Source organism: Notothenia rossii (genome assembly GCF_949606895.1).
Source record: "Notothenia rossii genome assembly, chromosome: 5".
NCBI classification, from domain to species: Eukaryota; Metazoa; Chordata; class Actinopteri; order Perciformes; family Nototheniidae; genus Notothenia; species Notothenia rossii.
This window is the reverse complement of record NC_136903.1, coordinates 65,684,814-65,828,992: the sequence shown is the minus strand read 5'-3', so window position 1 is coordinate 65,828,992 and position 144,179 is coordinate 65,684,814. Positions and strand designations below refer to the sequence as shown.

Here is a 144,179-nt window from a genome sequence, read left to right as displayed (position 1 = left end):
GGCCGCCGATGGGAGGACCCATGCAGATGATGCCCGGACCGCCCCACATGATGCGTCACCCCCGACCGATGATGATGCCCGTCCGGCCGGGCATGATGCGACCGGACAGATAAGACCGCATGGATGTTCTCCGCTCTTTGCTGCCATGAACAGACTTTGTCTAGTGAGGACACTTGGGCTAACACTTTTTCAATACCACCTCTTAAATCTTCAAATGTCCACGCTGAAGTCCCTGATGAAATAATCTTTTTTTTTTTAAATACCTACCGTTTCTTCTTGTGCCGGAATCGTGACATTTATTAATTTTCCTTACATTAGAAGAATTTCAGATCCCCGTTTTAAAGAGTTTCTTTTTTTTAACGAAATGCCCACTTTGTGTTCTTTTGATATCTTGTCTCACTCTGACAAACTGCTCATTACCCACATTTGAAGAGCGTGTTTGATATGACAATATTTGTTACTATATTTTTACTTTTTGTTTTTAGGTTTTACATGTTTTTGTTATATTTCATTGCATTGGGAAATAAAACAGTGATTTCAAACTTGTTTCTTTAAGATTTCAGTCGATCTCAACATAACTAACTTTTTAAAGGTTTCAATCATTCCGGCTGATTAGAATTCAAGTGAGGTTGAAGCTCTGTTTATGGGATAAAAAGCTCTAAAACATCACTTTAAACTCCCCCCTCAGCACCAAACGGCAGACTGAAAAACGTTAGCTTCGGCCTTGAGAAGAAATTGGAGCGCTTTTCTTTCAAAAATGCAAAAGACACACTAAAGCAGGGGTGTCAAACTCAAGGACTGGGGGCCAAATCCGGCCCTCAACCTCATTTTATGTGGACCCGCAAGACCTTGCAAAGAATATAATATGTTTATTATACGGTTACATGGGGATTTACAGAAGCATGTCCCACAATGCATCTCAAATTCGACTTTTTTTCTCAGAACAAGATTTTTTTCTCTCCGAATGTTAGTTTTTTTTTATGTAATTTTTTTTCTTAGAAATTACCTGATAATAATCCAATGCAGAGGCAATCATTTTTTTTTATGTAATTTTTTTTTTTAATTTAACCTTTTATTTAACCAGATCAAAGCATTGAGATAGAATCTCATCTGCAATGCTGACCTGGCCAAGAAGTTAGCAACGTTACACATAACACAAACATATAAAATACAGAGAACATAACTAAGAAAACAAAAGACGAAAAAGCAGTCACTACATTGTGCACATTAGGACAGTAATAAAGGTACACTACTTATTACTGCAAGAGCAGCTGGTGGTAAGGACTTCAGACAACTTCCATTTAAAACATGCTATTGAGACAAGTGCTGTCAGTTTGAGGTGTGATTGAAGGTCATTCCAAGACCAAGGACCATATTAAAAAAGACTCCTTTTCCCAGCCTCAGTCCGCACGGCAGGTACCTGGAACCGTATCCAGGCACTGGATCTGAGGTTGTAAGAGTCACAAACTGGAGCAAATCTGGCACATATGTACAGTGGAAGCTTACCTAAAATGGCTTTATACGTTAATAAAAACCAATGCTGCATCCTATGCATAGTAAGTGAGGACCATCCAGTTAGGCTATACAGTTTGCAATGATGAGTCCTATAGGGTGCATTTGATATACAGTGTAGCATGGTAGAGTGGGTCAAGTTTGGCCAAAACAGTGGGACAGGCAAACCTATAAATGGTATCACCGTAGTCCAGCTGGGACAGGAATAAGCCAGAGACCAACCTTTTACGGGATGAAGTTGAAAAACAACATTTAAGTCTGTAAAGGAAGCCAAGAGTGAATTTCAATTTCTTTGTTAGAACTTCAATATGGTGTTTGAAGTTCAGATTACTGTCCAACCAGAAGCCAAGATATTTGTAGGTATCGACAAACTCAACAGAGACGCCATCAAGGGTGTCAATGGAGAGGCAAGAGGACGCTGACTTTGGAGCAAAAAGCATTGCTTTGGTTTTCTTACTGTTCAAAAGCAGTTTGGAATCAATAAGTGCATGCTGCAGCGTGATAAAATCAGATTTTAAATTGGAAACGGCCATATCCAGAGAAGGAGCACATGAGTATACAATAGTGTCATCAGCATAGATATGATAGGTAAAAAATTGCATCTGATTACAAATATTGTTTACATAATAAAAAGAGCAAAGGCCCCAAAATAGAGCTCTGTGGAACTCCCTTCTTCAAGGTGACAGGGTCAGAGACAGTACTACCCAGACGCATTGAGTACGGTCGGTTAGATAACTTTGAAACCAGCAAATGGCGTTATGACCGAAACGAGACATCAACATCACATTAGACAGAATGTGGTGATCTACAGTGTCAAATGCTTTGGCTAGATCAATAAACAATGCAACACAAACAGATTTTTTATCCAAAGCAGCCTTAATACCATCTAAGACTTTCAGACTGGCAGTCACAATACTGTGCTTTGGTCTGAATCCAGATTGCATAGGGTTAAGGATGTTGTGTGAATTTTAAAAAAGTAATAATGTAATATAATACATTATTTTATATATATTAAATATATGTATTTTTATATAGTCTTAAAGTTACAACCGGCCCTTTGAGTGCAATCATAATGCTGATGTGGCCCGCGATAAAATTGAGTTTGACACCCCCGCCCTGAAGTGTTACGGTTAGCTGGCTTGCCAGATACAACACTGATTTAATGATAATGTTTTTGTGCATCTGCTTTGTGTCGGGTATTTCTTTGCTTACAGGGTTACAACTTGATGAGGTAAGAATATAACAGTTCTGACACGCAGATCTAAATGTGGTTAAAATGTAACAGCTGAGGTTTAGACAATAACACTTTTATTTGGCTACTCAAGGCAGTGACAACAATGATGTGGAATATTGGTAGTGATGAAGCTGCTGAATCTTTTTTTTTTTATTGAGAAAAAATTGCCTGGTATAACATTTATCGTGCAAATGTTTTATGCTTTCACATGTCATATTTTGTCTGATCATAAATACAAAAATAAAAATCAAATACATTTGACTATGACCAAGAAGAGCAAATGCTACCTTTTCAGAGGCTGGAATGACAAATAGTGGACATTTGTCTAAAAAGTTAAAGAAGAGATGTTATAATCATAATCGGGTTCAAATGTGTATGTTGTGCATTTTCTGTGACATGATTACGGTACAAGCTTTAATGTTCAAAAAGCTCTTTATACTGCCTGTGCTGCAGCACCTCTTTTCACCCTCTGTCTGAAGGCAGAGCCCAGTCTGCTCTGATTGGCTAGCTGGGGTCTAGACCAGGGGTTCTCAAACGTTTTGTTTATGACCAATATTTATCATCAAGGATTTTCGCGGACCACCTCATATGCAAACCGTAAAAATAAGTAGATATATAAACTTTGTGTTAAAACGCCGATATTTTTTTATAGTTAATTATAGACAATCAAAAGAAAATTGAAGCCTATCTGATACTTTTGTGAGCGGTGTCTGTCTGCGTTGTGTATGTTTCTCAAAGAGGACGGCGGACGGTATTTTAATTAGGTCTTCCCAAACAATGCCACAAGTGCGCACGCGCGCAGTGCACTCACAAAACGGGCAGACAGGTCTACAAAAAACTACCGCAGTGAGGCGTCCAAAAACCCGGAAGTAAGTTAGCATTTTTAGCACTTCCGGTTCCTTCCTCAAAAAGCAATGCATTTTTTCCATAGCGTTTTGGAAAATAGCTCGAAATAAGGTCTGTGGTTGACACAAATTTAAGAGATGAATCACGTTTTGTTCTACGACATTAAATACATCAGCAGTGACCCCACTGGGGATTTTTGAAGAGTTTACGTGTCTGAAAAACGATGGATGTTACCGAGTGGCTGAATAGGACTGCAGAAATTGTCGAGGCCGTTGTACGTCATTACGCCTAACACGTAAACACTCCCGCTAAGTTTTTTCCCCCCTGTGTTCTGCTTGAAAGCAAATACATGCCTGTCTTTAGTATCTGTATATCTATATCTGACCATTAGAATATGTATTTTTAAAATTGTCGTTTTTAACACTGTAGTTTTACAAATTATAGAATAATTAATTACCAGTGTTTTCCAATTTTACTCGGCAGTTCGTTTCGTTAGCTAATGTTAGCTAAAGCTAGCGCTACTAGTTAGCTACGCAATGGTTTGTTGCTTTGCTCCGGGTTGCAGCCACAGGTCTTCGCATGAAACGTGCTTGTGCTATCGTTTCCCGGCCAATGTTTTCCAAAGGAGAGTCTGGATTCGTGCCATGAGGTAAGCTGACGTTACATTTTTGTCCTTGTCACGGTGAAATGTAAACGATGGGTAGTGACTGTATCGCCGTTTTAGAGATGGCGCTGCTGAAAAGACCGCAACATAAGTAAAGATAATGAATACATCCTATTAAAACCTGTGTGGCTTATATGATCAGTCTAATTAGTACAAGCAGCATAACGTTTCACCATGTAACTAAAGATTGTAGTCAGGGAAATCAGTTTGACATCTTGAACTAATAACAAATCACCTCTGGCTGGCAGAGAACTCTGCTCCATAGCTTCTCTTGGACGTCAAATCCAACCCAGTCTCATGGCATTTCGTGTTCACCAACACGATTTTTAATCTATTGATTCGTGTTTACCAACACGATTTTCTCCTTTTTTTTGTGTTGCACAGCACGATTTTAAAAGCAATGTATTTCTACTGGTAATGTGTTTCGTGCCTGCAGCACGTCTTTTTCTCCGGTCGGGTCGTGGAAGACCGGAAGCTGTGTGGTTCATAAAAACATGTTCTTACTCAATATCAAGCCACAATTATTGCTTTTATTTTAAATCGTATAATTTCTGACTTTTGTTTCCGTCTTTGAGGAAAATAAATGGGAATCAGAGCCTCAGAATACTGAAATCTGTATTTTTAAATCTTTTTTTCCTTCTAATTTGTTATTCTTTTCAAAATAACACACTGTTATTTACTCACCAATAACACACAATTATCCTTGCTTTTATTTATTGGTTTAATTCCATAATCTCTGGCTTTTTTGGCGTCCGTCAGTAACTGAATTTCAAAATAAAAATAACCGGAAACAGACGTAGGCCTCTAGGAGTTTAGGATGGCCGAAGACACTACACTACCCATAATCCCCAGCTATCGTTTAGGACTACAGTCCCCGTGATTAATCTTCAAGCGCTGGGATTGGATGTTGGAGTGGCAGTGCGCCAAGGTTACGCCGAGCGTCAAACAGCTGTTTGAAATGGAACAAAACCACGCCAGACTATCCAAAACTGGAATCGAACGCCCCCCCCCAGAACTACACATGCTGGCTATTGTGTTTCGCAAAATGTTCCATGGGACGTCTCTACTGAACGTTTTCGTTTTTCCCACAATTAGAAGTTGCCAGTATTAAACACATTGGTGTTATCAAATGTAAAACATATAATTAATAAATGGGTGAAAATCGCTTGTGTCCATAATGCGCGGCATTAATATATACCCACGTGACAGCTCATTGTTACTTTGTAATTCTACTCCACAATTCAGAGGTTAACCTGATTGCCAAGTGCCAACAATCAGGAGAGATATTTGATAGTTGGTGCTTGAGAAGACTAAACATTTATCTGCAATTGACATGAATGGAAACGAGTAATAAAGTATATTCATTACTCGTTATTCTCTACTAATAGTTAATTAAAGACTGTATAATGGCTATTTTGCACATCCCTTTCAAGATTTCAAGATTTTCAATGGTTATTGACTTATCATATACACAACTACGGTGTATGCAATGAATGAAAATCTTGGGTCACAGGTTCCTCAACAGCACATTACAAGACATCTATCAATATGTGTTTGTACCTCCACCATTAAACTGTCATATTCTGCACATTTCTTATACTATCTACATACATAAGAGTATAATTCATATGTATAATATCAGTTAAAATAAGTGCTTCAACATAGTTAACATTGCAAGAAAGCAATATATTAGACATTAAGTACTTTGTCAGGCTTAATATTTATCTGTAGATACCCCCAAAGTTTTTTTCTTATTTAAAAGAGGACCTTAATCTAAAGTATTATTTAATGTTTAAATAAAGGTTAATTCGTTTTTCTGTTTTGCACCTCCTCCTATTAATATCTTTGTACATCCTGCTCTAAACTGTTTTATTGGAGAGATCACTTACAGTATCTTCTTGATTTTTTATATTCTATATTTCTATCACAGACCTTCTACTTTCCCCCTATGAAAGTATGTACTCTTAATATTTTTCTAATCAAATATAACACATAAAAACAATAATTAAATAACGTGCTTTAACCACTAGGCGGTGCACACAAGGTACACACAGCTATAATAACTTTGTATTATTAGTAGGGGTGCACCGAATGGGAAATTCTTGGCCGAAACCGATACCGAAAATAGGAAACAGTTGGCCGAAAACCGAATGCCGAAAGGCCGAAAATGATTAATAGAAATATATATAATGTATACATTTTTTTACCAATGTTGTTCAGCTGCCCGATTATGGAAAAATAAATGATTATGGCAAAACTTAACTTAAATAATAATCACTATTATGGGTCCATAAAACATTTATTCAGCACTTTTGAATGCATACAGCACATTAATTCCAAGTCAAGTGCATTTTCTTTTCTCTGTAGGATAACTACAACAAAGTGCATTCAGAACAAAGCCAAGGTGCTTTAAAACTGCATACACATCTAGGCCAGTAGGCCTACAACAAAATAGTGTAAATAAAGACTGTAACCGCCAGGCCTTCAACAACAACAAATGCACCTATAAGTGCATGCATACAAATGTGCAAACTGGATAAATCCACATGAATGTAACTATTTACAAATGAAACTACAATTTAATTTCAAGAATCTGTAAATAAGGCTGTCTGTCCTCATAAGCAAAGTAGTAAACATTGTATAAAGATACATAAAGTGAAAACTGGATACAAAATCCACAATCAATTACAAATTAAATTACAATTTCAAGAATCTGCAAATAAGGTGGTCTGTCCTCATTAGCAATGTAAACAACATTGTATAATTTAGATACCGAAAGTACAATATATTGAACACTGTGCTGCTGTCATTTCCCCCTAATGATAACCTGAGATGGTGAATTATAACTCACAATGAAAATTGTTCAGGAAAGTGGGTATAGAGTAGACATGTAGAACTAGATAAACTTATGATAAGCCAGCCTTGTCTACTTATAAAGGAAAAGTGGGAGGTTCTTTTTAATGAACAGTATCTTCTCTGCTTTATCAGCCATAAGTCTTTTCCTCTTCTCATGAAGCACATGAGAGGCAGCGCTGAAGAGTCTCTCGCTGTCAATGCTTGTGATTTTATCTTACTCGGCATATTTGTCCGGGTGTTTTGATTTCAAGTGGTGGAGTAATCCCGAAGTGGTGAAAGACTTTGCAGTTACACCCCCTCGAGAAATGTCAGCTGAACACGTTTTACAAATCGCAATCCGCGCCTCTTTCTCTGATATTTTTAAATATCTCCAAGCGGCAGACATGTTGGCTGTGAGCCAGCCGCGAGCATGGTCGCGCGCCGTGCTTGTCGCCGCCTTTTGATTACGTCATCACAACAACACGTTAGCTTACCAACGTAACCCTGTTCTCTGACATTCTGTGATATTTTTTCGGTGCTAGAACCCTTTCGGCCGAAAGCCGAAAGGGCCTTTTTAACCATTTTCGGCCTTTTTGGCATATTCGGTGCATCCCTAATTATTAGTGTAGGACACTTTATGTATGTACAACATCTGAAGATGTGGTTTTATTCATTTTTTCACATAATTTTATAGCATATTGCTATACTATTTCAGACTCAGTATTTACATTCTTATATTCAAAGAAAATCAAAGTCCTTTTATATCAGCTGTGCACCGTTATGGTGTAAATAGAACCTATCTACGAATTAGATCAAATATAAAAGTCAGCCGAATTAAGGTTGATACTGCAAGGAGACGTATTGTGTGAAGAGAAATTGAAGATGTTGTTTAATTGTTGATATATTTATGATCCACGTTAAGTATTCAGTTTCGGCAGCATTTCTTTCAGTTTTTCCAAAGGTCTTCTCATCAGGGCTCTATAAATAAAGAACTACGGCAGATCTGTAATATGTAATACAGCCGAACCGTGTATTACAATGCCGTTATGTGATGACTTTCAAAGTGAAAAGCAAGAACACTCGGAATTAAGTATTATTTTATTCTTTTAAAATGTTTTCCGGATTTCATATCATAAACACCAAATCCCAGCATGCATTGTGGCTAAACTATCCAATCAGCGAGCTTAAACCATAGCTGAGGATCTTGGGTAATCGCTCGAAATGCCTACGTCTGTTTCCGGTTATTTTTATTTTGAAATTCAGTTCCTGAAGGATGCCAAAAAAGCCCGAGATTATGGAATCAAACCATTAAATAAAAGCAAGGATAATTGTGTGTTATTGGTGAGTAAATAACAGTGTGTTATTTTGAAAAGAATAACAAATTAGAAGAAAAAAGATTTTAAAAATACAGATTTCAGTATTCTGAGGCTCTGAGCCCCATTTATTTTCCTCACAGACGGAAACAAAAGTCCGAAATTATACGATTTAAAATAAAAGCAATAATTGTGGCTTGATATTGGGTAAGAACATGTTTTTATGAACCACACAGCTTCCGGTCTTCCACGACCCGACCGGAGAAAAAGACGTGCTGCAGGCACGAAACACATTACCAGTAGAAATACATTGCTTTTAAAATCGTGCTGTGCAACACGAAAAAAAGGGGAAAATCGTGTTGGTGAACACGAATCAATTGATTTAAAATCGTGTTGGTGAACACGAAATGCCATGAGACTGGGTTGTAAAATCACATGTACATTTTACATTTATATTCAATTTAATATCCCATCCCTCACATACTTTTGTATATATAATAACTTATATTTTGTTTTTCTTGTTATGCTGCTGCAACACAAACATTTCCCAAATTGGGATCAATACAGTAATATCTTATCTTAATTAATTAAGAAATATAACTATTATAATTAGTGTAGCAGCTGACACCTATTTTCAATATGGATTAATCTACCATTTATTTCTTTAGTTCAATTTTGATCTATAAAAATGTCAAAATAGTGAAAATGTTCATGAGACTTATCAAAGTGCAAGGTTATATCTTTAGATGTTTTGTTTTAGCCTATGTACTGTATGTCTTAATGCTCTTATATGTGACGGGGTGACTTCCATGAAACTAATATTTTATATCTTCCCAACAGACGAGCTGACAGGAAACCTAAGACTCTTAACAACCACAACATTGCAAAGGCGAGTAAATGAAAATTAAAAACGATTCACAATTTTTTTATTTCTTCTTCTTTCTTGCAGTGAGGTGAAGCTGACCTTGCACTTGGGGCCAGTAATGATGTTCTTCACGCAGGCTGAATGTTTCTCCTTCCTTACTGACACAGAAGCCCTTGATTTGCAATGCTTCACTAATTGTAATTTCCCTGGCTCCGTAGGGACACTTTAACTCCAGCACAGCGGAAGACCCTACCAGACCATCTGGAGATGCCCCCAACAATCCTGATAGGGAGAGCCACAAATCTGACTCATGGACCTGCATCTGGGTTGCAGTGGTGAATGCCCTGACGCCCTCACATTCATTCATAGTCCCCCACTGTACAGACAAAATACCATCAAGGGCCTGTTGTTGCCCTAGCACCCTGGCAATAAGGGAAGCAGTCACACGCTTTGACCTCAGGACAGCTCCAAAGTTGCTGGCAGTCAACCTTCCTTTCCTGAACAAATGCCAGTTTGGGTTGGTTCGCTGACCAGTGGTAGCCACCTGAATTGCCCTCTGTTGCTCTTCAGACAATGCCATGCTTGCCACAATTGCCTCAGGTCCCTGATGCCCAACAGATTTGATAATTTCAGGAACAGTAAGTGTTTCCAAGCTGTAGTGTTCCTCTTCTGGCTCGGCCAAGAAATTCCTGAGAACCTGCCCCCGAGTCTGTCCCTCAGCCAGTCACGATCTTCGGAGGTGGGCTCTCTTGTCAGCGGGTTGAATGAGTTATTGGTTGGAGGAAATAGCTCCTCCACTGAATGCATATGTTTAGCTGCCTTTGGCTTCTTCCACTGACAGGGGGTGTCAGTGCAGATGAAATTGTGGATGGCAAAGAGTGCTAATGCAGCCGCATGACTGCATTCTCCACATTGGCATTCACATTTTGTGGAGAGAATTCCCTCTTCTCCTGTAGATACCTGTGGTGGTGGGATTGTTTTATTATTAAAAATATATTTACATTTGTAATGCCTTCCCAATTATCCCTTTAATTGTTTATAGCCTACTGTATGTTTATTTCATGGATATTTCTGTGTTTTCTGGTGTGTAATATTTGTAATCTTGGGGCCTCTTCTCTTTAACGTCTACATGCTACCACTGGCTCAGATAATGAAGAACAACAAAATAAGTTACCGTAGCTATGCGGATGACACACAAATTTACGTAACCATTTCACCAGGAGACTATGCTCCAATTCAAACACTGAGTAAGTGCATTGAACAAATCAATGACTGGATGTGTCAGAACTTTCTCCAATTAAACAAAGATAAAACTGAGGTAATGGTTTTTGGAGCCAAGGCAGAACGTATAAAAGTTAGCACTGAGCTTCAGTCTGCAATGTTCAAAACAACAGATAAAGCCAGAAATCTGGGTGGAGTCATGGACTCTGACCTGAGTTTCAACAGTCACAATTAAAACAGTTACTAAATCAGTATACTATCACCTAAAGAACATATCTAAGATTAAAAGACTAATGTCACAGCAGGATTTGGAAAGACTTGTCCATGCTTTTATCTTCAGTAGACTGGACTACTGCAATGGTGTCTGTCTTCACAGGTCTCACTAAAAAATCTACTAGAAAGCTTCAGCTGATTCAGAATGCCGCTGCTCGAGTCCTCACTAACACTAAGAAAGTGGATCACATCACTCCTGTTCTGAAGTCTTTACACTGGCTTCCTGTGTGTGAAAGAATAGATTTCAAAATACTGCTGCTGATAAAGCACTGAATGGTTTAGGCCCAAAATACATTTCTGACCTCCTGCTAAATGATGAACCATCCAGATCTCGCAGGTCTTCAGGGTCTTCAGCTTTCTGTCCCCAGAGTCAGAACTAAACATGGTAAAGCAGCGTTCAGTTATTATGCTCCAAATATCTGGAACAAACTCCCAGAAACCTGCAGGTCCGCTGCAACTCTTACTACTTTTAAATCCAGGCTGAAGACTTTTCTTTTTGTCGCTGCTTTTAATTGAACTATTCACATCTTAAACCGCACTGTAACTTTTATCCATGTATCTTTTCTTTTAATGCTTATTTTATTAGCTTTTCTTTTTAATGACTGATTTTAAATGCCATTTTCTTAATGTCTTTCATTTTTTGTGAAGCACTTTGAATTGCCTTGTGTTGAAAAGTGCTATATAAATAAACTTGCCTTGCCTAATAAAGATTTCATGTGACACATAAAATGGATTTGTTGATGGGAATTAATGTGAATAAATTAACTCTAGGTTAACGGTACTCTTGCTATCACTACTCACCGACACTATAAACCTTGTCCCTCATGCTAGCCCTGACAACACCGGTAAGCACACCTTCATCTAGGCTGCACTGTTACGTGTCCTGACTTGTAGTGGTTCACTCCTATCTACACTCTTCTTGTCATCTTTGTAAAATGATATCAGACTGGTAATTGACACAGCCATGACTTCTAGTTAAATTCAGTGTGGCTAAAATGAAAAGCTTTGTTAAAATATGCAAACGCGCGAAAGTCAAAGTCAGCTTTATTGTCAAAAATTCTACATGTGTTATACATCAAGAAAAATCGAAATATCGTTTCCCACAGTGTGACATGTATACATAAAACAAAACAAAAAAGGGCCTAGACAAACGTGGTATACATTAAACAAAACAAAAAGGGCCTAGATAACCGGGGTATACAGTTTAAAATGTTAATATATTTAAAGTGTTCAAAGTGCAGTTTCAGTGCAAGTCAGTTGAAACGATCTTAAGTTGGCGTGACGTTGAAGTCGTGCGACCCTGCTGCTGTACTGGCTTGTAGTTCGTCTATAGCAGTGGTTCCCAAAGTGTGGGGCGTGCCCCCCCTGGGGGGCGCGAGAGACCAGGAGGAAAAATTGTTATTTTAAAAAAAAACAAATCATCATTTGTAAAATTATTGATTCGAAAAATAATATGATACAGTACTATTACGTCTGGGTCTCTGTGTTTAATTAAAGCTCTGTATGTGTGTGGAACGAGACATTTTGTGTGCGTGCACGAGCGAGAGAGATAGAGAGAGCGCACCGGTACCGGAGATCGTAGTTGTTAGCTTCTGGTGCTAGCGAGCTACGCTAATGGATATAAAGAGTTTTTTCAACAACAAAGTGGAGGAGAGTCCTCTCCTGTCAGTCTAAGTTATCTCAGTGGATCTCAAACGGTTTGGTCACCATTAATGTAAACAATTATTTCCGAGGCACACGTTTATATGATCATTATAGTTATACAAAAATAAGAGAATAAATGAAAAACAGGTATGAAATACTATTAAAAGGGTGATTTGTAAAATATCCAGAGAGAAAAAGTAAATCTGTTTACAGTTGTATTTCATATGGGTGTTGACAGATGTATCCATAGATCTCTTCATGTTGCTCTCAAAGTGCACCAGATTGATGCTTTTAACTTCAATATTTAAAAATAAATCTTCCCGGGGGAGCTTGGCCCCGGACCCCCCTATGTGAGGTCCACACACCACCTATAAAAAATAGCACTTTACCCCTGCTTACACCTATATGCCGTGAGCTGATTATCGAGCCTTCATTGTAACTGTCACAATGTGTATTTGCGTGGGGATTGTTGCAGTAGAAATTTCCAATGTAGCGCCTGGTACATTAATGGGAAACCCTAAATGTTTGAGCACCCTCTATGAAACGTCAAGCTACCCCGCACCACCCCAAAATAAATATCTGGCGCCGCCACTGAGCCTGACTATTTGTGTTGGGGGGGCCCGACTTATTTTTTTCTCCAAAGGGGAGGCCCTGACAGAAAAGGTTTGGGAACCCCTGGTCTATAGCATAACGTTAGCATTTTGCTTCTGGCGACTAGATTTATGATTCAAAAATTATAAAAGTAGGGTTGACATGTGGAGTTTATCCGGCTGAACAAAACTTGATCCCTCTCTTAAATGTGTGTCAACCACAGACCTTATTTCGAGCTATTTTCCAAAATCCTATGGAGAAATTGCATTGGTTTTTGACGAAGGAACCGGAAGAAGTTTACTTCCGAGTTTTATGACGCGTCACTGCGGTTCTCTATGCTTAGTCCTACTTTAGTTACTGTACTGCAAAAAGCAGACGGTGCTGCGCTCAACACACACAGACTTAAAACCATGGACACACAGGCATATAAGTAACATAAACAATGTATAGGCCTAAGTTGCATAAAGGCTTGAGCAACAGTATTGCAACCAAGCAGATAGCGCTGCTTCTCTCTCTCTCTCTCTCTCTCTCTCTCTCTCTCTCTCTCTCTCTCTCTCTCTCTCTCTCTCTCTCTCTATCTCCACTTTCAAAATCTACTTAAATCTAAAAAAATCCCAAAGTTGTCCTGAAATTCACTTATTAAATAAACGAAACTAAAAAAATAAAGCCTACTCAGGGGTGGACCTAGAAAAATATTCATGGGGTGGCAAGAGGGTGGCAGGAGATTTTGAGGGGTGGCATCCCCTGGCAGAAGTATATGCTGATTTAATCGCAGTCATATCAATCAATGTTAACTTGGAAAGCCAAAATATTGACATTTTAACTCAATAACATAGGTGACATTATTGTGTCACATCAGTAAAGCCTTAAATAGAAATGTATAAGATGGCAGACATAGGCCTAATTGAATGCATTTTAACTGAACAATAACTGAATTAGTTTGTTTCACTCTTGGACCAGGGGTACCAAATCTATGCAGACTGCTGCAATAAGTACATTAATTAACTGTCTCATCGATGTTTGTCTGAATTAATATGATAATATTAACAATCATATTATTCCTATCAGCTGTCAATCACTTTTATGATGCAGCGATTACCGTTCTGTTCAGCAAAACGCCTCACAAACTGATCAAGATCCAAAGCTTTAGTGCGTTTTGATTCAATGCTGACGACAGCCAAACTTGACAGTCTCTTCTCTGTCATTGTAGACTTCAAATACCTCGTTCCTTCCGTGTACAGTAGTTGGGTCCGGATGCTTCTCGTTTTGCGCCGTCCACTTCAAATGAAATCGCCGCCAATCATAATTCCACGCTCGCGCCAGGGCCGGGGGAGGGGTTACAAGGCTCGTGTCTTGTGGTGCATTCACTTGCACATTAGAGATTTTCTCTCATAAACGTCCGATGAACCCAACGACCAGTACCCCAGTGCCTGATATCATTAGAAAGCTAGGAATCTCCTCTTTCCAACAGTGTATACAACTCAAAATGTGTCTTCGGGTCAATGCGACTGATTTCGATAGAGAAAGTCACATATGAGGTGATCCCCGAAAATCCTTGATAGTAAAAAGTGGATTTTATTTACCTTTTTTCCACGGACCACCTGCAGTACCCTCGCGGACCACCAGTGGGCCGCGGACCACAGTTTGAGAACCGCTGGTCTAGACAATAGAAGGAGAATGTTACATAGTGATGTCATTATGTTAAAGCAGTAAACACTTAAGTCGTATCAGGCATGGGGGGAGTATTTTGGGGGGAAACATGCACTAAAGCATATATAACAAACTACAGGAAAGGGAAAACTATTAATAGTTTCTCTAGTTCAAAACATTTTGACCTTGCAAAAGTATAAAAGAAAAGAAATACATTTCTGATTATGCTAAGGATTGCAAATCTGATGTGTATTGTTTCAAGCACCAGGCTCTTCCTCACACTTCTCTAAAATAATTTATAAGACACTTGTTAAAGAAAAGATTCAAGTTGTCAACCCTTAATTCAATAAATGAGGTTAGCAGCGCTGCCAGACGGCACAGAGACTCTGGATTTGAACCCAAGCGATCCACCTGAGGTTTTCCCTGAGTGACTGCGCCATGTTCTCTCTGCCTTGAGGTGTGAATGTGTTTAAGTGAGTTAGCCCTGAAAGACAGGTCACCCTGAAATCTGAGTCCTGCCAATTGCATCATCCTCAAGAAGCTAAATCTCACAAGCAGATATAAAAACAGCCTGATGTTTAAAATACTTCTGTCACTGGACAAATGAGCACGCTGACCCTGACCTCATTAGTTTATTCAGTGGAGAATTTTTGAATAATTACAGCTGCTGCATAACAATCTGTGGCTGCCAGTGAATCATTATCTCAGCTGGCATTTGTGTCTTCAATGCCTTGAAGAATTCAGCAGCATAATGTATCCATTATCACAAACGCCTGTGTATAATTATGACAATGTCTCAACAGATGGAGCTAGAGAGTCAGTGTTTTCTGCCATTATGACCACGACACTGGAATGATGTGCTATGACTGATTATGTGCTTCCATGAGCTTTCAAATATCTTACTATCTCACACTCCCAGAGGACTATTTTGTGGCTTTATGGTTTAGGAAATGTCTAGGCAACAAATAAAAAAGAAACACATTTGTTGGGGGAAATAGCCAGATGTTTCACGCTGTGTTTTCCAATTTATATACTTGAAGGAAAGCGAAAGCAATCTGAACTGAAGTGCACCGACCTCAGAGTAGTTTTGGTAGCTGTCAGTCTCGCAAGTTGTACATTTTGATTCCCAAAGAGACGTCTGCAGATTACAAGCAATCTGATGGCCACTCTAAGCGATGGATTCCATTAAAGCCCCATGAACATCCGCTCTCCACATCAGCGCGACAGAGTAAAACCATGTTAATGCACATTTTATGCATATGTCGTGCATAGGCGGATGCCCCTTTGTCATCTAAAATCAGAAGAGTCTTTATGAATATTCAATCTAGCCATGAAGTGGAATGTGCCCTGAAGGGAATGAAGTGGAGTGGGGAAAAGTGTTTATGATTACAGCTCAGGAGTTCAGGAAATAATCCTTGATCAGGAGATATATGTATTCTAATACATTTAGGAGGGAGAACACTCCTAGACAGACTCTGCAGAGGGTTAACTGATATTTTGGATGATTGATGAGAACAATTTAGTTCCTGAAAAAGCGTTAAATATCATGTGTTTTTGAAAAATTGTAGGAGAAGTGAGGCTTGGGAGAAAACCACATTCCCTTGATGATTACCTGGGATTCATTAAAGTCAAAAAGTTCTGATGTGAAATGTGCTCACTTCATGTTTACTTTAAAACCCTCCTGTTGTCTTTGGGTCAAATCTGACCGATTTCCTACTTTCATCAACCATAACTTTTTTGTTTTACATTCATTGCATTGCATTAAGGCTTCATGATATCCTTCACAGTAGACATTTGAACATATACAATTACTGATCACCACTTTCATTGAATTCTGGATGATTTAGTCAACTTTATAACACCAATGGTGTTCCCGGTCAAAAATGACTGCCATAAAGAAAAGGAATTAGTAACCATCCGGATCAGATAAAACACACACACACACACACACACACACACACACACACACACACACACACACACACACACACACACACACACACACACACACACACACACACACACACACACACACACACACACACACACACACACACACACACACACACACACACACACACCCATTTCCCGCTCTTATGTGCCCATCCCCCCACATGGATCACACCTGGCACACGCACTACATGTTCAGTGTCTATTCTTTGTATATTTACTGCAGTTTTTCATGTATACCAGTAGTCTGATACAATATTTACAGTTTGAAAGGGTGTTAAATGAAATTTGGTGATGATTAATGGTTTTTGTGTTAATGTAATAGCAGTTAAAACAGGACCGGTCACTAAAGTAAGGGGGGGGAAACGAAGGCAATAGGAGGTTTAAACCTGATTCATACACAATATAAAAATCCCATAATTAATTCAATGAAATCCCCCAAAAAATGGTATTTACAGAATGTTTGTCAGGTCAACAAACTTTTACAAAATGATAAAAAGCGTCCAGCTTAACATTGAATCACCTAATTAAATATTTTTGTTATTTTTGGAAAAATAGTTCCCAGCAGCAGAGAATTGTAGTTCTCTCCTTCAGCTCTCTAATTTAGGAGATGGAGGGAGAACATATTATATTATATATATTTTATATGACATACATATTTCAAAGTTTATCTGAGGTTGATTTGATGAAAAAAATAATGGAAGTTGTCTTTTTACCGTGCACTCACCTCTTTGGTATTCCTGTCAAGTGCGCACATTAATGCCACGAATATCAACTCTCAGGGCTCACAGTGTAAAGGGTTTTCCTGAAGCCCCCAGACCCATCAGCAAGGCCAAGAGAGAAGCAGAAGGTAGCTGATTTATTTACCTTTCATACAAAGGTTTGTCTGTGACTGCTGACCACATCCGCACAGATTTACACTATCTCGAGGATCATTCTGGGCTCTGTATTCATGATGATGCATCTTATTTAGCTCCGAGCATGCAGTTGGCATTCTTACCACTGAACAGCCTTGGTTGAATGGAAAACGATAATCCCCCCCCAACTGTCGATTCCTCCATAGCCAATTGGCTCAAAATTGCATAAAGACCAGGATGATGCTGATGAGTATACAGCATGATTGCGCAGGGCTGCCGGGTGGGCTATCGATGAAAATAATCGTGAAGAAAGAAAGCGGTGTCAGCAAAGCAAATACTTTGGTAGACTCTTTCAATACCCCCTGCGTATCCTTTTCCTCCTTCTTTTTGTCTCATCCTCCACCTCCATTCTACCTCCTCCTCCTCCCTCTCGTCTTATTCTCTCTGCTGCCCTGCTACCAACACTTCTCTACTACTGTAATTGAATCCATTTAGTCATGGCTCCAGATCAATATCCATGTTCCTTGGCCTTAGGGAGAGCCTCTTGAATTGTTTGAACACTGTTTCCAACAGTGTTAGTTGGCCAGCAGGGGCTCCCATGGGCCCGTGTGCTGATACAGCTGTAGTTCACCACAGTATCTGAGAAAACAAAGCTTACTATCTAATCTCCTGATAACAAAACACAGCTTTAGATATTGAAGCTCTATACGTATCATCACATTTTTAACCAATTGTACTTATTATAGATGAATTATTTGAGATGTTGAAATGCAACGCCCAGCTGGTTGGCAAATGAATGACATCAGAAAAGATTGCATTAAGGTTAATTTGATTAATGTACCTCGTAAGTGACCAGAAAGAAAGATGGAATTATTGTTCCCTCCAGGATTTGATTTACTGTCTGCACAATGTCACACACTGAAGTGGTGCATGAAGCTTTACTAAACAGCAATGAAAAGGTTAAATTACCACAAATGGCCTGCTAAAGTGTCCTTGATAAAGATAACAACCCACCATCAGCAAAAAGTCTAAATGTGACTGTAAGAATTAGTCATTCCCTGCCATTATACTTCAGTATAAACTCTTCATCCTGCCACCGGCCAGCTGTACGCTCTGTGGACACTGACAGTGATTCTCCTTCACCTGCTCCACTGCGTTGTGCATCGCCATGTTTTATAAATAGCCGTGTTAAATATTAATTTTGTCAGCATTTGCATCCAAAGTATTTTGTACTTCACATCTGAGTTTCATAAAGTCAAAAGGACAGGCAAACAATTTACACAGCTACTTTCTGACACGAATATGTTATGTACCGATACTGTTGTGAAAAAGGATATTACAAACTGGCAAGAGGTGTGTCAGGATGATTCCTTCTAATGGATCTTACACAACTCCAATTCTCCAAGCCCACACATTTTGTATTCACACATTTATTTATTCTTGTTTAAGTATTATATGCAGTCCAGATACAATGTTTTCATCAGTAAAACATTTTTTAGATTCATCACATTCATAATATCAACTCAAGACACCTGCATTCTAAGAACCAATATTATTTTTCTGACATGTTATCCTAAAAAAGGTTCTTCTTTGTTTTTTACAAAGGGATTCTGACCGTTTAAGTATTGAATAGAAGGATTTAGATTGTCATTAAACTCACGTTAAATAACCCTTCACAATGGTTGTCTCCGTTTCCTCAATATAAAACAAAGAAATAAAAGCAGTAATAAAAACCTTGATAGCATCAATCAAAATTAAAAACCCTAGTTACATTTAATTAACACATGTAATTGTTATAAGTATTATATTTATACAAAAATAATATTATTTATTTGTTTATAATTTGTTCATGTGCTAGCAATGACCTGCATTGTTTGACAGAGTTTACAAATGTGCAACCAAAATCCACACACAGTAGCAGTGAAATGTAGTTGTTTTGTTCTTTAAAAAATAAAAATAAGCTTTATATGCACAGTAAAAGGTTTTTTTTTTTTAAGGTGGATAAAACAGCTCACTCACAACATTTACTTAATAAATATTTCATATAACCTCACCTCCAACTAAAGGACTTTAATTTTTTATCAGGGTCCTCATCTCCTCAAACATATGGTTCTTATCCATATATGCATATAAAAGTAGTTGAAAATGTCCTCTTTAATGAGTGTCCTTGGCCCAAAGCGGATTTGCCATCACAAAAATTATATTTTGTCATTGTTTTCACTGAGAGGGAACCTTTTTTTATTTTTTTGTTATTGCATATTTATGTAATGTTGTTCGAGTTTACCTGGAACCATTGTAAGTTGAAGTCACTTCATTTTTAACTGACTGATCCAGTTTCGTTTTGTATTTGCTTTGTATAGTATTGGGTTTCTAAAGAAACATCCAGTTTAACCTTTTAACTTGCAAACTGCCACAGTTTAAAGGCTAACATTAAATTATTATTATTATTATTGTGGACTTATTTTGAAAAAAATCACTGCTCTTAAAACTTTGCCTGTTCCTTCTCATTAATACAAATGTATTATATTATTCTGTGAGCCACAAGTTCAGAAATCTAACTTGTTATGTGAGTTTTTTCTTACTTCTTAAAATCTGTTTTACTCTATTTAAAAAAATTGTTTTCATTTCAATTTTCATTTGGCCATAGCATACTCACAATGAAACTTTAGTCGAACGGCAGTGCTACACTTAGCTATATCAAATGAAAGCTAACTTGCGCAACAAGCATTAGCTGAAGCTAAAAGAACATTTTCTTTTAGCTGTTACTTATTTTGATGTACTGTCACATACATTTATATGAGTGTTTAAATCCACATAACTGAAATAAGAAAATAAAGAGAAATAAATGGCTAAGTTACTGCTAGCCAACATAGCTTATCCGCACAGTAACAGTGACTAACTGCCATCATGCAATTTGGTGTAAGTAAGTTACCATTTAATCACAATTTAACTTGTTGATGATGATAAATAGGCCCACTGATTAAAATATGCATACTACAGATTCACCAACAGACTACTAGACGTGAGAGGGATGTTGCTTTCACAGAAACATATATAGCAACATAGACATCAAATATTAATATAGTCAAGTTAGTATCAGCGCAGAAAGAACAAAACTGCAGCTGAAGCTAACTCAATTAAAATGTCCTGTACGTCTGAACACACTGATACTTACTGTTAAAATGTTGAAAATGACATTATAAAGCAAGGGATCTAGTTGTCTTGTTCATTTCTTTATTTTGACACCCATGCATATGTGCTGTGCAGGCTGAAAATGGATGTAGCCTTTCACTACTGCTCACACACTCTGTCTCCTCATTAGCAGCAGCATGAGCAATCCAATAACTCTTCACTTCAACACTTGTACACCAACACACACAACATGAGAATTAAGGTTCCATTTTATCCATGGAAATCATGGAAGATTACCATCAAGTAGAGAGGAGAACATTTCACAAATCCCTTATTTCCCATCTGGCATTGGCATACTCAAAACTGCCTAGATGTTTCCCAAATTGGAAAGTTGTCTTTGCAATCAAGTGTCGCTCAGCTTATCTTCCAAACAGATATTTCTGTTGTGCGCTTCTACCTCCTGTCATTATGCGCCCAAGGTGGCATTGAAAACCCATCATCGGTTGCCATCTCTCTCACGCATGTAATGGTTTTTAATAGACGCGCTCGGCTCTTGTTATATAAATCAGCAAAACCTTTCTCTGGTAGAGAATCGGCTTTCCACTGGTGTTCTTTTTTTGCTTTAGTTTCTCTTTTGATTTGAGTTAGTCAGCTCTCTATCAAAGGAGCATGTTCTACCCTTTTCCAAGCACGTATTGTGTTCACTTTCTCATGCAATTCACTGACGTATGCCATTTGAACAGAATGTTATCAGGTTCTCTGAGGGCTTGCTAATTTTCATAATACAACTGACGGAGATTTCCAATTTAAAGAAATAACATTTCATGTGCACAAAACAATAAGAACATGTTCTTCTTCTAAAAATAAGACCGAGCTGGTGAATCGAAGTTAAAGCAAGAAAATCTCCTGTGATGTTACCTTTTAAATGTGAGGTAGACATCATGACGGAAAGCTAGGGCTGAATACTAGAGTGCTATCTTGCCTTTTACTCCAGCAACAAGTGATATTGCTTCTAAAAATGTGCTCAATTTAGAATCAAGGGCTGAGTCTATTTTTAAGGAAAAGATTCTTACTTTCCAAAATTCTTTGATGTGAAAAAGTGAAAAAGGATAAAAGCCTTTGGCTAAGCATTGTTTATTTAAAGATGTAACCTTAGCAATGAAAATCCTTTTGCATGACTTTTTGAAAGACATTTAGGACAGTACAGACATGGTTTGTGCAACAAAGAACACAGCTTGATAATAGAAAGACAAGTCATGGTATTTTGCATCTAGACGACGTGCAAATTCCTTTTATAAATGTGTTTACCCTCAAATATGAACAGTGATTAATGTCTTTATTCTCAATATGTGTTCCTAATCTCTCTTTAGGTGCTGTGTTAGCCATTTAATAATGGAAGCGCGTTGTCCTACAGTATCGGTTCGCAGAAAATACATTCCCCATCTCTCAGCTGAATATATCAAGCATGCCTGATTGATTCATGACTGCCAATATCATTACTATCATTAGGACATACATCTGCAGTACGCTGTGGATATGAAGATTGTCAAGGGCAGCTATCATGGTGCTGTCACACTGAGAGTGACCTGGCTGTGAACCGCCAGCTTTATCTGTGGATTAATTAAGGGGCCAGTGCACTCTATCAAAAGTGCCCGCTCTACCTGCTCGGTGGCACATTTTATTCACTTATTCCCTTTGTCCCTTTGTCCCCTCTGAATTTAAATGTTTCCATCCTTCATTTTCTCCCCATGGTCCTTTGATAAGACACAATTGTTATTAGACTCTACTGAAAATTATTTTTTTTAAAAATCCATCATACTGCAACAAAACAGGGAATGTGTTTAATCTGTCAGTGGCCATTGTCATCATCACCTCCCTGAAGGGAAATTCAGAAACTTGGAGCTGTGCCCATTGTTTTCACAGAGAGCAGCACAGAGAGAATTAACCTAACACAGGTAACTCTGCGTGCCTCTGGCTTCAACACAAACATTTACCCCTCCATGCATACATGTGCACACATAAACACACGTGCATGCATGCATACGTGAATGCACTGCAGGTGAGAGCACACCGTCATGCACACACATCCATCTATCATGCCATTGTTTCTCGTCTTACATACTAAAGAAAGAACTACAGCTGGATTCCACGTTGTGCTTTGATCCTGATCTTTCCGGCAAGCTGAATTGATCTGCTAAATGTATCTTCATCCGTATGTGACCGTCAGCGGTTGTCAAGGCACATGATGCCACGCACGCGGTGTGATAAAAAAAAAGAGAAGTATGAGCAATCACTTATCACACCGAATGAAAACAATGTTTTTCTTTCTTGAAGGATGCAGTTAAGATGATGTATTGACATCACTGATAATAGGTTTTAAAGGTGAGATTCATGACTAGGCCTACATGTATCTTGTTCAAAGGCCCCTGCAGGTTATTGACACATCTTTACGCATCAAGATTCATATTTCTTTCCTTCAAGCATGATTTGTCTACATTTAAATGTTGCCCCTCCTTGCTGCCTCAACAAGGGTTGGTGCTCGCTAGAGGGTGAAATTTAACCCGACATTGACTCTAATTTGGGGTGATCTTTGCGTGGTTGTCGTTTTGGTTGCTATTTATCGGATTTTTCTGCGTCATGTCCGACACATTCCCAGCAGTATTTGTCCGATAGCGAACTGCCCTTTTCGCTACAGTTGAATAGACCGGAAACGTTCTGAACATAGCTAATTAAAAAGAAAAGAGAAAATACAGACATAGGGCCAGACAAAGCCACACACTTGGTGGAAATATCCTTCTTATATCTTATACTTATCTATAAGTACAGGAAGCTGATTGGAATGAAATTAGCTTTGTAGATATTCCATCATAAACAGAAGTACCGGACACAAAAACATCACAGGATCAACATATTTGCTTGCACAAAATGTCATGCCAATTCTTTCGAATAGACTATTTTACAAAACAACAAAAACAAAGTTCATCCTAATGGTGGACTCTATATATACGTATATATATTTTTTTCATTATTGTTTATTTTGTGTTCTTATCTTTATTTGTTTTTGTTTTGTGAGCTGGGCTTTGTGATTTTGTATTTCTTTGTAAAATACTTTGGTCTGGAGGTTTTAAAGTGCTTTATAAATAAAGTTGGATTGGATTGGATTGGATACAACATTACAATGCATCAATGCAAATTGTTGTGCCAACCATCTGGATGTTGAGATAAATCACTGTGAATGTGAACACTTTGACCGACTGATAAATGTCAGGAGATCACCGAAGTCATTGGGATTCATCGTCTGGAAACCATGAATGTCTGTACCAAACTTTATGCAATAAATTAATAAATGTTAAAGTGGTCGCTCTAAAACCAACCGACCCCCAAGCCTTTCTTAATTGCCATAAAACCACCAGTAGACAGTTGTCAGATCCCTTCACTGTGGGGAACCTCTTGCCAATCTTCCAATAACCTATAGAAATTGCATTGGTGAAAGGGCAATTTACTGACTTTTGACCCAGTTTGATTAGCAACTGAACCCAGTTAGATTGTGAGAGAAGATTTTATCTCTACCCTCCAGTCTCTTTCCCACTCTCTAACACTGATGGATATCCAGCGCTACATCTTCACTCAGCCATGCACACTTGCCCTCCTATTTCCCCGCCGAGAGGTCAGGTCTGTTCTTGTCTTTTGGAAAGCTTTAACAGGCGCCGCATCTTTAGCCATTCTTAGCTAACAGCAGGTAGTTTTGCCATCCAATGAAGGCATTTATTTTCTCCTTCAACCTTGAAGTTGCCGTTACAATTAAGTCATATTTGAAGAGTGTTGTTTCAAAAGCAAGCACCTGTGCTCGATGTCCCCAGAGTAGAGTCAGATGATGTCTCTTTTACTGCCTAATACGTCTTTTTGTGTTTCTCAAACGTATGTTCTGTTGATGTTGTTGGCCTGTAAATGACCTCATTATTTATAGACTTTTAGGCTTCTAACCTTGATCTTATTATTTCCTGGATTTCTCTCCGGTTTGAATTTCCACATTTCGGGGCTCTGAAAATGAAAGCCTGGATGAATGGCATCCCTGGTGCCTCAGGGAACAGATGACCTTAAGGGTGAGTATCAGAGCATTCTTGTCTGTGACACTGGGGTTAACGTCCGCTCAAACTCTCCAAGGAAAAAAACAAGCACTATGGGATTTCAAATAGAGAAGCATATAACTGTCATTCAGGCCTGTATATTCCCAGACATACAGGGAATCATACAGCTCATGTTATGGTGTTCATGAGAGGCTAGTTTTGGAGTTTCGTTTCCCACTTTCAGATTTGTTTTAAAGCCTTTCTGAAGGTAATAGCTTCCAAGTTTGATAACTTTATTAAATTCTTACACAGTGGCCTCTTTCTTCTTCTCTGCAATGCCGGCTGATCAGGCAGGAACTGCAGGGCACCAAATTGCAGAGAAGAATAACGATTTATAGGCTAGATTGGTGAGAAAAGTGGTTTTATATCTTGGGCAGTGTTATTAAAAAATGTCAATTGTGGAGCTGGGGACGTACAGCAGGTGGAAAACACGTCACAAACCTGTACAATAATCCTGAAAAGTGCACAGAGCACATGAAAACATTGCACTCCAGTGTGTGTGTTTACTGTACACGCTGACTTTCTGTGACTTGCACAGTGTGCATGTCTTTGTTGGAGAAGAGTGTTCATGAGTCACCACTGTCTTTAGCCTGCGGCTCAGCAGCCAGCCAGCTGAAGGAGGGGATGCATGTTTTATTTTAGTCGCTCTAATATGCCGTGAAGACATCATTATCGTGAAACATGTTGTATTCCAGGGCGTCTATTGTTTAACATTGGCAAAGAAGATGTGGATAACTTAAACTGTTTCATCCTCATTGCAGTCACAGAGATCATTAATTGTGCAATTAATCTTGCTTCATTAGATGTGGCTTTTGTTGTTGCCAGCTAAGCAGTGTACCCAGAACCCTCCTTGGCGAGCGAAGGACGTTATCTTTTCTGTCATGCACATACCAGCGCTGCCCATAGGGAAGAGGTGAGCATGCAAGGTACTTGGCTGATAGAGGGCACAGAGGCGCTCTGACGCTGTGCAATGCGACGGTTGCCTGTGAATACTAAGGATGCCTCACAAGAGACTCTTTTGTCAGCTTCAACTCCCTTTGAGAAGAGGCATGAATAGTACAGAGTCTGTGAGATTTGTATTCTACATTCCTCCCATATCAACATTTCTTATCTTGATTTATTTTTTCTTCTCTGCAGATCCCGAGAGTTCATTGTTCGATATACACCCAATTCACAATGAAAATACTTGATGGCATTTATTGTGTGGTAAATGATATCAGTGAGATATTTTCCTTCAAGTTTATGACAAAGAAATAGAGAACACTTTGTAATGTAATGATTTTGCCATTAAAATCTGTGTTTAGCCACTGTGAAGTGTCACCACTTTGGCCTGGATTGGATTTGTGACTGTAAAATATGAGCATGAAAACGTATTAACCCATTTAATCCCACATTTTCCCCAGACATGAAAATATCCAAATCTTGTGTCATTAGTAACCCTTTGAAAAAATCAATCATTGTTTTAAAAGAAATTCTTGGAAAACTAGTTGAACAATTATGTTTTATTACATAATGGAATTAGCATACTTCTCCTGCAGTCATTCACATTTGTATACACCCCAGCCTAGTTATCTACACATTTAAAACTCTGTCACTGGCAATACCCATCAAATTCTACTTTTCACATATCAACATTCCTGATACAACACCAATATAAACAACCATCAACGTTTTTCAACATTTCTATATTAGTACAACATGCATTGAAACATTAATATTATACATCTTTTGTAACGTTTGAACTTTTACTTTAGTGCAGTATTCTTTGTAACATTGCCTTTCTGATATTTTAGTGCAACATTCACAAACAACTGTACAGCCAGTTGTGTAATTCATTCACATTGAACATAAAAGGTAACATTTAGAAAAGGTAGCATGTAGAATAGGCGTCCTATACTGAACAAAAATGCAATATGTATATCATAGGCTTTAGAACCAAGTGCACGATTAGTTTGTGCATCACTATTTTGAACTACAATCTACTGATTGATTAACTTGAACTTTTTTTCCAAAACCTTCCAGTCATTTTGGACTTTTCCCCTTTGTCATGGACTTGTCCTTTGTACTTCATCTCCACAGCCTTTATTGGGTCCGCTTTGTTGTATTTGATAGCTATTACAGCCTCTTTGCATTCACTTATAGTTCCCTTTCTACTGTCCATGGTACATCTTGAAGCACTCAATGTACAGTGGTGCTTTGCATTTCTCACATGCATAGGTAGTGCGTTTGTCACAGTGACATCTTTCTGTTTCCACATTGAAAAAATTGAAGTTATTGCAAATGTATTTATAAATACTAAATACCTTAAAGTTTATGTTTACCAAAAATCATTGCACTATCTTTACGCTAACAGACCCTTTAATTATCCAATCTTTTCTGGAAATACATTGATATATAATTCAGTAACATTTAAAGAGCCTTATAAGTGAAAATATGTTCTACGGTCACTATTGTGACCAATGGGATTAAATGGGTTGCTCAGACAGATCTTACCAAGGAAAAATAAGAGAGGCATCGAGAGGGAAACACTAAGCTGTCTGCTCCACTGCAGGTCATTGGATCATAGATAATATAGATTAATAGAGACAGAGAGTTGTGGCTATACCTCAGTACGCTTACTCAAGTAATGTTACCGTTTCAGGGTAATTTATTCGTGCTCCAACAGAGCTATTTATTTTCTTCCGTTTTTACTTCTGTTCAACAGATTTATTTGTGCAGCACTACGTTGAATTTACATTGAGCTTTAGTTACTTACGGATTCTCATTTTTAATAAATATGATCAAATAACTAGAGATTTTCCTGCGATGAGAATCACACCATGTTGCAGCTTTCATTTACCTCCGGACAGGAGGACTTTGTGGGAGTTGGAGGCAAATTCCTCAAATTACAATTATTTAATTAATTGGTGAAATGGGGTGGCAATGGCTCGTACAACGCCCATTTTAGATATACACATCTGTAAAGTGTCATAACTGCGTCTTAAATGGTTGCCACACTTTAGTGGTGACACATTTTGTCCATTGACAGAAAGACAGACAGATAAACAGACATAAACACCAGGCAAATTACAAAAACCTCTTCTGTGTACACACCCAGTTTCCTCCAGGACAACATGTTGCCATCATGACACAAACACAAAACTCTCAAGCTAAAAAACATATTTTTTGTTTTGAGTGGTTATAAATTACGATATATTAGTAATTCAAGTATTATCTCCATCATTACCAGCAGATGATTTAAAAATACATACGGTACATTAATAACTATAATCAATACTATGTGTATTATTCTGAAAAAAGTCAGTCTTTATTATGTGAAAACCATTGTTTGATACTTACCTACTCGTACTCTACAAACACCTACCTAAGTAAAGATCTTTGTACCTTTTCCAACTCAGTAACCTTATTCTCCTGCAGACACTAGTCACACCCTTAGACACACACACAGACACACACACAGACACACACACAGACACACACACACACACACACACACACACACACACACACACACACACACACACACACACACACACAGAAAAAGAGGAATCCCGACTCTCCCTCCTTTTTAAATGGAGCAGCCACCCAGTGCTTCAGTAACCTGATTACCCCAGCTGTCAGTCTGAATAAGGCCCGGCTTTGGGATCCTCCCGTCCTCTGTTCTTCAGAACGCTTCTGAGCCTGTCCTCCCGTAGAGTCTGGGAAACAACCTCTGAACATGACAGACACTGAAACAAGGAGCAGGGAAAGCAGCAAGGCTACAAGAGTCAGCAGGTAAGAGGATGCTAAAAATTAAGACTGTTTTTATTCCAGCGCAGTCAGTTCAAGTCTTTAACCATCAGTTTTTAAGAATGAAGAAAATATACTGACTATTTAGAAGGGAGACAGTGTATCACAAAAGCCACAGTTAAGAGGATAAAGGAGGCCCTTTGAAGCGGTCAGCCACTAAGGGGAGGGCAACAGGATACAACTAGTGGGTGGACCTTGATGATTGTTTCTGTACACAACAAGTCTTTCACTTACATGCTTCCTCTCCCTCCGGACAGGAGGACTTTGTGGGAGTTGGAGGCAAATTCCTCAAATTACAAATATTTCATTAATCTGTGTTTTTCAGGACTGCAACTAGAGGTTTAAAAACTTCTGGATCACTTTCTGGACTGACTTTACAAGTGAGATTTCTGCAGGAAACGGAGGACCCTGAGCTGCACTTTTGCAGCTCCAAAACAATGGCAGAGTGCATGCAGGATGCCAGAGTTATCCAGGATCGAGAAGCGGACATTGACAACCCGAGAGAAGTTTCAACCGAGCCTACATCAGTGGCAGCGGTCAAAACCAGACCTGCAGACCTGGGGCTGATTCGGAGCTTGTCCAAGTCGGACTCTGACTTGTTGGCGTCACCTTTTGGAGGAGAGGAAGATGGAGGACTGGCTGGCCGCAGTGGGTCCGTGTCTAACTGCCGCTCTGGTCAGCCGTCCATGGAGCGCATGCCATCGTTTGCTTCTGAGTGGGATGAGGTAATACTCCAGCTCAGGGGATGGGAAACCAGTGGGAGGGTGTAGAAGACAGAGGGAGTGGCAGTGGTGGTGTTAAGACATGGACAGGCTTTCAAATAAAGTGTGATAATGTCCTTAAAAGAGAGTGTGTTAGTGAGTTTGTGAAAATATAGAGTGAAGAGGCCAAAAAGAGATGCAACTATAAGTGGGAATGAAAGAAATAATTGTATTGCATGTATTTTTAGGACATCATATTGTTACAAGGCATACACACAACAAATACAGTTAATATGTTAAATAAAATACAGGAATATGCTAAGAAGATGCATTAATTTCATAATTGTCACATCTAACTGGAGGATCATTAGTCATTTTCTGTGGTACACTTTACTTATTTTCCCATCTTTCTACAAACATTTGAACTTGATTTTTAAGTCTCATGGTTATATTTTCCATTTTATTTATTTAATTTACAAGATCCTTCCATTTTGAGTTTATTAGGATATCATCTTTAAAACAATTCCTTGTGATTTGCTTTATTATTGCTTTACTTATTGTAAGAAGTTAAAAGCAGCACATTTTAGGACAGGAAAGAAAGATTCAGGAAAGGAAGGAAGGAAGCAGAGCGGAGGCAGCAGTATGAGCGATCAGAGGAGTCCAGCAGAAGCAGTGATCGACTGTAGTAACTTTACCCAGGCTGTTGGCATGGAGTGCCTGTGGGTGAGAGCTTGAATGCATGAATGGCTTGATCACTTGCACCGACCTCCCTGTAGCAGCCCTGGAATCTAAGACTAATTGGGCTTGTGCTGTCATTCCAAATCCACTCAGTACATGTCTCTGGGGCCGACCCACGCTTCCACTGTCTCCTCCTGCACTCCTCTGGCTCCTTTGCTCCGTCTTACGCCATCTACTTTCAGCCCTCTGTGAGCAACTCTTCACCTTCCCCATCCCCAAAAGCCTCAACTTGTGATTTTCAAATGATTTCTGAGCGTCAATTGATCCTAAAGCACTGTAAAGATTCTGAAATTAGTAGTAATTTCTTACCAAAACTCTCAAAGGCACATAAATAGTCCAAAACCTTTGAGGGGAGAATAACGGATGACTGATAATAGAGTGTATTATTAGTGCACAGCTTGTAGGCAAAATTATGTGATTTATTTTTAAATATCCAGCAGACTAGAACATTTCTGACTGCTGAGGGTTAGGGTTAGTTGTTATCACAACGATAACAAAAACAATCTTAGTCAGGGTTTAAGGTTTAGTTTTGACATTGTACAATATCTTTTCACGAATGATACTAGCTGGCAACCTTTTGGAGTATAGTATAAAGCCTGTTTGATAGCATGTTAGATACACAATGTGTGCAAACATATGCGTTATATATCAGTCAATGAACTTTTAGATCTTTTGATGGTTTGTCTATTTGTAAGCAGGATTACTGTAAAAACAATTATTAACATTTTCATAAAACTTTCATGGAAGAACCCATAAGGTTTTGGAGTGGATCCGAATTACTGATGCAAAAATTAATTATTTTTACCACGGAAAATGGGCTAAATAACCATTTATAATCCTTCTCAGACGCACATCCATATGTGAATTCTCTGATTACAATGTCTGCTATTAAAAAACACTTGCAGATCTGCACATCATAGTAGACTGAACTATTGATTTTGGCTGAGTTTGTTCTCTCCGAGTGCTCTTTAAATGTAAGGGAATGTGACCTTTCCTGCAATAAAAAAACCTGGAGAGGAAGCGCTACCATGATCTAACAGCAATGCAATGCAAAGCAGATGTAACACAAACAGATTAGTGTTCTTCACATTTGGACTTGAATTAACCTTGAAACTGCTGATGCTTGCACTGAATATATGACTTAATATATGACTTAACACGTACTTGATCACAGCCCTGTGGATGTTATAGCCACATCCATTTCCGGTTGGGCTTTTATAATATGTCTTGAGCATGTACCTTAGTCATGTTTAAAACAAGGGCAGCGGGAGCACTCCGACACCTCAAACCTTTACTTGGCCTTGTGTGCCCCTCTCTTTGTCTCCCCCTGTGTCCCGTGCCTGCTCCACCCTCTGCTCTCTGACGAAAAATGTTTATTCAGGCTGTGTTGGGTGGGGTATCCTGTTCTCAAGGGCATCCTGTTTTGCAGCTGCTCCCGAGTGTCTGTTTCTCTTCCAGATTTCAAGGGATTTGTTTGGGTTGGGCATTTGTGTGTGTGCAGCGAGGGCAAAGGTTGACTCATGAATTTATCTTGTGAAGCAATCAACCACCATCAAACATTGAAGCTCAGAGGAAGGCTGGGCTTTAGATCAGAAACATAAACACACACACACACACACACACACACACACACACACACACACACACACACACACACACACACACACACACACACACACACACACACGAACACACACACACACACACACACACACACACAGGCCTTCTGAATGCAAATGCTGGTATTCAGATGCTGTTATTATAAAAACGAAGTTATGAGATGAAGTATAACCTTTAAACCCCATTGACATTTTCAGTGGTATATATACATTTTGAGTTGTATTATTTGAGGCAGCTTGTGTAACAGTGGACCATTTAAAAAAAAAAAAAGGTTAAAAGCCGCCACAAAAATTAAAGTTCAGTAACAGACGTAAAGTGCATTCCAATTCAGACCCTCATTTCACCCCCTGTTTCCTGAGTGAGATTTAATGATAGAGGGATGACATATTGTTTTACGGCACTTTCTCATGTATTGATTATTTATTATTTGTATGTAGTTGTTACTTGTATTTTGTTTGAACCCTAAAGCACCTATCTGATCGCAGAGGTTTGTAATCTGAATACAGGATATGGGACAATAATTTCCTTGGCATGTTTATTAGTGTCTAATATCATTTAGGTGACGAGATATCCCCTTAACCCAATCATTTTCAATGCTGTGACCAGTCTGTTTATTTGTGATTTGAACTTAACTGATATGAAACCAAACCAAGCTGAGTGTGTTTCCTGTTTCTCATTTGACATTAATAAATACATAAAAATACCAAATTATTTAAAATAAATCCATAAGCTACCCTTTTAAACACTTTATTTTGGATCGATAAACTCGGCCACAGAGAGATGTCCTATAAACTGAGAAAAAACATACATTAATATCTAAAAGACCAATATACCAAAACATGGAATGGATGGAAATATTGTTCAACAAAAACAATTTTTTTTTTTTTTTAATGGAAGTCCCATTGAGATAAAAAAAAATATGCAGAGACCTGGCCAAGGTAGCCTTATAGCTTTGTAAAAGATCAGGCATTTATAAATCAAACACAAAGTTATACCCAAAGATTTACAGTAAAAAAGAATAAAAAGATCAGCCACTGAAGAACATTTAACCTTTTAAACTGCATTACAGCTGCCATGGAACAATTTGACTTCCTCCTGTCGAACAAAGTGCTATTTTCCCTTCTTATTGGTACGTGCTTATGTTTTGTATGGAAATGTCCCTTTAAGTTTAAAACTGTACCACATATAACATAAATAAACTGTATAATGTAATACTTTGCACTGCTTTTCAGTAACTGTTACACACTGGGCTAAAAATAGAAATGAAATTTTTTATTAAGGTGATTGACGTCTCCACCACATCTGTTCAATACTCAAAAGGCAAAGGTTAACACAACCACATGTTACAGATGCTTGAGTGGCTTCATTCGTGTGCATACTCTACATTTCCCAGCAGTATCCCTCAGATCATTACACATGCAAGCTTTTAAAGTGCTTACAGTGTGTGTGTGTGTGTGTGTGTGTGTGTGTGTGTGTGTGTGTGTGTGTGTGTGTGTGTGTGTGTGTGTGTGTGTGTGTGTGTGTGTGTGTGTGTGTGTGTGTGTGTGTGTGTGTGTGTGTGTGTGTGTGTGTGTGTGTGTGTGTGTGTGTGTGTATTTTAAACAGCCTATGGTTTATATGCTGCTACACCTTCTAATGGATGTGGTCTTACATAACAAAGATTGGGACCCATTTAATGAAACAAAACATATTTTATTATGATGTAAACTGTGGTTTATTTATTTTTTTGACTTGATTTGATTCATACAGCTATTTTTAAATTATAATTTTGAATTAGTGATTATAAATTAAGTGAGTCTTCTTTTTATAAAGCAGATATACCATAGTTTGAACAACTAAAATGAATTCAATATCAATGGATTTGAGTCTCTCATAGTACAAATTATATAAAATGAGATTGCAAAAAAACCTCTCTTCATGTTAATATAGAGGGAATATTTTCAAAGTACATGTAAGATTGTTTATAATTCATACTAGAGAGCCACGGCAGAGTGAACTCATCCCAAGATCTGGTTAGACAGATGTGGTACATGAATATGAGAGCAGTGTGGATGGTGTTGGGGGGTGGTCCTGTTTCACCTGCCACATTGCCTGTAAAATGTCTCACCAGGTGGAACCATAGAGCGTATTAAATAGGGTGTAACACATGAGGCTGTTAAAAGCTGCTGTTTCACACATACTTGGGCTAGACCTGTTTTAAAAGCTAGTGTTTTGAAATCAAATGGAAGTTTGCCAGTTTGGGGATAGCAATGTCGGATTTCAATTTGAAGAAACAGTCATGTCAGACATTTTCATTACTTTTAAATAATTATATTATGTTATTTAGGGAAGGAACAGGTTTTTCAATTTCAATATACATTCAGAACCTTAAATCTGGCTTTTTTTTGTGGGGATCATCAGCTTGTAACTGTCTTTTCCTGTTGTCACAACTAATCACAATCATTTTGTTATGCATCTCTCTCAATGTAATACCTAGGAACAAGGAAGACAAATAAAGAAAAAGCTAAAAAAAGTATAAACACAAACTACATTTTCTTTACCACTGGGTTCATGTCACATTTCATAGTAGTTGGGGTTTAATTTAGTCATCATCATGAGCTTCTTGACATTGCAATAAGCAGTTGTGTGTAGGAAGAACACAGTGTTGTGATCACCAGTAGTACCTGACTAAAATCCTACAAAAAAACATACAAATAAATGCTGTTCCATCTTCAGAGACAGAAAGGATATATATATAAGAATATAGCTAAAACCAGTTGGACACTTAGTATGATAATTATAATGTCAAACTTTTATGAAAACATATATTCTATAACCATAAGCAGAGGAATACGTCTACAAAGCTCTTCTCTCATGTCACTATGGCTCACCGTATTTATAGTTCACCACTGAGGCCATCATGACTTTACTATGATCATTCTTAGCAGCTTTATTTGTGGTGTGTGGTTTCAAAGCTGTCAAATAAATAAAAATCTATCCAAATCATGAGGACTGTTGGATAGAATTATGCGATCTGGGTCTTGTATCATGTGGAGCTACTGGCCCATCTGTCTTTATTGACAATAACACTGAGGCGGTAATTCTGTTTCCAGGCCAGCGCCAGTGAGGCAGGCTTAGTTTATTATATCCAGCCATCATTCCCATTATCTGTCCTGCTTTGGGCTCACTGCTCTGTGTGCAGGGGACATCAGTGACTCAGCGGACAATACTGTACTCCCTATCTCTAAAGCACATTGTTTGAGATTATTTCCCATCATCGTTATCTTATTAAATAGCTTGGAGACTAAATTAGAAAGATTGGAGGAATAAAGGCAAGTGCATGAAAAAAAATCAATGAAAAAAATGAAAAATCTATACTCTATACTCAAATCTGAAAATAAAAGTGTTTGATGTTTCATTAATCTGTTTATTAACATGAATTCCCCACAATGCACACCTACAATTGTAGAAATGAAAAATTGTGGATGAGAAGGCAGCTTCAGGAACATCCTATAACTGAAAAAGGAAATAAACTGTTCACTTTCTCCTTTTGAAGGGTAAGTAGTTTTCAGAGTAATCACGGTCTGATAAAGAGCTCGTGTCTCTACAGCTGCTTCAAATGGTTAAATATAGTAATTTCTTGTAGTTTGACTGCATAGAGTATAATTTGAAGATAAGTGTGGTAGATAGAAATAATTGTCAATGTAGAAGCGAGACACAGTTGGTTTTTACATAGACATCTTTAGTGTTTGCTGATGTATTGATCTGTTTTATGGTTTAGTTCTTCACAGCCCATAGCTGACAGTGATTCATCGTGATAGAGGTGCTATTTAGGTTAATGGACTGTAAGTCATGGTGTTCGTTCTGGCTGCTGGAATTGGTTTTCGTAAAAACAAACAAAGCATTTATTGTAGAATATTACTATTTTTGCACCATGTTCCTGTTCTTTGTGCCCATTTGGGCCGCAGTGCCATATACAAAAAGACAACAGTGCACTATAACCCATGGACCGAAATGAAGAGCTGAAAGAAAAGGTTACAGATAAATGGTGGGTGTCTGTTGCTGAACCACAAATTGCTCCTAATGGTCAGACCAGCACCCGGAGAGGGTTTGTAAGGGCTCTCAAAATTGGCCTTCTATAAATACAGGTTTGAACAATCCCGATATTTATTTTTGGCCATTATGTCCATGACACTGTTACTGCAAGAAGCGCTGACATTTGTTGGATGCCCTGTTTCTATAAGTCTCTAGCTTGGAAAGAGGTGCAATGAATAAAGAGTGGCTAAAGAACAAGTCGTATTAGCTTAAGGTAACATCATCTGAGGATATGAATTGATCACAACAGTTCTGACAGCCTCTTGACTTGTATCGGAAATAATAAAATAAAATCAGACTGTCAGATATTTTTTCAGTTTGAAAACTTGGGCACGAAAAGGTGACATAAAATGGATAATTTATTTGCAGCGTATGCAGGCATTGAAGAGCAGATCAACCTGTATTAGCATGTAAATCACATCAGGGTGCAGAGCTTAGCCATCACTCAGAGATGAGCACCATCGATTCCAGGACAGTCCACTCAGAGCTCTGTGCTTCATGACTGCACAATTAATTACATTTCTGTGTGAATAGATCTTCTAAGTTGATTACTTCCATCCTGCTCTCATACAATCACTGGAACATGCTCTCGGGTCAAATTAATTCCAATTGAGAGCTGTTATGCAGGTCAGAGTAACTACATCTTGGCCCTTTAAATATATGTCCCCCGTAAGGACAACCCTATTTCTAATTCAACTCCATTTCCTTACTCACCTATTTTGTTAAAGGAGTTTTTGTGCTGTTGAACAGAGAATTTTCTCTTTAACATTACATTACATTTAGCTGACGCTTTAATCCAAAGCACTGTACAATAAGCGCAATTAACCATAAAGATTCAAACTAATGACAACAAGAAAGTGTTGACATATTCACTTCCAACAAGCCAGACTGTAAGTAAGTGCTTGTGCCTGGCCCTATACGTTAAACTCTTAAGTGCTACTTTTCTTTTGTTACCTGGCCTACACTAATCGATATTTACGGGTGCAAAATTACTAGAACATAAAACAGCTTCTTACTCAGAATCAGGCTATAAATGAATTTAGAACTTAAGAAATACTTACAAGCAAGGATTTCAAATGTTCCAAAATGTCTTTACAGAGAGTTAGATGACAAGATTGATAATAATATTAATAATAATAATAATACATGGGATTTTTTATAGTGCTTTTCCTCATGCTAAAATCAGAACAGAAACAGTACAAAGAAAACAAAAAACATAAACAGTATCCTAATCCAAGTAAGGAGCAAATCCACTCTCATTTTGGTCAGGTCAGGCAATTATAAAGCTGCAGCCAGGAGACTCTTAGCCTAACTTTACTTCACACAAAGACTTGACACAGAGGGAAAGTTTAGCTCTGTCTGTCTTAAAAATCCAACTTACTCCTAAATTAGTAGATAGATTGATTGCCTTGGGACTGGGCAAAGTTGTTCCAGTCTTTTCGGAAAGCTAAGCTAACTGGCTGACATGGGACTGTTATAAACCTTAGCAAGAAACCAAATAGGTCCCAAAATGTCAAGGCATTGCTTTTTAATTTCTTCTTATGGTTTAAAAAATGTAGTTTAAGTTTGAAGTGAATGTACTTGTTAATGGAGTGGCACGGTGGTTCAGTGGTCTGGACTCACGGGTTAGAACCTGCTGGCAGGCTGGTTCGTGTGGCTTTGTATTTGTCGAAATGTGAGCGAAAATAGTTGTCAGTTCCTGTGGTTGACTCCCAAAATATGTCCAGGTTGTACCCTGCCTCCCTTCCAATGTCATCCGGGGTCTGCTTCAGTCTCCCTGCAACCCTCAAGTATAAGCGTGTATAGATAATGGATGACTGGAAATACTAATGGACCAAGGGACCTGAGTTCGCATAGAAATTATTTCATGAAAAGTAAATTAAAATATGTTTGATTTATTTGACCTGCTTTCTGTATTGAATAACCTGTTATAGTGCGCAACATCTAGCTATTCATACAGTGGATGAGGCTGCATGATATTATGAAATACTTCAGCCCTTTGGCTATGATGACGCTGGTTTCCCTCGAGGCAGCATTTTGGTGACGGGTTTTAATAAAGGTGCACTCAAGCCCAGATGTAATGTAGTCATGATGTTTGTGTGTGTGTGCGTGTGTGTGTGCGTGTGTGTGTGTGTGTGTGTGTGTGTGTGTGTGTGTGTGTGTGTGTGTGTGTGTGTGTGTGTGTGTGTGTGTGTGTGTGTGTGTGTGTGTGTGTGTGTGTGTGTGTGTGTGTGTGTGTGTGTGTGTGTGTGTGTGTGTGTGTGTGTGTGTGTGTGTGTGTGTGTGTGTGTGTGTGTGTGTGTGTGTGTGTGTGATATAGAATGTAACTAGGTTAATTCAAAGAGTGATGTGAGGTCTCTATTGCTGGAGGCATATGCCATGCGTCCCACTTGCCTGGCTTCCAAATTAATCAAGGCTTTTCACAGTGTTGATGCCACTAGCAAAGTGCATATAGGGCTTTTTCAAACACTAAATATTACATCAAATAAGCCTTGCTGTGTCTCTGGTGTCACTAGTGAAAGCAGATTCAGCTTTTCAGGCTTGCTGATTGTGAATAGACTTCACTGTTGATTCTAAATTGAGTTCCCAGCCTGATCTGCAACAGTTCAGACAAAGAATTGTAATTGACCCCAGCTGAGCTAATTGCCTTGTTATAAATCGTGAAAACGCGTACATGCAGATATCCACTGTTGTACAGAAGTCAAAGAATACTGAATTCAATTAATATGTAGCCTATTGTCTGACCTATGAGTCAGAAAGCATTCTGGTGCTCAGTAGAGAAACTTCTCAAACCAGCAACAAGTGATTATTATTCAAGTGCAGCACATGTGATAAATCCCACACTCTTTGTTTTAGTTGGTACGTCATCACTTGTAAATATAGTACTGTGTATATTTCTGTGGAAGAAATATCACATTGTGTACTGGGGCAAAATGAATTTTCTGTTCCACTTGAGCTTAATGATATCAGTGAAACGCAATCCTATTTGAATATTTAATAGGATGGAACGCAGAGAGGGCATTAGGATAACAACTCATCTCATACCTGCTAAAGAGCTCCCATCTTATTCAGTTTTCATGATTTATTTAAAGAAATAGTTGGAGATTTTTGGGGCTTTGCTTATCCATCTGGTTGTTAAGAGTTGGATGTATGAGAAGATTGCTTCCACTAGCGTTTCTGTTCAATCAATTTGAGTTAGCTGTCAAGCTTAGCATGGCAAGCCTTGCTCTGTCTGACTGTAATGAAATTTGCTGAGTGACTACTTTGTTTAAATGACAAAAAAACGAAAAGTAAATATGACAATGTTGTTTGTGTGAGGGACTATTTCTTTGATCGACACATTGAAGGCCTCTCGTCATCTTGAGTTTGACAGTCAATCAGCCCAAAAGGAGTTTTTTGTCTGGAAGAAAACTAAGAAATGAACAAATCTCCTTGTCCTCACTTACATAACTTGATGACATACCGTGTCTAGCAACCAAAAGCACTTAGTCAGAACCTGAGTTACTGTTATCAAGCAAGTACACACAGACAAACAACCTGGAAATGTACTTTGGCTCTCCTGGAAATCCAGAGACCACTTAAATAAACATTTTGGGCTCTAAGCCCCTAAACAACTCTTCCCTAAGTTGCTCTGTAAACTCCTGAATGCATCATTGTGCTCACTTAACCTTGCAGTAAGCTGTTGCCGTCTTCTGTGAAGCTTAAATAATACAGGTCTAAGAGGGCAATCAAATACTCACCAAGAAACAGTCAGCTATAGATCTCAATCTGTGGAGGGTTGGTTTGTGCAGAACTCTTGATTTGGGGTCAGGACTGCCGAATAGGAGTTCAAAAGCTAAGCTAAATGTAAGGATCCAAAATTGGATATGTATATGCATGGTAGTGTCCGTAATTCTCAGATCGAAATGCACCCATTCACATCGATCGTTCAGAGCTGCCAACTCTTATACATTGAAGATGAGACTTGACACGTATCCCTCATGTCACAGGTCCATTTCTTTAAACTCATAACGTCACAGTGTGAAAAGCGAACACTGACAGACTGCACCGAGCCGCAAAGTACAATATCAGCACCCTTAAAACACAATGGAGAATTGAACCGTTGATTTCAAAGCACAGAGAAAGAAAGAAATCTAACATTTTATACAATTTAAAGCTGTCGGCAAAGAAGCCCTATTTCGATAAAACTGTTTCTATAATAATAGGTTTGCTGCAAATCCACAGAACAGTGGATTTATGTGTCCCAGACGATTAACGACCATAGACCATATTTAGCTCATCATGGCCGAGGCTAGTGCAGAGAAAGAAAGAACCAAATGTTCTAGTGAGAAAGGTGTTTGGGAAGGTAGTAAAACAATTGCATGTCTATATGTATTTCCAGCCTTGCAGATTGTAATTCAGCTCATCCCTTCACAGTGTTTTTGCTGAGTAGTGGGTTAGTCATTGAATTGCTGTCCGCGTTGGACTGTTGCTTGTAATCCATCATTGCAAAGCTGCCCGCCTCCTCTCCCAAAACTCCCAGCACCAGCAGCCCCCCGTCCTAACTCCTCAGCCAGTGTTACTCCTCCACTCTCCTGTGTTGTAATTGATTTGGGGTTACACCAGAGCTACGTGCATGTTTTGAGGAATTTCTGTATTGATTTGTTATTCATTAATAGTTGTTTGCATTGTTTCATGCCTGTTCTATTTTCACAGATTGAGAAGATAATGAACTTGATCGGAGCAGGCATTGAAACGTCCAAAAAGAAACAGCCCTCACCAAGCTCAGGTAATGCCTCACCACATATTATGTTTTCATGATGATAGGAATTTTAATTTATGCTGAATTAATGGGTTTTTTCTTCCAGAGATATGACTATGTAGTGTCTAATTTATTGGTTGGTTAATGTAAGATGACAACAGGGTATGGGGGATTAGGTGAGTCTTATTCATTAACCATTTATAGCTTCTAATAAAGCCTGGTGCACCATTCGTGATCGTCTCGTAGAGTTCATTGGAGGGGAATTAGGTTATGTTAAGTTTGAACACCGTGTCATGTATTTTAGGAGCTGCTGTTCAGTATTCAAACACACCTTCATAGATGACGGAGGAGTTTTTTCTTGTACTTATAACTCACAGAGATTGAAGCTGACATTTGTCTGGCACATTGTTGTTATTTGTCACACACAAGGTTTCCACTTGGTGGGGGATCTAATTCCAAATTCCTCCTCACTGTCATTTGATCTGTTTGTGGAGTTGCAGTAGATCTCAATAGGGCTTGAATTGATGGCACTCTTTATCAAGGGTCCTTTAGGCGGTGCAGAGGGAGAAGCCAGCTGGCATCAGCGCAGTTTGTTTAGATAACACTCCTGGGTTGTTACACTGTAAACCTACCTACATTGGTTAGAGACTCTGCCATAAGGTGCTTTCATCATACATGATTGTGTAACAGCTCCTCTGGGTTTGCACAGCACTGTCTCAGGGGGCTTATCAGATTTATTAAGATAACATTTCCATGAACAGTATGTTTCATAGATTAAAAATCTGCTGACCAGCCCCCCGAGCTGAAAGACAGTATAATACGTGGTTGTGATCAAATAATATAAAGCAAAGACGCATCAAATAAACAACTTTGTCGTTAGGAGGATTAAGAAGTTTAACTGCTGAACCACCATTAACCATATCTGTATATTTTCTGTTAATTAAATTATTTATCTTATATCACTCTCCCCTTCAGCCCATTTTGAAGGCTTCAAGTGTCAGTCCAGTTAAATTGGCATACATTACTATACATTAAAAGGTAAGTACTAGTTTGACAAATGCAACTAATTAATTAAATGATGAGTATTCAAAAATGTTAAGGACATAAAGTCATTTAATCAAATATTTTGTTAAATGTTACTTATAGAAACCCCAAAGCTATATACACTGAACAAAAATATAAACGCAACACTTTTGTTTTTGCTCCCATTTTTCATGAGATGAACTCAAAGATCTAAAACATTTTCTATATACACAAAATAACAATTTCTCTCAAATATTGTTCACAAATCTGAACAAATCTGTGATAGTGAGCACTTCTCCTTTGCCGAGATAATCCATCTCACCTCACAGGTGTGGCATATCAAGATGCTGATTAGACAGCATGATTATTGCACAGGTGTGCCTTAAGCTGGCCACAATAAAAGGCCACTCTGAAACGTGCATTTTTGCTTTATTGGGGGGTTCTGGGGGGGTCCGAAAACTAGTCAGTATCTGGTTTGAGGGTTAGGGTTAGGGTTAGGGTTAGGGTTAGGGTTAGGGTTTAGGGTAATGTTGTGAATCGAGTGGCCTGTGTTCATCTTACATAACATACGCCTGCCCACACCATAACCCCACCACCACCATGGGCCACTCAATTCACAACATTACCCTAACCCTAACCCTAACCCTAACCCTAATCCTAACCCTCACACCAGATACTGACTGGTTTTCGGACCCCCCCAGACCCCCCCAATAAAGCAAAAATGCATGTTTCAGAGTGGCCTTTTATTGTGGCCAGCCTAAGGCAAACCTGTGCAATAATCATGCTGTCTAATCAGCATCTTGATATGCCACACCTGTGAGGTGGGACGGATTATCTCGGCAAAGGAGAAGTGCTCACTATCACAGATTCTTTCAGATTTGTGAACAATATTTGAGAGAAATGGTTATTTTGTGTGTTGGTAGAAAATGTTTTAGATCTTTGAGTTCATCTCATGAAAAATGGGAGCAAAAACAAAAGTGTTGCATTTATATTTTTGTTCAGTGTAGCTGCTGCAACAAGTCCTCCAACTCATACGACCAAATAGGTTGATTGTTCAAGCGCTTATTACGACCTATAATTCCGTTTGAAAGTTTTCGACCTCTAGTGCTCCTATTGACTGCAAACGCTCCGGAGGGTTGTATATTCACAAATAACCCTCTCTGGAAAATCCTAAATTGTAGGATAGTTTGGCCATTAAAATGCTTTTTGTTTAGATTTCTAGCGAGAAGTGTATATTGTACTTTTAGAATCCATGAGTATGATCCATAGTTTGATGGATATTACGAAGATGATTTGAGGTCTCGCAAGGAGAACGTGTATATACTACGTCTTTCCCCCTATTCATTTCTATTGACGGCAGCGTCCATGTAAAGTTAGCGTCAACCCTCACGGGGTGAAAACAGTATTTCCGGTCTCGAAGTTTTCATAATAAAACCATATTCCCCTCACTGTCAAATGATTTGACATTGATATTGTTAGGGTGAGTGAAGCAGGCAGGACCCAAATACAGAATAAACAGAAAAATAGCTTTATTTCAAGGGTTTACTACTGTAGGTGACAAACAGAACACTACCCTGTGAACACAGTCACAGACAAACAAGAAACCAACAATGACAGACAGCAAAAACAGAACTTAAATACACACAAGACTAATCAACGAAACAAGAGAAAGATGAGGAGGGAGGAGAAAACACAGGGGCACCAGGTGAACACAATCAAGTAAACAGGTAGGAGGGAACAGGTAGGAGGGAACACACACAGACAGGAAACCAAGGAAAGATCTAAACAAGACAAAACACAACGCAGACAGAAAACAAAAGACAGATCTAGACAAGAAAAAACACAACACAGACAGATCGTGACAGATATCTGCAGTACTCATCCACTAAAACACATCAGTTTATTCTTGTTAATTACACAACATTCATTGGTTTAAATTGTGTACAATGCTTTTGTGTTTTTCCCATAGGTTTTTCCCTTTCGATTCTGAGAGACACATATATTTTTTCAGAGGTTTTGATAGGCTAAAACATTGAACTACCCATAATACTCAGCTATCGTTGAAGCTCGGTGATTTGGATGTTTTAGCCGCAATGCACGTTGGGATATGGTGTTTATGCGATGTGAAATCCGAAAATATAAAAAAAATAATAATCATACTTTATTCCGTTATGGGAAGTCATCACATAACGGCATTGTAATACACGGTTCGGCTGCATTACATATTACATATCTGCCGTAGTTCTTTATTTATAGAGCCCTGATGAGAAGACCTTTGGACAAACTGGAACAACTGCCACCGAAACTGAATATGTGACGTGGATCATAAATATATCAGCAATTAAACAACATCTTCAATTTCTCTTCACACAATACGTCTCCTTACAGTATCAACAGTAATTCGGCTGACTTTTATATTTGATCCAATTGGTAGATAGGTAGCGGTGCACTGCTGATAGACAGGGACTTTAGATATGAGGTATATCTGATTTTCTTTGAATTAAAGAATGTAAATACTGAGTTGAGAGAATAGTCAGGGGTTTTGGGTGATGGGAGACACATCTATGGAATCACAATTTCAATAGCTTACCATTAAATGACGGATATACCTTTCTGTCTATGTTTTACAAATCAGATATTAATCTGTAGAACTACAATATGTGAAATAATATAGCAATATCCTGTAAAATGATGTGAAAACATGAATAAAACTACACATCTTCAGATGTTATACATACATAAGTGCCCTACACTAATAATACAAAGTTATTATGTCATTGTATGCTGTGTGTTATTTGTAACATCTTCAGAAACTACCTTTCCAACTCCTCATGCAGTTGACTGTTACAGGTCTATACAGGTTCATAGTACAATGCATAAGCTTCAAATCGAGAGACTGAAACTGTATTTTCCTTTACCGTTCTGTTTTAATTTCAGAATGAAGTTAATAGTCTTATTATGTTTGATATTATTAGGTTTTATTAACTAGACCACTGGGTCATGTTAAGAGCATCTTTTCTGTCGGTTTGGCGTTACAAATATCAAAACAATATATGTGTGGAAAAAAAAAAATCCGTCATAAACTAAACTGGAAATTATACTGGAAAGTATAATCTATTGTGTAAATACTGTAGACTTTACCATTTTTTAACCCACCCCTAGTGGTTAAAGCACGTTATTAATTTATTTTGTTGAATATGTTATATTTGATTACATTTTTTAAATATTAAGAGTAGCCTACATAAAAAATAGGGGGAAAGTAGAAGGGCAATGATAGAAATATAGAATAGAAAATATCAAGAAGATACTGTAGTGATCTCTACAATAAAACAGTTTAGTGCAGGACGTCCACAAATATTAATAGGAGGATGTGCAAAACAGACAAACTAATAAGGCTTTATTTTAAAAATATATAAAAGTAACAACACCAATTATAATGACCAAAACCCCCTCTTAATTCTTCATCTTAGCATTTTCTCATGTGCAAATCAGCTTATTTTAAGCTTCTTTTAACCATCGCACAATATAACAATATACCTTTTTGCAAAAGGAAATGCATAACAGCAGAGCAATCCCAGAGCACAGCTGTTTTCCATTGCAGAGGTAATTTATGATTTTCATTGTAACTTGACTTTAAGCATTCTTACACTAATTGCCATGTTAACAATTAAGACCTGAGGTTATTCTACATTACATAAGAGCAAATATGTTGTTTGTTTTTCCCCTCTACACATATAGGTGTGTGCTATTTATAGTCCCTGTTGGGAGAACAGCATGCAGAAAATGTCCCACATTCAGCTGAGTCATACAGTTGCTGCTCCGATTTTAATCTGAGATTGTACAAGGAGTTCTGGGAGGTTGCGAAGATGCTTTTGTTGCTGTTTTTGTACGTGTCGCTTAGTAAAGAGGTCATATTTATTTTCCACAGTGTAGCTTAATGAAAGGGAACAAACAGGTACCCTTCAGAGACATTACCAGGGGAGGGGGGAGAGGGATAGAGGATGGGAGGGGGGCAGAGAGAAAGAGATGAGAGGAAAGATGGTAACCTAAATTGTCACTTTTCATTATAGCTCTTATCTTTTCAACATGACACAATTTGGAAATCTTATCTATTCCTGTTTTGTGTATTTCTATTCCATCCATCGTTCTCCTTGTATGCTGTCATTCCCCTGTCAGTTGCCGAGGGCCGCCGATTCATTTCCCGAAAGCAGATTTCTGAACATTTGGGGGTATTTCTGTCTATAAAAACCCAGCCCTGCAATTTTTGCGTCATTCTGCTCGCTCAAAGATGAGGTTGTTTGTGTTGTGTGCCCATCACAAGCGCCTCGATTGTGTGCTGAGAGCGACGAGCAAATGAGCTTAAAAAGAGAGAGGGAGAGGAGAGAGAGTGCGGCTAACAGCACACAGGAGGCATCGGCTCGGGTTTGTGTACAGGCACAGTCTGACGTTCAAAGCAAAAGAGTCCGCCTTCAGTTTCCCTGAATTAATTCAGCTTTGCAGCTCATTTTCTCCACTGCTTGGGTCTGTTGACAAGGAGCTAGTGCTTTTCTCCTTCTCTGATAAAGAGCCACGGCCTTATCTAGGCAAAACCTCTACCTCTTCTTCCTCTGTAAATCGTTTTTGTTTTTACTCAAGACCGAACAGTGCTCAAACAGAAAACCCATTTGGATAGATGTGACAGCTCGGCCTGTTTAAAAGGGGATAAGACTGTGACCCAGATCCCCCCAGAGGAGGAGCGTTGGATACTCTGTCAGTCAGTAATTAGGTCCTACTACCGTGGGAGGTGTTGCTGTCCCAAATGAATGGATGTAATTGGATGGGGTGGCAGGTATTTTTAACAGTCGATCTCGTAGTGTAAGAGCAGACTTTGGTTAGAGGCTCAGGAGGAAAGAGGAAAGGAGGAGGAGGAGGAGGAGGAGGAGTTGTGGCATCTCGTAGTGAATCCTAATTAGTCCACTTCAATCCTTCTTACGTCCTATTGGCATCTTATCTCCTCCATAATGTTTTATCGCCTCCTGCTTTATTAGTCTTTCTCTGTCTCTTATCTGTCTCATTCTCCCCCTCTGCCTTCCTCACTCGCTCCATCATCTTCCTCCTCAGTCTGAAAGCAGCTTCTCATCCTGATAACGGATGATGAGCACTCTTCGTTCTGGATGACTGACGGGTCACGGAGACCCTGGCCTTTTACCTGGTCGCCTGAGCAACAGGGGTACGCGCTGCCAATTACGGAGGAAGTTCAATCAATAGCCCTTCACTTTGCTTCCCTCTGTTGGCACCGCTCTTCCTTGCCCTGACTGCTTTACTCACTGTCTGACAACCATCTGGGGATGTGTGAGGTGATTGCAAGCAGCTTGAAAGCCTGCATAGCTACACTCTGCTTGCAGCCGTACCCACATCACACCAGTGGTGGACGCAGTGAGCAGCCCAGCATAGGTCTGGCTAAAGTCTACCTATAAACACTGTGTGACTCTTTTTTTTATCCCAAAATCGATTTGAATTATATTTTATCACACTTTTTTTATCCAGGCTTTTTTCCAGTAAGTGTCATCTGTTATACTTAAATGCTTACACCTAAAATGCTTGATCTGAGATTGAGCATCTGGAAAGCTTTCATGCTGTATGATCGTGTGAGATTAGATCAGACAGGACTTGAAGAGTGTCTCTTTTTTTCCTCCCTTCTTCTTTTCTCAGTGCAAAAGACACTTCTGCTAACTTAAATCAACGCTGCCCTCCCTTGGCCTATCATCAAAGTAGGATGTAAATGAATTCAAGTTTGTCTGCTTGTGAGCAGAGACTTGATGAGGCTCTTTGTTTCAATATCTCATGTGAGCCTTAAGTAATTTGGCGTTGCTCCTGCAGAAGAGGATTGGTTCTTCGTCATCCCTTTACATTCTCGTTATTCTTGGCAGAGAAGGACTGAGATTTCTTTGGTCTCTCTTTTTTTGGGGCGAGCTCCTATCCTCTGATGGTGGTATCCTTACTGCACTGGCAAGATCAGAGTGCTTCTGCAATTCTAATCAGTGCAGGGGGGGGGGGGGGGGAGAGAGGTGGGGTAAGGTTAGAGAGAGACAGTGTGTGTGCATTTGTATGACAAAAAAAGGACAGCTAGATAAAAGGGGAAAAGGGGTAGTGAGACGATTAAGAGAGCGAAAGAGAGTGTGTGTGTTTGCTTCTGTCTGTCTGTTTGAGGACAAGAGGCAGGGAGCGAGACAGAGTGAGGGAGAGTGCAAGCCAGAGAGGGGGGAGAGAGGGAGAGGCAGAGGGAGGGGAATTGATATAGTGGGAGAGTGAGGGAGAGAGAGAGGTGGTTACGTGGAGCGGCACCCCACTTCATCAGGCAGCATACGGCAGCCCTGCAGTGCGATCACACAGTGTGGGAATGGGGCTGTGAGATCGAGAGCAAAAGGAAGAAAGAGAGACATGAGAGTGAGGAGGGGGGGAGTTAAAAAGAAGAGCTTGAGGGCTTTGCTCGGATGAGAAGGGGAGATGATCTGAGTCTCTTGCCTGTCGTGGACGTGGGAAAGGACGTGGCAGCAGGGGCTGAGGTTGAGGCAGATCTGCGGTCTCCTGTGTAGAAGTAGCCGGCGTCAGGACGTTATGCCCTGTGAGCAGTGAGGGGAGCGTGTGTGAGCAGGGAGCAGCTGCTGTGACTGCATCTGCGCTGCCTGCATGTCTCAGACAGGCAGGGGATGCAGCAAACCTCTACCCTGAGCACAGAGGCTGCTAGCTGTACCCAGCGAGGAGAAGAACCAGGTGGGCTGGGGTGGGAAAAGGGGGCGCCTGCCTTTAGAAAAGGAACTAGCTTAACCTGCACCTGTAGTGATCCCCCCTGCTTCAGAGTCAAGACGCTCACCTGCCGTCTGCTGGATCTGAACCTGGATTTACTGCTCTGAGAGATGAGAAGCGCGTTCACTGGCGGAGCCGCACAGCCAGCAGTCTGCTGAAGAGTGTGGATGCTGGGCAGCACTGGCAGCACCAAGGACACCAAGCCTTTTGCCAGACAGCTTTGAGGAGTTTGAAATCAGCACACTCTGGAAATCCTAAGTCAACCAATTTTTTTTTTTAATGTAGGATTTACAATATTTCTACCTGATCGTACTCCTTGTGGCTCTGGAGTAAAGAGGAAAACACAATGATTTAAGCCAATGTGTATTCCTTGATCAAAGATAACACCAGTACCTCAACAGTACTTTAGAATGCTGCTACCTTCCTTGTATGAGCCATGTCCTAGCTCTCAAAGAGATTGACCAATGAAGCCATGGGACTCAGCCAGAGCGTTACAAGTATGTGGTGAAAACCGTGACACATTTATTTTGGGGGAACTGAATATTTCTGTGTTACACCCTGATGCAGTAGTTTCTGATGTTAGACAAACATATTAATGGGGATAGTTTTAGCCGAGTAAATAATGTGTGATGTATGAAAATGTTTGATTTAGTGACAGATGTTTCCATTTCCCTTCAGGCTGAAAATGATTTAGCTTCTTGACTTGAAGTGTTCAGAATTGTTTTGTTGTCGGACTAGCCAGGCATTTGTTCTTAAACTCGCTCATCTGCTCACTAAAGGAATGTTTAGTGAACCCTGTTTGTTGGAAGATGCCGTAGTGGCTCAGTCCAACATAACTAACACCACCAAGCTTCAGATGGGCTTCCTTCCCTGCACTACCTCCACCCTCGCCTGACATTTCCAGTCAGTCACACTAACACCAGTGGGTGTATATTAGCCTAGTCAGTCCCCTGCAGGGCTCGAGCTAGGCCTGCAGCACTTCCTACCCTCCTCCTGTGTTTGATTTAGCTGGGCCCCCACCCTTACCTTCGGGAGCCCCTCACCCCCGGCCTGGACCCTGTCTCCCCCCCACCCCGCCTGGTGCTGCTGCACTCGGCTCTGCCTCTGCTGGCCGAGGATGATGTGGCAATGCCATGTTTCGTCCTCTGAGTGCCGCTGCTACCGTCTGAACGGCTTCTCCCTGCTGAAGCGCTTCCCTCTCTCGGCAGATGGGGCCTGTGGTAAAGCCCTGGACCAGCCGGTCGGAGAGTGGCTGGAGCACGTGGGGCTGCCGCAGTACGAGAGCAAGTTCCTGCTCAATGGCTTCGACGACCTACGATTCATGGTGAGTCACCTGCAGCATGTCATCTCAGAGGTCGCTTCCACTTTACATCACTCCGTCTGTCCCGGTGTCAACCCCGCTGCATTTGTCTTTTAGTGTCACCACTCTGCTCTCTCACCCTCTGCTTGTCTGTCAGCTTCTCCACTCACCCTCTCCCTCTTTCTCCCCAACTCACCCCACAGACCGTTTCTCTTCCTCGCTCCCTTTCCTCTCTCTCCTCTTCACCTCCTGTGCAATGCATGACCCTGCTAAGATTTATGGCCCATCACTGAATCCCTTTAAAGAATATGGGCTTTCACCAATGGAAAGACAAATTAGAACCAAAACCCATTAACTTTTTCCCAGCATTTCCAACCATGCTATCTAATTTACTGTAAAATTCTAAAGCCACTTCCTCGCCCCTTTATATTGATTATTTTGATTTACAGTCGTCCCACTTGACCTCTATATAGATGTAAATAGATAACCTGCACAAACAATAAACCAAAACACGCTGTAGTTGCATGGTTGCTAGCCAAATCTCACTAAAGGCTCTACACATTATTATGCTTATGAGAAGGTCTTGCAAAAACGGCACAATATCTAATTAGACTGCAGCAGCATGCATATGTTCAAATGCAATGCAAACCATATGTTTGCATGCAGACATTTATTTGGGTTACACATTTATGATGACACTAGTTAATAAATTATCAAAAGCCACATGGATGTCCACTGTGAAGAACATGATAACAAAAGAAATTCAAAGCATTTACACATATTGCAGTTTTAAATAGCCCCCATCAGATTACATATTGATAAATGAGTTTGACTGTAGTAAACAGTCTGCCTGAAAGCATTATCATGTTTCCCGTAGAGAACATTGCAGGGGAACTTGATATTGCATTTGGTCATGATTATAGAAAACGCTATTTCGTTTCCAATCCCCTTGACATGTTGCTCCGAAAAACATGGCTACACACTGTAAATAACTAGGCCCAAAGGGTAAACACGGACCTTTCTCACACCACAGAGTTGCATTTGCACTATGAGCTATATGTTACATCAGTTTGTCACAGCTGAGCTCACTTAAGTGAGACCAGTAAGCTCAGAGGGAAAGTGGTTGTATTCATAAAGCATTCCAGTTGAGGACTGCTGCTCTCTGATCTTTTCTTACTGGTAAGGCATGAGATTACAACATAATGGGAGTCAGTATGAACATGTGATCACTCCTACTATGAGGTGCTGTGGAGATATAAACTGGTATGGGAGCAAATAAAGGCCATTTTCAGGGCTGGTTCCAATATTTTACAATTTGGTTATGCGTTTGAAGGAAAGGAATTTGATTAATTTTGAGTTCAGTCAGACAACTCACGTGTTCCTTAATATGTTTATTATAGCAGCATATAGTTTGAGTTTGGCGTCTGGCTCGGGCCTCATCACTCCACAGATTTACAAAAAACATTCAGTGATGATTAGATTACTATCCCCCGAGCCTACAGGTGGAAGCTGGGGTGGTGGGGGGGCAGGCGAGCAGCAGCGACATGAAACACAACAGCAGGAACATGAACGCATCAATAGCAAGGGAACACAGCAGTGGCAGCAGCAGCAGCGAGGCAGAGGCAGGAAGACCTGGCAGCTTAAATAGAGCGGCATGTTTAGGAGAATGTGTTTGGTTGGTTGTAAGAGGGACGAGGTGCGTCACGTGTTAATGTATCGTTGGTGCTCGAGTTGACTGCCTGAACTAGCTCGCAGGCTTCGCCCCATTTATGAATATTTGTTGTTCTTTTTCAACCCCTTGGGACTAAACATGTGTGTTAATGTGTGCAGTAATATCTTAAACAGCAAGGTTTCACAAGATTGATTGTAAAAAAACAAAAAACAAAAGCAAAATGATTTAGCATTATTAGTCTGTTTCTTTGGTGGTTTGGCTCCTGATCCATAGCTTTTTTTGGATAACTTGGTGTACCTTGGGATTATGGGATCAAAAACGGAAGCTGTATAGAAGTATGAATGTAAGTTATTAGGCTAATGTTTATGAAGGCTAGCGTTTAGCAAACCTCCTCATTAGACATTCTGAATCCTATGATTTGATGTCCAGTTAGCAACAAACGGATTGGCTAGTCAGCTCAATCATAAATACAGCATAAAAATGTGTGCTCAAAACTCTTAGCTTGTAACTTCAGTGTTGCATAGACAGAGGGACAGTTTGTTGGTCTTTCTCTCAGACTTTCTATAACCCAATTTTCTATTCCTGCACAAATTTAAATGCAAATTCACTAAATATTTCTGCAACTACAAACACTTTACATATATGCAATTGGAATCTCTGTTCACAAAATGTTTCACATTCAGATACATGCAAGCAAATGATTTGTTCATGCACACAAAACATTCAGCTGCAGGCTTTACAATTATTTGTAAAACACATTTTACAGCTTCAAAATAATAGTGAACCTTATTTGCTCCCATAAACTCAGATTTGTATTTGTTAATGAAGACAAGCCCAAAGGAGTAGTATATTATAATACTATGAAGTCGGAGTAAAAGGAATACAGGGGGGGGGGGGGGGGGGGGCTTATAGTACGTATAAAAACGTTGTTTATCTGTCGAACAATAAATAATAAATCACGTCAGTATAGAAATACTAAAGGTTGACAGTTGGCCTTAATTAGGATACACTCTTTATCCCTGTATACGTAACATTATTGTTTGTAATAATATAGTTTATTACTTGGAACTTCAATTGAGAAACAGTATAAAGATACAATTACAAGTCTGATCTTTACCTAAACTAATATATTGAATGCCTGACTAATAAAAGGTATTTAACTAATTTATGTAAGAATCCTCCAAATCCAATATTGCCATAAATCAGCCCTTCTTATTGATCAGCAGCATGGCCCACAATAGCTTAATGCAACCAGGGATACTAGCTAGCTTAGTTTTATACGCATTTCAAAATCTTTACTAGTTGACACAAATATTTAATCGCCCCCGCTGTGTATCACCCGACACTGGTGTGCGGATATCAAAACAGTAGAAAGAAAACAAAGCAAGCTCCTTTGCTTATTGGGCCGGACGATTCCATGTTGATCAAGATTTCCGGAACGCAATGTGGCGGGAAAGATGGGTCATTAATCAATCTTATGTTCACTTACATGCCACGACTAATGTGTCTGCCGGACTTGATGCATCAAAGAAATAAATAATTAATTTCACAAAGCAAATTACCCATGGATATTTACAAGGCCGTGGAGGTAGCAAACAAGGGAAAGGTCAGAGTAGTCAGGCAGACATTGGTGAATGTTTAATATTGTGCCCTTTTGGTTTCTGCAAGACCTCTCTCAGATGTCATCAATCAGAGCGTAAACATCACAATTTGTCTGTGGGATTCACTGTCAGTCAAATAATTCCACCATTACTCTTTTTACGTTAGCGTTTTGCTTTGTTGCTCCCATGGCCAAACTAATGTGGCATTGAGTCAAATTGTCTAGTGCAAAATATCTTAGAAGTTACTCAGAATGCATTTACATTGCATCTTCCCTGCATTCATATTGCATCATATTCTGCAAATCCTCTCTTTCTGCGATGTTGTAATGTAGAACTGAACATACATATTATAACGCTTAATTTAAGTCTTCTTTATACGCCATATTATTGTAACAGCGGCTGACTCTTGAGAAAAGCAACAAAATTCATTTTTTTTCTAAACTATTCCCCTGTGGTGAAGAGCAATAGAGCAATTCTAATTCCCTGTTGCATTAACTGAGTGCATTTAGTGAGATGAAGAACTTCTACCATGGCTACATCTGCAAATCGTATCAGATTAAATCAAACTAGCATTGCTCATAAGCTATGTAAGAACTCAACCATACATTCCTGTCACCGTTTCAAATGCAGCATGAAATAATATGTTTGCAGAGTCTCCTGAGGCATCATCAAACTTCAAACTATGTTAATAAAAGTGGAGAATCTATTTTGGGTCTCCCTAACATCAGACTTCTCTGCATTTTGACCTTTATTCTAGCCATCAGTGAGTAATCTCCAAACGGCACCCTGATACAGGCCTGTGAATACTGCTGCATTGTGCTCTGAAACCAATCCAGTAAAAGCAGATTGAGTAAAGACCACAGAACATTTTAACATTCTTGGCCAGGAAGAATCAATCCGCAGCAGTCCACGGGGAAAAATGCTTAGCTCCACATTTTCAAGGTTCTCCTTGAATCTTTATGGCTGCCTATGAACCAGAATAAGATGACAATGCAGCAGGAGTCGCAAATATGAAATAAACAATAATCTGCTTGTAAGTCAAGATTTTAAGAGGTGGAAAATTATTGTTGTTCCATTGTTTCAATGTCCTAAATTAAGGAATTGTAACAAACTGGAGAGAACAATGGTTGGTTCCTCTTGGAATATTTTGATGTGCCTCGATGAAACACAGGGATCTTGTAGATGCTGCTGCAGCTATGAAGGCTTTGTTCCCTCTGAGTCGCACCAGTTCAGATTGATTACTCTTGGCATGCACAATTTATTTGACTTCATTGTCCTCCCACTCTGCTGTTACTGCTTGTGTCAGAGATGTGCATATTCTGTTTGTGTGTGTGCATGTGCTAACAAGCAAGTGTGTTTGCTGCAATGTTGACCCAGAAGTTACAGTGTAGAAAGAGTCATGATACTTTCCCTGGCCTATGGTCTTATGTATGGTATTATGTCAGTATATTGTGCGTAAATACTGTATGCCAGTGTATGTTTGCTGACCTTTCAATAGCTGCACTGATATACAGTATATTATAATTGATAACTGATTATTTGAATGTGTTGTATTACTGTATGTCCATATTGTGTATTGTCTGTGCATGTGCTTGTGTCTATGTCTTTATTGTTTGCATGCATGTGTGTGTGTGTGTGTGTGTGTGTGTGTGTGTGTGTGTGTGTGTGTGTGTGTGTGTGTGTGTGTGTGTGTGTGTGTGTGTGTGTGTGTGTGTGTGTGTGTGTGTGTGTGTGTGTGTGTGTGTGTGTGTGTGTGTGTGTGTATGAGCGGCTGTGTTTGTGTGTTTGTGTGTGTGTCTGTGTGTGGATGTGTTTATTTGTGTGTGTGTCCTGCGTTTGTGCACATGTAGGGAAGTAACGTGATGGAGGACCAGGATCTCAGAGACGTCGGGATCACTGACCCAGGACACAGGAAGAAAATCCTCCATGCGGCACGCAGCTTGCCCAAGGTACTTAACATCACAACTTAACCTCGGCACTGAGGAGTGACTGTCTGTGTCTCAGCGACAAAGGTCAAGATGTCATGTTTGCAAAAATAGGACATATGAATAAAAATAGATAACACAGTAAAGGGAGAAAGGTTACACTTGTGAAGAGATACTGTGGTTCCTTAGAGTTTAAATGAAAAACATCGAAAAATAAAATGTTTCCACCACTGACACCATAGATTTAAGGGTAAACAAGTTCATAAAAAAGACTTCAATTATGACTTCTTATTGCAGTATATTGCTAACAGTCATTTTTAAGAACTACCCCCAAAATGCATTACAAGTAGTATTGGAGCCTGGGATATTTACGACTTGTCTATATTATACTGAAAGGGCTACACATGGGTTGTAGATGAGAATCTGGCAGCCAGGGCTAAATGTTAATAATTTATTAAAAGCCTGCAATTGTGGAGGGTAAAAGTCTAAGCAACAATAATGCTAGAGGCTTTGTAAGGCTGCAAACAGGCACAGTAGTTGTTTGAGCTAAATGCTAACATCAGCATTGTGACAAGGAAAACAAGCATCTACATTTCATTGCAAAAAGACATGCGTCTCTCCTTCTCTCTAGGTGAAAGCACTGGGCTGTGATGGCAGCACGTCTCTTGTGTCCTGGCTGGACGGCCTCGGCCTGCATGAATATCTGCCCAACTTTCTTTCTAGTGGCTACCGCACACTGGAGTGTGTCAAGAACCTCTGGGAGCTGGAGATTATCAATGTGAGAAGCCGTCTCTTACATTTATTCACTGTTTCAATTTCAATGGAGGAGAACAAAATGTTCAGTGTCTTATGACAAGGGACTGTCTCTTTGTGAATCATCTCCTTAATCACAATTATGTCTCCGTTAATAGAATATGTTTGAGGTTGATACAAACTTTAAAATGCAATGCTGAAGTAATAAAAGTGCCAAATTATTGAAGCATTTTTCATAATACTATAGCAGAAATATTTTTAGTATCGCTGAGTATTAACTGACTGATAGAATGTGAATTATGGAGCCGTATGACAGGTGACAGGAAAATTAATACGTTTATTTAGTTTTTATCTAAATTGTGTAACATTTTATGATAATTGGTAATTACAAAGAGGACTTATTTATTTTGCATTGGAGGTTTTTCAAGAAACGCAATTAGCTATTTGTTTGTGTGCAGGTCTGGATTTGTCTCTGTGCGTCAATGTGTTATTTTAGACTACAGCATCGTCATGGGATCCCAAGATAAATCAACATGATTAACTGGACAGGAAAGAAACAAATCTATCATGCTTTGCGACAAAATTACCTCTTCCTGACGTTTCTTTAATCTTCAATTTATCATGACATACGGGCTTGGTAATAAGCACCATGTAGACATGAAATTGTGGATGTTTTGACAGGCAAACAGATGATCTGATCTGGTTGATAAGCACTCACAGACGGCAGTTTACGGAGATCATATTTCTCCCACTTATCTCTGCATCTTTATGTGTTTCATTGTGATGAACACAAAGAAAATGGCAGAAACCAGCCATAGCTGCAGGATCAGCACAGCAGGAAAGCAGCAGCCAAATCCACTGTATATGCAGTATGTGAGGGAAGGAGTCCAGCACACTGCGATGGCGATGCAGTAAAGAAAGATGGGTGTGAGAGCCGAGCACATTACTTTCAGTGTGCAGAGCCGCCTGTGAGCTTCCTGGCAGGACTCCCATTCCATTACATTTCCTACATCCTCTTCAGCACCTTAGGATAAACCATCTATGAAGTTTATATTTGATCTATGAGCTGGTGTACATTCTCAGATAATCCCAAGGCTCTTTATTTGTATTTAAATGCTCTCTTCTTTCACACACCTCATGCACACTGGTCTCTCTGGGATCCTGCTAAAGGGAAACGGCAGCAGCCCACAGACCAGTTGCCTCATCTGCCTCCGACTCTCACTGAATACATAATTGAAGCCTTCAGACAAAGAGTCATACAAGCCTGTTATAGAATGTTTTGCAGCTGCAACATAATTGCGAATGTAACAGTAATCACTCGACATCCACCTTTACTGGATGAGCATGAATGTTAATAGCCAATTATGCAAATATACAGAATTAAGATAATGAGTTTTGACTACAGTAAATTAACCCTTGCTCCCTCCTTTGAGGGTCTTATCCACACAAGCGGATCTGGCATTTGTAAAATATTTAAAGGGACAGCGATATCGTGGATATGCGTGTGTCAGGGGAACTTGCAGTGGTGAAATACTGTTAATTAAAAAACAAGTTGAAATTCTGACTAATTAAGAGGATCTGTTCGATGGAGCCTTTGAATATCCGTTTTTTTGCATTTTACTTCTTATCCTCCTGTAAATTGCCAAATTCTTCTCTGTTATTTAGGAACCATTTCCAAAAATGGATTGTGAATTATAGAGTGTCCCAGGAAAGAGACAGCGCTGTACTTTAAGCTTACGGCAAAACAGATTGAGGCTGAATTATTGACGAGCGTCATTTCTGTTTGCCTGTGGATGCCTGCCAGTCTGTCAGTGTGTTTAGGATGTATCTCCATTAGCTTACTCTAAGTAAATGCTTGTGTATGCAATGTGACAATGCACTGGAAGCTCTTATGTTGTGTCCTCTCCAGGTTATAAAAATTGGTGCCCTGGGCCACAGGAAGAGGATCATCGCCTCTCTAGCAGAGAGACCCTATGAAGAGGCTCCGTCCAAGTCCCGTCGTCTGTCCCCAATTATGGTAAGACTGGTGATGTGGAAATGTTAACACTGTCTCGTAAAAAAAATTACCTTCCCATAGAAATAAACTGAATCCTCAATTTACATTATGACGGAAACCTGGCTTACCTGGGTTAGGGTTTTCCAACACAAATGGAAACAAAACAAAAACTTCCCTTGGTTAATTTTAGCCAACAAATCTACTTGGTTAGGTTTCGTAAAAAGATCATGGATTGTCCCAAAATAATTATGTTTGTCTAGTTGTCAAAGTTACAGACTTAAATTAAAAAATCAAGTCCTTTGTTGGTTTGACACACGCATCCCCCCCCAAACATCATTCTTACATGTGGTTTGGGAAATACAGGTTGAAACATGCGGTTCCCAGTCACAGTATTTCGCTTTTCACTAGGTGGCACTTGACACTAGACTTTGCTCTACAATCTACAAAAACAGAGCAAAGTCCGCATATCATTTTTTCCAAAGCACCTAAAGCACCACCATTGTTAATCAGACTGCATCATTGTTAATGCTGCTATTTAACTAAGTGCAGAATAACAGTCAAAGCTCATTTGATTAATGGGTTGGGTGTGCTCAATATGCCCAATTAAAAGGGTTGTTCTGCTTATGGCTTCAATACAACCCATATTTAGTGTCAATGATGTCTATAATAAATACTTTTGAAAAAGCATAGGATGGAAGTTAAACAACATTTCTAGACAAGCTTTATTTTTACGCCAACATAATTTTCTGAGAAAATGGAATCCACTGTTTTTTTTCTAGTGGCGGATATCTAATTTTGGAATGAGATTCTTCAATATCATTATGTTCACAACAGTTAAATACTCAGGGCTGATTTCCCAGGCAGATTAAACCGGGCTAAAGAGAATTGAGAATCTCCACGGAAGAGGCTCTTTTGTCGGGGATTAGGCTTGGATGTAGATCAGGAAAACCAGCCCATGTAGACAGTGCTGTCAAATAATTAATCTAGGCTTTTGTGTGACTGTGGGTTTGTCTTCTTTTGTTGTGTGGCAGTTCCATGACCTCCTGTCCCAGAACACGTCTCCCCTCAGTCAGATGGACCCGTACACCAGCCGCTCCATGGACATGCTGCTGCCCTTGACTGAGTCGGACCGGAGGAGGAGAGCGGTGGATCAGGACTGTAGTGTTTCCCTGCGGTCGTACAGCGAGAGGCCGCGCTCTGTAGTGAGTTTCAACTCCCTTCACTTTTAAAGTCTTCTGGGAAAAAAACACCAAGCACACTTTGGGTGAGCGACTGGCTGAATAATAGAGGAGGATGATGTTCAAAGTTAGATGTGTCAGGGTGTCTTGTCACACGTTGTTGCTGGAGTTGTATTCACATTTTCTCAAATGCAGAGTAGTTCTGCAAAAATAAACCTTCATGGTTGAGTTCAATCTTAGTGGGAAAACACAAAGAGCCACACAACCATCAGACTGTAGCAAAAGAAAAGCTGCTAAGGGGGTAATGGGGGTTAGGCGATGTGACAATGTAAAGTACAGCACTGTGAGATTATATGAGTGGCCGGTCATCCTTTTGAAGCTATCTTTTTAATATATCTGTCTGGATAAGGCCATAGAAAATGAGAACAAGGTAGGATAACTGCAGGGTTAGGGTTACCTAACAAAAGGGGAGGACTGTAAAATAACATATTCTAGATCACCTCAAGAGACTTCTATCAATGAATGGTGATATGGATTTATTGAAAAATAATTGTTGCAAATTTGATGCCACAATATAGAAAAATGTATGTAATAACATTACTCCTATGGAAGGTAATGAACTCTGAAGTCTTCAAGTGTTGCATTATCTCAGACAAAACTCTTCAAATATGTCAAATTAAATGACTCATTTATGTCTTCTAAGTCGTTGAATAAGATCGTTCATTTCGATTTAAATATTTTCCCTGAGAGTTAAAACATGACAGTCATGAATTATTGTTCTACCTGCAATTTTTTTCAATCTAGCCATAATACAGTATATCTGTTCAAGTAATCTGTTAGCTACTGCAGCACATTAGATCTCCATAATAAAATCCATAAAGTTCAGCTTGGAGCATGCAAGTTAACCTACTTTTTCTAGCGCATTTTGGTTTTTGGCTCCATTTAAACTCACCCTCAACTGCTCTGATGTAAGAAATATTAAAAAAATAAACATTTTATAAACATACAAATTCAGTTAAGCATTTCATTTCCTGGTATAAATTGGGTTTTAATGTGCTTCCCTGAATTTCTTGGGTTTCTTTATTAAATATTGTTCACTAATCAAAGGTTATCATTTACTAAAGGTCAAACCACGACATTATGCACAAACAATCTGGCATGACTAATTTCCTACTCACTAAGGTCCAAGAGAAAACTCAGACACACGTACAAAGATAACACCCCCACCACTCAGGAGCCATTATATATTTAAATCAATACTTATCTTTTTTATAAATGCTTAGTGGATAATTGTCAGTAGTATATTTTACTCTGATGGGTGATTTATGAAAGAGCTGAGCCCAGTCATGTGCATGAATATTTATGAGTATAACAACAGATCACACAGGACCCACACTAAAGTGCTGACCGAGCAGGCTTCAGTTGGCTTCATACCAATACCCAGCAGTCAGTAGTCTAATGTGCTAAGAACACATCAGTGTTGCTTGACTGACTGAGGTGTGCATATGTGAAGAAAAGCGTCCCAGCAGAAGAAACTCAGAGGATGTCCCTGCCCTAAAGTATTTTATGTCACAATAATATTTGTGATTTTGATTCATTCATAATTGTGTAGCTATCTCTTTAATATATTTGGATTTAATAGAACATGTGTGAAAGTGTTGGATAAGGATTTTTATATTATTTTTACATCAACATGATTTGTCTGTATTTTATATTCTGTTACATCAAAACAATTATATCACGGAAGGATTTACGGTTGTATTTGACTGAATTCGTTTTAGCTATATAGCTAATAAACTGGAAACTGAGTATAGGTAGATGCAGAGGGGGGACTGATGTAAAACCTCCTCAAGATGTACCTGCTATATCTCTATTATGGCTTCTGGATATGGAAGTATATAAATATCAGTTCCTATACCCCTTATAGAATCATTTTGTTTATTTTATGTCGTAAATGTGAATTGTGTTTTTTCCAACCAATGATTTTGCCTCCCTGCAGGACAGACAGAGTGAACGACAGAAAGACTCTCGTTTAAACCTTCGGCCTCCGAGCCAGTCTGCTACCTACGCCACGGTGTCCGCCTGGCATCACCAGCCTGAGAAGCTCATCATGGACTCCTGCGGATACGAGGCCACCGTAAGTCACTTTTTTTAAAAAGGTATTTTCGGGCCAGAGGGCCTATATGAAGAACTTAGAGTGAAAGGGACACTTTAAGTCCTCCCCTCTGTCTTAAAGAGACAGAAGGGGAGACAATTGCATGGATTGTTCGGCCAGTTTAGATTTTGAACCGACTGCATATGGGCCGTCGCTCTAACCGCTGAGTTATCCGGTGGCAAGTAAGATAATAAGATTTGTAAGTCACTTTTTCCTGTCTTTAGCTTGGAGGCAGAGACACTGTTTCTATACAATATAGATGACAGAACCACCTGCCATTGCATAACATAGTTTGACAGGGATATTTAATTTGAAATACTGCATCTAGTGGTTCCATTGTATATCGTTGATTTGATATGTGTGTTCGACTCTCTCCCAGTACCTAGGATCAATGATCATCAGGGATCTACGAGGGATTGAGTCCACACAAGATGCCTGTGCTAAAATTAGGGTAAGTATTACTGAACAAAGATGTGTATTTTTTCTTCTAATTTTCATTGTTCTGATAAAAAACAAAAATATGAAATGACAAGGTGACAAGAACAAATACAACTGACAATTACTTTTCCCTGTATAATCACTTCCTAAAGAATATCTCTGTTATTACATTATTGTTGCACTGTTTGTTAGGGAGAGCCAAATGCATGTCCTGTTGTTTATACTCACATTTTAATTGTGTCCATTACAGAAATCAAAGGATTCAAGAAAGGGTCCAGTAGTCATACTGTCCATTACATACAGAGGGGTCAAGTTTATTGATGCAGCCACGAAGGTAATGTGAAAGTATGTGTGTGTATAAGATTGTGTGCGTCAGTGTGTATCGATCTGTCAGCAAACATTGCAGTGGACTCGCTCAGTCTCCATTAGAGCTTGATTTCCAGTAGGAACTCACTTCCTTCCTTTCTCCATTAGACTATAGTGGCGGAGCATGAGATCAGGAACATTTCGTGCGCCGCCCAAGATCCGGATGACCTCTGCACTTTTGCTTACATTACCAAGGATCTGAAGAGTGGACACCACTTCTGTCACGTCTTCAGCACAGTGGAAGTGGTGAGTGCATCCTGTTAGAGTTAGAATAATATAGATATGTCTGTAACTGTTACGTGTAATCCATCGAGGAAACCCAAAAATCTCTACATCATTCTTGAGCTTTTGAAAAATTCCTTCCACCATAACTTTGAAAAAACAAAGTGCCATTTGTGGGTTGTCTGGTATCCTGCAGTCAAACCACATGCAGCATACTGTGGACATTATTCCCTTGATTGATTCATGAAATGGCTTGATTAAAGTTCCTCTCCCGCTATGCATGGCATTTTTATGTACAGGCACAGATTATGTTGTAATTCGTGTCTCATGTTCTGTAAAGGTCAAAGACAATCTTTTATCTTTGGCAGGTGGGCCACTGTGAAGCATCCCATAATTGCAGGGAATCTGTTTTACTGAATGATGATCAAAGTTTTCACTGGTTTTGATCTTCACTCATTTGTAACACGACTGCTCCTTGGTGCAGAATGTCTTTTTTTAACACCGCTTTAGCTTTTCCCTAAATATGTGCATGATATTTAAACGAGCCAAAATATAATTATACAGTTATTATCCAAACAATGTGAAGAGCAGCGCTTTTGTGTGCCATGGCTCTTTTTTTGTGTGAAGCAAAATTAATCGCTGAAAACAGGAATTTAGAAACTAAAGAAAATAATGGTTACTCTAATCAAGCCATAAGTCATTGGAAGATGATTAGTAGATTTTAATCCTCTGAACTACTTGGTACGAAAAAACGATTACCAAATGTTTAGTCTCGTCCATGAAATGTCAGGCTTTTAATTAAGGTCGTTAAATTAAATAACAAGATGCCACGTCAAGATCAACACGTGCAAATATCAGTTTAATCGCATAAAAGGACAACCCTGAATTACATTTAGAAAAGCCCAATTCTGAAAGATTTTGCTTGTCCTTTCTTCCTAGCCTTCTTAAAGTTCTCCACTGCTTCAATGAGTGTCAAACATAATTAAAGATAATTACATTCAATTTCAGCCAAGCATAAAAGGTTTTCATGCCCATTGAAGTATTGACTTTAAAAGCATACTCTATTGAGCTGCCTGTTGTTGTGTAGTGGTGATTGTGTCATTTACGTGTTGTAAAACCCGTTGTTTTGTGTCACTTAACACCAGCTTCAAAGGTTGATGTTTAACTTTTATTAAAAATGATTGACCTGACTTTATATTCAGGGGTGAATTTGATTTCAACACACTTCTTCAACAATATTTCTTTCCTCCACACAGACACAGACATATGAGATCATCCTCACCCTTGGGCAGGCATTTGAGGTGGCCTATCAGATGGCAATGCAGTCGAGGGCGAGACACTACGTCCCGCCTACATCTCTGCCCTCGGAGGTCATAGAGACCAAAACCAGCCGCCCTGTGTCTCATTCGTGGAACAGCACGCGGAGATCAGCAGTGAGTACCACCCTACAACTCTTCAGGAAAAACATGGTGTGCACCTATTATCTGAGCGTGTGAGTGTGCTCTAGTTGTTAATTGGGGGGTGGGGGGAAACATGGAGTTGTACAATCATAATTAAGAATAGGTACCCAGATCTCATGACCGACTTTTTCCCAGTGACTTAATCCCCAACGGGCCACCTAGAGAGGAATATTTGCTGTGTGTTGTGATGAGTCATGACTTTGCTGGCAACTTCATCCCGCCCACTCCTCAACGCTTAGTCATTCAGGACAGGCACGATTCTTCTTTTTTTTTGCACATGTGAAACATGATGAATGAATACTTTTATTTGCTGCGGGTATATGATTTCCTCTGGGACTTCCTGAAGTCTGGTGGTTAGACCTATGCTTCTTCACTATTGATCAAGCGATTTTTGTAAATGTTCACTTATAGCCTCAGCTGTGCATCGATGCTTTGACTTCGCTGCACAGCCGGGAGCACGCACACTGCTAGACCACATAGACACAATTCACTTTGTTTTACTACCTGCCTGTAAGGATAATATATGGAGTAATCACAGATCTGCATAATGAGTCTCGCTGGTTGTTTAAGTTTTAACTGAGATGGGGGAGACGCCTATCTGCTTCAATTAGTTTTTAAGTTTTTTTTTATGGCTCTGTAATGGCTTCCAAATCAAACGTTGGTTTGAACAGACTGTGACAGCCACACACTTATTTAAAATGTTTCTCAATGAGAGATTGACAGTTAGATAAGCCCCTCTCTCGCACAGCGTGTATGCTGTTTGCAATGATAACCGTTACATATTTACCACTTTAAATTCCTCTGACAGAGATGTATTTGATTGGCTAAAGAATAAACTGCTGTGTTGACTGGCTACTTGTGAAACAATCCAGTCATAGGCTTTATCTCTCGAGTCCATTCTTGCATCTCAAGTTGCTTATCAGGAATGATCTTGGCCCGGATATCCGTTGCCTTCAAGTTTATTTTTCCTTGGTAGTCGGAGGCATGGCCCACCCTGCTCCGCCTCTGATTGGCTTTGAAGTTGTTGCCTTTTGTTATTTGGATTGTTTAGTGGTGGCATGAGGGGTCATATAGGTATAGGCTAAGGGTAAGAATATCATGGTAAGCCACTCAGAGGCAGAGCATGGGGTTAATGTATTTGCCATCCTAGGAAAAACTAATTTGCACAGTAAAAATATAGCTAGTTAGCTAATTAAGCTAGTGATAGCTCCATTAGTTTACTGTAAAGGAAGTACCGTAAATGGATCATAATTTGATGGCCACAAACATTTCTGTTCTGATGTTTGGAGGTGCCTATACCACTAATGATTGATTTAGTAAAGTCAGATTGCTAATATGACTACTATATATATTTGTTTAAGAAAGAGACAAAAATGGGTCACTAATTAAGGTAAAAAGAAATTGTAAGATGACCAGCGCATCTGCAGGATGTATTCTTCATCCCTGTCATGCAACGTTGCATGACAGGGATGAAGAATACATCCTGCAGATGAGGATATGGACAAAATGGAGTTATGAATTATTTAAGTCTTAATTTTCCTACTTAGGCTTGAGTAAGATACACTAAGTCATCCTGACTGCTTATTGTGTGCTGGCAGTGTAATCCTATCCTGTACATTTTAGATTGTTTAAATCTACATTCTAGCCTTGTTTTTGCCATCAATCATAATACTTGTTGATATGGTCACAGTAAGTGTTTGATGTCAGTGCTGTCATATTGTCTTGTATTTATCGTGGACAGCAAAGGTAATTGAGAATATTACATATATAACATATTGTTGGTAATAGTTTGTGTTTATGAACTGAAAACTGTCCTACACTCTGATTGTCCAGGAGAAAGCTTTATAGACCTGCGTTACAGTGGAAGATTATTAGCTAAAATAAATGTTAGGATACTAGTCCAAGACACAAGAAGTAAAATACTATATTTTTGCCTTAGCACAATGATAAACTGCTACCACTAAGTCTTCTCTGTTCTTTTTTACTCTCGTTTTTTTTAACATGTCTTTGTTCTTGTCTTCTTGGTCCTCCTGCCTCCCAGGGTGCCCCTCCGCTCGAATGCCGCTGCTGTCACTGTCACACGTGTACTACCCACCGCCCCTCCTTCCTCCCGTTGCACTCTGTTAGCCCCGGAGTCCAGGTCCTTCTCTTTCCTTTCCTCTATTCAACCTGTGATCACCTCACACATCTGCTTACACCCCCCCCCCCCTCTTTGGTTTCTGTTGTGGTGCCGCAGCGGGCTTTGTCTCCTTGTTTTGTGGTTCTTAGTCTTTCCTCCATTAACGTTCTCCTCATCCTTTTACTTTCCCATCGCTCATCTTCATCTGACATGTTAGGGTTGTAGTTGCAATGAGAGGGTCTTTTGATGTGATCTACCTTCTCTATATTAGCCTTTATTAGCACGGTTTGCTCAATTGTGTCAATTAGGGTCAAGATGGTGGAAGTTGTCTTTGTGGATGGTTTTAGCAGTTTTCTGTCACTTTTTATAGTTCTGTCTTTTTAAGACATGTGGTTTTCCGTTAATAGGGAATCTTAACATTTAGAAACCTTTCTTGAGATTACTTTTAACCATTTTTAATTCATAACAAGTTAATCAGTGTCAATTATGTGTGTTTTGATCACTTACATTCTGTTTGTTTGTCCCGCTGGTGGAGAGCACATGTTGCTTTTGAACTACTAATCAGTTTATATGTTTAACTCCCAGAGGCTGGTAGCTTTGGTTCACAGAGTGTGTTTCCTGTCAGACATCCTCCATGTTGTGGATTGAGTGTCTGTGATTATAACACGATCACCGGACCCCACCTCTAATCCATGTGCACCTGTGTGAGCCGAGGACTTCTGTGTCTGTCAGTGTGGCGCTGTGGCCTTCGTCTCACGCCCTCCTCTCGTCCCTCCTCCCTCCCTCCCCCCCGGCAGATGGACCCCCTGGAGATGGACGCAGACATGCACTCCATGGGCAGCACCACCTGGCTCTTGGACCAGCGGGACCCCCACAGGCGCCCCGTCAGCACCAAGTACGAGACCACCATATTCTGAGGCCGGACCCCTGCAGCCGCCCCTCTGCACTCCCTCGTACTTTCCTCTCCCCCCCTGCATCTGGGTCTTTATTTAACTCTTACACACACACAGACTCATACATGCGAGCCCCGTGCCTTCTCACTGTGATGGTATAGCATCCCTCAGGGCGGCCTACTCCTGCACCCCCCTCTGCCCCGCCCAGCGACCCACACCGACCTCTCTTTACCTGCAATGACAAAACACTCCTGCGGCCCCCCCCCCTCGGTACACCCTCCAGCTGCTGCAGCCGATGGCGGAGCCCTGGAGCGGATGATCCTGGACTGATCTCATTTTACAGTGGACCTCCTCTCTCAACCAAACTGCCTCTTCCTCCTCCTCATCCTCCTCCTCCTGGCAACTTGCATCTGCCTCCAAATCCCCGATAGCTCCCAGAGGTTGCATCTTTATTGTTCTTCTTCTTTCACACCATTATTTTTCTTTATTGATTCTCTGCAGGCAAAAAAAGCATTTGCATATGATTTGATTAGCTTTTATTCTAGATTAACATTGGGTTTGTTAAATGTACAGAAATGGTAAACTTGATAATATTGGGTAAGCTAAAAACGTGTATTATACCAAAACAGCCAGTGTGTTAAGCTGTTAGAGGAAACATTTAGTTTTCTTGCAGAGAGATAGGAATATTGATACCACTCTCAGGTCTGTACAGTAAATATGAAGCTGCAGCCAACAGCCAGCTAACTTAGTGTATCATAAAGACCAACAAAGCTAACGTGGCTCTATCCAAAGGCTGAACAAATATCCAAGGTTCAAAACGTAAGAAATGTTCAAATATGTCAACTACTCTACAAGGACCATAATCAATTATTTGTTATCCATAAACTCACAACAAGTTGAATAGCAAAGATATGCTTATGGACAGTATAAAGTATAACAAATATTTCATATGGAAGTATATTTATTAAAAATCCTGACCTTGACAATCCAATTTTCCATCGGATTTAATGACTTCCAAGTTGTATTGTTAGGAATAAGTGACTCTAAACTATATAAAGTATAATACGGCAGTCTTTGAGAACAAATGGGTTTTACAATTAACTCACTTTAGAAGCTTTAGAGATGCTGGCATGTGGATTTATTTTCTAACCAGCTCGAATTAGATTGCTGCTAACCTAAGCTAGCTGGCTGCTAGCATTGCTTCATATTAACCATACATACGTTTTAGTGGTATCAATATAATAACTCTAACGTGTCATTTTGATATAGCAAAAAACAAACGTTTATTCTGTAAAAACTTTTTTTGAAAGTTTCTTTTATCACCTTTAATTTCAACATTTCTGAATTGTTTTTGTGGTTTTGCCTCACAGACAGTTATATATATTTATTTTGTTCCTTTCTCCATCTTTAGCCTGTCCTGTCTCACCAGGCATCTACCACTGTGAGGCACTAAGAGGAGGCTGCTTTGATAAGCATGGGATGAAAGACGGACATTTAAATCAATGAAAAGACAAAACAGCAACATGAAGCAAACAACCTGTTGTTTTTCTACGCATTTGTACAATACTCACAACACCACGATGGATTGGATTGGTTGTGAACCTATCACGGATGATGTCGGACTCAAATGGACCAAGAACTGAACCCTCGTACACACACACACACACACACACACACACACACACACACACACACACACACACACACACACACACACACACACACACACACACACACACACACACACACACACACACACACACACACACACACACACACACACACACACACACACACACACACACACACACACACACACACAGGAACTTTCCTACACTTTACCGAGGACAACAGCCTTACGTCATTTAGGTTATCTATAGTCAACTAAAGCCCCCGACCTTGCTGAATATCATCACTACCCAACAACTGCACGCCTCCCCCTGCTTTTAAAAGACTGAAAAGAAGACGCCTCTTCTCATTTCCTGGTGTGTTTGTTGACTGACCGTCCGAACGACGTTGTTGATGGTACAGTTTTGTCCATATGAGAGTCGTTGCTCTGGCCTTTGACTGCCCTGCAGTCTCTCAGCATTCATGGGAATCACAGTATCTTCTTTGTCAATTTAAAAAAAAGAATATCACTGTGTTGAATCGTGGCACTATCCCTTTTAATAACATATTTTCTTTGGTGCATATAGAATATAAAGTGCATTTTGTGACTTTTTGATAGACCGGGGTCGATTGAAAGGACAGCGTGATTTAAGGAAGGGATCACGAAGGATCCAATCATTGAAACACACCACCAAAGAAAGTGTACTGACATTACTGACATTAAATCTCGCAATTTTGGTAATCGCGACCAAAACAACGTCCTCAAACACATTTTCCCATTTGTATTTTAATGAGCCTGGAGCACAATTTGGCACACATTTCCTAACATAGCATCCTATTATCATGATTACATGGGTAGCTGTCCGTGCTGTTTCACACCAATTTTAGAATTAGCTACAGTACATGCAAAGTATGTCACTTGAAGATAAACGGCAGTGAAAAGATTTAATTCCACTCCATAAAAAAAAGAGCCAAATCCTAAATGTTGCTCTGTTAATGCAAATGGATTTTTATGCTGGGAACATGACACAGTTTTTTGTGTCTAGAAAAAAATGAATTTCCCTCCTGCACTGTGACTCAAAATACTCGTTGTGGAGTTGACGCGTATCTGTGGGTCCTCCCCTGTGTGCACTTCCTGCTGTATGCCTGGTTTCTGTCTGTCCTCATGGGAGTTTGGACTGCTGCTGTTTACATCCCGTCCACTGTCCTTGTTTCTGTGTGAGGCATTGAGCTCGTCTCCACTGACTGTTAAGACGGTCTGTGTGCGGTGCCACTCTGTTCTGACTGTTAGCTTCCACTGACGATGCATGCTGGCAGTGTTTCTGTGTTCTTGATGCACTTGGCCTAAGCAGTCTCTGTTTGTACTGTAGCTGTGTCTCGTCTCTCCTCGCTCATCTCGCCATTTGCTTTTTATGTTCCCTCCTCTCGACACCAACACCGCGCGATTCATCCCCATCCCTCCCCATGTTTCCACTGTCCTCCCAACACTTTGTATATTTCTTCCATTTTCTGTGTCACCAAGACAACCTGCTCTAGTATGGATGAAAAAAAGAAGGCATTACACTTTAATGAGCAGCAGCTATTTAAAGCAAGTTTTGGTGGCATGATTTTGGCTGTGCATGTACCAGTCTTTTTTAACATCAATGTTTTCCTTGTGTAGCTCACCCCGTCGTTCAAGTTTCCGGATACCAAGCTGTGAGTTGAAGGGGAGCAGCCGATGTGAGTGTGTGTGTTGTTGTTAGAGGGCAGAGCGGAGGGAAAAGAGGTAGAGAGGAAATGCGAGGTAAGCCTAATGCAACGTGCAGGGCCAAACAGCTACTCTGACATTTAGATCTCACTCTGTATATCCCCTGCTCCTCCACCGGCCCCATATCAACCCCAACACACAGACGAAAGGTAACACCCCCACCGGCTATAGGGGACCCGTGTATCACTCCTGTCTCGAGTAATCAGAAAGGGTCAGTCTATTTTCTGGCCTCCATGTGACTTTCTGATCTCGTCATGTAGGTACTGTTATGTTTAGAGCACTGTGGACCATTCATGAGCTTTTCTATTGATTCAGGTCTATTGGAGATAGAAACTGTGGGAGTTATTAAGGAGAAAATAGAAATGTAACGATGTGTAGAGAAAAAAGAAAAGAAAAAAAACTGTACATTTGCCCATGTTTGTGGACAGAGTATGGTTTGTCAATGAAAATGTGATACTGTTTTACATTTCAAAGCAATATTATATTAATGAAAAATTAAATAATACAATGACAAAACAATCCCTATTAAGTCTGTTGTCAGCTTTGGTTTTGCATTATGGCTCAAAGTCAATCACAGAAGGAAACATAACACTGTCTGTTTGAAAGGTAAAGTGACAAACATGTTGGGTAATATTCAACAATTATACTTTCAGTGTTTCCCCTGAAGTAGAACATTTAATGTATAGTGTCAACAAACAATTAGATGTGTGCCTACCATGGTTTGGATTACACATTGAGAAACTGAAACCTTGACTTTAATTAAAGATGTTGTGTCAACAGATTTCCCACAACTGTATTAAGTTAGTTGAAAGCAATAACATTACGTTTGAATCACAGAGCTAAGCATTTGATTTGTGGAATGATGTTTTAAAAAACATATTCTGCTGTGTTGATGACATTTTCAGAATCCTCAAATCTCTTACCCATTTAAACCTACAGTAACTTTTTACTGTAAATGACTATACATGTGTTGAATATGTTGTTGAGTTGTCAACTAACACAATCTTAAATGTCACCAATTATTTTTCCAAACCTTGAGAAATCCCTTATTTTATTCAACGTAACAGTCCATTTCATTGGGTCTCCTGTACTCACAACGTGTGCTTGTTCAGCGTATATAACATTGTGTTTCTCAGCTAAAAGTCATATATATTTTTTTCATATATATTTTTTTTATATTTTCATTTTTACGATGCATTGTTGAAGAAACACTGATTTTCATCATCTAAAACTGCTCAACATAAAATGACCAGGAGGTCAAGAGAGTGCCATGTAGCGCTGTTTAAGCTCTGAGTGTGTCTGCTTTTGTCGTTTTAAGTGTATCCAGTCATAGTTTTCCCAGGATATTTTTTAAATCATGAATTGAGGGAAAAACGGTAATTCCTTAAACCCTTTATTAATTATATTTTTCATTTGTTTGGTGGATTGAATCGTGGCTGCCGAAGAATGGAAAATATTTGTACAAATAGGAGCCTGTTTAGTACACCACCTTCCATAGCACCTACTGAAGGGGAAAACACTGAGTATAGTTTTTGGTTAGTGACTAAAGGTGCAAAAAAGATGAATTCAGGAAAAAGTACTCACCGTGATAAAAATCTGTCTTCATTAAGGTAAGAAGAGAACCCTACATGTTAAAAGTATTTACAAACTCTAAGCATCATCTTTGGTACTTGATGCCTTTCCTGAGGGATGAAGTAAACCAACAGATATGGTTTTCAGTTAGTTGACCTTTTCCAAAACATTTCCGAAGCACTCTCGTGTTATGACTCTTTTCAGTAACGCACTGAAACTACTTGCTACTCTTGTCCAGGTTAAAAACTGTTACTCATTATGTTTCATTAAACTGTTTTCTTAATGTTTTGTGCGTTGAAATGTGTGTTTGAGATGCATCAATGCAATAATAGTTAAGATCATGCTTTGATTTATAAATTGTTTTGATATATATCATAATATATATTTTGTTTTTCTGCTGCAGACTGTATATGTCTTTGCTTTGAACACTTGTTGACAGTATTAACACTCGGTAACAAAACATTCACCGGGGGGGGGGAATGGTGTCTGGGTCGCCCTCAGCCCCGCGTGAGCCCCCCTGGTCTTGGCCTCTCCCGGGGGGGAACAGCAGTTTCATGAGGATGGGAGCGTAGAAGGGACTGAATTCTGTTGAAGTGGACGATTCGCCCACAGGCCGCCCCCCGCTCTCTGAGCTCTGCGCTCCCCAGCCCGGGGGGGGTTGGCTGCTCTGGACTCGCTTTGCCGGGACCGCCCTGCAGCAACGCCCCGAGGAAGCCTTGAACCCTCTCTCCTGTTTGACCGAGGGAGGGGGAGAGAGCAGGAAGGAAGGTTGTCTCTCTGCAGCAGCACACAGTCCTAAAAACACATGTGGACATGTGATAACCCAGACTAAAGGACATTATAACGCATGTTCTTTCCTACGGATTAAAATATACTAACATCAACATCCCGCACTATTCTGTGAACATTTCTCCAAATATTTGAGTAATTATACTCTGCTTTCAGCTCCTCTTGCTGCTTTCTTGTGTCACATTTAAGCGCAAACTAAATCATTTAATGTTTTTTTTGTAAAAAAGTTAGCATCCATCGATTGATGAAAGAATTTTCTGAAAAATGTCTTGCAAGGCATGTTGCTCTTGTTGTGTAATATTGATGCATCCCCAAACTAATAGATACAAGAAACCCTGCCCTAAATTATAATTAATATAACCAATATCCAACTATCTAAGTACTTGAAAACTTAAATGTGAATTATTATAATTTTCCATGTGTCCCGCTGTTGTGCTCAGCCTGACCTGTGAGAGTGTGGACAGGGTGGCTCAAAGATGTGTCCTCTCAGCAGATCCTGCTCCAGCTGCAGCACCACCAATTTGACACGTTGCTGTTCCACATTTATCCACTAATCATGACGAGGCTTCTCTTGAACAGAAAGAATGAGGTTAGCTGAATCTGTTCTGACAAGCTACTTTCCTCCTGTCACCTCCATTGGTTTCCTTCTGATACGATACCTGTTCCCCGTGACAGCCAGTACATGCATAACCAAACCCTCCTCTTACCTGCTGTGACTGCCCTCAGCGCCCTGACGGACTGCCTGAGTTTACCCACAAACCCCTGGGCTTGTCAAGGTCAGCACCGACGCCTCCAGGGCCGACGGCTGCAGCCGCTGGGCCGGGGCATCGAGGACAAGGCGGTCCATCAGCACTGTCTGTGTGTGGGGGGGGGGGGGGAAGAGTTTAAATATGAGCCTATACAAAGAAACTAACACATCTTGATGACATCATTGCGAATCCCATGGCAAATGTTTCACTGGATATTCTACAAGAAGGTTGCCAAGATGTGGTACTGTTGCATTTGGAAGGGGGCACGTGTAAATTGAAAATTGAAAGAAAAAACAAATTTATAAAATAAGAAAAGATTACAAATCCATTGGATAAAACTTAAAAATAATAGATAAAACACTCAAATAGCTAAACGAAGTCTTACACCCCAAAGTCCTAAATATCTTGTTCCATTATATTTAACAGAAGGCGCATATCTGTACAGTCGTTACCTCCTAAACTCAGCAAACCATCAAAAAAATATAGATTTATAAAATCATAAGCACAAGAGATAAGAGGAAAAATATATATATTTTATTCGGGGGTGAACCGTATTAGTGATAAATGTTTTAAAAAATTGAAAAAACATTTTATAGTAGATAGAAGAAATTGCTAGTTGATAGCAATAGTGTTTGAAACATTAGGCTGCACTAGTTCACTCCATGTGGGAGCAATACGAAGGCAAACGTGACCACCTCAAAATTCAGTTCAATTATAGGAAGACTTTATTGTAGACTGAAAATATCCACCTTTAAATAATGGATAGTGTTAAGTAACATGGAGAAAAGAACACATTTGAAACATGATGCTGATGAAGGAGTGCTTCAGTTGATCTGAAAGGGCTGTGTCAGAACAGCAGGATGCGCTCAAATGTGTCACATGCTGCAACACGAGGAGGAGGAGGGGGAATATATAATATACAAGGTAACTTGTGATTACAAGGACATTAAAAAATCACTGAATCACTAAAAAGATCACTGTCACATTTTTCCAAAACAGGGATTACTAGCAGGATTGGCGGTGGTGGCTTGGGATCCGGAAGGTCACCAGTTACCCTAAGTGCTACCAAGGTGACCCTGAGCAAGGCACTGTTCCCTACACTGCAAACAACTCCCCTCTTTGGAACTATTAAGGGTATATACATTAATTAACTTATATTTTTTACACAACATTTTGAACTAAAGATCAATATACAGTATATTAAAGTTAGATATACTGAATTAATTGTGTTTATGGTTTATATTTAGGCTATACATATAAACTACTTTAATTCTTCTTTATTTTAAATAAAGAATTTTTTTTAATGCAGAAGGTTTTATTAAAATGTATTAAACAAAAATACAGTCTATGCTTTTAATGAATGTATTAAGCTTAAACTTGTAAAGTATTACTGTTACTACATTTCTTCTTTTCTAAGGTAACATTGTTGTATACATTTATTTTCTGCTGTGTTTATTTGCATTACGTTTGATATCAAAGGATCCAAACGCATCAGATAGTAGGGGGGGGCGGGCGGCTGTCAGCCCAGTCACACTGAGCCTCTTCGGATGCCTGAAGCCAAGCGGTGGTGTCGTCCAGAGCATCTGCAGGGAAACAGTCAAATACATTGTGACGATTGGAAGGCCATGTTCACACATGATTCAGATCTGCTGCAACGGCACTAAATCACAAGAGGACTCACATGGTGTTTCAGTGATAGACATATTGTTTGGGTAGGTACTATTTAGCAGTGGTGGGTAGTAACTTAGTACATTTACTCAAGTGCTGTACTTTAGTACAATTTTGAATAATCATAATAACCCAGTAACTCAATAAACATACTGTAACGTTCACAGATGGAGTCGGAAACAGGCTTCCAGTTATTAGGCTTTAATAACTCTTATTTTCTAGATGATCACAGGTACAGGGATAGCTTGTGGGTTCAACCTCGCACACTCTCTCACACACTCCTATTTATAACCCAGATTACGTCACAACTTCCCGCCCTCCCTCGTCTGCTCCCCCAACCACAGGCCCGCACCTAGACCAGCCTCACTGTGCAGCTCTGTGATTGGCAGGGAGACGGGGGATGCCTGAGTGACACCCTCAGCATCCTATCAGGGTCGCTACACTACCCCCCCACTACAAAGTTCCTCGCCCACGAGGAACAAACAAAACCCAGCACAACACTACAACTACACACTGAACTTTAACTAGGAAGGTCTGGGTGGACTACCATCCCTTCCAGTGAGACCAGCGCGCATTCTTACCCTCTACCGTAAACAAGGGGTCTCACTAAAAAAACTCTACCAACATACAAAGTCTCTGAAACGACCCGGGGGTCGTGACTGCCTTCTCGGCAGGGCGACTTGGGTGGCCGGTTCCGGCCCAGGCGGGGAAAGGGGAAAGAAAATGGGGGGACACTCAGTCCCTGAGGAGGCACTGCTGCTCCGCTCGCCGGGGGACCTGAGTGAGGATGTTGCAGGGCCGGCTGTGGACCCCGGTGTTCCTGGGGCCTGTGGGGAAGCGACTCCTCGGTACGGAGCCAACCTGTCTCTGTGGAGAACCACTTTTCTCCCCCTTGATGGCAGCTGCACCCTGTAAACCACTTCCCCCACCCTCTCCAGTACTCTGCACGGACCAACCCACTGGCTGTCTAGTTTTGGGCACCGGTCTTTCTTGCGTTGGGGGCTGGACCCACACCAGCTCCCCAGCCCGGAAATGCTGCCCCCTTGTCCGGGTGTCATAGTTCGTCTTCTGTCTCACCCCAGCACATTTCTGCTGATCGCGGGCAAAGGCGTGAGCGGAATCAAGGCGGTCCTTAAGTCTCCGGGCGTACTCAGGCCCTGGAGGCGTGTCCAGAGAATCTGGTGGCTGACCAAACGCCAAAACAGCAGGGATTCGCAGCTCTCTCCCCAACATGAGGAGGGCAGGAGAACAGGCCGAGGACTCCTGGACTGCAGAGCGACATGCCATGAGCACCAGGGGCAGATGCTTGTTCCACTCGCGCTGGTGCTGAGACGTGAGGATGGCCAGCTGTTGTCCCATAGTGCGATGGAATCTCTCGACTAGTCCGTCCCTCTGAGGTCGCAAGGGGGAGGTGTGTGTTTTGTGCATTCCCAATTGTGTGCACATGGAGGCAAACACCCGGGACTCGAAATTTCTCCCCTGGTCACTGTGCAGGGTCTCCAGTACTCCAAAAAGGCTGAAAATGCCGGCCACCAAGGCATCTGTGACATTCTCTGCTTCCTGATCAGGGAGGGCATACGCCTCTGGCCATTTTGTGAAATAGTCTATGGCCGTGAGCACGTAGCGGTTAACCCTGTTCGACAAAGGCAGAGGACCCACCACATCAACCGCTACTCTCTCCATCGGAGCCCCCAAGGGAAACTGTTGTAGTGGAGCATGGGAAAACGACCAGGGGGACCCTTCCGAGCCATACACGGGTCACAGCGGTGACAGAAGTCTTCAACATCTCTCCGGCACTGCCCCCAGTAACAGCCCTGACGATGGCGCCGGAGCGTCTTAGTGACGCCAAAGTGCCCAGAACCTGCCGTTCCATGCTTGGCCTTGAGTACGGCGTCTTGCAGACCCCTCGGAACCACCACTTGCCACCTCTTCTCCCCTGTTGCTGGCTTCTTCCACGCCCGCTGTAGCACGCCCTGACACAGGCGTAGAGCCTCAAACTGCGACCACAGCCCCTTAGTCGCTTTAGAGAGCACGGCCACTTCCTCCCACTGTGGCCGCTGCTGCGACTTGATCCACTGCAGTACAGGCTGTAGAACAGCGTCCAGCTCCTGCTGTTGCTTCCACTCAGCCCCGTCCACTGACCGGAGCTCCCGGCAGACAACCTCTTCCACTTGCCTCGCTGCCGCACAGACGACGTCCTCCTCCAGCAACTCCTTTTCACGAGTCTCTCTCCTCTCGCAGTAGTGGCATCCGCCAGCAGCACCCTGAAGTCGAAGGCTTGGAGCTCTTCTATCCACCTGGCGACCTGCCCTTCGGGCTCTTTGAACGTCATGAGCCACTGTAATGCAGAGTGATCTGTCCTCACCGTGAACGCCTGGCCACACAGGTAGTATTTAAAGTGCCTGATGGACAGCACCACTGCCAAAAGTTCCCTGCGAGTGACACAGTATCGGCGCTCTGCTTTGTTGAACGCCCGGCTGAAATATGCCACCACCCGCTCCCCCTCTGATGTAGTCTGGGAGAGCACTCCACCTACACCCACACCGCTAGCGTCTGTGTCCAGGGTGAACGGCAGACTGGGGATGGATGGGGCGAGAACCGGGGACTCACACAAGGCACGCCGAAGGCTGTCAAACCCTGCTTGACATTGCTCCGACCACAGAAAATCCCTGTCCTTCTGCAGCAGCTGGAATAGGGGTGCAGCCGTGCAAACAAAACCCTGTACAAACTTCCTGTGGTAAGAAGCCAGGCCCAGGAAGCTCTTCAGCTGTTTCTGGTTGCGAGGATTTGGCCAGCCCGCGACCGCCTGCATTTTCTCTTGCAGGGTGCCGATGCCCTCACCCCCCACTTTGTGGCCCAGTAAAGTGACCTCTCTCTGCATGAAATGACACTTATCTGGATGTAGCTTCAAACCAGTGGCTCTGATCCTTTCCAGCACCACTCGTAGCGGTCCTAGGGCCGCCTCGAACGAGCTGCCATGCACCAGGATGTCGTCCAGGTAAACCAAGCACTGCTGGCGGGGAATCTCCTACAGCACCCTGTCCATCAACCGCTCAAAAGTGTCCGGGGCATTACAAAGCCCAAAACTGAGGAGCTTGAACTGCCATAGTCCCCGGCCGGTACAGAAAGCTGTTTTTGGTCTAGCCTCTGGGGCAAGAGAAACTTGGTAATACCCACTGCGGAGGTCCAAGGAAGAGAACCAAGACGACCCTGCGACCAGGTCCAGGGACTCATCGATGCGGGGAAGGGGGTATGAATCCTTCTTAGTGATCCCGTTCACCGGTCTGTAGTCTGGGCACAGCCGCCAGCCACCTGTCTTCTTCGGGACCATGACTACCAGAACGCCCTGCTAGAACGGCTGTCGGAGGGCTCGATGATGTCTGCCCGCAGCATGCTTTGCACTGCCTCGTCGCAAGCCTGCTGACGAGCTAGGGGAAGACGCCGCGGGCGACACTTGATGGGACGCGCGTCCCCCGTATCAATCTTGTGTTCTACCAGATGCGTTCGGCCCACCTCCTCCTCCTTCATGGCAAAACTGCCCTGGAACTCTAGCATTAGCTGCCACAATTGCTCTTGCTGCTCTGGATTTAGGCCACCACAGTTCTTCCTCCACACCTCCAATACTGCAGACGGAGCCTCTTCCACCCCAGTCTGGGGTAACTGAGGGGGGGCTGCGATCGGGTGGCCCCGTCCGGGGGTGACCGGTGCGGAACTGTCCAGAGTGGGCGCCACCGTGGATACGGGAAAGGAGGTAGGATTTTCCTCCGTTCCTAGAGTACTCACAGTGTGTGTAGGGGGTCTCCCCGCAGGTTCAGCAGGGACGTGGATACGGGTCATAGTGATCACCGGCCCCCCATGGAAACTCACTGTGCCTGCTAGAAAATCCAGACAACAGCCAGCCGCCCTCAAAAAGTCCAGACCCAAAATACACGGGTCCTGTACCTCCGCTATCCACATGGGGTGCTGCACTTCAACTCCCCCCACCGACACAGTCAGCATGCCTCTTCCTTTCATGGGTGCCAGCTCTCCTGTGACTGTGCGGAGACGCACCACTGTCGGTGGTTACTGTAGAGCCTGTGTCCACCAGTGCAGTGCAAGGCATCCCTTCCACAGCGACAGGGACATAACAGGAATCCCCAACCCCAGCACGGCCCACCGCGACGACAGGCTCCAAGCCTGTGCCGTCATCTTCTTCAGGAAGGCGTAGCGTCTGGCTCCCCGGGCCCCTTCCTCTGATGTCTGTGATTTGTTTGAGGAGTTTTTGGGCTTGGCTCCGCATCTTCCCCTTTATGCGGACCCCCCGTCGTTTCCCTGGGTCCGGCGTGCCTTGGGGCAGTCTCTGGCCAAATGTCCCGGCTGACCACACCCCCAGCAGACCCTGGTACTTGTTCCGCGTTTTGGCTGCAAAGAAACAGCCCTTATCATTTCCGTCATCTCGGTAACCCATGCAGGCTTCTCCTCCCTGCAGCTCTTCACAGCCGATGGTACCGGCCCTCCGTTGCTCCTCGCAGTTACACTCCACACATTCTCGAATTTCACTTACCGCAAAACCGCATTCATGCACCGTCTGTTTCAACCGCAGAGCGAGTCACAATAGTCCGATATATAAGCATGAAGAAAAAACAAACACGGCCGGGGGCAAGTTGTGCTCCCTGGATGAGCTGAACAGGCAGAGTGCCTGTATCTTCACGGAGCAGCTAGCAGAGAGACAAGAAGCTAGCAGCAGCAGTCACTTCACAGAGCCGTCACTCAATGTGACCACGCCCTAATTTATGCAAAAACTTTAAGACCTAATATAAATAAAAGGGTCGTGTTAGAAAACAATTCACTCACAGATCCATAATCATGAAGGTGGAATCTAACTATATTCATAATAATATTTATTGCATCCATGGGTAGAAACATGTTTTCTGCTGTAAAGTTGGGCATTTTAACATGGGGGTCTATGGAAATTGCTCCTTTCTGCAGTCAGTCCCTATATCGGCTAATAGAACTGCAGTGTGTGCCACTTCCGTATTGGCGTCCCGGCTCTTCCAGAGTTTGCCGCTTGGTCTATATACACCGCATGTTTCTGCAGCAGCGTGTCACCCTGGTGTCACCTCACCAATTCACGTACCTGTTCCTCGTTTTTTATAGAAATAAAAAAGCAGAAAACGGTCGGTGTGTTTGTATAAATAGAACATTGTCTAGAAAGAGAATAATGTCACCCTGCTACTTCGAGAACTGCACTGAGATATTTATTACATCTGCAACTAAAGTGTGTTCAATGTTTACACTTCTAGGTTCTATGTATGTATAGTGTGCATATCTTTTTGATTTTTACTTTCCTTATCCAAACCTTGCCTCTTAAAAATAATTTTAAAATACTTGTAAAACATATTCCGTGTTATGTTTCTTATGTTTTTTTGTCAATATTTACCACAAATAATAGGCTCCAAATAAGGTAAGAACTTGTAAAACTTTTGAGAATGCGCTGAGGCAGAGATTTAAAATACAATTGTTTACAAAGACACCAAAAAAGTCCAGAGACAGATGTGTATTGCAAATTATTTATAATTGCAAAATGTTGCGTAACAAACTGTTTTGATAAATACAAGCATTTGACAAAGCCTCACCTATAAAAGTTGACCTTCCTTCACAGCCACAAAACACAAATAGATTTGAACATATTGGGAAAAAAACAACTCCCAGGCCATGATATTTATACATTTGCATATTTCAAAAATATTGAACATAATTACATTTGTTTTAAAATAACAAGGATAACTTAAAAAATGACAGTTTTATACTTAGTTCAAGCTTCTATATACAAATACATGCGTTTGCTTTTCTGCACAATCACTGCCCTCACTTCAGGTGGAGTGTCTCAAACATTAAAGCAGACAAAAAGGAAAATAAGTGCCAAAAGTTGGGCTTTGTGAAGAGAGCAGCACCCCACAATTGTTCCTCAGATAACTTAGTGTCCTCCTATGAAACTGAGAAAAGAAATCAATGTCTTATTTTAGTAAATCATCTTGAAAAGCGGCGAAGAATTATTTGTAAGCAGTTTAAAACTACAGGGGGAAAACTGGCCAGTTGCTCATGAAAGGGAAATCGATGTCACAAAAGACACTGCGTAAACGGTTTCTCTGCATTCAAGCTTTGTATTCCGGAGCAGTGAGGTTCTTATTGTGAAAAAAGGAAAAGGAGCATCTGCTGAATAAAAATGAGAACATTTTAATGAATGCAATCTTCTGTTCCCTGCCACACATACAAAGAGAAATGGTTCTCTTCCATTCATACACTAACCAAACTGTACAAAAACATCTCTAATAATATAATATTAATTAATTCGGAATTCACTCCTGTTTGTATTAATGCCCTAACTCAGCAACGACTGTGCTGCAGTATGACCCCAATAGACCCCACTGAGCAGGTAGTGCACTTTGCCAGGCTCCTTTTTCTCAAAAGAGTTCTCTTGCATTCAACTTTTTCTTTCTCTGGCCAAATCCATGACTGTTTACATCTGCTATAATCTAAAGAGTCTGTATCTAGGTGTGTTATCTGGATGATGACATGTAACGGCTCCTACACACGGCGGCGTGCGTTGTCGCTTGCCGGCGGGGGGGGGGGCTGAAACTCGACCAACAACCAATCACATGAATCTCCCGCCCCATACACACAAGCACGCGGTTTGATTGGCTAGAGCTTGCACTGGCATATGATTTGATTGGCTGACGCCTCCGTCGAGGCGGCAAAAGTAGAACATTGCTCTACCTTTGCAGCGAGCACCGCAAGAGAAGCTACGCTTTGCTCCCACAATGCAGATCGGCGAATCGTGACGTCACCCCATTCAAAGTGAATGCAGAAGCGTTGAAGCGGCAACGCACGCCGCCGTGTGTAGGGGCCGTAATAGACTACCTCTAAATCCACACCCTGTATTAATCACAAACATGTTGTCACGGTAAGACAAAATGGCATGTCTTAACTTTCTGATTGGCAGCTTGGTTGGGAGATTTGATCAACTTGCTGCGTGTTGTTTTGCATTCAATGATGCACTTCAACTGGGGCGCACTGGGGTTGGAGGTCTAAACTGCAACTCGAATCTGCAGTGTCCTTTCATGCATGTTGTCCTACACGCCAATTGCATTATAAAAGCTTTAAATGCTCAAACATTAAGCATTTCTCCTGGCTGAGATCTGAACACCATGTACGCAGGGCCACACCCAGATCAGAGGGTTATACTACGAAGCCAAGTTAGAGGGTTAGCGAGGTATGTTGAGCCTAAAGCCAGAGTTTACTGTACTACGAAGGTGTCTCTTTTAACCTGGCTAGATTGCCATGGTAACTTATGCTGCAGACATAACCTGCTCCTTTCAAGGTTATGTTCAGATTAAAATAAGCCAAAACCACTGTTCTCTTAACTAGTTCCTGTAAATAGCAGGTCTTTAAAGTCAAACAGTGAGCAGAATTTATTCTCATGCTTTTTGCTTCAAAGTTTAAGAGCTGCAGTTGTGGCACACAAGAGGCACAGATTTCATTGAGTGGTAAATCAAATATAATAGTCATGAAATGACACAATATGGCTCTGTTGAACTCGCTTCGCAGTATACCGCCCAGGTCTGGTGGATCATATGGCAGCCTGCATGCGATATGTTCTGCATGCTTGTACTCCTACACCTTTGCATGCTTTGTTCCTTATCAAGATCAGATATCCAGATACACTCATTCAATGTGAGAATCAACATTTGTCATAAAGCACAGATCTCACTGTGGCTCCAGATTGTATGCCCTGTTACTGAATGCATGTAAACGCAGGCTTTTAGTGCTTGAGGGGCTTCAGTAGTGATGAGGTCATATTGAATCAGTCAGTCCGTGTTGTCAGTGCTATGAGGACATCATTTACCTGTTTTACGCTCTTCTCTCACACAAACACACACAAAAAAAGATTCATTAAGGTCAATGCACGTGCTAAGAGTCTTTGAGCATGTTGATGCGTGCGAAGATCTTGAGTGCAGGTCCCAGTTTAATGTTCATGGCGCTCATGAGGTGATCCTCCTTCAACAGGAGCATGGCCTGTCCGTCAATCTCCTGAGATCGAAACTCGTCTGCGATCTCCTGACAGCCTGCGTGAACAGCGGAGGGAAGAGTATGTTAGTGACACTAAAACTTCAAAAATAAAAGCATGTCTATGTATCGGGGATGGGACGATATAGTATTGTCATGTTGTGTTGAGTATGGAAGATACTTCGTTGTGAATTTATTGAGGTTAATTTTAATTATAGGGATAATATCTTCACACAAGTGACTTCGAAAACGTTGTATAGCTCGCTATCATTAGGGAAGTAACAATTATAATGTAAGAAAGAACAGACTCACTTATTTTTTAAATGATCTTTTGCCAGGGGACCTTATTATTATTATTATTATCTTATTTAATATTATTGTTTGGTATTTCTCTGAAAATAATGTTTACTAAAAATAGATGAGTGTACTATATGTGATGCACAGAGCGACGGGGAGACGGATTTAAATACAAAAGCTTCGGAAAAAGTCAAGAAATGAGCTAAAACCGAAAAAAGAAGCAGCATCTGGCTGCATTTCAATGATATTGGAGAAAGCAAACCTGAGTGCAGGATTTGTAAAATGAGAATAACCTTCAGAGCAGGTTTTTTTTGTTGGTAACCACTCAGGATTTATTGCCAGAGGTGGGAGAAGTTCAGATCTTGTACTTGAGTAAAAGTACCAGAGTGTAGGAATCAGAGGTGGGAGTAAGTCATACATGTGCAAGTCATAAGCAAGTCTCAAGTCTTAACCTACAAGTCTCAAGCAAGTCCCAAGTCACTGTGGTGAGAGTCAAGCAAGTAAAGTCATTGCTCAGGTCAAGCAAGTCACAAGTCAAGACTCAAGTAATACGAAATTCTGATGAATAACCCCATTTTCCGCATTTAAAATCAGTTAAAATATTGTGGTTATGAAAAGTTTAGTTTTATTTTCAACATAAACAGCAATGGAGAGTGGGGGGCTGAAATTATAACCCTATAAGTTCTAAAAGGGCTCTAAAGTGAGTACAACACACATATTTTACATCAACATGTTAAGCCTCCTGCCCTGGCTCCCCTTCCGCAGGGTCACAGCATTTCTCCATGGTCTAGGTGTTCCCATATGACACTGTCTCATTGTTTTCCTAACTGTTTCTGTGCACAAAGAAATATGGCATCAAAGCCAATACAACGGAATAGTGTATGTACCAGGGCGCATGATGCGACACACACACACACACACACACACACACACACACACACACACACACACACACACCTTAGTGACCGGACATCTCGGGTAAAAGGAGTAATAGGGGGATTAATTGGGCAGCTCGATGTGTGTAGAGGTGTGTGGTTAAAACGAAGCAGCCTGCGGTCGCTCTTCAGCTGTTCTAATGAAAGTAAACACAGTGAAGGCGTTCTGTAAAAGGCACAGCTCTTTGCACGCCGGTGCTGCACTTCTCAGAGGCGGAGTTACACGTCCCGCTGCCTCCTGGTGCTGTAGCGATTTCATGAAGTGAATGAGAGTCAGAGTTTGAAATATATCTAAAATAATGTATGTACTGCCATTTCCCAACATAAACATTACAGTCTGCAATGAAACGGCTGTCTCCTGTGTGCTCCACTTCCTACTTGGCTCTCCAGTAACTTTCTCGTGCGAACGAGATACAGTATCTTTTTTTTTTTTCATTGCCGTACAATACAAAAATAAATATTTAATTTTAAAAAGTAAAGTCCTTTCGAGCCATATGTCTCAAGTCAAGTCTTTTATCAATGTTAGTCAAGCAAGTCTCAAGTCCAAAAATATGCGACTCGAGTCAAGTCATGTGACTCGAGTCCCCCACCTCTGGTAGGAATAGACTCTTACAATAAAAAGTCCTGCATTCAAAATGTTACTCAAGTAAAAGTAGAAAAGTATTATCATCAAAATATACTTAAAGTACCACCTGCAGAGGGATCTAGATTTGGGTGTTCTTTTCCCCATATATATCCCTTGCATAAAAATAGATGGGTCCCTTATAACATGTTGTACACAGTGGAAATAAACTTTCTGGTTACCTTAACATCAGGGATCTTGTCAATTAAACTCCTTCTGAATCAAACCGTCACAGTAGCCTTACCTTACTTATCCCTCTTAAAATAGAAAAAAACACGTAGAGAGCAGAGATAAAATGGATTATTAAATTATTAATGTGACTAATAAAGAGCAGTTTGATTATTAAGTATTATTCTGTTGATGGATGTCATTACATTTGGTGAAAAGCACATAATGGCTTGTTTAAGACTCGGTTTTCAAAGTTTAGGATTTGACTTGAACTTGCCCATCCTGACTTGAGACTTGACTCGGACTTGAGCGCAAAGACTTGAGACTTACTTGTGACTAACAAAACAATGACTTGATCCCACCTCTGCTAGATGTTCATATTGTCGCAGCTCTAGTATGTAACACTTAAGAAGTGTCGATGAACTAACACTGTGGTTACTCCTCTCACCTGGCAGTGATCGGATGAAGTCGTAAACTTGTTCCACGTTCCACTTCGTGGGGTCGTTGGGAATGAAGCAGAGCGAAGGCGAGTCTCTGGCAGCACAGACCTCCTGTTCCAAGGCCCTGCTCGGGTGCCGGTGTACGGGGACCTGAGCGGGGGCGGGGGGCAGGGGCCCCGAGCTGGCCGCAGAGAGCGGGGAGGGCGGTTCCTCGTAGCTGGACATGTCCGAACACGGGCTGGACTCCTCCTGACTGGGCTGTGAGGGGTGGGGGGAGGAGACAGAGCCGCCCTGAGTCTGCTGCGGGGAGGGGGACAGCTTCTGAAAGTGACAAAGTTGGAGCATGACGTAAAACACTCGGCATATGGGAAATAAATGGCGGAACAGTAAAACGCTTTTAAGACATTGTGATGGACTCGGCAAAGTTTAAAGCTGTTATAAGTAAGATTGATACTGTATTTAAGTGAGTATAATACACCTGCAAGGATTTTAGGGTTGTTGGATGGATGCCAATGCCTCAAAAGTTGCTAAACCCTTTAAATTATAAAATCTTCTTCCTGAACAAAATGTGAAACAAAAGCACCCCCCACTGGAGGTTCAATACTGAACCCTTGAGGTGTTACATAACTGAAAACATTTTGGCTATACAACTTTAGAAAGAGGGGTCTCCAGCCAGAAAATATATATTATTCACTGTCATATAAACTACTTGTCTGCATTGTAAAAGTAGCTTTGCTGTGTAATTAGAAGTTTCAGTATTTCAAGGTCCTGGGATATCTACGTACAAAGTCAAAGTCTCAGATGAGTGGCAAAACAAAAAACAAGACAACAAATCAAGTGGCTTTTGATGACTATATCATTTACGTAGAAGGCAGAAAATCCATTCAGATGCTCTACGCACCTACCGTTCCCCAATAAACGTTAACAACAATCATAAAATAGGTAAATGACCCTTTAATGACAGAGGAAGATAATCGGGCACTGACACAAATGATGCTAAAAGTTCATTAAGAAGCCTCAGGCGTGAAGAGTGCAGCGGGAGCAGTAACTACTGAGAGGTAAAGTGTTGAGGAGGGTTTTTACAGCAGTTGGAGAGTGTGTGTGTGTGTGTGTGTGTGTGTGTGTGTGTGTGTGTGTGTGTGTGTGTGTGTGTGTGTGTGTGTGTGTGTGTGTGTGTGTGTGTGTGTGTGTACCTGCTTCTTCGCCTCTATACTGCTGCGGCCCTGAGATCTTCTACGCCAGCGATTGGTAGGTTTACTCCTCTCTGGACGGAAAAGGCCTATCCGTTTGGTGCAGCCCACGTTGTACCTGTCAGCAAAAGCCCATTATTAACATGTTTACTTTTTCACAAAATGAAAAATTATAAAGAATCAAAAAGTGACTCACCTCTTTGCACAAACCACGGAGCAGAATCTTTTAGAACCTTTAAATGTGTAGGCAAAGTCGACCCAGCCGCAGTATTCACATGTCAACTTGGGTTCTTGTTCTTTTTCTGAAGGAAGGGAAACAATATGGACACTCATTATTAGTTTCTCTTGTGAAATTAGACAACGTGTGTCAGATATGGTCTAGTCTGGTTTAAATGACCGATACATGTGTTTCAAGTCTTATCAGGTATTAAACCCTGTACAGAATTGCACAACTCTGGCAGCCATTAGAAATATGCTCATGCTATCAAGTTATTTCCAGGAATGTGCACCTGCATGAACGTGAGCACCTTGCCAGAAAACATGATTTTGCAGCAAAAGTTGAGCCAGTATAACTTTTTTTATCCAAAGAATGGCATTTGCACCAAACTGTTCAATAAATGAGGGCTGTGTGTTTTATTACACAGGGCTGGAGTCTGAAGGTAAATCAGTTCACAGCACTATGTCATCGACTCGCATGAATTTTGCAGTTTTGTTGCCTGACAAATGAGAATGTTCCAGGAAAAAAGGACTTCGGTTACATTCAATTTATCACAGACTTGATGCATTTAGAGTGAAAAACACTCCGGGAGAGCTACATTAGTTAACAGGTTGGTTTGGGACTGGCGAATAAAGGCATGCACAGGTTAAGTGGCTTGGGGCAGAGATGCAGAAGCAGGTAATTACATCCTTTTGTCTTTTCTGTATCTGTTCTGAAGATTTGAATGGTGTGAAGTTAACCCATTGTAATGTCACAATTTCATAAACCTTCTAAACAGCAGATGCTTTTCCCCACTTTCTTTTAGAGTCTCATTAATGCATCCCTAAGTTTAATGAGAGCACTGTGCTACACAAACTGATAAACATCAATTGTTGTACTCTTTCATACAATAATATGTATTACCTGATGTGTTCATGTCCTCGGTCTCTGAGTCGCTGTTTGCTGTGTTGCTGACGGGGGTCTTGTCGGGGTCCGAGGAGAGCTGATGATCCATCTTCTTCGGGCTGTCGATGAGAATGGGCAGACGCTCCACCTGGTGACAGAAAAGGGATATTTACAAATCTGATATCATGCTCCAGGAATAGGAAAAAAGGCTGTTACTGCTGTAACAATATAACTGGACGGCTTGATTTGCAAAGCCATAATTCTGAAAACAGCAATATTAGATCAATGATGATCGCAGCATTTGACTACCGCTTAATTAATTTAACAACCAGGTAATGCAAGTCTTTGTTACACCATTGTCTATATCAGAGGAAATGGGGAAAACACCGACACTTCTGAACAATAGCTAGCTTAATAACTTTTGGGGTCACTTTGATAATCAAACTGCTGCAGGAGACATTGTTAGCAAAGTAGGAAATGTGGGTCCAATTGTTCCAAAAACAATGAGTCATCAGCAGGGAAATGATTTGCACTAGTGATTATAGTCATTAAATCATTAAATCAAGCATGAAGGGTTTAATAATGAATGGTTACAACTTCTTGAATGTGAACATGTGCTGCTTCTCTCTGTTTAATATAATTTATAATTGGATATCTCAAGTTTTGACATTTTATAGAATTAACACCTAATGAATAAATAGAAGAAAAAAAACTTCTAACAATCATTTATATTACATAATGATTAGCAATTAGCCCAATTTAAAAGAACCATATCAATGTGTTTGCAATGTAGATACAGCTTTATTTCAGGCTGTCTAACAGTATGACTTCTTTGTGCTTGTTTAGACCTAGACCTGTATGCACGTAAATATACCAAGCATTTATACTAAATGTCCAGTAGGAGGCAGTGAGCCCCAAGACAAAAAATAACAACAAGCCTATGTGTTGTTGTTGCACCTGAACAAAAGGGTGTTAATTCTCACGTTTAGCTTATTATTATAAAAAAGGGGGATACACACTTTACCCGTATACAGATAAACAATATAATCACCTGAATGTTAAGGGAGATGACACAAATTAAAGCAGGGTTTTTATATGCCTCGAGATAATTGAGAAGCTGCATCTCATTACACACAGACACATTCATCCATCTGTACTCCTTCAGTCTCACTCAAATTAATGACTGACTCCCACAGAAGCTGTGAGCTGTCAGTAGTAGTAGTAGTAACAGAGGGTTTTGTGTTTGCCTGCTGACAGCTCCCTGCAGGCGAGTACACCAGAGAGTGTGTTGTTATCATGTCTCGCTGCTAGTAACTCTGCGATCGGGCCACTTACACACACGGGGAACGGCTCGGCCCCCTCCTGGATGACAAAGCCTTCGATGACATGTGTGAGAACCTGTGGCTTGACGATGGCCTGTGGCGGTTTGTTCTCTCCGTTCTGCGGCGTGCTGCCGGTCACGGTGGGTGCTTCGCTCTCATTTCCTGAGGTCATGGCTGGAGGTGGTGTCCCAGGTGGAGCAGCACTCAGCCTCTTGGTTGAGCCTCCGCCTGCTGATAAAGAAACAAATTCAACACCGTCCAGTTAATGTATGAGTGCTGGTCACTGGTGGGTTCTATGAATGAAATTAGAGCGAAAAGAAGGGTTGATTAAGCATTTCGGTCCAGCAAACATACAAACATCCCCCCAGTTTCCTTCACAGATGAATATTTTATGCATTTCCTTGTCATATTGTTGTATGTAAATAATGTTGTTTTCAAATGGTCCCAATTACAGGCATGCATTTAGAAAATGTCACTGTAGGCTCTGGATAATTAATTAATTTCATTTTCAGTTTTATTACATTTTAATGGAATTTTGTCGAGAGAACAATCAGCAGCCCTAGATTAATTGTCAGATTGAAACTTTAATTACAAATATATAACATGTTCTGATTTCAGCTTCTCATACATGATTAATTTTTACTTTAATAAAAAAAACATTTAAAAGACATCATTATGGGTTTCACTAAGAAGAACTTAGAAGAAACATTTTTTCAGTATTTTGTGACATTTTATAGGTGATTCAAATACCCAGCAGATTAATTGAAAATGTAAATACAGTAAGGACACTTACACAAGCACAGCAAAGGAGGGTACATCCACACTATTCTTTTATTTAAAAAGGGTTGAATTACATAATGTTAATCATTAAATATCTTCAAACTTAAATAATATAAGTGACTTCAATCAATTAGATGTTACAATGTGTTATTTCTTTCAAGCTTAGAATAGTTTCACTTTCTATAATCACAGATAAGAGCTCTTTAACAGATACTTGGCTGTGTATGATTATGAGGTCATTATTTAAAGTCCAAGCAGACACACAATCATCACATTATAGCTACATGCAAACAGTATGCGGTCATATCCACCTGCCTGCTGCTTTAAATGACTGCTCTGGTCTATTATCAGCAGAACATTTGAAGTGACCTATACTGACACACAGACGGTCAATAACAAACAATAAATTCAGCATGCGTGACTCCCACAGACACAACACCGACGCCCCTGCTCCCCACAAAGAGAAAGTAAACGCCATGCCTCGTTATGTTAAAAGTCTCCAGCGTTTACCAAGCTTTCTTACCAACTTCCAAGGTGTTCAGAGAGAAAACATTGCGTTTTGTTTGTAGTTGTAATGATCCTACACACAGCGCTGCCGCTTCTGACCGTGTTTGAGCTGCACCGCTGCTTCAGACCCGCTAAAGAGAAGCTTTACAGAGGCCCGCCCCCCTGTTTCCTCCCATAGAGGCTAACACCAGAAGGCTGCTGCATGAACAACACATGCTTCAACCGGGAACCCGGGAGAAGAGTGACTCCAGATTCAGCCTGACCAGGGGCGTTTCCTGGACCTGGAAACATTAGGGGCTAGCCCACTGTGTCGGAGCCAGAGATTTTCTTTTGGGGGTGGTGTGGTTTAGCTTGACGATTCATAGAGGTTGCTCAAACATGTAGGGTTTCCCATTAAGGTACCGGGCGCTACAGTGGAATGTTCTACTGCAACACTCCCCACCATAGACATATAAAGAGTAGACGCCGCATTGGCTGCTGGGGCGCAAGAAATACGGCCGCCATCTTGGACCGGTCATCCTACCCATATTGTACCATTCTACCCATAGACAGCAGAGGTTTCAAGATGCCAGAGCACTGTGCGGCGTATTGCTGTGCAAATCGGCGGACGATTGCGAACAGGGGTCGCAACATTACTTTTCACAAGTAAGATTCAACATTATTATTGGTTGTATTTTGTAAATATAATATTATTGTACTGTATTGATGTCCGCCAGCGAAATCGTAGCCAGCAAACATTATGTTTATGGCCAACTGAGACTTTATAAATCACATGCTGCTGTAACAAGTGAATTTCCTCGTTGTGGGATGAATAAAATACAATCTAATCTAATCTATCTAGGAAGAAGAAGGAAGAAAATAAGCTTGACCTCCTTCTTAAAAATGTTTTGTGTTGACTCTCAAATCTCCCGTTTTTATTTTGAAGGTTTCCCAAAGACAAAGATATGAGGAAGAAGTGGGAAGTTGCTTTGAGGAGGGAAGGGTTCACAAGCGAGTCATCCGTGATTTGCAGTGAGCATTTTAAGCAGGACTAGTTCGACAGGACAGGACAGATTGTCCGACTCAGAGATGGTGTTATTCCCTCCATCTTCAGCTTCCCGGTTCACCTCCAAAGAGTAGGTGTATCATCATAAGGCTATTAGCATTCATAAATGTAAATATTCTATTATCAATAACAGGGCAGGGTGAAATATCTATCCCTGTGTGTGCGTGTATATATATATATATATATATATATATATATATATATATACAGTGTTTCCCCTACCATTGTCTTGGCCGGGCGCTGCGCCCTGCCAACGGAGCCCCGCGCCCTGCCTGAAATTCAAGGTGTTTTTTTTTTTTTTTAATTTAGAAAAAAAAAAAAAAAAAAAAAAAGCACCAAATTGCAACTGAAGTAATCTATCTACGGTCACTTTTCACATTGAACATGTGCTCTTTTATTAAATAAACTAAACGCCTATGTTATTTATCCAATGTATGTGCATGTTTCAGTGTCCACTGCTTTGCGTATTCACATTCTCCCTCCGCTGTTTCTGAAGGGCGGGGCTCCGCTCCGCTCCCCCCCCCCCCCCACACACACACAGGAACGCAACAACGAACGTAGCGTGCGCATTCTAAAAATAGCTCACAGATGGTGAGCAGGTACCGCGGTTTTGAACTACAGTATTGAATTTGACAGAAAACAACAATGAAACGCCAGCAGAAGAATAGTCTAATGAGTTGGGTGAAAAAAAAGACAGGAGATGTGAGTTGGTTTATTCAGTAAATTAGCTCAGGATAATTGGATGTTCTGTCTACACCTGTTGATGTGAGGCTAATGCAGGATTTGCTAGCTTGATGCTACCGGAATTTAGCGGCAGTGACTCAACAAATTTCCTCTTAAAATGTATCGTCAGCAATGTATGACAAGCAGACTGCTTGTTTAATGTTAGACTCACACCAATAGCTCAATATGATCATAACACGATTGCTTTCATATCAGAGATCAGATGAGGTGGAGCTGCCTTTAGCAATAGAGGATGAGGCAGAGAGAAGCAGCAGCAGCACAGGGCTGCAGCAGGTATGTTATATGCTGTAGTCAGGTGATTTAAAGGTATCAATGAAAGGAAGAAGTGTAGGCTACATGATAAGAAGGGAATACAGTTTGAATTAAAGTAATTAAGTACAGTGTAACACTGTACTTTATTACTTTTTAATGTACAAATACTTTGTTACTGTACGATATCGATAACAATAATCCACAGCTCCTCTCTGCTCAAGAGGATAAAAAAAATGTGGGTGCCCCGAATTTTTTTTTCGGGATACCCGAGCAGCACCCTGCCAAGGCAGTAAACCTAGGGGAAACACTGATATATATATATATTATTTTCAAGTATTATGCTTCTTCATTTTAGCCGGAAAATGGCAGGACTACGTCTACTTCCAGAAAAGCTCAAGAGAGCCTGTCTGTGGCCCATGAGGACGACCCAGAAGCTTCAACCTCACACTCACAACTAGGGTTGCCAGAAACTGACCATGATCAAAATCGATTATTCGGCAGCCCTGTTGTGAGTGACCACAGCTATCTTCCCACTCGGTTTGGTGGTCTGGTGGAAAATGCGCTGGTCTGCATCGCAGGATTTGTAGTCCGACAGATTCTGCGAAAGCTGTCCTGTGATGTGTGCCGTGCAAGCTTGGTCAGAGATGCTGTACCTTCATCATTTGATGAGAGCTACCACCTTCTAGCCCTGAAAAACAACGGTGGCCTAGTGATTCCATCACAAGGCACAGTGAAGGTGCTGAGAGCTGGAGAGAGGGTGATTCGCCAAGCTTCAACAAGGCAAGCTCCAAAGGTGTCGACAGTCACCTAAATCGTCCGGGAGGAGATTGGAACGGAGGATGTTTTTCAGCTTGGGGAACATATTGAGGAGACGCAGTTTGGCATTGACAACCATTATTCCAACTTGTTGTCATTGGTTGTGTCTGTGTTTCTGAAAATAAGACCACACCACATTGCCAAACTCTCTTGACCTGCAGAAAGGGAGCACGAGAAAGAAGCTCTGCAAAACAGTCCTCTTTCAGGGCTTTTAGCTCATTCAAGGTTTCATGACCAACTTTGTGTAAATATGGTTTGGGGCGGGGTGGTTTCATGTTCTTGTGTTTAACTTGAAAATGTACATTTTTTATATAGATGTAGATTTTCATTTTTTCTGACAGATATTCATTTTTTACTGATGTATAACTTCTGTCTATGTATAATGTATTATTGTTTCTTCATTTTTCAACTTATTAAAATAGCTGAGTAGTAGGCCTACACAATCTGCTTCTGCTTCTCTATCATATAGACCAGGGGTTTTCAAAGTGTGGGTAGGTGAGCCTCCCCTCAGAGAACATAAGAACAGCAGCGCCCCCCCTCCCAATTATTATTGCTGTTATTATTATTATTATTATTATTATTATTATTATTGTTGTTGTTGCTATAATGCAGGGGTATTCAATTGCATTTCAAAGAGGTCCAGTAAGAGAACATGTAATTAAATGCTCCGTTTTCACTGTCTACCTTCCGCCATTTGAAATTACTGTTTCTCTCCTCTTGTCTCGTCTCTGTGTGTGTGTGTGTGTTTGAATCTATCGTGCTGACTGCACCGATTTGATTGGCTGAGTAGCGTCACCTCCTTAAAACATTAAACAATAACTTTTTTAAACCTTTTTATTTTTATGTTTTAAACATATTGTATAAAACTCCCCCACTACTTGGACTATTCCTTGCACCCCTCTAGAATAAGCCCGAATGGTATCAACCATATTGCATCAGTAACGTGCATGAAAATATACCACACACCCAATTACAATTGCATGTTCAATTCACTACCCTGGAAGTTAATACAGTTGTTAAAGTTGGAACAGCCTGTGGACAGCCGTTCTTCCTTGCATGTCAGTCGCCGACACCTTCTTACAGAGGACAGGCACATCTAGCTGCAGCACGACGCGTATATTTCCGCACGCCGTGTTCTCAAGACATATTTTTTTTAACATTTTCAACATGGTGGATAAATCCTTATATGCTCCCGGCGACACACTGAGCGTCAACTTTGCCTCCTTATTACACTCACCCCTACTTTAGTGGGAACAATGAGTCTGCGTCTTTGATGCACACAGGAATAAACGCAGATCATACTCTGGCTGCAGCCTTTACCGGTACTTGCTTTTGATCAAAGTCAATGCGGAAAACCTGCATTCACACAGGTAGGTGGAGGTGAAGGGAATGAGCACTTTTACAGCCTATTTGGTGAGGTGGGGGAACTCTGTCTCCACAGACAGCCACAAGTGGGCAAGTGTCACTTTACTCGTCTTTTTCTCTTTCTTTTGTGTCTCACGCTGCGCCCCCCCTGAAGCTCTCTGGCGCCCCCAGGGGAGGCGCGCCTCACACTTTGAAAACCACTGATATAGACCATTAGTGTTTTTTTATGTGTGTGTGTGTGTATATATATTAGCCTATATTATATATCGTGTGTCTTTTGCAAAATACCTATCATACATAACATATAGGCTATCAAATACCAGAATATTCTATTGCTGTTAAGCCTACTATGAATATTAAAATACGCCGAATCATGTGTCCGGTATCATGCCTACATATATGACGTTTGCAGAAGAAAAAAACCCGTGAAAATCAGTTTTGTATTCAGCGAGTTATAATTGATTAAATGCGCTGACACTTCATTGCGCCTGCCAGACAGATTACACTGAGTGGAGCGGGTGACCGGTCCAAGATGGCGGCCCCACGGCTCGTCAGCGCCAATAGGCAGTAGCGGTCGATGCGGCTGTCACTACCCGATCCGTCCCCCTGCCCGATCGGTACTGCGCATGTGCGAGATGGTCCGCCATATTGGAGAACTGACGACGGCAACTCAGGAAGGACACTTGACACAGTGGCTTTTGGCAAAGCTGAAAAATAAAACGAGAGAGAGAGATGAGTTATTGTTATTACAACGTGACTTCACTATTATTTAAAAACTCTTTTTATTGGGTTATTTTATTTGGGGTTAAGTACATTGTCAGAATAAGTGAGAAATGAATTTAACTTCTGTTAGACAGCTATCATACTGAATAAATATTTACTGTGAATGTATGCAAACATGTATGGCATATGGCTGTCTAACAGAAGTTAAATCCATTTCTCACTTATTCTGACAAAGTACTTAACCCCAAATAAAAGAACCCCATAACAAAAGTTGTTAAATAATAGTGAAGTCACGTTGTAATAACAATAACTCATCTCTCGTTTTATTTTTCAGCTTTGCCAATGTGTCAAGTGTCCTTCCTGGGTTGCCGTCGTGAGTTCTCCAATATGGCGGACCATCTCGCACATGCGCAGTACCGATCGGGCAGGGGGACGGATCGGGTAGTGACAGCGGCGTCTACTCTTTATATGTCTATGCTCCCCACACGCACATACAGAGTGGCGAAGTCACGCCCATCTACTTCCGGTCCATGGGACCTTATTTCGGAAAGATTATGCATTGAAGTCAATGAAGAGAGAAAACTTATCTTTCGATCTCGTTTGAATTGTGCCATGAATTACACATATGATGTTTGTCAATCTTAAAAAATCATTTCCAAGTCCAAAAAGTCACAGTTTGTAGTAAAACTGTTGAAATATAAGACTATGAAAAATATGCAAGTAGAAAGACTACAAATCCTAGAGTCGCGTAAGTGATGTCATAACTGTTTTCCTCCACTAAGAGATAGCTAAGATCAGCGCCATATAGATATAATATATAGATATATTTTATAGATATAATATATTGGCGCTGGCTAAGATAAGATAACTTTAACAAGATGCCTGTGTGCTTAGTACCAGGTTGTTATCATACCAGCATTGGGTCTTGCTCGTTCTTTCGCTTCCCGTCTGATGAAAGGACCAGGAGTGGCTGGATCAAGTTACCTACCTAGCTAGTAACTAGCACGTTAGTTATCATTACAGCCTTGTCATTTTTATTAGCCTTAACATCAAGTAACATTAAGTAACCCAACAAGTTAAACAGTAAGAGTAGTAGTCATATTTCGTGAACCCTTTGAAGAGTACTGTCACACCAGTGTGATCATTCTGTAATACACAATTTAAGCCCGGGGGAGAAATGCTAACGCTACATTAGCATCTGCGATCTTTTCTACTTCACGCTATCTGCACAAATGGTTGACATTAAACATTAAAAAGACCAGGCAGTTCAGAGAGAATCGAAGGCAGGCAGGCAGCTTTGCACGACATTCTTCTGGACGTGTTTCATTGTGGTGATAGTGAGGGAAGTCAATCCTTTTGTTGACAAGACAGTAGTAACGGCCATCTTGGTGACGTGTGTTGTTCTGCTAGACCGGATATGTAGTTCATTCAGCGTTTCACACAAACAAATGTGTTACTTCTATACAGGGGCGCGGGAAGGGGGGTGCTGAGGGCGCTGCAGCACCCTCTAGCGGCAGGCGGAGCGGAGCGCCCCTGTCTGCAAATGTATTTTATTTGTATTTTATATATATTTATTTCATTTCATTGTGCCTTGAGATTATGTTATATTAGATATTAGTATTCAAATGATAATTTAAAATTATATAATAAATTATTTTGCTTCAGCGAAGAACAATAAAAAAGATTTGGGAAAAGAGTTTTTTGTTACTTTTTAGTCGGCCATTTTTAACATTACATTACATTACCATGTTACTTGTTAGACGCTTTTATCCAAAGCGACTTACATACTCAAAACTGTGGACAATCCCCACAGGAGCAATTTGGGGTGAAGTGTCTTGCCCAGGGACACAACGACATGCTGACTGCAGTGGGGTTTGAACCTTGGACCCCCTGATCCCAACACCAAAGCTCTATTCACTGTGCCACACGCCTTAACGTGATGCACAAAAATACAAGTAACTTACATGGCGCAAAAACGTATCTCGGACAATTCTCTCTAAAAATGCTAAATCATGTGCATAATCTGTATACTGGTCAATATCATGTTTGTGGTATTTGAATTATTATGTTATGGTTATTGCTGCTGCCGCCGTGCATAATCTGTGTAATATGGCCAATCAATTCCACATTGTTGGTAAAATAATATTTTACATCTTTGTAGTGTGTGTGTGTCACGTGTGCTAGTGCTTTTGTGCGTGCTCTACTCTATAGTGCCCGTAATAGTGTTCACTGGAGTCCATTGTTACGCCACTGTGTGTGTGTGTGTGTGTGTGTGTGTGTGTGTGTGTGTGTGTGTGTGTGTGTGTGTGTGTGTGTGTGTGTGTGTGTGTGTGTGTGTGTGTGTGTGTGTGTGTGTGTGTGTGTGTGTCCGGGGCTACAGAAAAAACATTCGGGGCTTTGACGTTTTAATTTGTATTTCCGACAACTGCTAAAAATATAAATACGATCCATTAAAAGCAACAACTGATCGCGAGACAACAACGCATGTATTTAATTTAACAGGGGCACAGAGAGGGATTGTATGGCCCAAGTCCCCCCACTGCTGAATGCCCCCTCTGAGAGAAGTTTGACAAGACACAGGGTTCTTACATATTTTCAAATTGTATACATTTCCAGACTGTATATATTTTGTACACAATATTTTACACCTGAGGACAAAAAGCTAGATGTTAAATTATGTAAATAAATTCCAACTGTTAACATGCTTTGTTCTGAATGTGTATGCCATTTTATTTTCAAGAAATTGCCAGAAGATGGTAGCTAGGTTGTTTACTGTAGCTCATACAAATACAATAACCTTAAACTGTTAAACACAACAATATTCACGAAACTGTGTCTCAGGGCTTCTTAACATTTAACAACCTATTAATGTGTCATACCCACTTAACGGGAAGAAACTCGGCTAACTGACAATATGAACAATTTTTACCAAAACAAAAACACAAGCCTAACGCAGAGCAGAGTCCTGCATCGGGTCGGGTACCCGCAAAAAAGTATTTTTTCAAACGCTTTTTTCCGTGTTTGGTTCTGGGTAAAACAGGATGAAAAAAAATGCAAGGTGCTGTAATTGTGGGGTGTGTGTTTTTTTGGTAAAATATGAAATATGATCCTGGACAAGACACCTCCTACAAACATGGCACTTACTACTCTTTGTATTGTGATTTTTAAAGTTTTACATTTTCATAAGATTTGCTCTACGAGAAACAATTATACGAAGTGACGCTATCCCGATGTTATCAAGTTGAAAATCAAACATTTTGTAATGATGATCTTGAGGTAAACAGTAGAAACAGCCCCATCATTCAAATGAATGGGGGCAGCTGTTTCTATTTTTGCAGCTCTGATGTTTGACTAACACAACATAAAACCCCAAAATACTAAAAGAACATTGACAGTCCTCAATGCGGTGTATATATTATATATTCAGTAATGCATGTTCATTAGTTAATGTAACACCCACTACTCTGTTTACACACTTTTCATTTAAGTACTTGAAAGAAGTGTCTGAATAAATGTGGTGCAGTTAATCCTTTAGCTGGAAGCCTTGTTTACTTAATAAGCCACTTTGACAGGAAAACTGCTTTTGATAAATGTTCCGAAAGTAAAGAAGCTGAAACTTTGTACCCAACGTCATCAGCCCCTGCAGCCAGTGGATTATAAAAATAGTTTCCTGCAGTAGTGGTGAGAATCACACCCAACTCACTCTTCATAAACAGTGATTTGTGGTTTCCTTTCCTTTTACAATAGATACCACATTAGCCCCACTTCCAACCATTAAGGAGAAATATCACTGAATCTGGGTGAATATTTAGAAAGTACAACAAAATTATTTGGTGCTCAGCAAGAAAAATCAAGCTTCAGCATGTAACACACTAACACTCAAAGCTTCTGACCACGAGCCAAACATCCGAACATGCTCTATATCTTTGATCCAAATACCCTGCTTACAATGTGTGCACATAAAAATAATACAGAAAATTGAACAGACATTGAATTAATGCAACTTTTCACCGATGTGAGACATTCCCCATTCCAAATCAGTTTGTCCTAAGTTTAGAAACTAGCCTGAACACCTACACAATCGAATGCAATCCAAGAGAATAGATGTGTACAAAATATTGAACTTATAGCGTTCAGTAGAAGTTCACTGATTGATCCAGATAATTGTCAGCTGATCGTATATGTTAATCTTGCACCCACACCAGAACAGACAGAAACATGAGAACTGTGAAAAGGTTCTTTAGCGTCAGTGAAGAAAAAAAGGAAAAAAGAAGTGAAACACCTGCAAGTCCAAATTAAGCTGTGGAGCATCAACCCTAATACCAGGATTTCAACAACATCCATGTCCTGTGACTCTTTGTAAATGACCCAAGATGATGTCATTTTAGTCTCCCCATGTTCTGATATACCATATCTTGTCTGAAAACTTGCGAAATCTAATGCAATAAAAAAAAGCCATGTAATTAAATCATCTTTTTGTGGTTTTGTTGACACCAATCAATACAGGCTGTAGTTAGCGGTGGTGTTGTTCTATGAACTTAAATCAAAACTTTCTACCCCGACCTTCATCTTTGTAAATGGTTGCGAACACAATATGAACATGAAGTCTCCCTTGCATTGTGTGCAACAGCCAGGCCGATACTATACACTAAAACAGTGACCAAGTGTGCTCAAATGTCTCCAATGTAATGTACAGGCAACAACATAATAAAAACAATAATGGTCCATTATGAGTCTGTGTGTATTATTGTTCTGCTGTTCAGGGCTTATGTCGAGTTTAAATGTTTGAGCAGCGCTGAGTGAATTGTGGGTATCAGCTGAGCTATTTGGCTGCATCTCAGATGAGTCGCAGATAAAACAAAGCAATAAGAGACAGAGAGGAGGGAAACGAAATGTGCTGCAGACACAACACATTCTGAATTACAAGTAAACACCAGCATTGATGTTATGGTCCTTCACTGAAAGTTCAAATAGATGGCCAACTCAAGCAGAGCGGTGCAAAAATAAACTGTTTTTTGGCCCAAAGATAACGTTTTTTCAACCACTTTTCCTAGTCCCAGTGGCTATTTTACTAAAGTGTATTTACCGAAACCTTTGAGTTCTCCATGCTGAGTCATTACCTTGTGGCTGGACAGCTGGTGTGGGTGGCTGGACTTTGGGCTGCTCGACAGGCTTGGTGGGTTGGGATGGTAAAGGTGGAGGTTGCTGTTGCTGCTGCTGGTGTTGTTGCTGTTGTTGTTGTTGTTGTTGTTGTTGTTGTTGTTGTTGTTGTTGTTGCTGCTGCTGCTGCTGCTGCTGTGGTGGTGGTGGTTGCTGCTGCTGCTGCGTGGCAGGGGGTGGACACATCTCTCTGACCACCAGTGAGGTCGGTTTATCTTTATTGTCATGAAGCATTCGGGAGGCCTATGATGGTTATCAAGGGAGAGAGGAAAACATGAGAAAGTACATCTGCAACAGTGAAGAAAAGACAGATCAGCGACTTTTAGTCATTCTAGTGTCAGTGACTCATGAGCTAAAAACTAATAGAGCTTGGAAAATATCACACCAGTGGGAAAAAATGACACCAGGAATCTCTAAGCCAAACATTTCAGTTTTTTTAACATGTATGTCTTGGAGTAGAAATGGAATGTGTGGGTTTTGTTGCAACAGTAGCTTTTGTTTTGCTGCTTACTTTAAAATAAAGGAAAATCAAGAGAGTGAGCAACACAAAATGCTAGGATCAAAAGTCCTGTCCCGTAAGAAACAAATGTGGGACAAATACAATGAATCACATTAAGAAGCAATTCTGGTAACAATGAATAATATGATACCAGGAAAAAGATATATCCTAGGAGAAATGTTTATAGTTTAGTTTTACCTTTGTTTGCCCTCTTTTTAATAAATTTTTCAAATACTTTTAAATGAAGTAGATCATTTTCAACAAAGCAATGTGAGGCTGGGCCAGCTTTTACAGGCAATAATATGACCTTTGCCTTATCATTGATGCTGGCAACACTTTAAATGAAATACATAACATTTAAATGAAAAGTGATGATCATTCTCATTAGTTTGAGACCGTGGTGTGTGAGTGTACTCACTGTTGGATGTATTTGCAGGTTGATGGCAGTGAGCTGGACGGGCTGAGCTTTGGCGTGGTTCAGGGAGGAGTGGAGGGTGTGGGGGCTGATGGTGGAGTGGAAGATGGTGGCCTGCTGGCTGGGCATGGAGGGCTGGTGCGGAGCAGGTTTGGGCAGCACGGGAACGGGGTGCTGAGACGGTTGAATGGAGGCTGTTTGCAGCAGCTGGCCCGCAGCCCTCTGGGAGGCTTGACTCTGATGGACCACAAACTGCTGTTGCTGCTGCGTCTTGTGCTGCTGAACCAGGGAGTGGGGCTGGATATGAGTGTACGCTGGAACGAGAAAAACATTTTTTTTTTTTTATTCATGAATTCAGCTTACTGCTGTGCTCACCACCCACAGATAGTTCCCTTGACATACTTCCTCAAAGCCAATTCCCATTTGAATTAGGTCCTACAAAATATACTTATCGTATTTGGTTCATTTAGACAACTGGTATGCAGTGTTGCTTATACCCGTGTGTTACTGTGGCCGCAGACAGTGGAAAAGGGGAAACATTCATAGCATATACTATTGCTTCAATACTATATAATATGTATAATATATGAAATACTTGCTTTGTCAATACTATTGACAAAGTAAGAATTGTACATTACATGGTGCTGAAACTAAGCAAACAATTATGGTCATCTCTGTACTGTTTATAAGGCCACAATGGAAAACATGTACTGGTTCCTGTTAATGCAAATTCAATATATTGGACATGAATTGGACAAAATAAGCATTTGATGTCACATTTTGCTTTTTTTCAGATCAATCTATTATAAGAGTAAACATTGCAGCCCTATTTTTTTTATCACACAGTGCATGCAGTAGTCTTGTCAAACATTGTCTTATATAAAAAGGTGAGATCTGTGACAGAGCATGAGCAACATTTATCACATGCGTGCTGACCACTGTCCACACTATATATTAGAGAGCAATGACAAATGTAGCCTGCTTCACAAAAAAGCATGTTTTGTAGCTTTCCCTTCACCTGTGTGCCCCTTGCTGACAGGATGTAATATTATGAGCTCGATGAAAGGTGCACAGAGAGGCTCCCTGTAGCAGTTTGGGTCTGACTATTACTCACAAAACGTTTCAAAATGGCCTGTCACCACCTGTCAGTGCTGTTGTGGGTAAAAATGCATCCTGGGCTCATAACTTGCCTGGAAAGCCCGAGACACAGCATATCAATCTTGCATTGTGGGAGCATGTCTGAGTGGGAGAGAGTTGCTCAGCGGAAGTATCCCGAGGCTAGTCTAATATTAGAAATACTCCAGGAACCAACATGCAGAGCTCTGACACTCTGTATGGAGTTAATGTTGAGTCAGGAGGTCCAAGCCCCTCTGCTGCCTCTTTGATCTTTTACAACTCTACCAGGAAATACTAAACTAATTGACACATTTCTAACCCAAACAAGAAGTGACTCCTGCCCTACAGTACAAAACAGAAGCTTTTGAGCTGTGTGAACATGGAGGTGTGTTCGGTGATGTTAATAAACCCTCTAATAAATCAGTTTATGGAAAACTGCCAAGTACATCAGCGTTTGTCTCAAATCCCCCTCGCCCCCACCCAGTTCTTTTCATGATGTTTTGTGTGGGATCGGCTCCATCTGGTTTCAAACTTTCCCTGCGAGGCTCTGACCGCAGTCTGTGCCCTGCTGTGGAATATATACATGTTTCTATCCAGCAGAGTGCATGCCATTTGTCCCTTTAATGCTGAAAACGGTTGCTTTTTCACATGGCGAGACTCTGTGAAACCCACCAACAGAAAATCTGTCTATTCAGTGTTCAAAAGTGAAGGCCTTCATTTGTTCATGTTCAGAGAAGGATGGATATGAGCCCAGGATGGGTGAATACATCCAGAAGCAATAGAATTAAAGATGTCAGCTTAGAAAGATGGTTCAGGCTTGAAAAGCAATTTAAAACAGGCACTTTGGGGTAAGATAACATCCATCATGGATATGCAGCTACACCTAAGGGTGTCAAAAATAATTGATGGTAGGAGTTATGAATTGCTCCTAAATATAAAAGATTTTGAAAACTGCAATGTTAAAGGCCCCATGATATGGCCATTTCTACTGATCATAATTCCATTGTTGAGGTCTACTAGAATAGATTTACATTGTTCAATGTTACAAAATCAAATTGGTTTCTCATACAGCATCTCTGTATAGTATGTGTATTCACTCTCTGTCCTACACGCCTTGTTGGAGCTCCTGCCCCCCCTCCCTATTAGCCCACTGTGCTCTGATTGGTCAGCTCGCCCACTCTGTGCTGATGAGTCCACCACAGTTACAGCGGAACATCAGTGGTTATGTGTTACAATGGCGTTTGTTAGCAACCAGAAAATGACACCAGTAATGACAAACAGAGAATGCTGCGTGGGGTCTGGGTGCTGTGTTGGCGGGACGTTGTGGGCTCGCTACTCCGCCCTTTGAGGCTCGAGGAGCGGATAGTGAGAGCTGGGTTACTGGTGTAGTTTCCTGGTTGCTGCGTGGGGTCTGCGAGACAGTGAGACACCGCGGAACTCAGCCTGAGCACACACACACTCACAACCTGAGCTCCGAGTGTGTGTGTATGGAGCTCCACCTAGCACCGCGGCTGAGAAAAGATAAGGCTGAGTGTGAGTGTGAGTGTGAGTGTGAGTGTGAGTGTGAGTGTGAGTGTGCGTGCGTGCTGAGCTCCGCAGCATTACATCACTATGACCAGGAAGAAAATAATGGTAAAAGAGAAATCTCCCACGAGGCGTTCTGGGGCAGCATAGACAGGTCTTTTCTGTGTTAGAGTTTTACTCGCTACAGGGTGTTCTGAGGGTTTGTAACTCTGCAGACCGTTTACATGCAGAAAAAGCTTCATAACACACAAGGGGACGGGTAATAACCAGAAAAGCATGACATGGGACCTTTAAAGATGAAGAGAAACAATAACATGATAGGAGCCCTGATCTGGGATGATTAGACCATCAATGGATAAGTTGACCAACAGAAAACTAAGTTTAAAAAAAATATTTGTTGTATATTTAAAAAAAAAAAATCATCCTTTTTTAAGTGAAAATAGCAAAACACATTTACCATAATAACTTCAATAATTTAATAGTTAAGAAACGTTTTTGACTTTTGGTTCAGATAAAACAGGACGTCCGTTTGGGCTCTCTGGGGTGGTAATTTAAGCTTTTCACATTTTCTTTTACATTTATAAAAAAAATAGAGAAACTGGAAAGTATTTAATAGATAATAAAAACCATGGGAAAATGGCATTACTCATGACAATAGGGCATGAGAAAGAACTCAGAACAACAAAGAATCTATTATTATCTAATATTCTGTCACTGAAAATACAAAATACTCCAACTGCAGCAACTTACACTTTACGATTACAAAAGGTAATAAAAGCACTAACCTGACCTTAATGATTTGAATGATTATGTGCTAGAAAATATGGCAATAAAATAAGAAAAGAAAGAAACTACAAAAACCAACCACCTACACATGATTCAAAATGCATCTCGAACAGTTAAGAATTGAATAGTAGCACTTTCGATCAAGATCTCACAGAATCATATGGTAGCAACAGATTCCAGCATTTGTTAATGATAGGAGGGGGATTTCTGAATCATCACACAACGGAAACCACCAGCCCTCCCTGTGTATCCTGACAACGTTCTCAAGCCCCTAATGAGGAACAGAGAGAAGTCTTGGAAGAAGAGGAACACAGGGGAATTTCTTTAGATGCCTTTCCCCCTCAAGGTCTTGGAGTTAAGGACTGGAATGACCTATCCGCTCCCCCCCCCCACACCCACACACACGCACTCATACAAAATTCAGTATGTGGCAGTGGGCTCCACACCCCATACACCTCCTACTCTATCTGCGTGTTGTTGCACAATGTCCTGCGATGGAGGACAGTTTAACGTCCCTGATGGGTTTGTAGAACCAGGCCCTGGAAAATCCCTGAGTTTCCACTTTCTCACCGACTGCCACTCTGGCTTTCACTCATGAAACAAATTCCGACCTAAACCAACAGAGCAGCAGCAGGCTTTACACCATCTTTCCTCACTAATACAGATCATCATCAAAAGAACTCAATTCCTAAATGAATCCAGTTCCTGTTTGGTTTCAACACTCCACAGTTTCAGACAAAAAACTGTTGCAGTCTCACGTTAATGTCAAAACACATTGGCAGGCTCTCAGGGAGAAAACCAAACGACACGTCAGTATTCATTCCAGTGAGGCTAGATTTTCAGATCAATAAAGAGAACGTTGGATGTCAGTGTTATTAGACAAGATAAGAGAGAAGAAAGGATGCGGTTATACATTTTAAGTGGTTTTCCTTCTTATTTGTTGATAATCCTTTTCAAGTGAAACTGGCAACTGCTTCTGTTGCTAGCAGCTACATAATTATGCCAAGTCAGATTTTGTGTGCATATCTGTTCTTTTAATCTGCCAGCATGGTGCTTTGGGGGGTTTCATGCTGTGTTTTTTTATAATAAGGTGCTGAATCTTTAGTGCCAAGAGGAGGCGATGACAAACACTTACTGCAACATTTGTTTCCAGTCCAAATCCTAGTCAGGGGAGCGACTCTTAATGATGGTAATGTTCACAGTAGCAGAGATAATGCTCTAAAATGGTCTGCCAAAACATTGATGAGCAAAAATAGCAAAACAAAATGAGTCACACCTCTTCTGTTTCTTTTGTTCTCTCAGATCAGACCAGAATGATTTCTGCAGAGTCAAGTTCAACCCTGATAAAGTAAAGATGTGTTTGATTCATGATAGTTTTCACAATAACATTGCTTAGTTTTTTAATTATAAAGATATTATTTTGTCATTTTATTTGTTAAACTTGTTAAAGTGCTATCTTTTTTGCGAAACAAGTTCACATGAAACAGCCAGTGAGGAGGTTTTGTCATTTGTTAGACTGTTTATGCTGGTAATGAAGGCTTGGTAAACATTTAAACCAATAAAAGTGAGCCTAGCACAACCAGTTTAGGTTAAGAGAAAAAAAAATAATGAATTGTGTTTATAAATTAATTGTTGACACATTAATACACTGTGCCCAGGAGGTTATGTTCTCAGTTTGGTTTGTTTGTCTGTCAGTGGTCTGATTGTAACAACATTTGGTGGAGGGGTGTAGTATGGTCCACAAATGATCCATTTACATGGTGGATCCATTTTTTAGTTTTATTAACATTGCAAGACAGGGCATGGGCTCTGCCAATGTCTCTTGGAGTGCCTTTCTAGTATTACATGTAACAATTATGCTCCTTTTAAGAGAACTGGTTTCCTGCAGCAAGTTATTGTTTATATCCCTATCTATTGGCCATAACAAGACACTAAACATCAACCATAAAAGCAGTTGTTGACATTTTGGATTTACAAGAGACAGTGGCATGTCAGTAGAAAAGCCTTCCCCTGATACAACATTGCAAATAAAGTGCATAATGACCGAGTCACTGTCAGGTTGAATCCGGGCTTTAATACTGAATCCTCCCATCAGGCAGACACACAGCCTCACGCGCAGTGTACTAACTCCTTGCATCTCATGTGCACACCTGTCCCTCATGGCCTGCTGCTATGGCAACCCATGTTAATTTCTCCAGACAGCATGCAGCCAGATTTGCAGCCTCCATCCTCCCTTTCATTTGATGTGAATCCATTACTGCAACAAAGCATGACACAGTTGTGCACTGACACGCTCACATAACCCCAACGCCCCCTCCCTTCCTTGCACACACACACATACATAAACACACGCCTCACAACATACACTACACACACACATAAAAGCAACATTATTTCTAGGGGTGAACACAGTTACTACTCCCAGCGCATGTACATTGACTTGCATGTATTTTTTGCCTAAATTCTGTGAAAAGTGATGTCTTATCAGGAGCCTCTTGAAAATGTGATAATGCTTTGCTTATCTTGCAAACAAACTGGTCCAGATTGGATTTAATCAGCTTGTGCTGCTGGCATACTCACAATCATTCACACTAAATACAAAAAAACAGCTGCTGACATTCAAAGTGATTTAGAAAGACTCTTGCGTGGCACTGTGCCTTTCACAGCTTCCAAATCACAAAGCAGCTCGACTGTTCCAGACACAGCCCAACACATTGTATTTATCACGGCTGGTTTCACCCCTTCAGTGAGAGAATGGGATCGTGATGCAGGCTCTGACATGTCACACTCACAGCCAGAGATATTATCAGGGCAAAGTGTAAAAACTAATTTCTCATCTAGTCTTGCTATAACCACAGGAACACATTTCTGCTGTACAGATGACAGCTGCCTGAGTCTGTTTCAAGGTTTGAGATGGACATCTGTTTCAAAAGAGAAGCACACAGCAGCTGACAGACAATTTGCCAGTTTAACATGAAGGAGAGAAAAAATAAATCCTATGGAATATCAAGTGTCAGTGAATCGGAATAACATAAAGCCTCTAAAAAAAATAGCAGACCGTCTATATTTATCATACACACTGTACCAAGAGTTAGCAGCCATGCTAGCAGCTCTGTGAAGTGAAACTAACGCTAACATCATTATGGCAACATACTCACTTCTACAATCCTTTCATGTTGATTTATGCAGGTATAAAGTTCAGTTTATTCACATTTAAATGTAGCATGTAATGTGTATTTGCTAATTAGCAACAAGGTGCAGCTGAGGCTGATGGAATGTTGTTTATTTTGCAGGTATTTGGTTGAAAAGAAAAGTCTGGATTGTCTTTGATTGCATGTTGAGATATTTAACAGGATAGGTTGACAGTTTGACCTGCTAGTGCACTTCAAGTCAAATAAAAGGGACTGTCAATCAAAACAATTCTTTGTCTGTTGTCCAAAAATGTCTATAAAATGTAATGATAATCAATCCATTAGTTGTTGAGATATTTTGGTGGTCGGCCCAAATGTTCTATCCTTAATTCTGCTATCAAAAGTAATACTTGATTAACTGACTCATTGTTTGCACTCTCTAATCAATTGCTAGTTTCCTTTATTGACCCTTAGACCAAACTCTTAATGCCTTTGTGAGAACAATTATTTCCATGTGGCCTTGCTGTAAGCCCTGCTTGGATCCATTTTACTGTTACGAGGCATGCACCGGTCAGACTTTAACCTTATTTGAACTGTGCAGGCAGTTGGGTTGCAGACTCCACTTACCTGGAGCAATCAGTGGCTGAGCGCTGATAGATGTGACGTTGCGGCTCATGTTGATAGCTCGGGGTTCTGAGTTGTCCCCCTTCTTCCCAGCTTCAGATGAACTGTCAGAGGAGCCGGCCTTTGCTCCTGTGGAGGCCTGCGTTACTTGGCTGGGATTCTTCAGATTGGCCGGCTGGATGGGAACGGGGCTCTGCTTCAGACTGAGAGCCTGCAGGGTCTGAGTGTGAGAGCAGGACGTGGTCGCCCCCTGCTGGCCACGGATAGCTAGATTCTGGACCTGATTCTTAGAAAGACAAAATGATGGGAAATGATTGATAAACAGATTCACAGAGTGGATTGGAGGCAAGATATTATCAGTATTTTTATTCATGTGCTCTTTTGCAAACCAATGAAGAATGGTCTGATTAAACATTCTATGGGGAGGCAGTAGCTCAGTCTGTAGGGATTTGGCTCGGTAACCGAAGGGTCGCCGGTTCACGTCCCGATTGTACCAAAATACGGAGTGTGGAGTGGCAGCTGGAGAGGTGCCAATTCACTTCCTTAGCACTGCCTTGAGCAAGGCTCTGAACCACTAACTGCTTCGGGCACCAGACGACTGGCAGCCCCTTCGCTCTGCCACCTCTCCTATCCTGCATGTAGTCCTGTTTGTGCATGTGTTCATGTGTATGAACTATGGGTGTGTAATGTAAAAAATATATGTTTTTTTAATAAAATTATTCTTCTTCTAACAGAGCAGTACAGCAAGTACAAATATTTGTTAAATATTGTCATATCACATAGTTTAGTGCAGGATTTGAGCTGCGATTTAAACTTTAAGTGACAAAGTCCAGCAATTTAGCGTTTATTTTTAGTGTCAACGTGTTTTCTAATGGATGTACCTGTGAGGAGGCCTGCAAGGAGCTCTCTGACTGGACAGCCGTCACTGTGGCAGTTGGAGTGAAGATGAGCTGCGGGGACAGAGGAACCGCCCGGCCCAGACTCCGGGCCACCTGCACCAGGTTACTCTGCTGGGCCTAAAGCATCACATACAGGGAAGAAGAACTGCATGAGTCAGAAAATGCCTCTGGGATTGGATTCTTCACTAATCTTTAATAAAGTACTGAAAGTAGCCAGATAACAAACTCATCAGATCTAGAAGGGCACTAAGAGAGAGTAAAGATGACTATGATGACCCTCAGGCACACAATTAAATATGATTAAGCTAAAGGACCCTTTTCATCTGCTTAGAAGAGAATGTGCCAAGATTTTTTAACAAAATAAGAAAACGTTTATTCAGTTGGATGGATTTTGTAGTAACACTGTTTTGAACTTCTAATGTTTGTATGTGTGGGAAAACAAGCAAGGAAAATGGAAATGAATACAATCGGGCTTGATATTAAATCATATGCACTAATTTAACACCAGAAGACTCAACCAGAAATTAAAGCGATGGTTATCTAAACTGACAAATGTGTTTTTTATGTCTGCCTGCAGCATCAAACACATCTGACAATGCTGTGTACTTGGTCATAATGAGGAAGCAGAAACAGATTATGTGCCAGATGCCAGCAAGTTAAAAACGACAAGTTACCCACAACCAGCTGCTAAACAGGCCAATAACGACTGAATAATGCTTCAGCAACTTTAATTTAAAACAAGTGATCCTGCAGCCAAAGCATAGAGAACACCTGTGACATCCAAAACATTTTTAAACATGCACACACAGTCTCTTCTGTGCTTGTAATGAGTCCTCTGGGGCCTGATAGATTATCTTGGCAACCTTCTCTGGTGGAATAATGTAAATCAAGCACTAACTACTGCAGAGTAAGCATAAATGCACAACACACAACAATCCTAAAACCCACAGAAGGAAGAAAAACACGAGCTGGATAGTGCTTATTTATTTAAGCAGTATGTGTGTGGGGTTGTGTTTATGCATATATGCACACTCATGACTGTACCAGTGGCTATGCCCCACGAGTGTGCAGTCTCACCATCTGTGCACGCAGGTACATCTGTGCCTGGCTGGCTGTGAGCGTGGGGCTGGATGGGCTGCCCAGTAGAACAGCCTGCTGGGAGATACTGGTGGGGGTGGAGCTTATGCTCTGGGCCCTGCTGATGAGCTGCGCTGCTGCCGGGGAGGTGGTCAGGTTGATCTGAAGGGAGAATATGAACAGGATAATTAGGTCATACAGTAGTGTCAGTTTTACCAGTTGTTACTTAGTCTTAGTCGTGTGTTAAATGTCCTTAGTCAAACTCATGCTGTTTTATTTAAGTTGATTCAAAGTATTGTCATTTCACTCCTAGCTTAGTCATTTAAAAGAAAACCGTAAATGTTAATATAGTTTCAGTCAATCAAAATTGCGTTTTAGTTTTTTTTTTGTCAATTTTATATTAAAGGTGGGGTAGGTAATTTTGGAGAAACCAGCTCGAGTGCGCTAGAATTTTAAAATACACAGCCGGAAAACATCTGCCACTTCCTTACAGAGCCCCTCCTCCAACACACAGGAACGCGCACATGACCAATGAGAGCACGAGATAAGTTTGTGCACAGATGGAAGGCTGAAAGTTATTTTAGCCGGGCCGGCTACAATGATTGGTCGTGCTTTTTACAGCGCCACGGCTTCCACAGATTAAATTTTTTTATGTATTTATTGTCAAAGCATTTAATATATTCATTGCTATCGGGATGTTAAGAGCATTCCATGGAATATAACAAAAAGTGTTTCTGAAATAAATTACATACCCCACCTTTAAACATTTCAGTCAATCAAGTCTAGCCAAAATTACACAGTTATTTTCGCCGAACTCTGTTGATATCATTGTTAAGTTAAACTTAAGTAAGTTAATTACTCTTTTCTTAAGGTGTGCTGCTGGTGTAGTCCTGATATCGGGCACGCAACACAGGAAATGGAACTGCTGCATTGATAAAAACAAACAGTTTATAACATTTGATGTCCTTTTTGTGTCAATGATTATCTTTTTTAAAAACCACATTTAAGTCTTGCCTTTTTTTTGTCAACAATATTTATGTTAATATAGTCACAGGTAGTGATTAATAAAGTCGCTACTGCCTCGTCCTAGTCATGGAGAAAAAGGTTGTTGACAAACTTAATTAATCATAGTCAACAAAGTAAACAATATTATGCACTTCCTTTACTCTACTGATATCTAAATCAATACACCAATTACATTCGACCAAGACATACAAAATACAAGATCTTGAGTTTCTGAACATTCTTACAACAAATAATAAATGCAATAGAAAAGTAAGCACAGCTCACATGGCTGGTGTGGCGCAAAGTTCCCTTAAAGCTTCTTGGTGCCAAAATCAATTTTATTCCATGATAATGTAATGGACCGAGATAACTTAAACTCTCGAGGCTCTTAGGAGACAGGTCCAACTCTGAACTCTTACCGTAGCTTGAGTTGTTCCTGTTTGCTGGGATGAAGTGCCGTTCTGTGAAGAGCTTTGCCGGCCAGCAGCAATACTGGCCTATTACACAGCAAGAGAAAGAGAGAAAGAGAGAAAGAGAGAGAGAGAGAGAGAGAGAGAGAGAGAGAGAGAGAGAGAGAGAGAGAGAGAGAGAGAGAGAGAGAGAGAGAAGAAAAGAGAAATGTACCATTTCCTGAAACATGTCTTGAGGGAGGGCAACAATAACAGCATCAGCTTTACACTGTGACATTGATTCTTTCAAGTGATGAGCGCTGGCTGACCTGCTGGACAGCAGCCAGGCTCTGCAGCTGAGCGGTGCTGAGGTTGTGCTGCTGCTGGAGGGCAGCGGTCTGTAACATCAGATGCTGCTGCTGAGCCGCGTACATCTGCTGCAGGTACTGTGCTGCTGTGTTAGGCTGTCTGTGTAGCGCCTGCTGAAACACCTGCATATAAAAGATAGACAGATAGATTTGTTGTTTTATCATGCAGCACATCACACACTTTTATTCTGAGAGAGGAATTGTTAAATGTATGTCAGCTTATCATTTTCAATGCTAGTTTTTATCTTGTACGTTTGGTGGTATGTATAGTTTCTTAATATTTAGGTGTGGAGAGCTAAGCGTAAGAATTTCACTGAACAGTGCAATTGCCTGTTATACTGTACGTATGACAATCTAATATCTTGAATCTTGAATCAGGTATGGTTAGTTCAGTAATGTTGAAAAAAAGCTAGAATATATTAAATTCAGTCCGGGTGTAAACAAAACATTATAGTAGAAAATGGAAGTCAAATAATTGGTTGAGTTTATTATCTCATCTTTCCAAATCAATGTGCTTATATACACGGTTTAAACAACTTTTTAAAAGTGAAAGTCAATCACTTTTAAAAAGGAACCTAAACAAAACATGTATGCTCTCAAAGCCTTTAAATATTTATTATAATTTCAACCTCAAAAAATATTGTTGTATACCCAAAGCAATGAATGGCAGATTATGTGGGAAATCGAACTTTTTTGCAAGGAGGATATTTTTAATTCAAGCTAAATCCTAACCTTGAAAACATGTTAGAAAAAAAAAAACTTCAAATCTAATTGTGTTCTGAGGAATTTTTATTTTTTAGGTCATAGAGTGTGTCACACAAAGAATTCCTTTAACCTGAAGAGTTCTGTGAGATGGCCGTCATTTCAATTTCCTTTATCAGTGTATTGATTAGGATGACAAATGACTCCTATTTCATTCTGATTAGAAAATGATGTGTTGACATGTATGTGGTGTAATACACACCAACAGAGGGCAGTAATGCAAAGAAAAGTATGATCACCTCTTTATGTGTATGCAGATGTCACACACAACATAAGCTGCAAAGATTAGCCGCGACTAATTAGGCCATTAATGTTTCATGTGATGTTTCATAAGAAGATGGCAGAAAATGCTGTTTCCTTTGCATAAAAAATAAGGACATGTTCTGCTTTTCTGTTTATTCTCATATAAGATTGAAACAATTTTAACTTTGGACTTTAAGAAACTGGGATGGACATTTTCACTTTGTCAGCCCTTCATACAGAATCCTGACTGAATATCAAGCCGTCAACAATTTCATCTCAACACTAAGGAACTCACCTGCACTGTTTGCCGGTCGGGTATCCCACTGTAAACAGATATCTGAGGCACCGCCTGCCTCCCTGCTGCAGTACTACTACTGGCACTACTGTTTGTGTTACTACTACTACTGCTGGGGGGAGTGGTAGAAGCAGTAGCAGTAGTGTTAGAGGTACTACTGCTGCTGGCAGCTGTGGTGCTGGAGGAGGTGGAGGCGGTGGCGGTGCTGTTGGCCGTGGGGGCAGGGGCCCCCGGCTCACTCTCCATGGTGCCCTCTGCTCTTCTCACCTTTGACCCCCGACTCTTCTGAATGGCTCTCCTGTGCCTGGGGACAGGGGAAAGGCAGAGCACATGAGAACATGCAACATTTTCTTTGTAACTAAGTTAAAAAAAAACAGAATGTCTTTCTTCAATAAAAAACAACAACAATAAAAAAATGTGGTCATAAGGGGAGTAAAAAGTGAGTGTGAGCCCTATTTCAGGGCTGCAACTAAGAGCAAGTTTTATTATCAGTTGATCTGCGAGCTATTTTCCCAATTGATGGATTACATTTCTTGTCTATAAAATATATAACAAAAATAAAAGAATGCCGTTTGTCACCGCTCAACATGATCAGCTTATTAACCATTTTATTTATCGTTGCAGCTTCAATGAAACCACTTGATACAAGTTCACAAGCCCTGAAGTCTAATATACTTGATTAATCCACAATTCTATTTCCATATACTGGTTTGCCATCGACTGCAGCTGGACTTAGAGCAGTAAACACAACAGCATGTTCTGCATTGTACAAATGTGCAGCAGGATGAGAGCCAGCTGGGAAATAAATGATTCTTCTGAAGTCTGTTTATTTTCATGCACAAATGTGTTACTGGAGTTAGTATTACATTTAAAAGGAGCCTCTACGAATACATTCCAGTATTGTCCCTTGACTACTGGAAGTAGCTATGTTTTTAAACTCTACACACAGTGTATGGATTCATTCTCCAAAAACTAAAAAAGAGAGGCATGCATGACACAACAAAGCTGGCTAGAGAAACGCATAAAAATGCAATCTGGGAAGCTCATGATTTCCAGTGAATTAGCATGAAAGGCAGAGTGGCTGGCTTACATTAGCGGTCTCCGTATGTTTGAGAGTTTCACATATACAAGATGAAAAGACGCATTCGGTGCAAGTTAATTAGAAGGCAGCAGAGGCGGTTATAATGACTCAAACTCCCTCGCAAACACTCCAACCGAAACGCTCCTAACCATGATACATACAAAAAAAAAGTATTGGCCTTGATCAGAAAATTGCCAATACAAAAGACATAATGTCAAACCATACTATATGACATACACTGTCTAAGGCTTCAATTTCTTCTCATGAGCGTGGAGGAGAACAGAACACATGATTAAGGACCTGTCCTTAAAAGCCTTCTCAAGGTTGGTCCCCTGGTGCACAGCTATCCATTAGCACAAGAGGAAACGCTTCAGAGCTCCCCAGACAGAGAAGACGGAGAAGGCTCCAGCTTGAAAGGTGATGAGTTTGGAAGAGGATGGGAGGAGAGACAGGCTCATTCCTTAGTGGAGGCAAAGATGACATTTTAAGAATGTAAAGAAAGTCCAGAAGTCTTTGAGGAAGCGGAGCTCCAATGGAAACAGGCAGACTTGAGATGGTAGTGGTGTACTAGAGAGGATGATGTGGGATTAATGAGTGTGTGTGTATGTGGAGGGGGATTCAAACAGCATGACAGCTGATGTAACAGAGCTGAAAATAGAGGGCAAACAGGGAGGATGGAATTTCTAGCCTTGGGGTTAGAGGTGTGAGCATTAAGATATAGGGGGGAGGCAGGAAGGGAACGAGAGTGAGGGGTGAAGGTTGAGGATTTGAAATGGGTTGGAGTGGAAACGAGAGTGTGATGGAAGTAATTAAATAAGGAGCTATGCTGCCGCCATGCTGCCGCCATGCTGCAATTCTTAAGCTATTTCCTCCTCCTCCTCCTTCTCATTATTCCTCTGAGCGGATTAGGGGCCACAACAGAGCTCTTTAGCCCCACTTATGCAACAAAGCAGACTTGGAAACAAACAGCAATCTTACAAAAACATATGCTTTCCTTTAAATTTAAAGCCCTAGTCACTGAATGAGGAAAAGGCTGGAGTTGAAAGAATTGTATGTTCTATTAATGAAAACTTGAGATGATCATGAATAGCCAATTAGGAAATTAGTCCAACAGAAAAAATCTTGTCAACACCCTTCTCTAAGAAATAATTTCCAGGGTCATTCAAATGAAATGAGGACGATTTAAATAAAAAAACTCAAATGAAGACCCAATTAACGGACATTTAATTTGGATATAAAAAACAAAAAACAATAATAAAATTACAATTTTGCATTCTGCAGTGAATTTGAAAAAGTCTTGTCCATATAACTGAATATAGCTGACCTGCTTTCTGGTTGTTAACAAAGCACTGCCAAAGCCTGCCTGTTTGCCGTCATTAGCCTACATCCCACTGTCTGCTTCCCATTGCCTCTTCATGTGTGTGGAGAGGGGAGGGAATCCCCTCTGGTAATGATGCCTTCACTGCCTGTCTTTCTGAGAGGAGTCACCCATCCATCAGTGAAGAGGTGCAATGGCGAAAACAACACCACCCCCACTCCAAACCTTAACCCCACTTCCACGAATTTAATCAAGCTTTGACCTGGAAAAACCTGGAACCCAACGCCAATGTGTGTGTGAGCACATCAAAGCAGCCCGTTATACATTTGAAACAGTCGCTCAGTCAGCACCATAACAACACATTTGCACTCCTTACAAAAAGCATATTGACCTACTCATAGTGGCTTCACAAGACCGCAACAACTGACAGTCAGGAAGATGAGAGCTGTTATGAGACTGTCAGACAGACTGGCTGTCTCTACAGCGCTTAGAGGAAGTGCATCCATCAGTGTTCCTCCCTCAGTACGCATATAGGAAAACTCTGATGACCCACATGAAAAAAACAACGCTAGAAAGCTGCACAAATCTATTGATGCTTTAATAGCAAGGAGAGAAATGTATGCTTGCATGTGTTTGTGGAGGGGTGTTCTGCTGCTGAGACAAAGCCCCCTAACCCTGGTGCTCCTACCTCCTCCGGCCCCCCCGACGCGATGCAGGGGTATGATGCCCCATCCCCCGGGAGCGTGCTGTCCTCCTGCCGGATGCTGCTCCTCTTTGTCTGCCTGACTGAGTGTCTGGCTGGCTGACGGACTGAATGAGCGTGTGCGAGTGTGTCGGATCCGAACCCCAGCACCTCTCGTCTTCTACCCCCAACGCACAGCGAGCTCGTAGTCCCAGCTTCAACACCCCACTCCACCAACCAGGCCGCTGCCTGCCTCCTGATTATGTGGTATCCTAGCGACAGCCAACGGGGTGCCTATGGAATCCCCGTCCAGAGCAGCGTGCTGATTGGACGGCAGGATCCTCTCTAATGAAGATGATGGTAATGATTTACTCAGTCTTTCCCCTCCCCCTCTGCCTGAATACTGATTTTTTTTAAAGGATGCTTGGACCCTACAACATAAGGTAGAATGTAAACACCATCTAAATGTGTTTTTATTTTTTTTAAGTAAAATCCCAGATAATGAGGCACTTCATAGACATTACAGCACAGACTCTTTTGTGTGAAACTGAAGGCTCTGTATCCATTTTAGTGCCTCAAATTTGAGTGTCTGCAGGTTGGGTTTTAAACCATTAATATAGAGAGCACTGTTTTCACAAATAACCAGCAGCGGTAAGTGGGACAATTTTGTATCACAACATTTGGCGAAGGACAGGAGAAGTGACTTATGGCCAGCCTGAACATTCAACCAATTATCCGACCAGAAAGACAGTAATCATCATCAATTTTGTGACATGACTGATACTGAGGCTAGAGAGCAAAAAATAAAAAGGAATTGCGGTCCATCATGACGCCCACTACCCAGTGTCTGCCCGTTAAGTGAAGTACTGGTCAACTACATCTTTAACCAAATGTTCCCTTATCCTGCCTAATCAGCACCATTTAAGCCAAATCCTAACTAATGATACAAATCTGACTCGATGATGGGATAGCCATGTCGCAACAGGAAAGCATCAAACCACCCATTTATTTCACGTACGGAAATTAAATGCAAATGAATAAGAGTAGAAATTCAGATGTAGCCATTTGAATCGTTTGCTGGTGCAATGTGGTATTGATTGGGGCCAACCATGCATGAACCTCATTGATTATTATCTTCTCATTAGCATATAGATTAGCTGGCGGTGCAGCCAGAAACGCAAGCCTAAAGTCTCACACTTGGCTGACAGAGCTGAGCAGCAGGATGGGGTGGGGTGGGTGGGGGGTCAACATAATAAGGAAACAGAAGGAAAACCAGAAGGAATGGGGGACCTCAGTTGACATAAGCTGCTTAATCATGAACCTCAACTTTTGAAAGCCCAGGACCCTAAACTGCATAAAGATACTTAAGCTAAAGAGTGTCCACAGTGAAATGGGGCGTAAAGAGTGGTCTAGGCAAGGGTCTTTAAAAACAAATAGCATTGTTTTCAAAGCTGATGCCCAACGAGCTCTTTTGGGGAGTGCTTACATTTAAATGACGTAGACACTATTAGCCTTAATCTTAGATAGCATTGGACATCTAAGACACTATCAACGTATGCAAAAAAAGTTTGCTTGAACATTTTGAAATGAAAACAAAACTGAATGACAGTGACTTATGAGACCTTTGAACACATATTCCTCCTAGCTTAGCACTTTCTACTTTTGTTGTTATTTTTGTTTTACTTGCTTGTAAGCGCTTTGAGCACCAGGAAAAGTGCTTTATAAATGTAATGTATTATTATTATTATATTTACTGTGCAGAAATAACACTAGCCAATTCATTTAACATCATAGTCCTTTAGAACTGCAAATAATTTTTTCCTTTCAGGGGCTGAATATATTAATTGTTTTCAATTATTTTTGGGTTAGTAGAGCCTATTTATAATCTCACAGGGGAGAGCAGCAGCTGCCTGTCAGACTCATCCATTTTAATGGACAAAGTGTTCAAGACGTTTGAAATCTCTTCAGAATATTCAGATATATCAGGTGGCAGATTTGACATCCTTTATTTACTGCAGAAAGGGTTATCCAGGCTATACGTTGTGGGAGACTGTTATCACTCCAACGCATGCATTCACTTTATATTTAAATAATTAACAATAGGATTAATGAGTTTAGTGCCAAAACAATTAGTCAGTTGACAGAATGTTCTAATTAATTTTTTTCCCATGATAGTGAGCTCCAATTTGAGCATTTATAGCTTATTATATCATTGTAATTGTTATATTTTTGGGCTCTTGATTATGGAAAAATGGCAACTTGGAAGAATCTTGAGAACAGTTTTTCTGATATTTAAAACAATGATTATTACATTGAAAAAGACAATCAATAAGAACTTGAGCTGCAGCCCTCATTATTTATGATCATTCAATTCAGTAGGGTCACAATATTGACAACAATAAACATCACCTGGTTAATGTCTAATGAATGAGAGGGTCCTGGCATTATAGTCAGCTTCCACATCCTCTGCTCTACAAAGTAGCATGTCCTTGGTGATGCTGGGGTTATCCCCAGAGGCCAATGATGGTCGATGGGTCTTGTCCAAACAGAGAAAGCAGGGCACAGCCTTTGTTACAGTGTGTAAGACAGAGATACCCTCTGATCCCGAGGCAAGATTGGTCGGGTAGCCCGTAATTGAGCCATCTGACTCAGACGGACCTTGCCTTCGACAGCTGAGTAGACCGGCACAAAGAGAGGTGCTGGCTGCTTTCCAGGTTAAGTGTGTGAACCATTCCAACACATAGACTCATGCTGTGACGACACAAAACACTTTCACTTAACTCTACCCGGTACACTGTGCTCTTTTATGTTTAGTTTAGTTTAGTTTATTTATAGTGTCGTGGACAGTCCCCATCGATGAACTGTCACAAAAACAGTAAATGATGCAGCTTTAGCCGACATGGCTAATTTCCAGCTGTTGTCCCCAGCCAGATGGTAATAGACACCCTTAAAATTACAATATGTGTACAGCATCATTTCGTAAAGCCCCAGCCAGTAACGTGCCGATTGCTCCACGAGATTCCAAAAAAATTACTTGGATTGTTAACAACTCTCAAAATAAACCCAGGGGAAGCAGACAGAAGAGCAGAAGGACACTGAGGCAGAACATTAAGGATTTTTCCCTTTGATCTAAAAATATGACAGTTGAATAGTTCAGGCAAAGCTTGCAGATTAGCAACACGCTTCAATCCAGGCTGTTCTATCAGAGAAGTCTCTGAGGCATCTCTCACAGGCGTCGATCATACAGAGAGGAAATAAATAGGTCAGGTATGAGCTGAAGTAGATAGTGCTTCCCTGCCTTCATCGGAAAAAGCATTTCATTTTTGTTTTAATCGAAAACATCTGACGATCAAAAAATCTAAAAGAAAACTGAAAAGCCTCTGGGTCACAAGTAGAGACTTATAACTTTCAGGTAGCTTGTGATGACTGCAGGTGCAGGAATGCATTTCATCATTACTTTACCAAGACTAGAAGATGCAATTTGCCAAAAAAGGCATAGCATTGTTTTTTTAATAAGGATAGAGGTGAGGCACTCAATGCATGTACCCCTCATGGAAAGCTCTTATTTGAACTATATATACGACCAGGCTTGGAATTTTCTTCATTTTAGGGGCAAGGCCATTTTTTCAGGGCGCAAAGGCCACATGCCAGGTCACAAAGGCCATTGAGGGAAACATTTGGATTTGGAGCTTACAAATAAATAACTTCACTTTTTGATAAGAAAAACACACGAATGACATGGAAAACAAATCACTGTTTTAATATCAATAATGTCAAACATTATATTATCATATAGGCCTATGCCTCCTTAGTATTACCGTATATAAAATAAAATACTTTACTTTGAATTATTATTGTTTGGTATGTTTTCCATCTACTACTTCTCCCATTCACAACTCAAAAATTATATGCATATGTAACAAATATATCTAATTTCAGAGCAGAAGAAACAGCCTTCAAGGGTCAAACTCTGCACATTCATCATTCAGCTGTGTGTGTGTGTGTGTGTGTGTGTGTGTGTGTGTGTGTGTGTGTGTGTGTGTGTGTGTGTGTGTGTGTGTGTGTGTGTGTGTGTGTGTGTGTGTGTGTGTGTGTGTGTGTGTGTGTGTGTGTGTGTGTGTGTGTGTGTGTGTGTGTGTGTGTCTTTAATCAACTCCTCACAGCTCTGGTCAGAAACTGGACAAAAGTTAAACATGTAACATGTACAAACCACAGAATGTCATGGCAAATACAATTGCTGCTTTAATTCTGTCTTTAGGACGTTGTTGTGAGTGTGGACGGAGCAGCTACAGGTTAGTTTAGCCTGATTGATCCATTCAGAAAACACGCATTTTAAAAGGTTTTTCGCCTGCCGTCTTGTCTGCAGACTTGGCAAAGCATTTATTCATGTTTTTTACTAACCGGTATCAGTATGTAGTTACTTCGGCATCATTCTGAAACGTGTATTACAATTAAATCACTGTAAAATAGGTTCATTTTGTCGTAGTTTCCACCACAGTATTTACATTGAAATAAGCCCCGCCCCCTCTCCAGCGCGTCCTGTTTGAATGACAGGAGTAAACACAGCTGACAGCCGCGGTGAAACTCAAGCGGTTAGAGCGATGAGAATATTCGCATCGCGTCCTTTGTGAACGCAGCATAATGCAGTTCAGAAAACTCTGTTATGACGCTTTTAAAGCAACTTCGAGATTTTTAACAGTGTGAGGCTGAGGGGCACACAGGCCATGGTGGCCGTAGGACGTACAGTTATTTGTGGGGCATAACGGCCAGACCGAGGGGCTACCACGGCCATGGCCGTCATGGCCGCCGTGAAAATCCTACCCTGTGTAACGACAAATATACCATATCCTGATGATAGTGCTATTCTGCCTGAAAATATGGTTATAACACTTTAAGGCAAATACAAAGGTCACCATATAATCTTAAAGTCTTCTATAAAGTCATCAACAGGTGAGAGTGGTCGTGACCTGATCTGACAATGTGTAAAATGTGTAAGCCTTTGAAAATATTTCTATTTGACATCATCCAACCCAAACGTTACTTGTAATGGTCAAATTTTGTCATCAAGGAATTGTCTAGAAAATGCTAACAAACATGCACTTATTACAAAATATATCATCCACCTATGAAAAAGGTAAAAACACTTTTTATTTCTGACATCATACACACCAACTGACAATTTGTATTTGACTAAATGGGAATGATGTCTGTTACTGTGACTGAACTGGCATCGCTCATGTAGAGAACGATGATTTTCTTGCCAACAAAACTTGCACGCAAGTGTGCTTCTTCTGCACAGGAAAAATATCTTTCCCACTTTTCGACAGAGTGAACGCATTAAATCTCTCTGGTGTGCATCAGGCTGATCACTAATGGATGTAATGCAGGAAGCAAGTGAAAATAAAGTGGTCACAGATGATGGAGCACAACATCTCAACATGCAAAACATGAGTTGGACCTATGGCTCTCACTCTCTTGTGAAATAAACAAATCAACTTTTTCATAACAATGAGATAAATAGCACATGACAGCTTGTGCATTATAGACCAATATTCAGCCACAGGAATTAAGGGCTGATACCGTTTGATGTTAGCTTCCACTGACTTACATATAACAGCTTGATAAAGCAAGCAATTCACCTTTGGAAGATCTATGAGCTTCTTGTGTAAGCCTGTTGATGCTTTTCATCTTGAAATATCACATCTCTAAGCATAATCTGAGATGGCGTATAGTTTAAGGAGGAGGTGGAGGCAACACATGTACTCTAGGGCAGCCATGGCCTAAAGTGACCTCATCTGAAGAATAGAAGGGTTGCCTAGTGATGCTTAATACAGGAGCTAAAACTCTGTTCATTTTGCTTGGCCTTCCTACCCTAGGTTTTTAACAAACAGAGAAAAACAGGTATACAAATCACGTCAGTGCGATTTTGGGCACCCCAATAGAAGAAAAAATAACATGAATCAATAACATGAAAATCAATGGCAAAAATAAGAGCTGAATTGATTAGTTAATGTACTGATTAGTCCAAATGCGCACACACCCACCCACCCACACACACACACACACACACACACACACACACACACACACACACACACACACACACACACACACACACACACACACACACACACACACACACACACACACACACACACACACACACACACACACACACACACACACACACACACACACACACACACACACACACACACACACACACACACACACACACACACACACACTTGTACTTGTGTTTAAGGTCTAAACACAGACACGAGGGGAAGGGGAGGCTAGCTTTAGCTGTGATGTTATTCTGAACACATTCAGGTCACAGGGAGGGCATGGCCACACCATCCCAGCTCTAGCGGAGCATTAGATGGCCTACACTTGTCACAATAACTCCTCCTGTCCGAAAGGTCATGACCTATTGGATCAAAGTCATTCAAGAAAAAGCCTGGCATACTTAAGCAAACACTTTAAAAGTGATGAAGCAAACACTAGCAAAGCCGAAGAAAGGACGCTAATGTGGTCAAAACATTGTTATTGCACGCTTTTCTCACGCACTGATTTTCATTCATAGCCAAGTTGTTTTTCTCCACGATGGTTGGGGCTGAATTCCTTTACAACGTTAGCTAACGTTAGCGCTACTTTGCTTGTTATTCGTCTCCATATTAGGGTTTCAAACCACATGGAGGGTCTGCATGCTAAACTTAGCCGTCAAAAAACGTTAGCAGGCAAGCTAGAAACAAACGTTGCTCCTGTTTTGGGGCCCCGAAAAGACGTTAGCTAAGTCCCAGCGTTTACCCTCACGCGTTCCGACACAACACAAACACGGTCACTGCCCCCGCCCGCCCCGTGTCAACCGTGACACTCTGTCCCAAGAAGCAAGTGAGACGTTGCACTTACCGTTACCGTAAAGCCTTGCTCCTCTTTCTGGCCCTTTTCCCTAGCTGTTTTTCCCGATATTCTACACCATTTCTGGACGGTGGCTCAGAGCAGACCAGCGGCAGCAGGGGTGGGCCAGATCAACTTCTTGCCATTTGCATTCCAAACTCGCAACGTGACGTAAATCTGACCAATGAGCGCAGAGTAAAACGTGTAACTCCGCCTCTTCTGCTGTCAATCAACAGCGCACTCCACCTCCCTCGCCCCCACCCTGTCAAGTGGCGACCGCTGTCCTGATCTCCATGGTAACAAAAGGGATTTAACCCTTGCACTGTTCTACAGTACATTCAAGTGCTAGAAAAAGTAGATCCTTGACCTTTACTTAATGAAAATAAGCCTCCACTACAAATACAAGTAGGCTACTGCATTCAAAACCTCACTTAAGTAAAAGTATGTATAATCAAAACATTGACTTGATAAGATAAGATAAAAATAAATGTTTCCCTAAACAAATGGCCTTTTTTTATTCAGTGTGTAAGTAAATAAGATTGAGAAATATGCAGGAATTTTTGGCCATTAAGACAACGATTTACGTTTATTAAAAACGTATAGTTTTTATTGTGACAACAAAAAAAAGATTGCTATGAATTCTTAAAGATTTATTCATAATGTTGTGGTTGGTTCAATGTTAAAAAGTATCACAATGTTGCTTCTGTACCGCAGGTTTGTGACTAATGCAACATGTTTTATTATATATGTTTTTATGTGTATTTTTAGGAAAGCTATTTTTAAATGACCAATTTTGAAGAAACATGTTTTTCACTGGTTGTGAAATGTGTGGAAAATTGTGATCTGGAAAGAAACTAAAGCTCTTAGGCAAATGGTCAGTGGAGTAAAGGGTACAATATTTTACATATACTTGAGTTCTGAGTTACTTTCCGACTTTTCTGAAGTTATGTTTTTCCGCTCATATGGGCACTTAGTTAATAGTGTTAAAGGAAGACCAGAGCAAAGAGTTAAGATATTTGACACTTTGTTGCCCCACTTAAAAACTGCCTTCTTTGTTGTCCCTTCAAGGAAGGTCAAAGGTCAGGATCAGCTCCCACAGAAACAACCACACCCTTCACTGGTTTAGGTTAGGGTTTTTGTTCAAGATCACTCCAGCATACAGAATCAGATTTCAGTTATTTCACTTGCAAAATTGTCCAAGTCTAAAAGCTAGAATTTATTTTCTAAACATTTAATTTACAATATAAAGTACACAGGGAACCATCCTTTGTGTTCAAAAGAGTTATTTTGTTATTTATGTCATTAGATAACCTCAACTGAAGTTTGTTTCTTATATTTTCTAAATGTTAGAATTGCATGGTCTTCATAAGCAAAATAAAACTGTACTGAGATTTGAAAATAATAATAATATTTTTAAATATATTTAATGGGAATACTTTTTGCTTTCTTATTATGATGTTATTTGATTTTCTAGAGGAAATTGAAAGAAATAAGCATCTCAATCAATGGATCCCCTCCACAATAAACATATGTCTGGGATTAAACAGATTTTAAAATAAAATGTGTATCTTGTGTTTCCTATAAAAAACTGTAATGGGCTGGTTGAATACAATAAACATAGAATTGCTCTGTTTTGTTCAATATTATTGTTGTTTTCATTGTCTTGCACTCGTCGATCATCCCTTGGCAGTCTTCAAACTGCTGGACAACAGCATCCACAAAGCGTGTCGACATGGAAATGAGGCGGCACAGTAATAAAATAGACAGCAAGGAATTGCTAATGTTTCAGTGAGTTGCTATTGTATTGCCTGTAATATGATCAGGGGGTGCATACATCTGCCTACAAATACTGAATAATTGATCAGAATATGAGTTATTCGGTTGGCCCTTGAGTTAATTATCTGGTGTATCATAGCTCCCTTGATACCTGGCTCGCAGCATCAGCATGGACACAGTATCATTCTAGTAACTTGGTGAATCCCCAAAGGCACATGGGCTTGCAGTCAGGCAGACTGTGTAACATTAATGTTGTTGCAGAGGTAACACTAATCTCCAACGCCGCTCTGCTGGGCTGGAACATACCTTCAAAGTGATGTTTTTACAAGAATGGGCCAAATGTAATTTTGTTGTAGATAATACATCAGGATCCTAATGGAATATGTATGTGCTCCCGTTCAGCTAGGTCGATCCTCCATATCAACAAGGTCATGGATGGGAGGTTTTACGTCTATCAACATGCATTGTCAACAGCATTGTCACTAGTTTACATTAAATGTTTCTTAACATTATACAATATAGAGAGAATTTGGATCACACATACTTCAATTGAAATACCGTCTAACAATTTGCACTCATATCTGAATGTGAATTATTTGAGCCCCTGATGGTTCATTTTATTTGTGATTTCCTGTACTTCCGCCACAAAATACACCAAAAGCAGCGAATAAGACCCCCCGAGCATGGTTGCCTGGTTGCCCTAATGGTTATTCTCCGGGGTGGATCTAGCAATATGTAGTTCATGTAGTTCTCCATGTCCACTTGTTGCTGATGGTTGTGGTCGAGGAGATTTTGCACTAAAATCTGTATCATGGTCAGTAGCGTCTGGGGCACGGACGCAACCCTGTGATCCACAATTGTTGTTGGTGAAACGCATCAGCAATGACACGGGGGTGAGCAGGAGAGGTGGGGAGCGTAGCAAGCGTTTCGTCCCCAGACCTACCCACTTAGGGAGCCGTTATTAAAGTGTATCGTTTGAGGGCTCCGTTTCCGCGCCTCCATTTCGGCCTCGTGTGGAAGTACCGTCTAGACCAGGGATGGGCAACTGGCGGCCCGCGGGCCACATGTGGCCACCGCCCTCACTTTGTACGGCCCGCGAGTCAATTTACAAAAATATATTGGTTTCACAGTTGTAAACAAGCAAATCATTTGAACCAGACCCCACTTGTAATTAATAATATTCACCGCTAGAGGGCGCTCCCCCCAAATTCATGAGGCCTGCAGCCAAGTGTATATTGTCTTCTGTTTACCTAGCGGCTTTCCTCCGTTAGCGGGAAAAGAAACATGAGCGCCCAAAAAAGAAAACTGAACCTAGAAAACCGTCTCTTTCAGCCAAAATGGGAAATAGATTATCTGTTTACAGAATTCAAAGGCAAACCTATGTTTTTGGTGTGTCTTGAAACTAAATCGGCAATGAAGGACTACAATTTAAGTCGCCACTACAACAGCACCCATAAAGACAAATATGAAAAGCACACAGGAGCTGCCAGAGTCGCCATCGTTGCTGACCTAAAAGGGAAAATATGCCAGCAGCAGACCTTTTTTACCAGAGCCACGACTACACAGCAATCGTCTCTCACGGCGTCTTATGCCGTTTCCCTTGAGCTTGCTAAAGCTAAGAAGCCCCTGTCTGACGGCGAAATGGTGAAGAGTTGTGCAGTCCAGATGGCTAAAGCATTCGGAGATGACAACATGGCTAAAAACTTTGAAACCGTCTCTTTGTCCCGTCGGACAGTGACACGAAGAATATTTGATATACAAAATCATGTCGAACAAAAGGTAAAACAAGTCATGCATGACTGTGCATACTTTTCCTTAGCGTTGGATGAGAGCACTGATGTGACTGATGTGAGCCAGCTTCTCATCTACACACGGGCCATTAACAGTTCCTTCGAAGTGCACGAGGAGTTATTGAAACTGGCTTCTTTGCATGGCACTACCAAAGGACAAGATATTTTCGCCGCTGTTGAAAATGTTGTAAGTGCGCACGGAGGATTTCACAAGCTCTCAGCTGTTGTTACCGATGGTGCGCCAGCAATGCAAGGAAAGCGCACTGGATTCGCCGGCCTCCTCCGCCAGAGTGGCGTTGACTGTCCAATACTGCACTGCATCATACATCAGGTGGGTAACATTATTGTTAGCTATTCTAATGGTTTTGAATGTGGGCATTCTTTGTAAAAAAAAAATCAGGCTAAATCAAATTTCGTTTTGATATTGCAGGAGGCTCTGTGTGCCAAATCAATGAACTTTAGCCATGTCATGGATTTAGTTACCAAGACTACTAATCTCATTCGAGGAGGGAACCGGTCTCTCAATCACAGGAAGTTTATAGCCTTTTTGGATGAAGTGAACGCCGCGTACGGTGATTTACAGATGCACACAGAGATAAGGTGGATGAGCCTTGGAAAATGCTTGGAGAGGTTTTTTGCGCTACGCGCAGAAATCCCTGTGTTCTTGGAGGACACCATCCAATGTGATACAAGTGCCTACTGCGCAAAACTCAGGAATACAGATTTTCTTCTCGACATGGCTTTCCTTGTGGACATTACCTCGCATCTTAATCACCTGAATATGCGGTTACAGGGAAGATGCCAAACCGTGTCGGATCTATATGCGCACATGAACGCATTTGTTACTAAACTGACTCTGTTTAAAGACGGATTTTCAGCCGACCGTCCTAATCTGGCGCACTTCCCGTCATGTGAAGAGATGCGCAAAGATGCCCCCGAATGTGAGAAAACATTACCCAAGTACAGAGCCGACATATAAACACTGCAGCAGCAGTTTAAGAAGCGCTTTCAAGATTTCCACACCATGCAGCCACGCATCGAGTTATTCACTAACCCCCTCTCGGCTGCAATCATCGAGCAGCCCCCTGAGTTGCAGCTTGAAATGTGCGAACTACAGTCAGACCCCTTTCTAGCAAAGTGCCAGGAGAGGGGAATTTCCTTTTGGAGACTGCTACCCGAGTCCCGCTTTCCACTCCTCAGGGATTTTGCGCTCTCAATGGCCAGCATGTTTGGCAGCACTTACATCTGCGAGAGAAACTTCTCTATGATGAAGCACATCAAGTCAAGGGAGAGAAACAGACTGACAGACAGACACTGTTCCATCTCATGCAAATCGGATGTACAAATGTTGATATTGACATTCAGTCTATTGTGCCGCAGCAGGAGAGGCCACAAGTATCTCATTAAGAGTATAGCTTACTGATCCAGCTGTGGGTGAAGTTCAGAAAAATGCATATGTTCTTGGTTTTATGTATGGAATGTGAGGGAAGCATAGAAACACAATACAAAGATGAATATTCGTTGTTAACCTCAGTGTTGGTGTTTGGTACAATAAACATGTATTGCCTATATATATTTAGTTATTTTCATGAAATTAGTAGCTAAAGTTGGCTATTTAAATGTTGTGGATATAGTATCCTGCCGATGGAAGTGAATGGTCACGAAGTGGCCCTCTGGTAGTGAGGACATTTTTTTTTGGCCCTCACTATCCTCAAAGTTGCCCATCCCTGGTCTAGACTCTATACGATATAGAACTGTAGCGGATACAACCCGTTTCGTCTCTGTGTGGACGGGCCTTAGTAACACTCACATGGTTTTGAACTGTGCTCAAGTCATTTTAGTAGCACTGTGGATAAGATCTCCCACAGTGAGCATTGTGACATTTCAGTGAGTCACAGTCAAGAATGGCAATGATCCAATCTAATACTCATTAAAACACATACTACCACATATTTTACAGTTTACTCCCACATCAAAAGCAAACAACATGACATTGCCTTGTTAAAGCCGGAGGGTGTGTTCTTTAGTACATCTATTCTTCCGGGAAATGCTTGACACACATCATTCTCATACAGAAGTGTTTACTCTCCATAGCCAGACAACTGGCAACTGGATATACAAATACCTCCTACTATATACAGTAAGCTGGTCCAGTAAATACATTACTCTATGGCACCATAGTGAACTTTGTGAAAAGGGAGCTGTTTGTTTCTAACTAAGGTCAGCAACTTTTAAAGATTGCTCCTTTTGAGCCCTCCGCCCCTGATGTGTAGGTTTGTGTATTGGTGGATATTCACGTATAAAACATTGTGTCAACTACAGTAGATCAGATATCAGTCTAATATTTAAAATATTTAAGGTTCTTTCATTATTTTTACACAAGGGGGTGCCATCATGTCACCAGTCTACAAAGCACTTTCTGAGCTCAGACTGCCACTTGTTCAAGCTTGCACTCAATTGGACAAACCTATGCAATAAAAAGATTAGAAACAAGAAAAACACATTATTAATAATACCATATAGAAAATATGTTATTGTATTAATATTATTATTATTAATATATGTTCTATTAAGATTAAAATAATCACATGTTTATGTATGTACAAACATGTAAAATAAAAACCAGTAATCATCAAGTTTTGTCATGTCTTGTGAAAAATCTGCTCTCAGTTGTCATCATTCACGTAAAATATGTTTAAAATAGCATGGAGAAATGAGGTTAATTGTTCCACAGAAACAATGAATATTCCTGAAGTCAAAGGCTGTGTGCAGTTACTTCCTCTCTGCTGTGTTGCTCTGGTTAGTCCTGTTTTGTTTGTTTTTATTATTTTCTTCAAAGACAGAGACCAAACCAGCACCTTGATGCCTTTTTGAACTATTTTTCTCCTGCATGAAAGAGCTCGGGAATGACGATAGTGCGGCCTCTCGCATCAAAGTTTGCTTATTAGTTCAATAATTACTTGGTTTTCTCTTCATTGTTGTGTAGTTCTCCGAGTTGTCTCACTCCGTGTTTGTACAGCAGGGATGACTATTGTGAGGAAGGATATTTAGTCTGATTCAGCCCCAGCAGACATCCCCTCCCTGCTGCATAAGAGAGACAAAAAAGGATTGGAGATTACAGGCATCCTGTACATTGACCTCTGTGTTTACTTAATCGTGGGGCGTCTACACCAATATGACCATTATTAACACTCTTTTACAAGTCGTTTCAAGCTGTAAAAGGAGCTGCGGATCCTAGATGCCTTCCATCTTTCTCTGATGAATCAACTAAGAAATAATCTTTGACCCTTCCAGTTAATGTTCATCTCCAAATGAAATAACATTAATTTTTCTGGCTTCCTGGAAAATCGTTATCCTTTCTGATCACTTATATCACTTACCTTGTCTCTGATTCTCCACAAAAGCATGTGGTTGTTTGAAGAGCCGATAGTGAAATTACAGCAGCTTAATGTGTCTCCATCCTCTTTGCAGAGCTTGAATGGAAGAGTACATCTAACTTGCTCATTATTTCAATTTCCTCACACCCGATCAAAATAATAGGATTTTTGCTGGTTGGTGTGCAGTGATGTGTGTGGAAGAACAAGAGTCCGGTGTTTCACAAAGTGTTTCAATGAATGAATGAATGAACCAACTGAATAGCCTATGCAACTGTTTGTGCACAGTTGCCTCTGTTTTGCCTTTTGGCTCAGATTACTCATCAGTTCCTTTTCAGTTGTTTGCAATTTATTCTCGAAAAAGAAAAATGTCATATCAGGTGATGAATGAACTAACAAAGAGGTAAATAAAAAATTTAATGAAGGGATCAGTGGAATGACTTACCCCGTGCTATTATTTGCCCACACCCTGAGGACTATCAATACAAGTGTGTTTCTTACTGCTTCCTTCCTCTACTGTTAAATACCAGTCATGCATGTAGAACTGTATGACGAAGAATGGTCGCTGTTCTTGCTTTTTTGACGTCTGAGTATATTTTAAAACCTCACAGAATTATCTTTAAATGATCTTTCAAGAGACAGCCCTGCAAGAACATCTCTAAATATAAGTGAAGGTTGTGTAATGTAAGTCTCACCAATTAATATCTAACCTCAAATAAAAACAAGCATCTTTTAAAGCTGCAAATAAATAAAAAATGAAAGTTTTTTTTTTTTTATTGATAGTGAAAACTACTGAGAACTCTAAAACATAATTTTCTTTTGGTGGGTTGTGCAGTGTCATGCATGTTCCTATTGTATGTACCTTGAAATAAAAAAAAGAGAAATAGGACATTTGAGGTTGCACTGTGAAATGACTAAGAAGTGATCGGTTCAGTGCTTCCGGGAAATTATGACAATCAAGAGCATCCTGATACGTCAAAGCTGCACAGAGAAAAAAAGATTGGGTTGACATTTATTTTTTATTTAGTTTGATGCTGCAATGTTTGTTCTAAGGGGGGAAAACCAAATGTGTCAGGGTGGTTTCAGTTCCCTTTAGATCAATCAAAACATGTTCACAATTTCCACCTGAATTAAACATGGATCCAATTATTTTAACGTGTTAAACCCCTTTAAAATGTTCAAAATGACAACCCAGGTAACGCTCTGATTAAAGGACCTGACATTTGAGGTACATTAATGAATAATGAACTGAACTAAGCTGTAAAAGGGTTTTATTTTTTAGTTGATATAACTTGTAAAATAGGAAATACAACAAAACTGCTCTTAGAAAATGAAAACTTACATGCTTGCTCGGTTTAATGCAACCAGGTATTTTATTGCTGTGTATCACCTGCAGTGTTACACTGGGTTTTGGCATTCATTATTATCCTGCACTTTTCAAGCTTTTGAAGTAAATCAAATCTATAAAATAAATCTTTCATTTAACTGGACCCTTGAAAACATCACCTGGCAACAGTTTGAGCCCAGTGGTTTAATGTGCCTAAATCACCACTGAGTGGTACTGCAAAACAAAGTTGAAATATAATACTTTTAAGATTCAAGTTCATAACCCAAATGTGGCAGGAAGCCTCTTACACACATCTCTTGTGTGTGTGTGTGTGTGTGTGTGTGTGTGTGTGTGTGTGTGTGTGTGTGTGTGTGTGTGTGTGTGTGTGTGTGTGTGTGTGTGTGTGTGTGTGTGTGTGTGTGTGTGTGTGTGTGTGTGTGTGTGTGTGTGTGTGTGTGTGTGTGTGTGTGTATATGTGACTGTGTGTATTGAAGGTTAAATGAGGTGAAGCAGGAACAGCTCTGAGATGAGAGCAGCCCTCGCACTGACATGTTGATGTGGTTGATTAGAAACCATGTTCAGGTTGGTGGTAAGTATGGAACACTTCTTTTCTGCCTAACCAGAAACACACTCACAGCCAGGTTCATTACAGCAGTCTGCTGTAGGTTACAGAGTATGCTGCATGCCTGCCTGCACGCACACATTTTCTATTTCCAGTCCGTCAGTGTGAGGTGAACAACATGGACTTGTGTTCTCTGAAAAGTCAGTACCAGATATGAAACCATGCTGTTGGTGGTTGGCTGTCAGGAAACCGGCAATGACACAGACAGCAAGAATGAATGAGTGAGAGTGTGCACGTCCACCATGTAAGTCTGACAGGAAATATCTGAAAGGATCTAGAATTCTTAGGTCATTCTTAATCATCACTTGTTACTCAGAAAACATTACTCTGACAAAAATAGCAAGTTGAATATAAAATTATGAATCTGAAGTCTTTGGACAGTGGGCTGGAAAATAGCCGTAACTACACAAGACATTATTTGGCCTGGTGCTATGCATATCAATAAAGTATGTTTGTTTTTATTTACAGCATTGTGCTACGAGTGTTGCTCATCCTTTGTGATACTTTCCTGAGACACATTCGTGGCATAACTGTTCGAACTGTTGTATAAAAAAATGCTGCCAGGTGCCTTTTTCTTCTTCTTTTTTTTATCACTAAACCTTGCTTTTTCCATTTACACATGCAGGAATGTCCGAGTGTAAATGAAAGAGAGAAATGCCATATATTAACAAAGGTAGACACATGAAGAGATTGGGTTAAAATATTAAGGATGGAGATTTGCTGGCATAAATGCAGAGTGATAGAAAGGGAGGAGAGACACAGAGTCAGTGCGTGACTAGTCATAACGACACACCAGTGAGTGAAGCTCCAGGCCTGCTGCTGCCTGGTTTCCTTGTAATGTTCTAATAATGCATGATCATTATGATTAAATCAGCCTCAGGCTTCCTTTGAGTTCAAGTTCATATTTACATGCTCTCACTGCCTCGCCTAATGAGTAAATAAATCACCATGTACAAAGGTTGAGTCCTTACCAGCAGCCCATTTTTAAATCTGACTTGCAGCCTTTGGGTTGCAAGTCATCCCCTCTCTCTTCCCCTTTCTCTCTAAGTCTGTTCCAGCAAATAAAAGCAAAAAGAGCAAAACCATACATTTTAATAATAAAAATTATCTGATGTTCCTTTGCAGTAAACACTAAAGATTTGAATCACTAATTAAACTGCTAAAAGATGTTCAAAATGTCAGTTCAGAGCAAGATATCTTCAAAACCACAAACCAAGTCACCACACATTTTGGTCTTTCTTGTGGCCACAGTCATCACAATTTGAGGTTAGTCTTTCAGTTTCAGAAATCATTCCTGTTGTTTATGTTGAAAATGTTGCTGTACTGTGAGAATACAAATATGTCAGAAAGGGCAAGAAACAGGCAATCAGTCAAAAGGTTAGCACATACATCACTTTATTTTAGATAAAACCGAGAGGTAACATGAGTCAAATGTTTGAAAATGTAAGGAAGCTCAAATACAGTATAATGCTCATTTCCAGGTTCATTTTTGTATTTTGTGCCTCCACTGTGACGTGTTTACCTGCTTTAATGTTCAAAAAGCTCTTTATTTCTATCATACTGCCTGTGCTGCAGCACCTCTTTTCACCCTCCATCTGAAACCAGAGCCCAGTCTGCTCTGATTGGTTAGCTGGTCGGCTCTATTGTGATTGGTCAACTGTTTAGAGATGTCCTGCCTCTTAGCCTATCATGTACAATGTGTCTGAGCGCTAGCCAATAGAAGCACAAGTGTTACATGATGTCACTATGTTACAAAAGTAAACAATCAAAATATAGGCCTTTCAGGCAGGAGAGTGTGTGGGAGAAACTCCATCTTGAGGGAACTTTTGGATTTTAGCATTTGCAGATCATTTACATGCACAAAAACCTATATATGACAATACAGGAAAGGGAACACCACAAAAGGAGGCTAATTCCTCGACACACAGCACCACATGAATATAGAGCGCAACAAAGAAAGTGTGCCTTGTGTTAATTATTTAAATAAAAATAAACATGGATAAAACATTTCCGAGCTTATGAACTAAAAAGTGATATGTTAAACTTTTCCAGGAAATAAAGATTCCCTAACAGTTAATACTCCTCCTTTGCGTGAGCCTTTTGAGGAGTGTTTACATTGTTATAACACCAGACACTTGGCAAGACCCTGGAATTCAAATAGGCTGGATGTTACCAGCAAAGCTTCCATTGGCAAACACTGCTCATTTGCAACCTTTTTCACATACAGACTAGCTCGTTTCGCTAACATTCTGGGTTAAATTATTTGAGTTACAAGTAGTGTCACCCACCAATGGTTCTTGTTTTACATTTTTGACGGAACAAACGCAGATTTCACAAGCAGACGGCCTTGCATGTCCTCTCTTTGGCTTCAGTCCCCTCTTACCTCATTGTGCTCGGGCTGCAGACCTCAGAGAGGCTCCAGTGAGTTTCAGCAAACACTGCAGCAGCAGGCTAATGCCATGTGACAATCTGTTTTTCTATTTTGCACGGGTCTCGGAGGCAGTGGGAGAGACATTTTTCTAATTGGACACAATGATGTACAGAGAGGAGGGGTGTTGAGTTTGATATCATAATGTGTCCATTTCACCTTTTATATTAAGGACAATGTGCAAGTTTTAACTCTTTGATAAGCTATTTTGGAAGCAGCGATGGTTTGGAAGAGGCATTACGACAATGATCTAATATCTGTCCTCTCATCTAAAACATCATTCATGATATATTACTATCTGCTGCATAAATCTGATATTTAACACATTTTGTTCTCTCTTCATTTCCTTTGTAATTTTATCTAAATCGACATGCTTTGACTTTGGCCCCTCCTTGCTAAATAAGATTATTATTTTTGAAAAATTAATTAATTAATGAAAAATCTATTTCACGTCCTGGTATGCTGTGTCTTCATGGGTTTCTACCATGAAGTGTTCTAAAAATAAATAAGTAAATTTAATCAAGTACTGTATTCAGAGAAAAAATATTGTACTCCACAAATTAATAAAAATAAACACTTAAATAAGACTTAACCTACACCTGGATTAAGTTAACAAGCTACACAGCAAAAAATAAAGTAATTAAAATGAGTTCCACCTTTACCAACTATGATAATAATATTAATACATCAATAATTATTATCATAGCATATATTATTCTGAAATGGGAGAATCTGCATAATGAGTACTTTTACTTTTGGTACTTTAAGTATATTTTAATGCTAATACTTTTGTACTTTTACTCAAGTAAGATTTTGAGTATAACTTTGGTATTTCTACTTTGACTTAAGTACAGGATTACTTCTTCCACTACCATGTAATGAAAAGCTAGATATCGAGTATTTCAATTTTTCCTTTCTTATTGTTCATGAGCATACGAGCATATGAGTGTGTATTACAGCACTGACATGACCACTTGCATTAAACTCTGTACTTGAAACCCTTTTTTTTCTTTTACTGAGGCATTTATTCTAGTAGCTACTGTTAGCTCGGCAAATGGATAAGCAGAACCTTAACTTATTAGCCAATAATTTTGGGTAATGTAAGTTACAAACAAAGTCCAACATTGGTGAGAGGGTCATGGGAAAGTTTACCACTAAAATGTACATTAAAGTCTAATATTTCATACTGCCTTAAGCCTTCCTTTGTTTCTGGTTGTTTAATTACTGTGGGATTAAACACATTTAGCTCTCCCCAGCTCCCTCTCCCCTCCACGCACCTCAACGGGCGTCTTAATCGGGACGGACTTAGGGGCCCTGTGACACCAGGGGCCCAGCCTTTGTGGGTCCAGCAAAGAAAGGAAAGGAGTGTGTCAGCGATTTAGCAGAGAGTTACAGCCTTGTTTGGCCTCTTGCCTGCTGCCTGCTCAACTGAGTTTCTGCGGGGGCACTGGGCAGAGTGACAGGGCCAGTTACAGTGAATCAGGACCTTGTTGGACCTAGGTGAGTTTATAAAAGATAGATGAGGCGAGATGGAGAGAATAAGAATGGGCATTTAGTCCTTGGCTGCTTCTGACCCAACCGGTTCCCTCTGGCTGGTCTTAGGGCTGCGCTTTGTTCTGTGGGCTCTTTCACATGGTTTGGTTTGGTACTGGGTGTTGTGTCCCGTCAAAAGTGTTGGGTCCAGTCATGTTTCATGTTTTTGTTTAGTCATTTTTTGTCTTGTCTCCCACTTCCTATTTTATTTTGGTACTCACCTTTTGTGTTTCATTCCAGGTCCCTTGACTCCCTATCCTTGCGTGTGTCTGCCGCTCTCATCAGCGTCAGTCCCGCCCCTGACTGTTTCCACCTGTGCCCAGTTACCTTTTGTTTAAATTCCCCAGTCTCCCCTTTTCTTGTGTCAGTTCGTCTTGTCCTGTCTCCATGCCAGTAGTCAGCGACTAAGTATTATGACTCAAGCCTAATTTATGCTCTAGAAGTCTTTAGAAAGTTTTGTTCCTCACCTTGTGAGCAATTTTCTTTTGTTCTTTTTTGAAACCGTTTTCACCTCGTCAAGAGTGTTGATCCTTATTTTGTACATCCTTTTTGGAATAAATTACCTTTTTGCATACTATACCTTTGTCTCTCGGGTCGTGCATTTGAGTTCAGTTCCCTGTGATTCCAAGTTTGTGACAGAACGAACTGACCACAATAGACTCAGCCGACCCAAAGACACTTCACGCCGCCCTGTCAGCCCAAGGCGTGAAGGCAAGGCAAGGCAATTTTATTTATATAGCACTTTTCAGCACGTGGCGATTCAAAGTGCTTTACAGATTAAAAGCAAAAGACATTTAAGAACAAATATAGCATAAATACATTATTAAAAAGGCATTTAAAAACAGGCATAAGGTAATGAAATAAATTAAATAATAAACACAGCAGCAGGTACAGAACACATGACTAAAAAGGCATACTGTAGTGTATATCCGATGGTGAGTATGGGAGCTGTGGTGAACCTTTCCCTGAGGCACTGGAAGGCGACGTCAGCCTGGGGAGTCCATTTGAAGGGAACATTAGGAGAAGTAAGCACATGCAGAGGAGCAGCAACAGAACTGAAGTTTCTTATAAACTTTCCATAGAAGTTTGCAAACCCTAGAAACTGCTGGACCTTCTTCCTGGAGTCTGGTGTTGGCCACTTGGAAACGGCACTGACTTTGGTAGGATCCATCTGTATTTTGATTAGGGGAGATGCGTGGAACTCACATTTCTCTGACTTTATATCAACCCAGTCTCATGGCATTTCGTGTTCACCAACACGATTTTTAATCTATTGATTCGTGTTCACACGATTTCCCCCTTTTTTTCGTGTTGCACAGCACGATTTTAAAAGCAATGTGTTTCTAATGGTAATGTGTTTCGTGCCTGCAGCACGTCTTTTTCTCCGGTCGGGTCGTGGAAGACCGGAAGCTTTGTGGTTCATAAAAATATGTTCTTACTCAATATCAAGCCACAATTATTGCTTTTATTTTAAATCGTATAATTTCTGACTTTTGTTTCCGTCTGTGAGGAAAATAAATGGGGCTCAGAGCCTCAGAATACTGAAATCTGTATTTTTAAATCTTTTTTTCCTTCTAATTTGTTATTCTTTTCAAAATAACACACTGTTATTTACTCACCAATAACACACAATTATCCTTGCTTTTATTTATTGGTTTAATTCCATAATCTCTGGCTTTTTTGGTGTCCGTCAGGAACTGAATTTCAAAAATAAAAATAACCGGAAACAGACGTAGGCCTCTAGGAGTTTAGGATGGCCGAAGACACTACACTACCCATAATCCCCAGCTATCGTTTAGGACTACAGTCCCCGTGATTAATCTTCAAGCGCTGGGATTGGATGTTGGAGTGGCAGTGCGCCAAGGTTACGCCGAGCGTCAAACAGCTGTTTGAAATGGAACAAAACCACGCCAGACTATCCAAAACTGGAATCGAACGCCCGCCCCCAGAACTACACATGCTGGCTATTGTGTTTCGCAAAATGTTCCATGGGACGTCTCTACTGAACGTTTTCGTTTTTCCCAAAATTAGAAGTTCCCAGTATTAAACACATTGGTGTTATCAAATGTAAAACATATAATTAATAAATGGGTGAAAATCGCTTGTGTGCATAATGCTCAGCATTAATATATACCCACATGACAGCTCATTGTTACTTTGTAATTCTACTCCACAATTCAGAGGTTAACCTGATTGCCAAGTGCCAACAATCAGGAGAGATATTTGATAGTTGGTGCTTGAGAAGACTAAACATTTATCTGCAATTGACATGAATGGAAACGAGTAATAAAGTATATTCATTACTCGTTATTCTCTACTAATAATTAATTAAAGACTGTATAATGGCTATTTTGCACATCCCTTTCAAGATTTCAAGATTTTCAAAGGTTATTGACATATCATATACAAAACTACGGTGTATGCAATGAATGAAAATCTTGGGTCACAGGTTCCTCAACAGCACATTACAAGACATCTATCAACATGGGTTTGTACCTCCACCATTAAACTGTCATATTCTGCACATTTCTTATACTATCTACATACATAAGAGTATAATTCATATGTATAATATCAGTTAAAATAAGTGCTTCAACATAGTTAACATTGCAGGAAAGCAATATATTAGACGTTAAGTACTTTGTCATGCTTAATATTTATCTGTAGATACCCCCAAAGTTTTTTTCTTATTTAAAAGAGGACCTTAATCTAAAGTATTATTTAATGTTTAAATAAAGGTTAATTTGTTTTTCTGTTTTGCACATCCTCCTATTAATATCTTTGTACATCCAGCACTAAACTGTTTTATTGTAGAGAATAGAGATCACTTACAGTATCTTCTTGATTTTTTATATTCTATATTTCTATCACAGACCTTCTACTTTCCCCCTGTGAAAGTATGTACTCTTAATATTTTTTTAATCAAATATAACACATAAAAACAATAATTCAAGAACGTGCTTTAACCACTAGGCGGTGCACACAAGGTACACACAGCTATAATAACTTTGTATTATCAGTGTAGGACACTTATGTATGTACAACATCTGAAGATGTGTAGTTTTATACAGGTTTTCACATAATTTTATAGCATATTGCTATACTATTTCAGACTCAGTATTTACATTCTTATATTCAAAGAAAATCAAAGTCCTTTTATATCAGCTGTGCACCGTTATGGTGTAAATATAACCTATCTACGAATTAGATCAAATATAAAAGTCAGCCGAATTAAGGTTGATACTGCAAGGAGACGTATTGTGTGAAGATAAATTGAAGATGTTGTTTAATTGTTGATATATTTATGATCCACGTTAAGTATTCAGTTTCGGCGGCATTTCTTCCAGTTTTTCCAAAGGTCTTCTCATCAGGGCTCTATAAATAAAGAACTACGGCAGATCTGTAATATGTAATGCAGCCGGACCGTGTATTACAATGCCGTTATGTGATGACTTTCAAAGAGAAAAGCAAGAATATTCGGAATTAAATATTCTTTTAAAATGTTTTCCGGATTTGATATCATATAAACACCAAATCCCAGCATGCATTGCGGCTAAAACATTCAATCGGCGAGCTTAAACAATAGCTGAGGATCTTGGGTAAGCGCTCGAAATGACTACGTCTGTTTCCGGTTATTTTTATTTTGAAATTCAGTTCCTGAAGGATGCCAACAAAGCCCGAGATTATGGAATTAAACCAATAAATAAAAGCAAGGATAATTGTGTGTTATTGGTGAGTAAATAACAGTGTGTTATTTTGAAAAGAATAACAAATTAGAAGGAAAAAATATTTTAAAAATACAGATTTGAGTGTTCTAAGGCTCTGAGCCCCATTTATTTTCCTCAGAGAAAAGGAAACAAAAGTCCGAAATTATACGATTTAAAATAAAAGGAATAATTGTTGCTTGATATTGAGTAAGAACATGTTTTTATGAACCACACAGCTTCCGGTCTTCCACGACCCGACCGGAGAAAAAGACGTGCTGCAGGCACGAAACACATTACCATTAGAAATACATTGCTTTTAAAATCGTGCTGTGCAACACGAAAAAAAGGGGAAAATCGTGTTGGTGAACACGAATCAATAGATTAAAAATTGTGTTGGTGAACACGAAATGCCATGAGACTGGGTTGGGGATTTAGAGTCTGGTGAGAAAATCAAAATATCATCAAGATACACTAACACAGAAACATTCAAAAACTCCCGCAAAAACCTCATTCACAAAAGCCTGAAACACAGCCGGTGCATTGCAGTCCAAAAGGTATTACCAGATACTCATAGTGGCCACTCTTGCCCCTTTCACACCAACGCGTTTACAGGGCCGGCTCGGAGCTAGAGCCTGAAAAGTACCTGTTTCTCCTCTTCACACCGCAGCGGCGCCGTCTCTTAGCTCCGGAATCCGGAATCCGGTTCATTTCCACCTCCAAAAAATTGTCGGTCTAGAAGCAAAACTCCGGAGCTAAGAGGTGACGCCGCTTACGTCTCTCTACGTCGAGGCGTGCAGGAAACTAAACCCATCTCCCCTGAACATGGGTCGACTGAAGAGTCTCGTCATGCCTGCCTACAAGAAGTAGAGCTGAGCAAAGAGACTAGAAGGCAACCACACACTTATAAAAAACCACACTTATAAAAAAAAAACACACTTATAAAGTCAGGCAACACTAACCAGGCTTCGTGTGATTCTGTTTATTTGTAGCCTACCTTACTTTGACCATCCGTTCGCTGTTATTGATCATTGTGGAGAGCAGGCAGACGTTTTATTTTGTATTATAGCAGCTATAGGATGGAATCAATACATGGGCTGCACAGGTTGTCATGTACAACTATCACAAGTATAATCATAATGAAAAGGTAAAATGTGCCTGTAGAGAACGGCTTATGCCACAATAGAATAGCAACAAGTAGTCAAGTTAGCCAGATTAGCTTCGGTTGCTATGCTAACTTCACCCATTGTATACCAGAGAGACTTTCATAACAGCGTTGTGATGCCAAACAGCATCAATTCAGACTGACACACATACTTAAGGGGAACTGGGGATATGTATCAGCTGCTTGTGTGACAGTCAGACTGTGAATGCTTTACAGCGGCCGCTGCCGTGTGAGCTAACCCGGAGCTAACAGGAGAATAAACTCCAGTGGACGAGCAACACTGCAGCGGTCGGTACATGCCGCTGAAACACATTAATAAACAATGAACCACGACACTCTGGAGAAAAGTATAAGGTTGGAGAAGTCGTTATTTAATTTAATCTGGCTTCGTGTGATTAAAAGCAACACGATCATCGACCCGACGCAGTCCCCCGTTGTTGCTGTTGTTGTTGTTTTTGCAGTGAGTGCCGTAACGCTGTTTGGGAGCAAATCAGCGACGTAAACGGTGACGTCATGACGCAGCAGGGGCAACACCAGTCGGGCTCTGGGCGGTGTGAACAAAACGGTAGCAGAAAAGGGAAACCGGAGCTGAACCAGAAAAGCTCTAGCACGGAGCCAGAACGGGAAAAGCGCTGGTGTGAAAGCCGCATCTGAGTGTTGAATCCTGTCTTCCACTCATCCCCCTTCCTTATTCTAACCAATTGTTATGCGTATCTTAAATCCAACTTGGTGAATATTTTTGGCAGTCTGAAATAGTTAGAAGGCAGAGGACATGAGTGGCAGTGGATAGCGTTTTTTTTACTGTAATGTCATTGAGAGGACTGTAGTCTATGCAAGGTCTCAGAGACCCATGGGGGGCTTGTGAATTAATTAAAATTTTCAGCACTCTCGCGGGAATATCTCCGCAATGGAGCGAGTTTCACTTTCACTTTCGATTGCATGATATAGCCCAGCGCAACACCTTCGTCAAAGATGTTGCCACTTGTTTGTACCGTTTTCAGTTATTTTGGATTTCAAAAAGCATATAGAACAAACAATCGATGTATTTTATGAACATTTATCCATGCTGAAAGTAGATTTAGATGTGTTAGGAGTGAGATAGAGATTATTATCTAATACAGTGGTTCCCAAAGTGTGGGAAGGTGAGCCTTCCCTCAGAGAACATAATCACAGCCGCGCCCCCCTCCCAATTATTATTGCTATTATTATTATTATTATTATTATTATTATTATTATTATTATTATTGTTGTTGTTGTTGTTGCTATAATGCAGGGGTATTCAATTGCATTTCAAAGAGGTCCAGTTAGAGAAAATGTCATAAAATGCTCCGTTTTCGCTACCTTTCTCTTTTTTGATTTGCTGAGCGTCACCTCCTTAAAACATTAAACAATAGCTTTTTTAAACCTCTTTATCTTTATGTTTTAAACATGTTGAGGTTAAGGATGGCAGCTTCTTCATAAATTGCACACGGAGAGAAATAGTTGAGACGGAGATATCTTTAGCAGCAGGGAGGAGTAACGTTTCACCAATGTTGTGAGGTTTACCTGCCTTAGCTATCCGTTGTCGGTACCATATCTGCTCGGGGTACCATATGTGCTCGGGTGTATTTCCGTCGCATCCGTCATCCGTCATATATTCCAAGTGGCCAACACCAGACTCCAGATAGAAGGTCCAGCAGTTTCTAGGGTTTGCAAACTTCTATGGAAAGTTTATAAGAAACTTCAGTTCTGTTGCTGCTCCTCTGCATGTGCTTACTTCTCCTAATGTTCCCTTCAAATGGACTCCCCAGGCTGATGTCGCCTTCCAGTGCCTCAGGGAAAGGTTCACCACAGCTCCCATACTCACCATCCCGGATCCCCGGCACCAGTTTGTGGTCGAGTTGGATGCTTCCAATGAAGGGATTGGAGGGGTGTTGTCTCAAAGATCAGTGGAGGACAACAAGATGCACTCGTGTACCTACCTGTCGCATAAGTTGACAACAGCAGAGAAAAACTATGATGTGGGAAATAAATAACTGTTAGCCATAAAAGCAGCCCTCAAGGAATGGAGACACTGGTTAGAGGGGGCAGAGCAGCCTTTCCTAGTCTGGACAGAACATAAGAATTTGGAGTACATTAGAAAGGCTAAACGGCTCAACTCTCGCCAGGCCAGATGGACACTATTCTTTAGTAGATTCCACTTCACACTCTCTTTTCGTCCCGGATCCCAGAACCGAAAACCTGATGCTCTGTCTCGCCTTTACGACCCAGAACCACTTGCCGTAGAGCCCAAGACCATCCTTCCACTAAACCGTGTGGTCAGAGCGTTTTTCTGGCAAGTAGAATCAGACGTGAAGCAAGCAAATGTTTTGAACCCGGCACCTAGCGAGTGTCCAAACAACCTGTTGTTTGTCCCTGTGTCTCTCCACTCCAAGGTAATCCACTGGGCTCACACGTCTGTGCTCTCGTGCCATCCTGGTGTTACAAGGACCATGTTCATGATCAAACAGCGGTTCTGGTGGCCAGCCATGAAGAAGGATGTGGCGGAGCACGTAGCGGCTTGTCCTGTGTGTGCTCGCAATAAGAACTCGTCCCAGGTCAAGATGGGTTTGCTTCAGCCGCTGCCGGTTCCCCAACGTCCCTGGTCACACATTTCCATGGACTTTGTGACAGGACTCCCATCATCCCAAGGCAAAACTACGGTCCTGACAGTGGTGGATCGATTCTCCAAGATGGCTCATTTCATTCCACTAACCAAGCCTCCCTCTGCCAAGGGTACCTGTGAAGCTGACCGTTGAGCGGCCTGACCAAGCAAGGAGGCAGAGGCAGAACGTTCAAAATACAACCCGGTGTGGGCATTTATTACTCACGGGCACATGACACAGCCTCAATCTTGCTGTTCACGAGAGCACAGTCACCAGCCACAAGGATCTCACACACCCAACAAAACAGGAAACACAGAGCCTAAATACCCACACTAATTAACCCAACAAGACACAGGTGAGGGGGGAGGAGACAACGCAGGGCACCAGGTGCACACAATCAACAGCAACAGACATGGGGAAAGGGAACAGTTTTCAAAATATAACACGTGCAATATACAAAGCCCGAAGCCGTCAGTCCACAGTGACGAAGCCATCTTCATCACAGTATCGCAGAGGTCATGATGAACCAGGTATTTAGGATCCATGGTTTCCCTAGTGACATTGCTTCTGACAAGGGTCCACAGTTCATTTCCGCATTCTGGGTTTTGCAGACTCATAGGAGCCACCGTCAGCATGTCATCAGGCTATCACCCTCAATCCAATTGACAGTCGGAGCATCTGAACCAGGAACTGGAGACTACGCTACGCTGTCTTGTATACCAGAACCAGACCACCTGGAGCGACCACCTCACATGGGTTGAGTTTGCCCACAATACTCTCCACACAGCGGCCACAGGTCTCTCTCTGTCAC

At 40.7% G+C, this 144,179-nt stretch overlaps 3 protein-coding genes and 1 long non-coding RNA gene across 12 annotated transcripts in view; 3 read left to right on the top strand and 1 right to left on the bottom strand.

Moving 5' to 3' along the window:
• Window positions 1-542, top strand: part of snrpc (small nuclear ribonucleoprotein polypeptide C) — a 3,536-nt gene extending 2,994 nt beyond the window's left edge. The window contains exon 6 of the mRNA XM_079685639.1: window positions 1-542. This exon is cut by the window's left edge and continues 9 nt beyond it. Within this exon, the coding sequence (XP_079541765.1) occupies window positions 1-113 (113 nt within the window). The 3' untranslated portion in view covers window positions 114-542.
• A 27,817-nt stretch (window positions 543-28,359) lies between these two features.
• anks1ab (ankyrin repeat and sterile alpha motif domain containing 1Ab) lies at window positions 28,360-70,138 on the top strand. Of its 4 annotated transcripts, XM_079680642.1 has the most exons (16): window positions 28,360-28,488; window positions 28,829-29,228; window positions 40,332-40,404; window positions 49,395-49,510; window positions 54,610-54,708; window positions 55,316-55,462; window positions 57,347-57,454; window positions 58,465-58,635; window positions 60,611-60,748; window positions 61,146-61,217; window positions 61,455-61,538; window positions 61,679-61,816; window positions 63,049-63,225; window positions 65,294-65,392; window positions 66,169-66,704; window positions 67,676-70,138. In XM_079680642.1, exons 1-15 carry the CDS (start codon window positions 28,433-28,435, stop codon window positions 66,286-66,288), a joined length of 1,998 nt encoding a protein of 665 aa, XP_079536768.1. In that variant the 5' UTR covers window positions 28,360-28,432; the 3' UTR covers window positions 66,289-66,704; window positions 67,676-70,138. The 4 variants fall into 4 exon arrangements, with proteins under 4 accessions (XP_079536768.1, XP_079536769.1, XP_079536771.1 ...); XM_079680643.1 differs by lacking the exon at window positions 66,169-66,704 and having other exon boundaries at window positions 69,533-70,138; XM_079680644.1 differs by lacking the exon at window positions 65,294-65,392 and having other exon boundaries at window positions 28,382-28,488.
• phc2b (polyhomeotic homolog 2b) lies at window positions 68,673-123,176 on the bottom strand. 6 transcript variants are annotated; one of them, XR_013808099.1, is made up of 18 exons: window positions 116,132-116,341; window positions 113,045-113,348; window positions 111,706-111,867; window positions 111,407-111,484; window positions 110,842-110,907; window positions 109,983-110,144; window positions 108,888-109,022; window positions 108,010-108,292; window positions 100,829-101,139; window positions 99,872-100,154; window positions 88,533-88,750; window positions 87,216-87,345; window positions 86,292-86,397; window positions 86,099-86,213; window positions 84,914-85,226; window positions 74,195-74,312; window positions 72,427-72,836; window positions 68,673-71,921 (listed from the first exon to the last, which is right to left on the bottom strand). XR_013808099.1 is itself a non-coding variant. In XM_079680636.1 (17 exons), the coding sequence occupies exons 1-16, from the start codon at window positions 116,173-116,175 to the stop codon at window positions 74,221-74,223; spliced, it is 2,802 nt and encodes a 933-aa protein (XP_079536762.1). In that variant the 5' UTR covers window positions 116,176-116,341; the 3' UTR covers window positions 72,051-72,836; window positions 74,195-74,220. The 6 variants fall into 6 exon arrangements, 5 of the variants coding, with proteins under 5 accessions (XP_079536762.1, XP_079536764.1, XP_079536761.1 ...); XM_079680636.1 differs by lacking the exon at window positions 68,673-71,921 and having other exon boundaries at window positions 72,051-72,836; XM_079680638.1 differs by lacking the exons at window positions 68,673-71,921; window positions 72,427-72,836; window positions 74,195-74,312; window positions 116,132-116,341 and adding exons at window positions 79,933-82,502; window positions 123,038-123,176.
• On the top strand, window positions 89,826-93,344 carry LOC307038969. Its single transcript, XR_013808100.1, has 2 exons — window positions 89,826-90,921; window positions 92,203-93,344. It is a non-coding gene; the product is annotated as an uncharacterized lncRNA (long non-coding RNA).
• Window positions 123,177-144,179: the final 21,003 nt, after the last annotated feature.

Coding starts and splice junctions, on each gene's coding strand:
- anks1ab (XM_079680642.1), top strand. CDS start 28,433: ATGACAGACACTGAAACAAGGAGCAGGGAAAGCAGCAAGGCTACAAGA. Junction 58,636..60,610: donor GCGAGAGGCCGCGCTCTGTA/GTGAGTTTCAAC, acceptor GCCTCCCTGCAG/GACAGACAGAGTGAACGACA. Junction 60,749..61,145: donor CCTGCGGATACGAGGCCACC/GTAAGTCACTTT, acceptor ACTCTCTCCCAG/TACCTAGGATCAATGATCAT.
- phc2b (XM_079680635.1), bottom strand. CDS start 116,175: ATGGGGCATCATACCCCTGCATCGCGTCGGGGGGGCCGGAGGAG. Junction 113,349..116,131: donor CGTCGGGGGGGCCGGAGGAG/GTAGGAGCACCA, acceptor CCCTGTCCCCAG/GCACAGGAGAGCCATTCAGA. Junction 111,868..113,044: donor CCGACCGGCAAACAGTGCAG/GTGAGTTCCTTA, acceptor TTTTATATGCAG/GTGTTTCAGCAGGCGCTACA.